The sequence below is a fragment of the Oncorhynchus gorbuscha genome, linkage group LG11 (assembly GCF_021184085.1).
Source record: "Oncorhynchus gorbuscha isolate QuinsamMale2020 ecotype Even-year linkage group LG11, OgorEven_v1.0, whole genome shotgun sequence".
Lineage (NCBI taxonomy): Eukaryota > Metazoa > Chordata > Actinopteri > Salmoniformes > Salmonidae > Oncorhynchus > Oncorhynchus gorbuscha.
In genome coordinates, this window is record NC_060183.1 from 45583787 (window position 1) to 45724152 (window position 140366).

The 140366-nt window shown below is 43.1% G+C and overlaps 4 protein-coding genes and 1 non-coding gene across 9 annotated transcripts; all 5 read right to left on the reverse strand.

The window, feature by feature from the left end:
• Positions 1–1875: 1875 nt before the first annotated feature.
• LOC124048749 (interleukin-7 receptor subunit alpha-like) lies at positions 1876–28384 on the reverse strand. Of its 3 annotated transcripts, none has more exons than XM_046369802.1 (8): positions 28275–28384; positions 14178–14295; positions 13836–13987; positions 10567–10718; positions 10220–10379; positions 9987–10080; positions 5902–5983; positions 1876–3213 (listed from the first exon to the last, which is right to left on the reverse strand). In XM_046369802.1, the coding sequence occupies exons 2-8, from the start codon at positions 14186–14188 to the stop codon at positions 2791–2793; spliced, it is 1074 nt and encodes a 357-aa protein (XP_046225758.1). In that variant the 5' UTR covers positions 14189–14295; positions 28275–28384; the 3' UTR covers positions 1876–2790. The 3 variants fall into 3 exon arrangements, with proteins under 3 accessions (XP_046225758.1, XP_046225757.1, XP_046225756.1); XM_046369801.1 differs by lacking the exon at positions 28275–28384 and adding an exon at positions 14500–14692 and having other exon boundaries at positions 1876–3210; XM_046369800.1 differs by lacking the exon at positions 28275–28384 and adding an exon at positions 14500–14692.
• Positions 28385–28902: 518 nt separating this feature from the next.
• On the reverse strand, positions 28903–110629 carry LOC124048750 (unconventional myosin-Vb-like). Of its 3 annotated transcripts, XM_046369805.1 has the most exons (40): positions 110485–110629; positions 75612–75722; positions 74896–75067; positions 73123–73267; positions 72278–72434; positions 69979–70122; positions 69605–69686; positions 69287–69394; positions 69006–69115; positions 68618–68883; positions 63016–63097; positions 62206–62346; positions 61539–61661; positions 58651–58734; positions 56407–56559; positions 56075–56172; positions 52992–53078; positions 52058–52169; positions 51141–51352; positions 50794–50950; positions 50138–50377; positions 49662–49898; positions 48896–48989; positions 45422–45555; positions 45209–45328; positions 44959–45093; positions 44748–44810; positions 39219–39464; positions 37316–37410; positions 36054–36131; positions 35593–35791; positions 35291–35384; positions 34999–35148; positions 34553–34704; positions 34299–34388; positions 33892–34042; positions 33255–33549; positions 32840–33014; positions 32606–32686; positions 28903–32495 (listed from the first exon to the last, which is right to left on the reverse strand). In XM_046369805.1, the coding sequence occupies exons 1-40, from the start codon at positions 110560–110562 to the stop codon at positions 32343–32345; spliced, it is 5604 nt and encodes a 1867-aa protein (XP_046225761.1). In that variant the 5' UTR covers positions 110563–110629; the 3' UTR covers positions 28903–32342. The 3 variants fall into 3 exon arrangements, with proteins under 3 accessions (XP_046225761.1, XP_046225759.1, XP_046225760.1); XM_046369803.1 differs by lacking the exon at positions 36054–36131 and having other exon boundaries at positions 110485–110627; XM_046369804.1 differs by lacking the exons at positions 36054–36131; positions 110485–110629 and adding an exon at positions 109442–109900.
• trnaa-ugc lies at positions 72843–72912 on the reverse strand. The gene has a single exon. It is a non-coding gene; the product is annotated as a tRNA-Ala (tRNA).
• A 2043-nt stretch (positions 110630–112672) lies between the features above and the next one.
• Positions 112673–116269, reverse strand: cfap53 (cilia and flagella associated protein 53). Its single transcript, XM_046368153.1, has 8 exons — positions 115784–116269; positions 115164–115393; positions 114887–115060; positions 114473–114776; positions 114152–114370; positions 113814–114030; positions 113542–113644; positions 112673–113178 (listed from the first exon to the last, which is right to left on the reverse strand). Exons 1-8 carry the CDS (start codon positions 115856–115858, stop codon positions 112935–112937), a joined length of 1566 nt encoding a protein of 521 aa, XP_046224109.1. The 5' UTR covers positions 115859–116269; the 3' UTR covers positions 112673–112934.
• Positions 116270–129257: 12988 nt separating this feature from the next.
• On the reverse strand, positions 129258–137040 carry LOC124048751 (leukemia inhibitory factor receptor-like). Its single transcript, XM_046369806.1, has 13 exons — positions 136902–137040; positions 136623–136748; positions 136286–136422; positions 136043–136179; positions 135797–135950; positions 135580–135641; positions 133379–133757; positions 132739–132840; positions 132468–132641; positions 132214–132339; positions 132039–132132; positions 129967–130033; positions 129258–129852 (listed from the first exon to the last, which is right to left on the reverse strand). Exons 2-13 carry the CDS (start codon positions 136646–136648, stop codon positions 129397–129399), a joined length of 1914 nt encoding a protein of 637 aa, XP_046225762.1. The 5' UTR covers positions 136649–136748; positions 136902–137040; the 3' UTR covers positions 129258–129396.
• Between the last annotated feature and the right edge of the window lie 3326 nt (positions 137041–140366).

Here is a 140366-nt window from a genome sequence, read left to right on the forward strand (position 1 = left end):
AAGCAGCTTGGTTTGAAGAAATCAACTGTGGGAGCAATTATTAGGAAATGGAAGACATACAAGACCACTGATAATCTCCCTCGATCTGCGGTTCCACACAAGATCTCACCCCGTGGGGTCAAAATAATCACAAGAACGGTGAGCAAAAATCACAGAATCACACAGGGGGACCCAGTGAATGACCTGCAGAGAGCTGGGACCAAAGTAACAAAGCCTTACCATCAGTAACACACTACGCCGCCAGGGACTCAAATCCTGCAGTGCCAGACGTGTCCCCTGCTTAAGCCAGTACATGTCCAGGCCCGTCTGAAGTTTGCTAGAGAGCATTTGGATGATCCAGAAGAAGATTTGGAGAATGCTATATGGTCAGATGAAACTCAACTCATTGTGTTTGGAGGACAAAGAATGCTGAGATGCATCCAAAGAACACCAAACCTACTGTGAAGCATGGGGGTGGAAACATCATGCTTTGGGGCTGTTTTTCTGCAAAGGGACCAGGACGACTAATCCGTGTAAAGGAAAGAATGAATGGGGCCATGTATCATGAGATTTTGAGTGAAAACCTCCCATCAGCAAGGGCATTGAAGATGAAACGTGGCTGGGTCTTTCAGCTTGACATTGATCCCAAACACGCCGCCCGGGCAACGGAGGAGTGGCTTCGTAAGAAGCAATTCAAGGTCCTGGAGTGGCCTAGCCAGTCTCCAGATCTCAACCCCATAGAAAATCTTTGGAGGGAGTTGAAAGTCCGTGTTGCCCAGCAACAGCCCCAAAACATCACTGCTCTAGAGGAGATCTGCATGGAGGAATGGGCCAAAATACCAGAAATAGTGTGTGAAAACCTTGTAAAGACTTACAGAAAACGTTTGACCTCTGTCATTGCTAACAAAGGGTATATAACAAAGTATTGAGAAACTTTTATTATTAACCAAATATTTATTTTCCACCATAATTTGCAAATAAATTCAAAAAATCCTACAATGTGATTTTCTGGATTTTTTCTCATTTTGTGTGTCATAGTTGAAGTGTACCTATGATGAAAATTACAGGCCTCATCTTTTTTTAGTGGGAGAACATGCACAATTGGTGGCTGACTAAATACTTTTTTGCCCCACTGTAGATAGACATGGAATCACTGGCCACTTTAATAATGGAACACCAGTCCCTTTAATGTTTTCATACTTCTTTACTCAACTCATATGTATATACTTTATTCTATACTACTGTATTTTAGTCAATGCCACTCCGACATTGCTCGTCCTAATGTCCTAATGTCCTAATATATTTCCTAATTCTATTATTTTACTTTTAGATTTGTGTGTATTGTTGTGAATTGTTAACTGGGGGGCAGGGTAGCCTAGTGGTTAGAGCGGTGGACTAGCAACTAGAAGGTTGCCATTTCAAACCCCCGAGCTGACAAGGTACAAATCTGTCGTTTGGCTGACTAAATACTTTTTTGCCCCACTGTATATGTATTGTAGAAAACTGTAGTCCACAGTCTGACGCCTCTATCAGACCGGCAGCGTCATTGCATACCGTTTTGCATCGCTACCCAACTAAACTGAACGCATGTATATACCATACCATGTTATGCATTACACAGAATGCACTGCAACTGCCTCTGCAACGCAATGCTGCAAAGCAAAAGCAGCATTCCTTTGTAAATGAATGTACTTCTGGTGTGCCAGATTTTGATTGAGGCGTCAATGTTGGAGTACAACTTTATAAAGACACAGGAAAACCATAGAGATCCCCTTACATTCAGATTGGTTGAGCAGATACAACATGAATGATACATTTTACATTTACATTTAAGTCATTTAGCAGACGCTCTTATCCAGAGCGACTTATACATCAAAGTACAGTCATTTCAGGGGATGAGAGCAGAAGAAATTATACTTTTTATTTATTTATTATGCATACACATTTGATCTGTTTTAATAAAATGTTTTAAACAAAATTCAACAACGGTGATTTTTATACAGGAAATGCTGTCACATTTGTCAGAGTAAAATATTCAAATTTAAAAAACTAATACGGTGAAGCTGAAGACTGTCTAATGCTATGTCTCCCATAACGTGTTCAACAAAATGATCAAGCATTCTGCATTGAAAACTAATGCATGATAGTGCATAGTAATAGTATAATACATTCAAAGTAAAATACTACGTACTGGTAACTGCAGGAAATACAATCATGTATGTGCAAAAAAGAAGGAAAACAACGTGACAAACATTAGACAGATAAATTAATCAAACCTTATTTCCATGTTTATGTATACAAATGTGTAGAAGGGTTGAAACCCTGAGGAATTGAATGATACATTCTAGGTTTACTTTGCAGCTGTTGTCATGGTAAAGTAAAGAGTATCTTTGTCAAGGCCATAAGAAGCAGCAGTGTGTATTATAATAATATTAGGCCAGGATATCACCGTGGCTCCTCACTATACTATCCTCCGTATAATATACAGAATGGGAAGAAGTGCAAATGCAAAAATAATGTATAAATGAGGGAAAGCTTTGTATTTCAAGTTAGTCAAGTCAAGTTTGCAACTTCCAACAGATTAATAACACAAGACCTAAGAAATGTAATGAGGATGTCTCCTATCATTTGTAAATAACATGTGCATTGAGTTCTGCTAGTCTCTTGTGATACTGGGAGTCAGTGGATAGTCAGTTTGAGTCACGGTGGATCAAATAGACTTCAAATGAAAGCAGCCGTTAACAAAGTCGCTCAGCGTAAGAATGTAATAAGAAGCTAGAACCTTGAATAAGCTCTTTCTCTCTACATCTCTCACTGGATCTGATAGAAACTAGACATGGTGACATACACCTCACCTTTGTCTCCTTGCTGGATAACGACTAGCCCCTCAGGACCAATGTTACCATCACTGTCGTCTGTCTCCACACTCTCCGTGTCACTCTTCAGGTCCAGGATACCCATGGTGGAGCCACTGTTCCCAGCCCCAAAGTTGGGGTGCTCTCCTGGGGACTCACACCTCAACAGTATGGCCTCCGAACCTCCACTACTGGTGCTATGGCAGGACTTTGTTTCCCCATCACACTCCTGAATGAGGTATTGATCTTTGACCTCAGTGAGGTGATGGGCGTTAGAGTCAGGGGTTTGGGCAGTAACGTGCTGCTCCTCGTCCAGCTCCACCAGCTGGATCTTGAGGTCACTGAACACCTCGGGGTTAAAGCTCAGAGGTTGGCCCTGCTGGGTCACAGGAAAGAGACAGGATAAACCAATATCATTCTAACTCATTATGGACATCATTGGTCCCAATCTAGTGCATATCAGAGGACTTACATGACATAACAAAAAGTATATGTGGACACCTGATTGTTGAACATCTTATTCCAAAATCATGGGCATTAGTATGGAGTTCGTCCCTCCTTTGCTGCTATAACAGCCTCCACTCTTCTGGGAAGGCTTCCCACTAGATGTTGGAACATTGCAGCGGGTACCTGCTTCCATTCAGCCACAAGAGTATTATTGAGGTTGGGCACTGATGTTTGGCGATTAGGCCTGGCTCGCAGTCGGCGTTCCAATTCATTCCAAAGGTGTTCGATAGGGTTGAGGTCAGGGCTCTGCAGGCCAGTCAAGGTCTTCCACACCAATCTCGACAAACCATTTATGAATGGAACTTACTTAATGCATGGGGGCATTGTCATGCTGCAATAGGAAAGGCCCTTCCTCAAACTGTTGCCACAAAGTTGGAAGCACAGAATAGTCTAGAATAGTATTGTATGCTGTAGCGTTAAGATTTCCCGTCATTGGAACTAAGGGGCCTACCCGGACCATTAAAAACCAGCCCCAGACCATTATTCTTCCTCCACCAAACTCTACAGTTGGCACTATGCATTCGGGAAGGTAGTGTTCTCCTGGCATCCGTCAAACCCAGATTTGTCCGTCGGGCTGCCAGATGGTGAAGCATGATTCATCACTCCAGAGAACGTTTCCACTGCTCCAGAGTCCAATGGCGGCAAGCTTTACATCACTCCAGTCGACGCTTGGCATTGCGAGTGGTAATCTTAGGTTTGTGTGCGGCTGATTGGCCATGGAAACCCATTTCATGAAGCTCCCGATGAATAGTTCTTGTGCTTTTGAGTTATTGTGCTTGTAAGTGCTCGCGATGCGGCTTAGCACTCGGCTATCCCATTCTATGAGTTTTTGTGGCCCACTTTGTGTTCATGAACTGACTTTTTGGAAAGGTGACATCCCATGACGATGCCACGTTGAAAGTCAGTCACTGAGCTCTTCAGTAAGGCCATTATACTGCCAATGTTTGTCTATGGATATTGCATGGCGGTGTGCTGGATTTTATACATGTGTCAGCAACGGGTGTGGCTGAAATAGCCGAATCCACTAATTTGAATAGGTGTCCACATACTTTTGTATGTAGAGTGCATTTGGAAAGTATTCAGACCCCTTTTTTTCACATTTTGTTACGTTAGAGCCTTATTCTAAAATAGATGTAATGTTTTTTCCCTCATCAATCTACACACAATACCCCATAATGAGAAACAGAAAACAGGTTTATAGAAAATGTTGCTAATTTATTTATATACATTATTAAGACAAGAATTCATTCCCTTTGATATAAGACTTGAAATTGAGCTCACGTGCATCCTGTTTCCATTGATCATCCTTGAGATGTTTCTATGATTTGATTGAATTTACCACAGGTGGACTCCAATCGATTGTGCATGATTTGGAAAGGTACACACCTGTCTATAAGGTCCCACAGTTGACAGTGCATGTCTGAGCAAAAACCAAGCCACGAGGTCGAAGGAATTGGCCCTCAAGCTCCAAGACAGGATTGTGTCAAGGCACAGATCCTGAGAAAGGTAGCAAAAACCTTCTGCAGCATTGAAGGTCCCCAAGAACACAATGGCCTCCATTCTTAAACGGAAGAAGTTTGGAACCACCAAGACTCTTCCTAGAGCTGGCCACCCGGCCAAACTGAGCAACGGAGGGAGAAGGACCTTGGTCAGTGAGGAGACCAAGAACCCGATGGTCACTCTGACAGAGCTCCATCTGTGACAGAGCTCCACCTTCCAGAAGGACAATCATCCCTGAGCACTCCACCAATAAGGCCTTTATGGTAGAGTGGCCAGACTTAAGCCACTCCTCAGTAAAAGGCACATGGCAGCCCTCTTAGAGTTTGCCAAAAGGCACCTAAAGGACTCTGACTATGAGAAGCAAGATTCTCTGGTCTGATGGAACCAAGATTGAACTCTTTGGCCTGAATGCCAAGCGTCACATCTGGAGGAAACCTGGCACCATCCCTACGGTGAAGCGTGGTGTTTGCAGCATCATGCTGTGTGAATGTTTTTCAGCTGCAGGGAAAGATGAAGGGAGCAAACTAAAGGGAGATCCTTGATGAAAACCTGCTCCAGAGCGCTCAGGACCTCAGACTGAGGGCGAAGGTTCACCTTCCAACAGGACAACGACCCAATGCACACAGTCAAGACAACGCAGGAATGGCTTCAGGACAACTCTCTGAATATCCTTGAGTGTCTCAGACAGAGCCCGGACGTGAACCCGATCGAACATCTCTGGAGACCTGAAAATAGCTTTGCAGCGATGCTCTCCGTCTAACCTGACAGAGCTTGAGAGGATCTGCAGAGAAGAATGGGAGTAACTCCCCAAATACAGGTGTGCCAAGCTTGTAGCATCACCACTTGGGGCTGTAATCGCTACCAGAGGTTCTTCAACAAAGTACTGAGTAAAGGGTCTGAATACTTATGTAAATGTAATATTTTAGTATGCTTTGTCATTATGGGGTATTGTGTGTAGATTGATGAGGAAACATATCTTTTTTTTATAAGGCTGTAACGTAACAAAATGTGGAAAAAGTCAATGGGTCAGAATACTTTTAGAATGCACTATATAGTGTACCTTCATTGGCTCGTACGTCTGGACGATCTGGAGAAGTGTGTGTTTGGGATGTGGAATGCTTGGCCATATGAAGGAATGTATTCTGTGAGGAAAGAGAGACATGAGAGTGGAGGACACACACACACACACACACACACACACACACACACACACACACACACACACACACACACACACACACACACACACACACACACACACACACACACACACACACACACACACACACACACACACACACACACACACACACACACACACACACACACGCCGGAGGGGATGGCTGCTGTCTTATCGGTTCTTAACCAACCATGCTTTGTTGTTTGTTTTTTCACATGTTCGTAACTTGTTTTGTACATAATGTTGCTGCTACCATCTCCTATGACCAAAAAAGGGCTTCAGGACATCAGAACAGCGATTACTCACCTCGAATTGGACAAAGAGTTTTTTTCTTTATTGAGCCGGACGGGAAGGATATACTACAAACACTCTAACGGACCCTCATCTCCGTCATTCGCTCGAGAAGGTAACAAAGATTTGCGTAAAGAGATCAGGGTGCCTTGTGAGGATCAGGCAACGATCTGCCTTTACCATCCGTCCTGCTAGCTAACGTTCAATCCCTGGAAAATAAATGGGACGAACTGAAAACACGTATTTCCTACCAACAGGACATCAAAAACTGTAATATCTTATGTTTCACCGAGTCGTGGCTGAACGACGACATTTAATAACATACAGCTGGCGGGTTATACACTATCGGCAGGATAGAACAGAAGCTACTAGTAAGACACGGGGCGGGGGCCTATGCATATATGTAAACAACAGCTGGTGCACGATATCTAAGGAAGTCTCAAGGTTTTGCTCACCTGAGGCAAAGTATATCATGATTAGCTGTAGACCACACTATCTACCTTTTCATCTGTAATTTTCGTAAATGACTACATACCACCACAGACCGATGCTGGCACTAAAACTGCACTCAATGAGCTGTATACCGACATAAACAAACAGGAAAGCGCTCATCAAGAGGCGGCACTCCTACTGGCTGGGGAGTTTAATGCAGGGAAACTTAAATCAGTTTTACCTAATTTTTTATCAGCATGTTAAATGTGCAACCAGAGGGGGAAGAAAACTATAGAAAAAAAACACCTTTACTCCACACACCGAGACGTGTAAAAAGCTCTCCCTCGCCCTCCATTTGGCAAATCTGACCATAATTCTATCCTCCTGATTCCTGCTTACAAGCTAAAATGAAAGCAGGAGGCACCAGTGACTCAGTCAATAAAAATGTGGTCAGATGAAGCAGATGCTAAACTACAGGACTGTTTTACTAGCACAGACTGGAATATGTTTTCCGGGATTCTTTCGATGGCATTGAGGAGTACACCACATCAGTCACAGGCTTTATCAATAAGTGCATCAATGACGTCGTCCCCACAGTGACTGTACGTACATACCCCAACCAGAAGCCATGGATTACAGGCAACATTTGCACTGAGCTAAAGGGTAGAGCTGCTGCTTTCAAGGCGCGGGACTCTAACCCGGAAGCTTATATGAAATCCCGCTATGCCCTCTGACGAACCATCAAACAGGCAAAGCGTCAGTATAGGACTAAGATCAAATTGTACTACACCGGCTCCGACGCTCGTCGGATGTGGCAGGGCTTGCAAACTATTACAGACTACAAAGGGAAGCACAGCCGCAAGCTGCCCAGTGACACAAGCCTACCAGATGAGCTAAATAACTTCAATGCACACTTCGAGGCAAGTAACACTGAAACATGCATGAGAGCATCAGCTGTTCCAGACGACTGTGTGATCACGCTCTCCACAGCCAATGTGAGTAAGACCTTTAAACAGGTCAACATTCACAAGGCCGCAGGGACAGACGGATTACCAGGACGTGTACTCCAAGCATGCGCTGACCAACTGGCAAGTGTCTTCATTGACATTTTCAACCTCTCCCTGTCTGAGTCTGTAATACCAACATGTTTCAAGCAGACCACCATAATAGGCCCTGTGCCCAAGAACACTAAGGTAACCTGCCTAAATGACTACCGACCCGTAGCACTCATGTCTGTAGCCATGAAATGCTTTGAAAGGCTGGTCATGGCTCACATCAACACCATTATCCTAGAAACCCTAGACCCACTCCAATTTGCATACTGCACCAACAGATCCACAGATGATGCAATCTCTATTGCACTTCACACTGCCCTTTCACACCCGGATAAAAGGAACACCTATGTGAGAATGCTATTCATTGACGACAGCCGATCCTCAACACCGAGGCCCCTCAGGGGTGCGTGCTCCCCTCCTGTACTTCCATTTCACTCATGACTGCACATCCTGGCACGACTCCAACACCATCATTAAGTTTGCCGATGACACAACAGTGGTAGGCCTGATCACCGACAACGATGAGACAGCCTATACGGAGAAGGTCAGAGATCTGACCTGACAGGAAAAGGAGGACTGAGCACGCCCCCATTGTCATCGACGGAGCGCTAGTGGAGCAGGTTGAGAGATTCAAGTTTCTTGGCGTCCACATCACCAACAAACTAACATTGTCCAAGCACACAAACACAGTCATGAAGAGGGCCCAACAAAACCTATTCCCCCTCAGGAGACTGAAAATATTTGGCATAGATCCTCAGATCCTCAAAAGGTTTTATTGCTGCACCATCGAGAGCATCCTGACTTGTTGCATCACTGCCTGGTATGGCAACTGCTCAGCCTCCAACTGCAAGGCACTACAGAGGGTAGTGCATACAGCCCAGTACATCACCGGGGCCAAGCTTCCTACCATCCAGGACCTCTATACCAGGCGGTGTCAGAGGAAGGCCCTAAAAATGGTCAAAGACTCCAGCCACCTTAGTCATAGACTGTTCTCTCTGCTACCGCACGACAAGTGGCTAATCAAATGGCTACCCAGACTATTTGCACCCCCCCCCCCCTTTCTGTGCTGCTGCTACTCCCTTTTATTATTTATGTATAGTCACTTGAATAACTCTACCTATATGTATATATTACCTCAATTACCTCGACACCGGTGCCCCCGCACATTGACTCTGTACCGATACCCCCTGTATATAGCCTCCACATTGACTCTGTACTCATACCCCCTGTATATAGCCTCCACATTGACTCTGTACCGATACCCCCTGTATATAGCCTCCACATTGACTCTGTACCAGTACCCCCTGTATATAGCCTCCACATTGACTCTGTACCGATACCCCCTGTATATAGCCTCCACATTGACTCTGTACCGGTACCCCCTGTATATAGCCTCCACATTGACTCTGTACCGATACCCCCTGTATATAGCCTCCACATTGACTCTGTACCGGTACCCCCTGTATATAGCCTCCACATTGACTCTGTACTGGTACCCCCTGTATATAGCCTCCACATTGACTCTGTACCGGTACCCCCTGTATATAGCCTCCACATAGACTCTGTACCGATACCCCCTGTATATAGCCTCCACATTGACTCTGTACCGGTACCCACTGTATATAGCCTCCACATTGACTCTGTACTGGTACCCCCTGTATATAGCCTCCACATTGACTCTGTACTGGTACCCCCTGTATATAGCCTCCACATTGACTCTTTACCGATACCCCCTGTATATAGCCTCCACATTGACTCTGTACCGGTACCCCCTGTATATAGCCTCCACATTGACTCTGTACCGATACCCCCTGTATATAGCCCCGCTATTGCTATTTACTGCTGCCCTTTAATGATTTGTTATTCTTATCTCTTACTTTTTTGTAGGTATTTTCTTAACTGCATTGTTGATTACGGGCTTGTAAGTATTTCACTCTGATGTTGTATTCGGCGCATGTGACATCACATTTGATTTGACACACACACACACACACACACACACACACACACACACACACACACACACACACACACACACACACACACACACACACACACACACACACACACACACACACACACACACACACACACACACACACACACACACACACACACACACACACACACACACACACACACACAAAGATGATTTGCAGAGGAAAAGGAGACCAATTTAATACTCACTGTATTCTCCAGAAAATACTAACTGCCAAGGTGACCAGAAGCAGAGCAAAAATGGCCATGATGAGTGAGTAGGACAGCATCTGGACATCCGTCTCTGTAGGGGAGAGGAGAGAGAACGAGAGCAGAGACGATGCATGTGACTCCCATTTCCTCTACCCTCTATCACTTCCAACTGCACAGTCTCGATATCATACTATACTTTTAAGACACGTAAGTCTTTAATTTTTTTTTACCTTCGTCTGTTCTGAAACTGAGAGGGACACTCCATTCACTCCAGCTCCCTTCAAAGTACCCCCCGTTTGGCTTGGCTCGAACCTTGACGTGATACTCTGTGTTCTTATGGAGGTACTCGTCCCCCTCGATGATCAGAGGCTGATAGGTTATGCTATGAAACTATGAACAGGGGACACCGTAAAAGAAGAACAAGACAGAAATTGTGTTCATAGAATATACTGTACTATACAGAGTAACTACAGTGTTGCGAAATAATTATTATGTCGGAAATAAAGTGACATATATATCATATAGTTAAGCGTTTGCATCCAAAAATCCAAGAAAAATAGGCGATTGGCTACTGTACCAGAGTATTTTTGACACTCCAGATGTGAAATTGGAACAGTTGATTGCGGGCTTTCAGGTAATCGTTTAGGTATGGATTCCCAATGTAAATAAGAGCCCGGTTGGAGCTCCCCAGAAATGTGACATTCACCACCCAAGGACTCATGGGTTTAACTAAATCATAAAGATGAACAAGAAACAGAGGATACGTGTTAAGGGCAATTGATGGAGACAACTAAGGACTATCAATTGATGGAAGATGTCATGTAAAAACTGTAATTCAAACCATAGTGTCTTCACTGATATTTTCAACCTCTCCCTGACCCACTCTGTAATACCTACAAGTTTCAAGCAGACCACTATAGTCCCTGTGCCCAAAACTATCAAGGTAAACTGCCTAAATGACTATTGCCCCATAGTGCTCACATCTGTAGCCTTGAAATGAGGGTAGGCAACAACACATCCGCCACGCTGGCCCTCAACACGGGGGCCCCCGTGTGTGCTTAGTCCCCTCCTGTACTCCCTGTTCACCCATGACTGCGGTGATAGGCCTGATAACCGATGACGAGGAGACTATAGGGAGGAGGTCATATACCTGGCAGTGTGGTGCCAGGACAACAACCTCTTCCTCAATGTCAAAGATGCTGATCTCGGATTACAGGAAACAGAGGGCCGAGCACGCCCCCATCCACAGGGCTGCAGTGGAGCAGGTCGAGAGCTTAAAGTTCCTCGGTGTCCACATCACTAAGAAATGATCATGGTCCACACACACCAACACAGTCATGAAGAGGGCACGACAACGCCTCTTCCCACTCAGGAAGCTGAAAAGATTTGACATGGGCCCTCGGATCCTCAAGAAGATATTATACAGCTGCACCATTGAGAGCATCTTGACTGGCTGCATCACAGCTTGGCATGGCAACTGCTTGGCATCTGACCGCAAGGCGCTACAGAGAGTAGTGCGTACGGCCCAGTACATCCCTGAGGCCGAGCTCTCTGCCATCCAAGACCTCTATAGCAGGTGGTGTCAGAGGTAGGCCTTAAAAATTGTCAGACTCCAGCCATCCAAGTCATAGACTGTTCTCTCTACTACCGCATGGCAAACAGTACCGATGCACCAAGTCTGGAACCAACAGGACCCTGAATAGCTTCTACCTCCAAGCCATAAGACTGCTAAGTAATTAGTTAAAAAGATAACCACTAGGCCTCCCGAGTGGCGCAGCGGTCTAAGGCACTGTATTGCAGTGCTTGAGGCGTCACTACAGACCGAGGGTTCGATCCCTGGCTGTGTCGCAGTCGGGCGCGATCGGTAGACCCATGAGGCGGCGCACAATTGGCGTCCGGGTTAGGGGAGGGTTTGGCCGCCCGGGATGTCCTTGTCCCATCGCTCTATAGCGGCCTGGGCGCATGCACGCTGATGCACGCTCTCGACCTTCATCTCTCCCGAGTCCATACGGGAGTTGCAGCTGTAGGACAAGACTAACTACCAATTGGATATCCCGATATTGGGGTAAAAGAATTCTAACTAAAGATGACCAATAGCTACCCGGACTATTTGCATTGACACTTTTTTCACTAACTCTTTTGACTCATCACATACGTTGCTGGTACTGTTTATTATCTATGGTGCCTAGTCACTTTATCCCTACCTACAATACCAGTCAAAAGTTTGGACACACCTACTCATTCAATTGTTTTTCTTTATGTATACCAATTTTCTATATTGTAGAATAATAGTGAACACATCAAAACTATGAAATAACAAATAAGAAATCATGTAGTAACCAAAAAAGTGTTAAACAAATCAAAATATATTTTATATTTCAGATTCTTCAATGTAGCCACCCTTTGCCTTGATGACAGCTTTGTACACTCTTGGCATTTTCTCAGCTTCATGAGGAATGCTTTTCCAACAGTCTTGAAGGAGTTACCACATATGCTGAGCACTTGTTGGCTGCTTTTCCTTCACTCTGCGGTCCAACTCATCCCAAACCATCTCAATTGGGTTGAGGTCGGGTGATTGTGGAGGCTAGGTCATCTGATACAGCACCATCACTCTCCTTCTTGGACAAAAAGCCCTCCCACAGCCTGGAGGTGTGTTTTGGGTCATTGTTTGAAAAACAAATGATAGCACAAAACCGATGGCATGGCGTATCGCTGCAGAATGCTGTGGTAACCTTTCTGTGTGCCTTGTGTGCCTTGAATTCTAAATATATCACTGACAGTGTCACCAGTAAAGCACCCCCACACCATCACACCTCCTCCTCCATGCTTCACGGTGGGAACCTGCAGAGATTATCCGTTCACCTTCTTTGCATCTCACAAGGACAAGGTGGTTGGAACCAAAAATCTAAAATTTGGACTCATCAGACCAAAGGACAGATTTCCACCGGTCTAATGTCCATTGGTCGTGTTTCCTGGCCCAAGCAAGTCTCTTCTTCTTATTGGTGTCCTTTAGTAGTGGTTTCTTTGCAGCAATTCGACCATGAAGGCTTGATTCACGCAGTCTCCTCTGAATAGTTGATGTTGAGATGTGTCTGTTACTTTGTAACTCTGTGAAGCATTTAATTGTGCTGCAATTTTTGAGGCTGGTAACTCTACTGAACTTATCCTCTGCAGCAGAGGTATCTCTGGGTCTTCCTTTTCTGTGGTGGTCCTCATGAGAGCCAGTTTCATCATAGAGCTTGATGGTTTTTGAGACTGCACTTGAAGAATCCTTCAAAGTTGTTGAAATTTTCCTGATTGACTGACCTTCATGTCTAAAAGTAATGATGGACTGTCGATTTCTCTTGGCTTATTTGAGATATTCTTGCCATAATATGGACTTGGTCTTTTAACAAATAGGGCTATCTTCTGTATTCCACCCCTACCTTGTCACAACACAACTGATTGGCTCAAAAGCATTTAGAAGGGAAGAAATTCCACAAATTAACTTTAAACAAGGTGCACCTGTTAATTTAAATGCATGCCAAGAATGATTTTGATGTCTTCACTATTATTCTACAATGTAGAAAATAGTAAAAAATAAAGAAAAACCCTTGATGAGTAGGTGTCCAATCTTTTGACTGGTACTGTGTTTGAACATACAGTATCTACCTCAATGACCTCATGCCACTGCACATTGACTCGGTACTAGTACCCGTGAGTATAGCCAAGTTACTGTTACTCATTGTGGATTTATCCCTCTTGTCATTATTTTTCTTTAAAATATATTTTTTTAACTCTGCATTTTTGGAAAACTCTCCATAAGTAAGTATTTCACTGTTGGTCTACACCTGTTGTTTAACTTACTTATTTTTGCCAAGAGGATTGTTTTCCAAAATGTGCTGCCTCCTTTCAATTGAATGGTGAGATTACACGGTGACAGTGTGTCCAGGTTCGTAAATGTGACATTATTCCCCTTCTCTGTTAGACAGCGTTGCTCACCAATGCGCTTGCTGTAGCTGTAAACATAATATTCATAAAATCAGATTCAGGGAATCATTTCCTAGTCCAGCTGAGGATTTTACACATTTGGATATCTGTATACGCAGTAAGGGTGGAGTTCTTCTACCCATGATTTATGTCCTATGTATTGTACAAGCTCCTAACTAACATAGCTGATGTTCAGTGGTCTTCTAGAAGGTTCATTACCAAAGAGTCATGGCTTTGACGTCCTCTATTTCATCATCCCCGTTGTCATCATCAAGGTAGCAGGTTAGGGTGTTTGGTGACGACAGACTTAGATGAGAAGTGCAGAGTATTCTGGGTTCTGGGAGGGAAAGGAAAGGAAAGGAAATAATTAAAGCAGTTTAGATGAGGTCAACAGCAGCGAATCCAGATACATTTTGGTACGGAGTGAGAAATAACCGTCAATGATGCACCAGCACTGTATTTTTGGACACAAACGTTGCAGTGAATGTAAATCATTCTTAAAGAGAATTCAAGTAACTCTTCAAGAGAAAAGGCAGCTCACCGTTGTCAGCCCATTCTCTTCCACTTTGAGAGTGCACCAGAACCGGGAGAAGGAGTAGGGCAATCCACAGGCTGTATGCCATTTTTTTTTTTAATTTTTTTTTTACAAAGGTGTCGCACTAACGTAAGATGTAGTGGCCCCACACACAGCGATGTTAGACTAGGGCACACACGCACAAGGAACTCAAAGTGATGTCTCAATGAAATGTCAGTATAAATATCACAGAGGAGAGCAGAAAAGAGCAAGAGAGAGAGAGAGAGAGAGAGAGTGGTAGGAAGAGGGAGTGGCAGTGAGAGGGAGAGAGGGTGGGGGCAGAGAAAGGTTTTTTGGGTCCATATGCCTTACTGGATACGTTTATGCAATTGTCGGGTTATATTCTTCTGCTATTAACGGGCAAGATTTGTATTACCATTGTTTATTCTAAGCACATCACTCTCAGTGATATCACGGGGTCAGTATTTCAAGGTTTATCTAGCCAGGTCACATTCCTGTATGTGAATTTCAGATAGAAAACGTTCTGACAGAAACAACTAAGGAAAGGGGAGGTGTTGGGTGCCTATTTGTTCAGTGCTCCAAGCATTACAATAGGTTTGCTGTTATGGAGACCTTGTATATTTACACAGACAGAAGAATATATAATTGTCTTACTTTCAAACACTTGTGTTTTCACATAGTGTAAGGACCTAGTCATTTGAATATTAGAATACTTTTCAGCTGTCTTTACTATTGTGCAACAACCTGTGCATTTACTATCGTGCAACAACCTGTGCATTTACTATCGTGCAACAACCTGTGCATTTACTATCGTGCAACAACCTGTGCATTTACTATTGTGCAACAACCTGTGCATTTACTATCATGCAACAACCTGTGCTGCGTGCATTTAACAAGAAGACAGTCTTCCTCTCCATGTACCAACAACCATGAAGAGAAAAACAAACCAGTAACCTACAAACCACTTCCTGTCAACTCAAATTAACTGGTTTGGTTTCAAATGAGGCCAGAACGTACTCAACTTACTTAACACTAACCTTATCACTGAACAAAAGTTTGAGTTTGAATAATTCTTCACAATCGATATATCCTTCATTGCTTGCCAAAATATAACAATATAAAATCAGAAAAAGGAGTTTACCATTACAGGATGTTGTGAGGATGAATTGACACACTTGTTTCAACAGTTTCTTGTATTACATTGATAAGATTCCATTGCATTTGTGGTATGTGTCCTGTAACTTGACAGTAAAGAAAATCCCCTTACTGATATCATTTCCCCACATTTTCCTGTTATGTCTAGAGACCAACCTAACTACCAAGGAAATATTTTAAAAAGTAAAAAATATAAATAGTAAAGTACAGACTCCAAAAAACTACTTAAGTAGCACTTCAAGGTATTTTTACTTAAGTACTTTATCCCACTGGACACACGCATACTCATACACACGCTAGCACACACATACACTACTGTTCAAAAGTTTGGGGTCACTTAGAAATGTCCTTGTTTTTGAAAGAAAAGCACATTTTTGGTCCATTAAAATAACATCAAATTGATCAGAAATACAGCATAGACATTGTCAATGTTGTAAATGACTATTTTAGCTGGAATCGGCAGATTTTTTAATGGAATATCTACGTAGGCGTACAGAGACCCATTATGAGCAACCATCACTCCTGTGTTCCAATGGCACGTTGTGTTAGCTAATCCAAGTTTAGCATTTTAAAAGTCTAATTGATCATTAGAAAACCCTTTTTGCAATTATGTTAGCACAGCTGAAAACTGTTGTTCTGATTTAAAGAAACAATAAAACTGGCCTACTTTAGACGAGTTGAGTATCTGGAGCAGCAGCATTTGTAGGTTCGATGAGACTCAAAATGGCCAGAAGAAAATTACCTTTCTTCTGAAACTCAGTCTATTCCATGCAAGAAATTGCCAAGAAACTGAAGATCTCGTACAACGCTGTGTACTAATCACTTCACAGAACAGCGCAAACTGGCTCTAACCAGAATAGAAATAGTTCTTTACACCACTGGACACACGCATAAACATGCACTCTACACACACGTACATTGTATTTGTAGAAAAGGCCCATGGAGTTGGTGGAATACTCCTTTAATTAATTGCCATTTACTCAGCTGGGCCAGGGGCGCTTTAATTAGGTCAGGTGGAAATGTCCTACAGATCTCAACTCCATAAAAGGAGGAAATTGCCATTGCCTGATCTCGCTGCTTTCTCTTCCCTAAATCCATCTGATCCAGAAGTTCTGTGCGTCCATGAATCCACGTAAGTCCACCGACTCTTACCTTTCATCTGAATGATCTGTGGTGATCGGGAGAGTGGGCCATTCAGTTATTGTTTATAGTTATCACCGCGGAGCGCGGCTTGGAGCGCACGCTTCAAACATATTGTGTAATGTGAATTGTTAATAATGACTGCTATGATTTGATCTTTGATTATGAATTTGATTGTATACATGTTATTTGTTTCCTTTGTGATGCAGCACAGACTACCAGTAAATATACCACTTTATGGTTAAAGGAATTCCTGCCTCAGTCTCATACATTCCTCTGTCACCTGACACGTGACCACCTGTTCACCTTCACTGTCAGTCATCCTACCTGTCCAGCAACCCACACAGATTCCACTAATCTTTCAATGGTCCTTTGAGCCGGATGATGACTGAACCAAAGACAGGTGAAAAGGAAATGGAGGCGGAGAGGGAAGAATTGTCTCCACTGGAAGGAAGAAGAGAGGAGGAGAGAGCAGCTGAGGGAAAGGTCTTGGAACAAAGGAAATATCCAGGAGCTAAGCCTAAAGCAACAAAGGCTTCATCCTCAACTACCAGGAGCACCAGAAGAACCAGGCAAGCACCTGGTTATCTTAAGGACTATGTGGTCGAGGTTCCGACATCAAAGGGCAAGCCCACCAGAGCTCAAAGAGTTGATGGATCAACTGTATGTTTCAGCCATCAACCATCCCCTCTGAGCCAAGGACCGGAAACTGCTTTGGAGCAGGAAAGTGGTCTACGTGAGGAACCTATGGAAGAGGTAACTCCCACTGCACAGGTCGACCAGCTTCCAGAGGCAGGCTCCGCTCACCCCTTAACTAATGGGAAATCGTTGAAGCACTCTAGACGGAGTGGGAGTTCGACCAGTGGATACCCCTTTGGAAGTGGCCATGGCAGCCGCCATTCACTAGCCCTCAGCAATTCACAGAACGCTGTCCTACAAGAGAGGATGAAACTATTAGCTTTGGAGGAAATTGAGCGTCAGATTGAGGAGGAACGACAGGCTGACGAACGATGTCACCAATTGGATGTGCAGGCCCGTAGAGCTCTACAGGAAAGGGAATTCATTGCCAAGGACCTGGCACAGCAGCGACGGCACCGTCAAGCCAGAAGGGAATTAGAGGAGGCACGGATGGTCTCATCCTTCCTGGAGAGGAACGAACAGGGAGTTGACCTGACCACCCCTCCACATGGACCTGAACTGTCTGCCTTTCTTTCCCAATCTGCCCCTCTGGTACAGCATGGCACACAGTCCTCGGAGGCTCCGGGGTCAACAGCCAACATGGAGCACGGGAGACGGGCCGCTCCGCCAACGCCCTCTATGCCAGTGACACAAGTTAGCATTCCTCCATCTGGACAAAGCATCACTCCTTCGCCTTTCCGCCAATTACCAACCAAGGCAAATCGTTCCTTTCATCCAGGGCCAGGCCAGTCCTCAAACAACAGGTCGGAGGGCTCTCGCCCAATTCCGGCTGCCACAAATGGTGGGTCTGGGACAGTAGGTGACCGGCCCAATGAGGCCACAGTGGGCTCATCAGAAGTCCCGGGTTTATCCTTCACGCAACCAGAAGAGGGAGCCAACATTATGAAACTTCTAGTAGCCTCAGCCTATGGAATTCCCAGACCCAAACTGCCTTACTTTGAAAACGGAAAGGAGAGTGAATTTGTCCTTTTGGAAATGGCATTGGAGAGTCTACTGGGTATTCACAGTCATCTGTCAGAACGCTACAAATACCAAGTACTAATGGATCATTTGCGGTTTCCAAGTGCATACAGGCTGGCCCAATCATTTATGCACTCCGCAACACCATACACTGCAGCTCTCCAGGCCCTGAAGGCGAGATATGGTGAGCCACGTCAGCTAGTACAGAATGAACTAAACAACATCCTGAACACGTCTCCAATTAAAATGGGAGACCATGCTGCCTTCCAAGAATTCTCCCTGGCTGTCCAATCCCTGACCTCGAAGCTCCAATCCGTTGAAGGAGAAGACGGGAACGAGCTAAAATGTGGCTCCCACGTGGACAGGCTTCTTGGCAAACTTCCAGTGTACCTCAGAGACAGTTTCATTGAACATTGTTTGAATAAGGGCATCCTGAAAGAGGGCTCGAGAAGCACCTATGCTCTCAGAGACCTGGCCACATGGTTGGAGGTGAAGGCAAAGGCGAAGAGCATCGCTCACCAGGCCACAATCTCCGCCATAGCCACAGGGGGAAGGAAGGAGTTTGAACACCAGCAGGGACAGAAAAGACTAAATCCCACTACCATGTACTTAAATAGTGAGGCCGGGGAGGAACCCGGGAAGAAGACCCCTCTCAAGAGCAAGAACATCAAATTCCAGCCTTACTGCCCATATTGCAATAGTAAGGGGCACTTCCTTGGCTCATGCCCCAGAGTAAAAAAGCTCACTCAAACTCAATTGAAGGCCTGGATCACTTCAGGCGAGCGATGCTACAAGTGTGCCCGTAGCCATAAGGTGGAGACCTGCACATTGAGGAAACCCTGCAACCGCTGTGAAGAAATCCATCTCACCGTGTTGCATGATCTATTTCCCCAAGCAAAGAAGGAGCAGAGTATGCTCATGGTAGGAGCTGCAAAGGAGCTGTATCTCGACCAGCAGAACCGGTCTCCAAGGGTCATGTTGAAGGTGGTCAAGGTCACTCTGCAAAGTGAAGGGAGAAGCATTGATACATTCGCCGTTCTAGATGATGGGTCAGAAAGAACAATCATTCTCACAGCGGCCACCCGTCAGCTTAACCTGGAAGGGACCCCGAGACCCTTAATCTCAGAACGGTGCGACATGATGTTATCCAAATGAAAGGCTCTGCTGTAACCTTTAGCATTTCACCTTCAGGAAACAGGGACGTGGCCTATAACATCACCAATGCCTTCACGGCAGATGGCTTGAATCTCGCAGAGCACTCCTGCCCGGTAAGTGTTCTACAGAAACAATATCCTCATCTACGAGGATTGCCTCTTCCTAACCTGGCCAGAGTAGCACCACTTATCCTGATTGGGTCAGACCACCCACATCTCGTCACCCCGACTGAGCCTATACGAGCTGGACCAGAAGGAGGACCCATTGCTGTCCATACATCCTTGGGTTGGGCTGTGCAAGGTCCATCCCATCTACTTCTCTCCACCCAAGCTGTACAGTCACAGCAAGTCCTCTTCACCAGAAGCAATCCAGATGCAGCCACTGACCTCCTTCGGAATGTTGAGATGCTATGGAAGATGGACACCTTCTCCAACCAGAAGCTACAGGAGGTCACTCGCTCGAAAAATGACTCCTATGCATTAGACCTCCTGGAGAAGAGCACCACCACCACTGAAATGGATGGCGTTCACAGGTATGCAACCCCACTGCTACGGGTGCCCAACCATCCTCCTCTGGCAACCACGACACGGGCTGTACTCCCACTACTGCGTGGAACAGAGCGACGCCTGGTGAAGAATCCTGAGCTTGCAGAAGTTCATAACCGAGAGATTCATAACCTTGTGAAGGCAGGCTACGTCACTGAAGTGACCGCTCATGAAGAGGGAAACGCACTCAGTGAATCCTGGTATCTCCCTCACCATGTTATCCAGCAACATGGTGGGAAGTATAGACTTGTCTTCAACTGTTCATTCCAAGCAGCTGGTCAAAGCCTGAATGACTGTCTACTCCCGGACCAACCTTAGGTCCTTCCTTGCTCGGTGTCCTTCTCCGGTTCCGGCAGCACTCTACAGCCATCAGTGGAGACATCAAAGCCATGTTTCATCAGATTCGTTTACTGCCTTCCGACACCACACTGCTCCGGTTCATATGGCGAAATATGGAACGAGATGCAGAGCCCACAATCTATGAATGGCAGGTACTCCCATTCGGCACCACCTGCAGTCCTTGCTGTGCCATATACGCTCTGCAGAGACACGCACGGGAGCATCCAGACAGTGACCCAGAAGTATTGGATTCAGTGGAAAATGCCTTCTATGTGGATAACTGCTTACAAAGCATCCCATCCACGGCTGAAGCGAAATCACTCCTTGATAAAGTGCGGAATCTCCTGTCCAAAGGGGGATTTGAGGTCCGACAGTGGGCTAGTAACAGAGCGGAGGTTATCCAGCACCTCCCGCCACAAGCTAGGTCCAGTAGCAGTGAACTATGGCTAACGCAGTCTGGTGCTAACCCAGAAGAGCCCACTCTAGGACTGAGGTGGAGCTGCCTACCGGATACCCTGGGGTATAAGCACCGCTCATCCCCGAGTACCGAAACCCCCACTCTGCGCACCATCTATCGGACCCTGGCCAGTCAATACGATCCCCTTGGGTATATCCTGCCATACACAACACGGGCCAAAGTCTTAGTCCAGGACCTGTGGCAGACCAAGAGGGACTGGGATGAACCAATCCACCCAGCTGACCTAGTGGAACGATGGATCTGTTGGGAAAATGAGTTAACGGAGCTCTCTGATGTCCAAATGCCAAGATGTTATGTACCATCCTGTGTTGACCAACTGGGATCATGCCTGGAACTGCATGTGTTCTGTGACGCTTCGGAGCGAGCTTATGGGGCGGTTTCCTATCTTAGAGTGGAGGATAAGGCAGGCCACACCCATGTCTCCTTTGTCATGGCCAGGTCCAGGGTCGCACCCAAGAAGCAGTTGTCAATGCCTAGGCTGGAACTCAGTGCTGCCCTTTCCGGAGCCCAGTTGGCCTCTACCTTGCGAGCCGAGCTCACCTTGCCAATCCAAAGGATCATCTACTGGAGTGATTCGACCACTGTATTGACATGGCTCAAGTCGGAGTCCTGCAGGTATAAGGTGTTTGTCGGGACTCGCATTGCGGAAATCCAAGACCTAACAGAAGTCCAGGACTGGAGGTATGTTGATAGTATAAACAATCCTGCTGATGACATTACTAGAGGTAAAACCCTTAAGGAATTGGCTAAACCCCATCGCTGGAGCTTGGGACCACCATTCTTGTCCCAACCAGAGAACGAGTGGCCGACAGCCCCCAGGCGTGCGGCCCCTCCGCGACCGACTGAAGCTCATGAGTTAAGGAAGTCTGCCCAATGCTACAGCATTTCTACGGAACCAACAACAGCTCTCCCTGACCTAACACAATCCCAAACACTGCCGGATCTGATCACAGCCACAAACCAGACCTCAGATGGGGTGGCTTCTATACCTACCTCCCTCGCGGCAGAGACACTACTCCTCCAGCAAGCACAAGCAGTTAGCTTCCCTGAGGAGTTAAAGCTCTGAAAGCCGGTAGGGAAGTGGCTAAGGGCAGCCGTCTTCTCTCTCTTGCCCCAGAATATGATCCAATCCTTGGAGTGATCAGAGTTGGAGGAGGCTGCGCCAAGCGGAGGTTTTGGACCCAGATGCTATCCACCCAATTATCCTCGACTCCAGACACCCTCTTACCAGGCTCCTCATCAAGAGTTATGATGAGCGGCTTCTCCACCCAGGGCCAGAGAGGGTCTATGGGGAGATGAGGCGGAAGTACTGGATAATTGGAGGACGAGGAGCCATTCGTAAGCACCAATACGCCTGCGTAGAATGTCAGAGATGGCGGGCCGGAGCTACGGTGCCCAAAATGGCAGATTTACCCCCTGCTCGCTTGCGCCTCCTTAAACCACCCTTCTGGTCAACAGGAGTAGATTGCTTCGGCCCCTTGATGATCAAGTTAGGTCGTCGTGTGGAAAAGCGCTGGGGCATTCTATTCAAGTGTATGACAACCAGATGTGTCCACCTGGACCTACTGGAGAGTTTGGATACGGAAGCCTTCCTCATGGCCCTACGGCGGTTTATCTCCCGACGGGGGAAAACCCTACGAGATCCTGGCTGACAGAGGTACGAACTTCAAGGCAGGAGAAGCCAGGTTGGAGGAAGCCTTCAAAGCCATGGAACCCAGCTTCCAGGATCAGCTGATGGACCAACAAATCTCATTCAAATTTAACCCTCCAGGCGCTCCTCATTTTGGAGGAACATGGGAGCGAGAGATCAAATCTGTAAAGACGGCCTTACGAGTCGTACTAGGGGACCAAACTGTCACTGAAACGGTCTTGAGGACTGTCCTGATAGAGGTGGAAGGGATTCTGAACTCCAAACCCTTGGGATATCTCTCTGCAGACATCGCTGACCCGATCCGGTTACACCGAATATGCTCTTGATGGGACGTCGAGATGCGTCACTTCCTCAAGCCATGTATGCTGATACCAACCTCGTCGGCAGACGCCGGTGGCGACACAGCCAAATCTTAGCTGACCATTTTTGGGCCCGATTCATTCGGGATTACCTACCAAGTCTACAGCACAGAGGGAAATGGCGGAGAGAAATGGCCAGCCTGGAAACTGGCCAAGTAGTAATGATGGTGGACCCTCAGCTGCCTCGAGCCTCCTGGCCGGTGGGCCGTATAACTAAGACCATGCCTGGGACCGATGGTCGTGTTAGATCAGTGGAAATCCAGGTGAAGAACCAGACATATATCCGGCCAGTTGCCCGACTGATTCCTCTCCCTGAGATGACAGAGGACGGGGAGCAATGAGCCTTTTGAGGAATGTGGAAATTAACAAATTTCCGGGGTGGCTGTAGAAAAGGCCCATGGAGTTGGTGGAATACTCCTTTAATTAATTGCCATTTACTCAGCTGGGCCAGGGGCGCTTTAATTAGGTCAGGTGGAAATGTCCTACAGATCTCAACTCCATAAAAGGAGGAAATTGCCATTGCCTGATCTCGCTGCTTTCTCTTCCCTAAATCCATCTGATCCAGAAGTTCTGTGCGTCCATGAATCCACGTAAGTCCACCGACTCTTACCTTTCATCTGAATGATCTGTGGTGATCGGGAGAGTGGGCCATTCAGTTATTGTTTATAGTTATCACCGCGGAGCGCGGCTTGGAGCGCACGCTTCAAACATATTGTGTAATGTGAATTGTTAATAATGACTGCTATGATTTGATCTTTGATTATGAATTTGATTGTATACATGTTATTTGTTTCCTTTGTGATGCAGCACAGACTACCAGTAAATATACCACTTTATGGTTAAAGGAATTCCTGCCTCAGTCTCATACATTCCTCTGTCACCTGACACGTGACCACCTGTTCACCTTCACTGTCAGTCATCCTACCTGTCCAGCAACCCACACAGATTCCACTAATCTTTCAGTATTATTGTTGTATGATGGTATTATACATGTTGTATTGTAGATATGTAGTGGTGTAATAATGTTATATGATGTGCTGTTATGTGTGCTTTAATGTGTTTGGAACCCTTAGCAGCAGCTAATGGGGATCCCTAATAAATAAATAAAATACCTAATGTGTTTATCAGGATTTAACCTTAGAGAGAATAACATAACCTAGATCTGGAGGATTGGAGGGAAGGTGATGGATCTGTGTGTGTTTTTGGTACCTGCGGGTGCCCGTGGGTGGAAGGTAGATGTTGGTGTGAGCGAATGAGTCTGTGGGTGGCAGCTGTGGTTCTGATGCTGAGTTTGATGTAGAAGAAAGATTTAAAAAATATGTAGGGGAAGGGGAAGAATCCTATTCCTCTCTACACTCTCTGGCTTCTGCACTGTTTACATTGAGGGGCCACATCTTACAAGAGATTACAAAGCAGGATCAAGGAGTTGGCCAGCTAACTTGCCTAAATATTCAGAAATAACTGTTTTTGAAAGATAAGATTGAAATAGGCATGGTCTAATTGACTCAACAACCACAAACACATACAGTGGGGAGAACAAGTATTTGATAACCTGCAAAATCGGCCGTGTTTCCTACTTACAAAGCATGTAGAGTTCTGTAATTTTTTATCATAGGTACACTTCAACTGTGAGAGACGGAATCTAAAACAAATCCAGAAAATCACATTGTATGATTTTTAAGTAATTAATTAGCATTTTATTGCATGACATAAGTATTTGATACATCAGAAGACCCAGCCACGACCCATCTTCAATGCTCTTACTGAGGGAAGGAGGTTGTTGGCCAAGATCTCACGATACATGGCCCCATCCATCCTCCCCTCAATATGGCGCAGTCGTCCTGTCCCCTTTGCAGAAAAGCATCCCCAAAGAATGATGTTTCCACCTCCATGCTTCACGGTTGGGCTGGTGTTCTTGGGGTTGTACTCATCCTTCTTCTTCCTCCAAACCCAGCGAGTGGAGTTTAGACCAAAAAGCTCTATTTTTGTCTCATCAGACCACATGACCTTCTCCCATTCCTCCTCTGGATCATCCAGATGGTCATTGGCAAACTTCAGACGGGCCTGGACATGCGCTGGCTTGAGCAGGGGGACCTTGCGTGCGCTGCAGGATTTTAATCCATGACGGCGTAGTGTGTTACTAATGGTTTTCTTTGAGACTGTGGTCCCAGCTCTCTTCAGGTCATTGACCAGGTCCTGCCGTGTAGTTCTGGGCTGATCCCTCACCTTCCTCATGATCATTGATGCCCCACGAGGTGAGATCTTGCATGGAGCCCCAGACCGAGGCTGATTGACCGTCATCTTGAACTTCTTCCATTTTCTAATAATTGCGCCAACAGTTGTTGCCTTCTCACCAAGCTGCTTGCCTATTGACCTGTAGCCCATACCAAGCCTTGCACAGGTCTACAATTTTAACCCTGATGTCCTTACACAGCTCTCTGGTCTTGGCCATTGTGGAGAGGTTGGAGTCTGTCTGATTGAGTGTGTGGACAGGTGTCTTTTATACAGGTAACGAGTTCAAACAGGTGCAGTTAATACAGGTAATGAGTGGAGAACAGGAAGGCTTCTTAAGGAAAAACTAACAGGTCTGTGAGAGCTGGAATTCTTACTGGTTGGTAGGTGATCAAATACTTATGTCATGCATATGAATTACTTAAAAATCATACAATGTGATTTTCTGGATTTTTGTTTTAGATTCCGTCTCTCACGGTTGAAGTGTACCTATGATAAAAATTACAGACCTCTAAATGCTTTGTAAGTAGGAAAACCTGCAAAATCGGCAGTGTATCAAATACTTGTTCTCCCCACTGTAGCTGTTTATCAAAGCCTGTGATTGCCTGTGTTACACTGATACCTGCATTAGGGAAGGAGAGATGGTTATGAGAAGGGTCAAAGGTTAGTTAACACTTGCCCAGCAGCACAACATCCTCTACAATGCGTCGTAAAGCCTGGTTGGTACACATCTGATTCTACGGAGTTCTGAGGAACCAATCAGCCTGCCCCGCCTCGCCTGAAACCACAAGCTGGCGGCATTATCTCTACACTCATCTCACAAACATCATCAGCTGTGGTTTTATACCACATGGTTTTATAGAGCTCCACAAGGAGCTCTCGGGGGTGTCTAAATCCTCATCCTTTGACTGAGTGTAGAGACTACTTAGTGCTTGTGGGTAAAGTGCTTGTGGGTAAAGGATGATGCATGGTCCCTGTGTGCTGGTGAAAAGAATTAAAGAGCAACTGTCCCTAAAAAGCTACTTTTCATTTTGAAAATGGCCTATGTGGCATCAATATGAAACATTTATTCGTGTGTAAAAATTGACTTACAATGTGTAAATAGGATCATTTTTGTCAAAGTTAACCTCGTCCAAAACTGAGATTTGAGAGATGATATGATAAAATGGTATGTTACTGAATGAAGGGTACCGTAACAGTTTTCCTTGGGTTGGGTTTATTTGAATCCTGCTCAATGCCCACAGCTGGCAGCACCCAAGTAATCATACATTTGAAGCGCCGCAGCATTGGACTCGATTGTAATGCCCATGGTCAATTTGGTTGTACATTCAACATCCCTATGGGGCAAGTTAGGCCCCATCAGTAAAAGATGTACAAGGAACAATATATTCAAAAGGTCAATATCTCCAAAATTCAATGACTTAACCTCAAACCAACTAATGTGTAGAAATTCATTTTAAAATATTTAAAGCATTTATTGAGACAACTAATAGATGTGCAACATTAAAATGTTGTCTCATTTACATTGTGTAATTTTATTGACGGTCCCAAACTAGCCTCATATGGTATATCCAAAGTCAAACCAATTTTGCCAGTGCACACCAGCCGGCTGAAGCTAATTGGTTAAATGATTTGGCTAAGTTTTCCCACCTGCAAACACACACAGGATACACCCACATCAAACCACACACTGAAACCGACTCACTTTGAATTCATACTGAATTCAGCATTTCTTAATTAAATAAATCTAAAACAAGGTCAAATCAGGAAGTGCAGTCAACCTTTAAAGATGCACTCCAGGATCTTAAGCACAACAAATTTGTAACATATGTATATAAATATATACAGTATATATTTTTTAGCCCAACGTAACATATCATACGAAATGGGTGACATGGTACACAAAAAACGGGGACCACTATTGACTCATGAGCAGCACTTTCAAAATTACTGGCTGAAATTATACAAAAGTTTGAGAGTGCATCTTTAACCAAACACAATTAAAACATCCCCATCAAGCATGTAAACAGATTCGGTAAAGTGCTGCTTTAAGCCACCTCTGACCTCAACCTTCAGATATATCCTCCACCTCCACTATGAAGGCACTCTGAGCTCATACTACTATTGTTTGGCTCATTTCCAGTGAAGCCACACCAAAATAAGCAACTCTTTGAACCTGTCTGTGGCAGCCACATGAATCTCCGCTGCACAGCAACTCAGAGCTTCCTGCTTCCTTTTGCTTGTTTCTCTAACCAAGGTTGCACTCAACATCAACAAACTGTTTTGCAATATTCTGAAACAAAGGTAGACCTGGTTGCAGAGGTAACTTAGTGTTTTTGCCTATAAAACTCAACTGAATGACTTTTTCACCTGCATATCTTTTGACTAATTGGTCAAGAAATCCACCTCCTTATGTCACTCTGTAATTGTGTTCAACATTCACAAATGTAGAGTGGATGTTGTCATCTCACAATGTCTCAAGTCTGTTCTAATCATACAGCTTAGTGTTTTTGGTGCAGGCGGAGGCAGAGAGAGACGGAGTCATCCTCGAAGTCAAAGATGAACCATAGAGGCCCATTTGACAACACGTTTGTGTGAGACACTTTCATTGATGTAAACCTACCAAAACTTGCTTTAACCCAGAAAGCTGTAATTTGTAATAAAACTGGCAGACAATAGATGTTTTTGGTGGTTATGTCAATGGAGGTCAACCTGTCTACGTCAGCCTTACTGTCAAACTGAACATAACGTGGCCTGGTGTGTTCTGGAGCACATGTACGATGTACAGCTGCCAGCATGGGTTTGAATCAGACCCACTGCTCTGTCAGCATTCCTTCTCCTGCCTTTAATTAAACAGACAGATTTTGATGGGGATTTTTGTGTTATGTTAACTACTTTCCACAGGGCCGCGGAAATTGTAGAAGGGTTAACCTCTATCGTTCTCGATCCAATAAACATACCAAAAACGTACAAATACGTTTAAAAACAAAACATACCAAACAGCCATGCAACACTACCTATCATTTCCTCGCTGATTAGCCTGTTCTGAGAGCAGAGTTACTACCCACCTGAGAGACTGAAGGTAACCACGAACACGGAGCTAGACAGCCATTCAGTGACAGCTGCTTAGCTATAGACAACCGGTCTGCTACCACGTGAGACACTTTCACACATCGGCTCTGTCCGTGTATTGGTGTTTGTGTGAAATGAAGGTGTCTGTGTGAGAGGAAGAAGGGGAGACTGCCATTCCACCAATAACCACAGACACCAAGTGGTTGCAGGGCTGTAGTTGTGTTATTACAAAAGAGTAACGCAAGTTACTCTTAACTAATAGCCTTGAGTAGTTTAAAACATTCCCCAGGGCAATCCCACACAGCAGATAAACATCTCCTTTGTCTGATTTTGTTTTGCTCCACTTTTTTGGTTTACGTCCCTGATGGGGGTTTTAATTTTGTTTTCCTGTTCATGGGCAAATTTAGTGGGTTCTCATGGTGGGTGTCTTTTTGGTTCCAGTTGTTGTTGCTAGTTAACTTTCCGTGGACACCCCCACAAGTTTCGTTCAGAACACCTAAAACCCCACGTTTCCTTTTGGCTGTTGTCAGTGACTTTGTTCGATCCTCCTTCTGTTTGAGCAACATTATTTGGTTTTCTTGCTGGGCAATGTAACAGTAGTAAACCACAATTCACAACACAAAATATAAATTGAACATTTTATTTCATTTTTACAACATTTTTTTCAAAGAAAGATTGTGAGGTTACATTTTGTTCAAACTGAGTCAATACACTATTTTAATTCCTCCCCAATGACTAAATACATTTCCTAATTGTACAGATATAAGATGGAAAACCGTACATCACCCTGACCATACAAAACATTGTCATATGCATTTGCGTATCATTTACTCATCCACAAAACCAGATCATTGTGGGCTTTCAATGCTTCATCTAAAATAATTCACAATCCTTGATCATTCAATGAGATGTTGGCAGAATAAATGTGTCCATGTCACCAAATTCATACTGTGCAACATGTACTAATCTGCATACAAACAAACACACTTCTATAAAGTCCACATCAAGATTCAACTTTAGGACAAGACCACTGCTTTAGAAAGAGCTTCAATTAAGGACAACACATCAATCAATGTATGAACGCTGGCATCCATACTCTAATCACACACCAGGGCCTCGACTCCAATTCAATTTCATCAATGATTTTACCCAATAAATTACTGGGAGTTTATATATAGAGTGTGCGACTCTATTTTTATATCGATGAACATTACGACATTGTTAAATGTATGCATTGTTTGTGTTTTCTAACTGTTATTTTGGCACACAGGGCCCATAGACTGAAGGCCTCTCTGGGGATGTGGCCCCTGTGAAATATGTTATTCTGTGTATAGCCTCATGATATAATCGTAAGTTATGACATAAAGAGGAATGCAGTGAAAAATACTGAACTTCCAGTCTTAACATAAGCAATATCAAGTTCTTTACAAGTGAGAGTAGCAGAAAGGATGTTATAGGAACCTGCATCTGAAACTCTGCTATAATGGCACAAAAATCGACAGAAGACCAAGTTATATAACCACACTACAAAACATACAACGGAAATAGGAATGACACTCAAAATGAGCGAGTAGTAGTGTTAGAAAAAGCCTGCTCCCTTTACCATTAACTCTCAACAGTAATAAAAAAGAACTAAAAATAAACACATGAACATATTCCAAACAAAATACAAGCACAAGGTGAATTAAAGATGGTCCTGTACATGTTAGTGGCATCATTAGTAGCTAGAGACCTTTCCCCACACAGGCTTTGTTCTAGTAAAAGCTGCTCTGATATCTCTGAACGTGATTTGAAGACGAGCTTAAAACTTCAGAGGCCCAACAACAGTATGTGTTTTCTATCCAATAGGAATAGCCGGTGCGGAAACAGTGGAGTTGCAGACACGATCTGTTATTTATTACTTCAGTTTCATGGAGCTGATACGCTCGCAGTCTTAACTTTGAGATACAGTGCTCTCCATGTATCGTCATGAAGTTACGTTGACCTTCCACGTGCTCTTTGCTTCACAACTGTGGCAGGAGTCCAAGGAAACGACAACAAATCAGACAAATGCCGCTTTCGATTACTTGGGCTCAAAATGTAGTCATCATTGGAAGTCAGGATTCATTCTTCCTCTCTCATCAGTAGTCTTTGATAGCTGTGTGGCTCTTCTCGTTCCCATCCAATGTCACTTCTGATTTCCTCCCGTTTCACTTACTAATGAACAATCTCTCACTTCCACTTAACCTTTAACCCTTTACACTCGTACCAGTATGCGGAGCTGTATAAATGGCAGATTTGGGCACTGATAAGCGCCTAAATTGGAATGCAGTGGATGTACAGTAGCATGCTATACATTACATCAGAGCTCTGGCTCTGCGCTTCACAGCTCTGTAGGATTTTGACTGACAGCAGTTCTGAACTTGACCACCGCATGCAACAAGAAGTCAACCCCATCCCTCCTGCTAATTGGGAAACTTTAGCAAAACGTTTCGTTGTCCGAGTGAGGGAAACCAGTTAGTCCTCTCACTCGGTTTGAGTGTCGTTGTTTTGGTATTATGTTGCACCTACCCCACATTTTCCAGGGAATATTCTCATGTTACTGAATGTATCCTGAGTATTTTCAGGATTTCATTATCAACAAATGCGGCAAAATGTACAGTAAATGTAAAATGCACATCCAATCAACAGTGTAATGTTTGGATTCAGTCTGAGTGTGTCAGGTTGTGTCTTCAATTTTGGTCTAATAATTTCCCCACAATATCCAAACGGTTCCCTTTCAATTGTTACCATGCTTATGCATATGCTTTCCTTATGTATTCTGTGAGAAACATTTCAATTTAGCCCTATCCATATGCCAATTCCCACAAGTGTAAAGGGTTAATCCCTCTGTCCTGCAGCAGAACTAGCATGGCCCCAGATCTGTTTGTGCAGTCTTGCCAACTCCTGCCAGTCATTGTCATGCCATGCAGGAGTTGGCAAGACCGCACAAACAGATTTGAAACCAGGCTAAGTCTGTCCTGCAGGAATGGCTATTTCCTTACTCTGCACAGGAGACTCTCCAGTCTCATTTTCAAGTGCTCCCTCGCCCATCTCTACTCAACCCTAGTCTTCACAAACACATGGATCTACCCCACTTACCAACTCCTCACTTACATAAAGCTTGCCTTCACTTCTCCTGATTCGGAAATGATACGGGTTCAATTCATTTGAATTGAATTCAGCGTAAAAACAACAACTAATCTCTCAGAGATTTGTTGAGCGCTTCAGACTTCCTGGACCATAGCGTGTAGTAGGAGATAGTGTGACGGTGTGCTCTGATCTGAACACCAAAGAGATATGGCTCTTATATAAGATCAAAACTCGAGCCTCAGTGAGAGAAGGGCTCTGAAGACTGAGGATTCCTCAAGGCAGAGGAAGGATCGAGAGCAGCAGAGCCACAGTGCTGCGTGTAGACTGAGTCACAAACAGAGCCACTGCAATGCAGGGCTGCTCCCAAGTCTGATCTGCTGTCCATTGACAGGGTGTAGAGACGAGTGAGGCTACAATTAACTCATCATGAGGAAGCCAGACTGACACGGTAGACCACTGCCCACTGTACAATAAATAAAACAGGACACTGAATGCTTGGCGGAGTGGCTAACTGGGAATCAATACCGTGTCAATGGAAGTGAGAGCACACATTTACACAGATTCAATTCATCTTTAAGAGGAATGTATTTACAGTCGGCTTACCATAGAGAGACGACTTACAGCGAATGAAAATAAATTTGACTGTATGGGACAGAACTGACGAAGCACAGCATCTCAATAGCCCAACTGTAGAAGACGCCAAATAGAGGAAGCAGTTGTGGACACCTATAAAGAATGACTTGACACATTCTGCTGGATTTACACAGGCAGAATCTTGACAGCATCCATTGTTGGTCAGCTGGAAGGTTCTTTTGCCTTCCATTGAGTGCTGTAGACTTGGCGCCCTCTGCTGTTTAGCAGAGCAACTGAAAGCTGCCCAGGTTAGAGGGAGCTCCGTGGGGCTCTGCTTCTCCTTGCTAAGAACCAGGCCTGTGGTAGGCCTCGCTGAAGCCTCAGACTCGAGTGAGGAAGTGTAGGCTGAGGTTGGCAGGGATGTGAAGGGTCTCCAGGCTAAGGGCTGAGGGGGTATAGGGGAACAGGACAGGGAAGGTGTGCTTGGTGTCCACCAGGAGCATTGGGACATCGTTCCTCCCCTGCAGACGATTCTGAGGACAAGATAATAAATAAAAAAACATGAATAAATGGCATGGAAAATAGATTACATTAGACTGGAAGTGGTTTCAATCACTCATTATAACGAACGGAGAGTTGTCACCTGGATGTTTCTGATGAAGGACACAGTGACTCTTTCCTCAAACTCGTTGAGCGGGGTGTAGAGGTTGAGGATTTTCACAATCTGTATGACCAATAGGACACTGGTTAGTATATGAAGACACGTCACTCTTCCTGTGAACTTTGAGACGGAGTTGTGAGGGGCGTTCCGGTGCTCAAGGATTGGTGATGTGCAACAGGCGTGTAACAGGTTTCTGTAACAGGTGTATGAGTGTACCTGTTGCATGGTGAGAGCGGTACACAGTGAGCAGATGGCCTCGGCGTCCTGGGACGTCTTCTTCTTGACCTGAAGCAGCTGGGCGGCCTGGATGACGGGCTCCATGTTAATCACGGCCCCGCTCTGGTGGAGGTTCTTCCCCCGAAGCCACTCCTCCATCTGACTGATGTTGTACCTAACCAATCCCAGTGAGAGACACTTAGTAGTACAGACCCACCTCTTCAGTGACGGGTCATAAATCAAACCTGTATGCTACTTTCTCTCTCTAACAGTAGTGAGTGCTCCTCTTAGCTATACTGTATGTAGCATTAAGGGCCTTTTCCTGGTCAGTCCCTAGTAACATATAATATCCCCAAGCATGGTTCTGTATGTTTGTAATATATATACACACACACACATAAATAAACAAACATACCGGAGCTGCATGCCAGTGCTCCAGGAGCAGACGTCTTTCCTGAGCAGCAGGTTGTTGAGGGTGACAGCGTTGATGCTGTAGAACAGCTGCCGGATCACCTGGCCTGCTATCTCTGGGTCGAGGCCGTGCTCGCCCATCACCCCGTGGAACTGGCCCAGCTGTCTGATCAGGGCCTCCAGGGTGTAGCTCCCTGGGCCCTCCTCGTCCTTATCCATGCTGGAGGAGCGGTTCCTGTAACCCATGGGCTTCACTCCCGCAAGGCTGGGGATAGACTCACTCTCCAACATGGCCGATACTGCCCAGTTGAAGGGAGGAGATAGTTAACGCAATGTTCATATCTATAGGTTTAATTGGTTCACTTTTCTTCTTTTAGGAAACCTAAGTACTGAACTAAACATTCAGCTGTGGGAAATATAGATCAGTATAATAAGAGATTTAAAACACATACATACATATATACACACACACACACACACACACACACACACACACACACACACACACACACACACACACCAAAACAAAACAGCGGTACAATCAACCCAGAATGAAGAAACAGTTGGTCAATTTCCAAGTCCATTGTCTCCAACTTCTGGACCACACAGTTCTTGCCCACCGAGCTGCCCCAGCGCCTCACCGATCATGGGCTGCATCACATGCTCTGCCACCTTGACGAGCTGCTGGTAGATCTGGATGGAGAGGTCACTCAGCACCTGGCGGTACTCTGCCAGGTCAAAGTTCTTCAGACAGTGCTCATTCTGCTTGGCCGTGTTCTGAGTCATAAACGCCTGGGAAAACAGCAAGAAAGGAATGAGAGTCGTAGAGAGCTACGATTTGTAGAGTAGGTTAAAGCAAGTGTATGTCAGTCTGCACATCTGTCAAATGCATCGTGCATGGAGAGAAATCAAGGAGTCGTCAGACTGTATAAATGTCAGACAATCTACCCCTTATTTCAACCAGCTAAAGTACTGAGCATCCTTTCTAGCATCTCGTCACAGTTCATAATAAGCAGAATGATCTCTGATCGTTCAAAGTAAGGCTCACCTCATCTCCACTGTACTGCTTGAGACAGTGCAGCAGACGGCTCGTGTTGGCCAGCCAGAAGGAGGTCATCTCAAAGTCATCGTTGTTTTTCTGCAGAGGCATTGCAAAATGAAAAGAATGTTCAAATACCAGAGTCGCTGTACTCTATTCTGACCGAGCGTTCCTCGCAACTTACTTCCAAAGACTGTGAACCGCGTTAAAGTATGTGAGTGAAGTCTCCATCTGTATGCGGGAATACAACTCTGTATCTATACCTTGAGGACCTTCTTAATGGCGTTGATGGTGGAGGTGAGCAGAGAGTGGACCTTCTGGTCATCGTTGATGTAGTCCGCATGGCGGATGCACATGAAGAGGATGTAGGCAGGTAGGCAGGGCACTGTTGCTGATACAGCGTGGGGCTTCATGTCTGGAACACCAAACAGCACATCTTAGTTATTACAATAACATTGTTATCACAATAACATTACACTAACACTGCATTACGATAAGTTATTCCAATGACATTACATTACAGTGACATTCCATTTCTATAACAGAGAGTGATGTGTCCATGGAACAGGTTCCTCCACTAATTTCAGTAATCATTGTAGTCATCGTGTGCATTTGAGAATATAGTGATACGCTCTGGACTTGACAGGTGTTTGTACTTGGGATGCTGTCATATTGTGTGATGAGCCCACTTTCTGCCGCCACGTCGTACCGGTGATGAGCGTTTTGACCAGCAGGGCCTCGTCCTCTTTGTAGTACTCCAGCATGCCCTCAAAGTCCTTCTCTCTGCGCTGGACAGTCACCTGACGGGTCATCTCTGGTTTGGCCGTGGTGGACTGGGATGCTGCTGCAGTCACGGACACTGGACAGAGCAGAGGACAAAGTGGTCACTGATAACGCAACATCCATCATACAGTATGTCCCTTTTTTGCCCTTCACTACAGCTTAGTGAGACCAATAAATGAATTGGCTACAGAATTCATTAGGAGCTCCAGGTCTCTCACCTTCCAGCTCCTGTACTTTCTTCATGTAGATCCTCAGCTGCTTCTTCAGCTTCCTCTCGTTCTTCTCCAATTTCTCCACAAGCTCTTTTAAGTCCTATAGTAACAAACACATTCAAGATGGTCAACTCTACACTAACTAACTTTCAGAGCTCTGGGCTGTTCCAGTCCAATAGGTGCCCCTGGGCCTGTATTCACAAAGAGTCTCAGAGTAAGACTGCTGATTACAGGATCAGTTTTGCCTTTTGGATCATAATAGTATGGTTGAGAGTCCTAGAGCAGCACCCTGGTTGCAGTGTTCTCACCAGGTTGTCGTTGGTGAGGCGGGTGATCTCCTGCTGGACGCTGTACTCCACCTGGGCCTCAGGGGACAGAGACATGGTGTGGTTTAGCATCTCCTGCTTCTTCTCTATGTCGTCCCTTAGCAGCTCAATCTGGGTGCGGAACGCCTCCAGCTCATCCTCGTGCTTCCTGGCCTGAGACTGGAGCTGGGCCTCCAACAGCCTGGGGGAAAGGAGGAGAGGGGGAGACAGGAAGGAGGAGAGAGGGGATGGTTACAATAAGCCTAAAGCTGACTGAACCTTCCCAAACGTCTAACTTGTAGCATTGCGGTACCATAGTGTGGAGACTTACTGTATTACGTATGGTTTCATAGCTCATTAACTCGCATCTTAACCCCCACAGTTTGTGCCTCTTTTAGGCATAGGAACGGGGGGAGAGGATAAAACAGGAAGGCAGTAAGTAGAGAAGGAAAGCAGAAGATAACCTGGCCACTTGCTTTAGACCCTGGTATGCCAGGCCCAGCTCGCCATCTTCATTCAAATAACCCCAGTCAGAAGCTTTGCTGCCGGCGGCAAGCCAGGAGAGATAGAGATAGCGAGACGGAGAGATAGAGATAGCGAGACGGAGAGATAGAGGAAAAGAGAGAGATGGCAAGAAGAAAGGAGTGACAGGAGGAAGTGAAACAAAAGTGGACAGGGGAAAACAGAACAGAGCAATAGGAGTTAGCACCACAGAGAGGTAGAGCAGAACCAGAGATTCTCCAGTTAAAATCCTATAGCTGACATAGGAACAAAGTCTCACACAACAGACAGACAGACAGACACTAACATCACCCTTTTAAAACCCGGTCACGGCGAGAGAGTGTCGTTATATCAGCATCTGCCTCTCATTACTGCCATCTATCTGCATCTATCTGCATTCTGCCATAATGAGGACGTCTAACAAATACCTCCGGGTTCAAAGGTTCTGCTCTGCAGACACAACAGAGGTGTTCAAATCAACCTGGCATTTTGGCTGGGTCTCTCAAACCGGGCCGGGACACAGAATGGAAGATATATAAAAAAACAAAAACAGGAATAGATCGTGGGTCAAAGGAAGATGGCTTTGGATCGAAATGAATCGGTGTGCTTCGAGTGGCTCATTACGAGCAGCACAAATGGCTTTCCTCCCTGGCAATCTGAGTGCCATCTAAGTCCCCTCACTCACTTACTGTCTGAGGGTTCTGTTATTGATGATGACAGAGGGCCATGAAGGTAGATGGCTCAGGAAGGATATTACTGTGTCAATTTCAATAGGGTGGAATCAAATGCAGGGCAGTTTCCCATGAATTGGTCATTATACCGTCAAAGTGATTGGGACAGCTTAGATGAGAAAGGTGATCTGATGTTACCCTGAGAGTAATCTCCTGCGGTCTGTCACCTTGAGCTTAGCTACACTGTGTATGTTGGACTAAGCGCCGGACATAGAAGTACAGTAGTCAAGGTCTCTAGGCAATTTCTAGTTGGACAAAAACAATAGTAGAACTGGCAACAGTTTAATGTAGTCACATGGAATGATAACCACCAGACACTTTCCTCATTTCACCCTGTCAATCCAGAAGTAGAAATGTGATATTTACATTGAAAAACATTCTGTGCGCCAGTGGGTATGACAAAAAAAAAGAGGGAAAAAAAGAGGCCATATTCATCACAGGCCAGTGTGTATTCCATTACTGTACTTCCAATATAAAAAGGTCAAGACACTTACTTCTTAGACTCACAGAGTCCATGATAGGACCTCAGAGCCTCCTCCTTGTCTATGGGCTTCTTGCTGTTGGTCCATTCAGGCAAGTTATTGGTTTCCTATGGAGAGAGGGGGACATGAAGGTCAATTCATGATGCCATTGAAGAGGTAGTAAAACCCGTGGGACTGCTTTATAAGGCAATGACATTCATCCGACTTGTCTCTTTCCCTCTTTAGGTCAAAACTAGTCCGTGTTTAACACACACTCATAAACCCGAGTCATAGGCCATATTATAGTAGAGCTGCCCTCAACATACTCACATATTACAGGCCAGCGCCTCTCTAATATCTGCATCTGAACTAATCAGCTTCAACAGTTGGGAAAGGAAGAATCAGAGCGACAGGCCATCATCTGAGTGGAGTCATAACCACCACCCTTCTAAGGAGTATGACACGCAAGGCATATCCTCCACTAGCCTAGCAGGTGGGACTGGGAGAGTGCAGCTCAGGAGTGTCTGAAATATTACCTAGATGTGGGGGGGGGTGAGGGGGTAGAAGTGGAAACGCCTGAGTGAATGAGAGCTGTCTGTTCTGCTGCCTCCCGCACACCATGCTCTCTCTCTCTCTCTGCTCTCCTGTCCTGATGCACTCCCTTCTCGAACCAAACGCCTGGCTACCCACGGTGTTTAACAGCAAATTCGGAACTCTCTTCAGGAGGACATAACTACAGGTGAATGCCGCGCTGGATTATTGCAGTGTAAGGACTGATCTGTCAGACTCTGTCATTCTCAGTTCCAGTTGGAGGTCAGGCACAGAGGTCAGTCTCTCTCATATGTCTCATAATGAGACCTCTCCAGTTACATGCTTGTCTGCCTGTACCTCTGTCTAAATCCAACTGGAAACATTTTATTAAATATTCCAGTGTTTTGTTTGGGTAAGATACAGGTCACTGGAATCCATAACATACAGTGCAAGACGATCACGTGCTTTTCCATCACTGGCTGACTTCACTCAATTGCGCTGCATAATGATAATAATTCGGTTGACTTTCAACCCACGAGTCACAAACAAGAAAAGTATATCAGCGATCCTTAAACAAACGTTCAGGTTTTTATTTATTTTTTACCTACATTTTTTTGTCACGTTACAGGAAAACAGCTTCCAAATGAGTTCTGTAGATCAAAAAGCTAGGTATTGTTATTTTCCAGATTTGACCAGATTTTTAGCTCTTTGGTCTTTAGTGGAGTTTGGAGTGTGACTGAGGTTGTGGACAGATGTCTTTTATACTGATAACAAGTTCAAACAGGTGCCATTAATACAGGTAACGAGTGGAGGACAGAGGAGCCTCTTAAAGAAGAAGTTACAGGTCTGTGAGAGCCAGACATCTTGCTTGTTTGTAGGTGACCAAATATTTATTTTCCACCATAATTTGCTAATTAATTAATTTAAAAAATCCTACAATGTGATTTTCTAGATTTTTTTTCTAATTTTGTCTGTCATAGTTGAAGTGTATCTATGATGAAAATTACAGGCCTCTCTCATCTTTTTTTAAGTGGGAGAACTTGCAATTTGGATAACTAGGGCCACTAACAACTTGCAGTGAAGTCGTGGAGACAAGCTGTGGAACATTCTTTCAACCCTTGGCCTATAGCCCCAGTGGAAATCTAATTAACATAAAAACATCCCCATCAAAATCCATCTGCTTAAACTATAGATATGCGTGACATGCTGAGACTCATGAACATGGTGTTCTCTGTTTTGCCCTAGAACGCAAGCCTCACAAGACTAATTTGAAGGTCCTTGGTACCAGTTTAATGTGTAGATAACCTTTTGATTAACCAATAGGGCCATATAAACTGGACAATAAACACTTCCCATTGGACAAATGAAGCCATGTCAACTTTCAGCTCCCAGTTTGGTGACTTACAATGTGATTGGTTGTGTCCTTCTCTTTCTGCTGGGCTGCGGTGACAATCTGACTCCTGAGGATAAGGACCTCCTCCTTGCGCACATCCAGCTCCTCATTGGCTGCCTTGAGCTGACCCAGCAACAGGTTGTAGCCATCCTGAAGCTCATTGGAGGAGCTGTTCTTGGAGGCGCGGTCAGCGATGGCCTTCCTCAGCTCGTTCAGGTCATTCTTCAGCTTCTTGTTCTCAGATTCCAGCTCCTGTCTCTGTGGAAAAACAAGGCCAAAGTTCAAAGAGATTTATCGGCAATCTAAAATGTAATTTTGGTAATCGTTGGTAATAAAAGTAATGAAATGCCAAGGCTCAATGTAAGGAAGAACCCAAATAGTTTAATTAGCTGGCCAATGTGATAGCACCACTAAATGTGAAGAATATGTCATACATTGTAAGTGATTATAATCCATCCGCTGTCTCATGTTGCACAGACAATGAGCATTAAGGAGCCATAAGTATTCCTGAAGCCTCTAACCGTTTCCCCAGGACAGGCATGCAAAAGGTGGGGAGGTGTAGGATATGGGATCAGACTTTATAACAGTATTGCTTCCGTCCCTCTCCTCATCCCAACCTGGGCTTGAACCAGGGACCCTCTGGACACATTGACAACAGTAACCCTCGAAGCACCGTTACACATCACTCCGCAAAAGCCGCGGCCCTTGCAGGGCAAGGGAACCAACTACTTCAAAGTGTCAGAGCGAGTGACGTCACAGAATGAAATGCTAAAAGCCCACACCGCTAACTAGCTAGCCATTTCACACCGGTTACACTCACCCCCTTTGACCTAGTCTTTTTCTGCAGCAACCAGTGATCCGGGTCAACAGCATCAATGCGATAAACTTTTTTTCTACGACTACAAATAGTTTTCTATGCGTGATAAACACAAAATGTTATGGCAGTTATTTTACTTATGGCCCTTGGAAAAGACCTGCACATCTGCAGTTATAACTCAAAACGTGTTTGTAGATGGTGATTTACATTTGTGAATATATTTGGCATGATATTGATTCCATACTATTACCCAAGGTGCAAGAAGCAAGCTCACAGAGATCGGCAAATTGAGCAGAAATCTCTTTTTAGGGGTTCACAGCAAATCTGTGAATACCTATTGTTATCGTCTTAATTCTTATTTTTAAATGTTCTACATGGTCAAATAACTCAAGCATAGATTGGTAACTTCTTAAAAAATTTGGCGCACAGAGCCAATGAGTAACTTGGTAAAAAATAATGCCATCCACAAATTGGCCTATCGCTGTTATTAGCAGTCTCACCTTTGACCTCTTTCCACAGCTCCGTTTGACCTAGTGACTTAACTTCTTCTGTATGAGGGAAAACCCATACATACAAAGTTTTCTTCAAGGACCCATAAGGTCCGTCAGAATAGATTTTCCTCCATCTTGGACATTTTGGAAAATTATTCTCATGAACCATAAGTCCAAATAACACCAAGTGCGGTATGTAGGCCCATGGTATTAACTTAGCTTGGGAAAAGGGATTGGTTAAGAGAAGACTGAGGTAATGACAAATCAGGAAATCTGATTTCGCATGTCCATTGAAATCCGTTGTAAATCCACCCCACAATGGCATATCAACTAGAAACTTGTTAGGGTCAAGGACATTATCATGATGAAGCATGTTACATTTGGCATTGATATCTTAAAGAATAAGGAAACTATTAACAATTCACTTTGACTATGTAACGCTGCTTAAAATAATAAAACAAATCTTCATGAAATACAAGTCAGATTTACTCCAAATTTTACGAGTGACCTCTTCATAAAATTGGAAACTCCTTAGACCCAAATTACTAGACTCATTGGACAGTTTATTAGGTACACCATTCCGTCCACAAAAATGGATCGCTCCTACAGACAGGAGTCACATGGCCGTGGCTTGCTATATAAAAGCAAGCAGAGAGGCATTGAGGCATTCAGTTACTGTTCAATTGAACTAAGCGACTTTTAGCGTGGTATGATCATCAGTGTCAGGCGCGCTGGTTCCACTATCCACTAAAATGTATTCAATTGTTTCCCCCCCTAATCTACACACAATACCCCACAATGACAAAGCAAAAACAGATCTGATAAAATAACATTTAAAAAATGGATATATCACATTTACATTTACAACCTCTTGGGTTGTGCCGTGGCGGAGATCTTTGTGGGCTATACTCGGCCTTGTCTCAGGATGGTAAGTTGGTGGTTGAAGATATCCCTCTAGTGGTGTGGGGGCTGTGCTTTGGCAAAGTGGGTGGGGTTATACCCTGCCTGTTTGGCCCTGTTCGGGGGTATCATCGGATGGGGCCACAATGTCTCCTGACCCCTCCTGTCTCAGCCTCCAGTATTAATGCCGCAGTAGTTTATGTGTCGGGGGGCTTAGGGTCAGTCTGTTATATCTGGAGTATTTCTCCTGTCTTATTCGGTGTCCTATGTGAATTTAAGTATGCTCGCTCTAATTCTCTCTCTCGGAGGACCTGAGCCCTAGGACCATGTCCCAGGACTACCTGGCATGATGACTCCTTGCTGTCCCCAGTCCACCTGGCCGTGCTGCTGCTCCAGTTTCAACTGTTCTGCCTGCGGCTATGGAACCCTGACCTGTTCACCAGACGTGCTACATGTCCCAGAGCGATAGAGACTCTTAATGATCGGCTATGAAAAGCCAATCGACATTTTCTCCTGAGGTGCTGACTTGTTGCAACCTCGACAACTACTGTGATTATTATTATTTGACCATGCTGGTCATTTATGAACATTTGAACATCTTGGCCATGTTCTGTTATAATCTCCACCCGGGCACAGCCAGAAGAGGACTGGCCACCCCTCATAGCCTGGTTCCTCTCTAGGTTTCTTCCTAGGTTTTGGCCTTTCTAGGGAGTTTTTCCTAGCCACCGTGCTTCTACACCTGCATTGCTTGCCATTTGGGGTTTTAGGCTGGGTTTCTGTACAACACTTTGAGATATCAGCTGATGTAAGAAGGGCTATATAAATAAATTTGACTTGATTTGACATAAGTATTCAGACCCTTTACTCAGTACTTTGTTGAAGCACATTTGGCAATGATTACAGCCTCGGGTCTTGGGTATGACGCTACAAGCTTGGCACACCTATATTTGAGGAGTTTCTCCCATTCTTCTCTGCAGATCCTCTCAAGCTTGATCAGGTTGAGTGGAGAGCGTTGCTGCACAGCTATTTTCACGTCTCTTCAGAGATGTTAGATCAGGTTCAAGTCCGGGCTCTGGCTGGACCACTCAAGGACATTGAGAGACTTGTCCTGAAGCAACTCCTGCGTTGTCTTGACTGTGTGCTTAGAGTTGTCTTGTTGGAAGGTTAACCTTTTTCATCAAGGCTCTCTCTGTACTCCGTTCATCTTTCCCTCGATCCTGACTAGTCTCAAAGTCCCTGCCGCTGAAAAACATCCCCTCAGCATGATGCTACCACCACCATGTTTCACCGTATGAATGGTGCCAGGTTTCCTCCAAACGTGACGCTTTGCATTCAGGAAAAATAGTTCAATCTTGGTTCCATCAGACCAAAGAAGTTTCTCATGGTCTGAGAGTCCTTTAGGTGCCTTTTGACAAACTCCAAGCTGGCTGCCATGTGCCTTTTACTGAGGAGTGGCTTCCTCCTGGCCACTCTACCATAAAGGCCTGATTGGTGCTGCAGAAATGGTTGTCCTTCATGGAAGGTTCTCCCTTCTCCACAGAGGAACTCTAGGAGCTCTGTCAGAGTGACCATTGGGTTCTTGGTCACCTCTCTGACCAAGGCCCTTATCCCCCGATTGCTCAGTTTGGCCGGGCGGACAGCTCTAGGAAGAGTCTTGGTGGTTCCAAATTTCTTCCATTTAAGAATGATAGAGTCCACTGTGTTCTTGGGGACCTTCAATGCTGCAGAAATGTTTTGGCTCTGACATACACTGTCAACTGTGGGACCCTATATAGACAGGTGTGTGCCTTTCTAAATCATGTACAATAAATTGAATTTACCACAGGCTGACTCCAATCAAGTCATAGAAACATTAAGGATGATCAATGGAAACAGGATGCACCTGAGCAAAATTTCGAGTCTCATAGCAAAGGGTCTGAATATTTATGCAAACAAGGTATCTTTTAAAAATCTGTAATACATTTGCAAACAGTTCTAAAAAAAATGTTTTCGCTTTGTCATTTTGGGGTATTGTGTGTTGATTGATGAGAAAACATTTAGAATAAGGCTGTAACATAAAATGTGGAAAAAGTCAAGGGGTCTGAATAGTTTCAAAATGCACTGTATATATTATAGGTACTTCGTTTTATTAGTTGTAGTTGGAAGTCATTTTTATTAGTTGTAGATCTATTAGTAGTTGTACAACAACTGTTTTATTTTGTTTGTACATTTTATTATTAAGACAGTAGTTGCCATATTCTTGTTACTTTGTTCATTTTCTTTCATTTGAACACTTGAAAATTGAATGGTGCATCTCAAGAGATTTCATCCTGCAAAATTTAAAATCAATAAATTAAGTTGGTTTTTGGACTCATCACAATAGTCCCTAAAGAGAGTTTGAGAAAATAACGCTAATGCATTCAAAGATGGCCACACTATACCAGTAGAAGCATATTAGCACATAGGTTAATAGGCTAATATGCAAAAAATACTTCTCATGAACCATAGGATCAAGTGACAACACATTTGGAAAGTATACCCATGGTACGCATCTTAACTTAGTTTGAGAAAAGCTGGTCAAAAGATGGTGGAGTTCAGATTTTACATATCCATTTAAAACACTATAAATCCACTTCACAGTTGCCTATTAACTTGAAACTTGTCATCGCTATCATGGACGTCCCTAAGGAAAACCACATTGAATTCGGTATTGATATCTCAAAAAACAAGGAAACTTTTAACATCTAATTATCTGCATATGTAACGGTAATGCTCAAAAACATATGCAATCATCTTCTCCTCATGAACCATATACCAGATTCATTCCTGATTTTGTATTTAGACTCAGTCTTTAATGGTTTTGAGATTTTTTTTTGCAGCATTCAAATATGGCCGCACTGTACCTATAGATCTACATTAGCAGATATGCAAAAAAAAATACTTTAAAACATATTCCTCTTATGAACCTTTGCTTTGTCATCCAACTGCCCGTGCATCCTTTCTCTCATCCTGTGAACCCCATTCATTGCTGCTTGCAGCTATATTTGAGTTTTTTTGTTTTCATCTGTGGATATTGAAATTATTATTCCAGTGAAAAGGTGTTGCTACAACAAAATTAACATGAATCAGATCCTCTACCTTTCTGTGGCAACATGTAAACATACAATTTCATTCTTTGAATATGCTTGAGACGCTGAGGGCAGGAAGACCAAAGACACCAGAACATCCAGAGTGAAGAAGAAATGAAACACAACAAATAGAGACATCCCACTGCTGAATAGTACTGTACACTGTGGTTGTCTGTGTGTATGCATGTTAATTGGTGTATCTGTGTGGGGGTGGATGGATCTGTACCTTGAGACTGTTGTAGGCCAGATCCGCATTCTCTTGCTCTGATGTCGTCTTTGGCTCAATGCCCTAAGAGAGATGGCTAATAGTAAATATTGAGGATCTTAAACTTAAAGGTATTCAAGACAAAGAGTAACGGGAGAAAATTCTGTGTAAGTATTTTAGAAGTATAGAAAAACAAGCAAGAGCATAACACTAGACTGAGACATGGGCCCACCTTGCGCTTAGAGTGGTCCTCCATCTTTTCCAGGTTGACTTGCAGTCTCTTCCTCTCCTGTTCCAGCTCCCTAACACGCTTCTGCAGCTTCATGAACACACCGATGTCCATTGCTGCCTTCTCCACTCCCATCTCCTACAGGGGAACAATGTCAGGTGAAAACCTAGCCCAAGCAACTATGTACAGTAAGCCTGTGTTAGAATGTATAAGACTGTATAAAATGGGTTAATCCTGGTTAAGGAGGTCTTACCTCTACGAGTTGGATGGCATCGTCAGTGTCTCCCACCTCGGAGGTAGAAATGGAGGGATAATTGGAGTCAGACTCCAGGCTGCTCTGGTTAGAATTGTTCCTCCTGTGGCCAGGCTGAAACTGAAGGGTAAGAGGAGACAGGGAACCATTGGTCATCTGGCTTGGCATAGGAAACCTACATGCAAATGTGCACACACAAATACACACACGCACCTTGGCCTCCTGTAGGTTGTCATATCTCTGCTCCAGTCGTGAGAATTCCCTGAGCAGGTTCTGATAGCGCTGCCTCTCCTCATCCAGCTCTGCCTGGACCCGACCCACACTCTGGGATGCACTGCTCTCCTGGTCTGAAACACACACACACGACCAGTCCACATCAAATCACTTTCACGAGTCTCCACATTCACTATTACTCAATTACTGTCCTATAGATGAGCCTTCATTTGAGTGACTAGAAAACAAGCCATCATGAAGTTACATACAGTATTCTCCATTACAGGTACTGAATATCTATTGCTAGTCTTTGATGTCATGTTGATTTTATCAAGTTACTTGGAATAGCACATTGGTGTCAGCACCATTTCATACGTTCATTTGAGGGATAGGTTATTGTATTGTCATGATTCCAAATAACTTTTCCATCTTGGACCGTTTTCACATTGCCGATAGCATAGGGACATTCTTGAGAGGTTTTCGAGAGGCATAGATTTTTTGAGAGACAATACGGTCACGTAAACTCGCGAAATGATCACGCCTGGAGCATTACATCTGGTTTTACACTAGAAAAGAGATGACAGTTTTCACGCACTACACTCGCCCCCCTCCGAGCAGGGCAGTTGACCTTGTTGAGCTTAACACTCCTACAGAGCAATGTTTTCGAAACAGCTGAAACGTATAGACTTATATTTGAGACGTGTTTTATTGAGTTTTTACCTGTGATGGGTTTAGATTTCTAAACTTCAAATATTGAGACATGAGGGGTGCTATAGTCTGGTTTCTACACCAGAAGTTAATGGTTATCTGTAGGAGGAATGTATATGGTGGAGACAACGAACCTTGGAATGTACTGAGTAAAGGAAAAGCAATCACATCTTGGCAGGCACTGATAAGGGTGGAGAGATGTGGATTAGTGAGAAAGGCGACAGAGGTCAGGTCACGTTAAGGGAGAAGGAACAGTTTATTGCACGCGTCACTTAATCTCCTGCCTAGCGACAGATGTAACGTTTAAAGAGAAGGAGGAGATTCCAACCCAAACTGGGGTACATATACCACCACTGGTGGAACCATGTTCAGCTGTTCGATGCTTTGGGGTGAATAAACTTGGTTTAAGCTTTCATAGTGTACATTGAGTTCTTACTCTGATATTTAGAACCTAGCAACTGAAATTGCAGTTAACACCCTGTTACGCTCTGAAATTGTCACAGTAGCCGCTGCCTGCCGGCTGCACTGAGCCAAGAAAAACAATGGAAGCCCATTAGCGCAGTACACACACACACACACACACACACACACACACACACACACACACACACACACACACACACACACACACACACACACACACACACACACACACACACACACACACACACACACACACACACACACACACACACACACACACACACACACACACACTTTGGAAAGTATTCAGACCCCTTGACTTTATCCACATTTTGTTAGGTTACAGTCTTCTTCTAAAATTGATTAAAAGCGTTTTTTTCCCCTTGCTAAAATGGAAATAACACATTTACATAAGTATTCACACCCTTTACTCAGTACTTTGTTGAAGTACATTTGGCAGTGATTACAGCCTCGAGTCTTCTTGGGTATGATGCTACAAGTTTGGCACATCTGTATTTTGGGAGTTTCTCCCATTCTTCTCTGCAGATCCTCTCAAGCTCTGTCAGGTTGGATGGGGTGAGTTGCTGCACACCTATTTTCAGGTCTCAGAGAATTGTCCCGAAGTCACTTCTGCGTTGTCTTGGCTGTGTGCTCAAGGTCGTTGTCCTGCTGGAAGGTTGAACCTTACACCCAGTCTGAAGTCCTGAGCAGGTTTTCATCACTGACCTCGCTGTACTTTGCGGGGGGATGGGGGGGATAGTTTTTCATGATCTGGTAGGCTAACCACACCAGGTAAAACTCTGGTTATGACATAATAATAAATCCATTTTATTTAGGCTATGATGGGACCAGATTTTTACTTTTTTATTTATTACAATTTTACCCCTTTTTTTCTCCCCAATTTTGTGGTATCCAATTGGTAGTTAGTCTTGTCCCAAAGCTGCAACTCCAGTACGGACTCTGGAGAGGCGAAGGTCGAGAGAAGTGCGTCCTCCGAAACACAACCCAACCAAACCGCACTGCTTCTCGACACAATGCCCGCTTAACCCGGAAGCCAGCCGCACCAATGTGTAGGAAGAAACATTTGCGCCCGCCACAGGAGTCGCTAGCGCACGATGGGACAAGAGCATCCCTGCCCAGCAAAAACCCTCCCCTACCCCGGACGACGCTGGGCCAATTGTGCGCCGCCCCATGGGTCTCCTGGTCACGGCCGGCTGTGACAGAGCCTGGACTCGAACCAGGATCTCTAGTGGCACAGCTAGCACTGCGATGCAGTGCCTTAGACCACCGCGCCACTCAGGAGTCCCCCAGATTTGTAATGGTTTAAACAGAAACCGTTGGAAAAACTCCTGGTCCTAGGGAGGATGAAAACATGAAAGTTGCTTGATAACTTGTTTATTGTCTCTTCTCATGCCCACGGATCCTAGGAGGACCATGTCTCTGTTATTACAAGGGAATGAATATGAAGGCAGCATCACTGGGATCATAGTATGTTGCTACTGTAATAATGTAATAGATAAATAACAGGGGCTCTCTGGTCTGTAATATCCCTAGCTCCATAAACATGGGTTATTACCTCAGCCTGGACAACATGCTGCTCTAACCGGCAGTAGAAAAGAAAAACACAGCAATGTTATAGTACATTGTGATATCGCTCATCCCAAGGGGCCCCCAGAGAACCCTACAGTAACACTGCAGATAAAGAGAGCAGATTTGGCCAATACAACTCTTCAATAACTACTGACATTTTCACCAGAAAAGAGTGGATACGGTATTCAGTAAGTCAGATGTGGGTCATGGCTGGTGTCATATTATGTCAAATGATTTCCTTTTAACTGCTCAGTGATGAAGCATCCTGTTTGAAGTACTGCACATGGTATTCAGATATAGGCAGTGGTCATGTTCAGAGATTATGATGTAAACTAGAAGTGACTTCTTATTGACAAAGAGAAGTCCATTGACGAATGGATTTAACAAATTGATTGATTTATGTTGTTTCGCACACATCAAAGGTACATATTCCAAAACTAATACTTTTCCACGTGAACCCAGTGCTAAACAAGGGCTGATTTAAGTCTCCGGTTTATATATTTTTAAAAAGTCTCACATTACTGCTGCCGTGTAACTTGATGCGGTTTCTGCCTTCTGTCCTACTTCCACAGAAACCCCTTTTGTGTGGGGAAACAAGCCGTCCCTCCCCTCAGGTCAGGCAGAATGCAGGGCTCACTGTGACTACAGTTTCACCTTCAACCACTCATATATATATATATATATATATATATATCACTGTAATAGTGCTATCGTTTGCATCTTAGTGGTGTATGAGATCTAAAAAGCATTTACCTTCTGTGCTCTTGGAGTGGTGCAGAATCCTTTGGTTCATCTTCTCCTTTTCACTCTTCAGCAGGGAATTCTCCCTCTCCAACTCCTCCACTCTCTAAGGAAAACGAACAAGAGCATTAATGAAAGCAATAGAGACGTCAGAAAGAGCATGGTGGCCGTTCAAGAGCAATGCATTTTCTTTCATCGATTTCAATTTTCTACTTCAGACGATAGATGCTACTTACTCTCTTACAAGTGAGCAAAATGTCTATTTAGTTGTTTTGTTTCCCGGCTTCTCTTTAAGTGACTATAAATCTGTCGATCCTGCGTGTGAGGCTCTCATAGTGATGTCAAACGGAGCTAGAGAGCCAGGGACAATTCTTGCATTGTTACAAACTGAATCAAAAGGGCCAAAGAGGGGTGTCTATTACCACTGAGAAAGCCTGAAGCCAATCTACTTAACAATGAGCTTCTTAAGTCAGGTGGTCAAAACAATACAAAAATGTATGCATGATATCACTTCCAGGTCAGTAGAAGACCACTGACACATACAGTTAAATCCACATTGAGATTGTTGGAGAATCAGATTTTCAGTAAGTTGACTCTAAAGAGCAAGAATTCAGTAAAACCGCTGCTACCAGCATCTTCTCTAGTTACTCGGGCAACTGATGACTGTTTTCACCCTTCTGTTTCAAACAAAAGGTTTTATTCTGTCAACATTAGGGCTTTGGAGAACATACAAGGTAAAGGAAAATTACCTTCTCCTCTTCAGTGATTGACAGCTCACCTGTTCAAATCTCATCTTCTCGTTGCTGTGCTCCTCCTCCAGCTTCTTCCTGTGGGCATGTGCTTCCTGGAGCTCCGCCCTCAGCTTCTCCAGCTCATCCTTCATAGAGGTCAGCTGACTACCGTCTCCCTGGCGACTGCGCATGGTCTCCAGCTCCTTCTGCAGCTTGTTCACCTCTGAGCCCAGGGAGGTTTTGGCCACCACCAGTTGCTCATTCTGAGTCTTCAGATCTTTGGTCTAAACAGTGGGACAGGAGAGAGAGCTCTGTTACTACTATGGGACGTCACATCACTTTCAAATCAATCCCTTTTTAACATAACTTGCAGTCTAGACTAGCCAAATAAACCTTCGGTGCCAAAATGATTGCAAAGGGAAATATTGACCTTTCATTGACCCGTCTTTGTTTTATGGCACTCGTTGTAGGCTGCTAGCGTTAAAAAGTCGCCTGGGTCAGAACCATGCGTCTTTGACTGTACCTGGTCATCCATCTTCCTCTGCAGTTGGACGATCTTGTTCTCCATGCCCGTGTTGAGCTTCTTCAGATGTTGAGCGGACCTCGCCTCAATCTTCAGCTGTTTCAGCTCCCGCTTGGCTCGCATGCGGCGGTAGGCACACTGGATGGTGATGGCGGCGTTCCGTGCCAACTTGAACTTCCTCCTGGTGAGCCAGCCTCGGACATGCTTCTGGATGATCATGGCTTTGTGATGCAGAAGGAACTGGGGTGGGGGGAGGTAGAGATCAGGGACAAGGAACCATTTATTACACTGTACAATGTGATGAGAAATATGCAGTTAACTAGATTTCCCAGTAGGGGGGTATTCTAGAGCACTAAATCCAAAGGGAATCTAGAGTATCCGAGAAGGCGCAATGGCAGGCAGCATTTATGCGAGGCCCGCCTGATCACATTCCATTTCGCCTCCAATTTTCCAGTCACACAAACTGGACAACAAGTCCAAGACTGAGGCATCTTCCCAGGGTACTCTTTACTCCTGATAGAGATCTAACCACGGATAGCTTCAACATGAATACAGTGCGGGATTGGGAACAAATGAGAGTGTATACAAAATCCAGGATGAAAAAAGGTCAAAGGTAAACCAGTGACATAACAGGTAGAGTGTTGTGGTTGTAGTACCTCCTGGAAGATCCTGCGGGTGAACATGCCCCTGGTAAAGGCCTGGATGGTGACAACAGCCTGTCTCACCCTCAGATAGGCCGTCCGCTCTCGGACCATACGATACTGCTTCTGACAGATAACAGCAGCGCGGGTTAGACGCAGCCGCTCTGCATACCTAAGAAAGACAGCAAAAGGAGGACACGGAAATTAGTTACAATACTAGCACCGATATTGATTTTAAAAAAAATGTAAAACTTGTTCACGACCCTTGTAGTGTGATTTATCAAGAAGTTCCCTCGTGGGAAGAATTCTGAATTGACCGGCTACTTTGTTATTCTAACAGAACGTTGTGCTTCTCCTCTCACCTGCGGGCCATGTAACCGCGGCCAAATCTCTGCAAGGTGATGGCAGACTTGCGTATCTTCTTGTAGCGGACCATCTGTAGCCAGCGTCGCACTGTCTTCTGGATCTTGATGCAGGCGGAGCGGAACTTGTCTGCCCTCAGCTTCTCCAGGTAGGCCACTTGGCCCGCCCGAAAGAAGATCTTGGTCTTACCAAACTGGAACTTGTCTGGGTCCTGGTGAGGGACCAGTCATTCATTCATTCAGTTAAATGGAACTTCAGCTCGATCAACTGAGCATCAAGGCAGCTAGTTAAGTGGATGTTATCAAATACAAGGTTAAATAGTCCCCCCCACCTCCCCTAAGGAATCCATGACATACTGTCCAAGACGCATTCAAATGATATTCCTGTAATAATGTATTAATAACATGATTCATCTCAGACTGTGTATGATGAATTCTCCACTGAGAACACAACAGGGTTTGTCCATTAGGACTGAAACTCATGACCTGCCTTTTTACATCCCCATTCGCACAGGTTCATATATTCAAAACCTGTTGTCTCTCAATACTGGAAAAGTTAACATGTACTGTATCAGAGCAGACATGCAGTAGGTTCAATAATGCAAAGATGGACTGGCCCTGAAGGAGTTAGGGAGCTCCGTTGAAGAGAACAACATCCTTTAACCATGGGAGGTTCACCATGGGAGGTTCACCATGGGAGGTTCACCATGGGAGGTTCACCATGGGAGGAACACCATGGGAGGAACACCATGGGAGGAACACCATGGGAGGAACACCATGGGAGGAACACCATGGGAGGAACACCATGGGAGGAACACCATGGGAGGAACACCATGGGTGAACAAAATGTCATCCTTTCTATTCATTCATTTCCTTTCCTATCCTGCTTGGGGCTTTAGGGTGGAAATATTTCTTACCTTGACCAGGGTCTCTAGTAGGTTCCTACACACCAGTTTCTTGTCTCCTACGGTCATATCTGACTTCTTCATGAGGACTCTGTATCTGTTGAAGAAGTCTGGGTACGTCCACCTGGAATCACATAGGACTGGCTGAGATGCAATTCAAACACACACAGCCCAAATCTGAAACAGGCATATTTTAATCCATGAAAAAGGAAACCATTTGTATTATTTTGAACAAGACAAAAGTGTAAAAAAATGTCCTCACCACTTCCACGCAACATAAAGGCATGATTATTGATAATCTCTAGTTTCTTTTTGGTTTGCAACCATGAGCAGGTCAGGACTACTGTCAGTCCTCTAGACTGGAAACAGTAAGACTGCATAAGACAAAGTACTGCGTGAGAAAGTGCAATCTGTTTTATGCTGTGTAACGGAATCAAATTGTTATTAAGAGGGTTTTCGTGCTCTGTGGTGAATTGCTCTCCTGCTGTTCTCCCTCAGGGAAGCACGTACCTCAGGGGAGACGGAATTCAATTTCCTCCCTGCTTAGGACGACCGAGAAAGTTCAATGATGGCGCAATAAAAACAGACAGAGGAAGAGCCTCCGTCCAGGCAGCACAAATTACGGAAGTGACTTGCCCATTACATCACCAGGAGTCGCATAACAATCCCATTGTATTACAATATATATAATAATAATAATAATAATAAGCCATTTAGCAGACATTTTTATCCAAAGTGACAGACAGCCGCGCGCATATTTTTTTTTTTATATGGATGGCCCCAGCGGGAATCAAACCCTCGCCCCTTGGCGTTGCAAAGGGCAATGCTCTACCAACTGACCCACACAGGACCAATCAATTTCTGTGCTTCCACTATCTATTGCACACAGCAGATAACTTGGCCACCCGTGTAACGGTAGTGCACTGTGTGTGAGAAGCAATCTTACCTTGATGGGTACCCAGCAGCACTGATGCGGATGGTCTCCAGGACTCCACATGCCCTCAGTTGCTGCACAGCTCTCCTGGAGTCAAACCTGCAACAGAGAGAGGGACAAAAGAACAGAAGTTTTTTTTTTAAACACAATGGAAACACAGCATTCTGGGAGTAGGGTTAATTACCATACATATACACAGGTAAAGGCTATTTCCCTCTCCCTACTGTACCTGAGCTTAAGCTTCCCCTTCATTATTGTACACATCTCCACTAGGTAGAAGACAGAAGCATTGAGAGGTGGTTAATGCTAGTCAGCTAGGTGCTGCCTGGGTAGACTGACTGTGTCCCTACATACAGCCGTCGGTATGTTTGCTAAAGTCCAGCCACAGCATGTGACCAAGGCACATCATTCGATTTAGAGATCTTGAAGAGGCATTTGTGCGAAAGAATGCATCAAGAAGATTGCAACATAACCCGACCTCTCCTTCTGTCCTGTCGACAATGTGTGCTGTCGTAGAAAAGCATTAGAACACAAGACAATTCCTTAAATCGACCTCGAAAAACAACAACCTAGGTTATCTAGTGTGCTGGCTTAAATGCCACCATTCAACACTGCTTATCAAGACAACATTGTTTATTGAAAAGCAGTCTTTATTTTGGACGGGAGTTTCTGGTAACAGTCAACATGGCTGTGCCACTGTGAGCAAGATAATCTGTTATTGAGTCAGAGGACTTGAGAGAGTTATTCAGCAAGAGACAGAATCAGCACCTCGGGCTACACTCGGGTCTAGGCAACCAAAGAACAAACAGCACACGCAGGTTATGTCTCGCTCTCTGTCTGTCACACACAGTACTCTCTCCTGTTTGTCTTTTCCCACGACTCCATGCATGTTTATTAGTGTTCTGTATACATAAGAAAAATTACCTCACAATGACCGTACCACGTTTAAATAAGAATGGCAGACCACATATTAGGCTCCAAGATCTGAATAGTGAAGCCAGTCACGGTAAGAAGTTGGCTTCTGATTCTTAAACACACTGTACACAGACATTCACACAGAACAGAGCCCTCTTTGTTTACAGTAATACTGTAGTAATACTGTAGTAATACTGTACCGGTGGGTGCAGAAGTCCCAAAAGCACCTCTTCCACTAAAAATGAGCAAGGTTTTTCAGTCAACATGAAAAAAAGTTTGCTAATCCAAACAACTTGGCTATTTGAGCAGAGAAGTTACATGAGACAGACAAGACACACACACACTCTTCCGTATTCTGTTGCCTACATACAGTTGAAGTCGGAAGTTTACATACACTTAGGTTGGAGTCATTAAAACTTGTTTTTCAACCACTCCACAAACTTCTTGTTAACAAACTATAGTTTTAGCAAGTCATTTAGGACATCAACTTTGTGCGTGACAAGTAATTTTTCCAACAATTGTTTACAAACAGATTATTTCACTTATAATTCACTGTATCACAATTCCAGTGGGTCAGAAGTTTACATACACTAAGTTGACTGTGCCTTTGAACAGCTTGGAAAATTCCATAAAATGATGCCATGGCTTTAGAAGCTTCTGATGGGCTTCCAAAGGCTTCTGATAGGCTAATTGAAATAATTTGAGTCAATTGCAGTAACCTCTTTGCTTGACATCATGGGAAAATCAAAAGAAATCAGCCAAGAACTCAGATTCTCAGATTTTTTTTAGACCTCCACAAGTCTGGTTTATCCTTGGGAGCAATTTCCAAATGCCTGAAGATACCATGTTCATCTGTACAAACAATAGTCCGCAAGTATAAACACCATGGGACCACGCAGCCATCATACTGCTCAGGAAGGAGACGCGTTCTGTCTCCTAAAGATGAACGTACGTTGGTGCGAAAAGTGCAAATCAATCCCAGAACAACAGCAAAGGACCTTGTGAAGATGCTGGAGGAAACAGGTACAAAAGTATCAATATCCACAGTAATACGAGTCCAATATCGACATAAACTGAAAGGCCGCTCACCGAGGAAGAAGCTACTGCTCCAAAACCGGCATAAAAAAAGCCAGATTACGTTTTGCAACTGCACATGGGGACAAAGATCGTACTTTTTGGAGGAATGTCCTCTGGTCTGATGAAGCAAAAATAGAACTGTTTGGTCATAATGACCATCGTTATGTTTGGAGGAAAAAGGGGGAGATAAGGGGGAAGAACATCATCCCAACCGTGAAGCACAGGGGAGGCAGCATCATGTTGTGGGGATGCTTTGCTGCAGGAGGGACTGGTGCACCTCACAAAATAGATGGCAGCATGATAAGGAAAATGAAATGATAATTTGAAGCAATATCTCAAGACATCAGTCAAGAAGTTAAAGCTTGGTTGCAAATGGGTCTTCCAAATGGACAATGACCCCAAGCATGGAAGTATGCTTGGGGTCAAGTTGTGGCAAAATGGCTTAAGGACAAAGTCAAGGTATTGGAATGGCCATCACAAAGCCCTGACCTCAATCCTATGGAAAATTTGTGGGCAGAACTGAAAAAGCATGTGCGAGCAAGGAGGCCTACAAACCTGACTCAGTTACACCAGCTCTGTCAGGAGGAATGGGCCAAAATTTGCCCAATTATTATTATGGGAAGCTTGTGGAAGGCTACCCAAAACATTTGACCAAAGTTAAACAATTTAAAAAGGCAAAACTATCAAATACTAATTGAGTGTATGCAAACTTCTGACCCACTGGGAATGTGATGAAAGAAATTAAAGCTGAAATAAATCATTCTCTCTGCTATTATTCAGACATTTCACATTCCTAAAATAAAGTGGTTATCCTAATTGACCAACGACAGGGAATTTTTACTACGATTAAATGTCAGGAATGTCAGAATAACTGAGTTTAAATTTAAATATATGCGTGTCCTTTCTAGGGAGTTTTTCCTAGCCACCGTGCTTCTACACCTGCATCGCTTGCTGTTTGGGGTTTAAGGCTGGGTTTCTGTACAGCACTTTGTGACATCATCTGATGTAAGAAGGGCTTTATAAATACATTTGATTTGGCTAAGGTGTATGTAAACTTCTGACTTCAACTGTACACCGTCACTGAGAAACAAATATTTACTCACGAGAATGCCTCCTTCTCATCATTAGGCTTGATGCAACGCACATAGTGGGGGGTGGTGGCATTCAGGGTCTCCATGAGAAGCTGCAGGGAGCTGCGGAACTACAGTGCACAGAGGAACGGAGGATGAGAAGTACTGCAAATGCTAAGTTTGACAAAAAAACTGTTTAATCCCACCAATCATTGTAAAAATACAGACTTGTTACGTCATTGCTTCCTAATGAAAGGTTAAAGACATTGTTAAGAAAATGACTATGACACTAACACAGACACAGACAGGCTCCTGTCCATAGGCACACTGATTGAACTCATGATGGTGTCACAGAGGATGCTAACCTGGTGGCCCACGGTTTTCCTGTGTTCCTTGTTGGGGACTTTAGGTGTCGGTTTGGCTGAGCGCACGTTGATCCTGGAGGACTTGCTGGAAGAAGACGTGGAGCTGCTTCCGTCTTTATTAGTGTCCTGGAACAGATCCGCCACGAGCTGAAACTGGGAGAGGGGGAACATCATTAATATGTTTATCAGATTGTTTCATCAAAAACAAATTAGCATAAAACAGATTATATAAGCCATTTTACAGCCGGATAACAACATAAATTCACCAAATCGCACAAAAAAGTGGCGTTGAATTCCCACAAAAAATTTTTTTCACAAGATATATTTTTTTTGCAGTACTGTAGGATCCAGTGTAATGGCAGGGCGGGTGTGTTGAAGAACACTGATGAGACTACAGTAATGAAAAGCATGGCTGAACAGGACGTCAATAAACCAGCATTAAGGAGTCTGTCAGGATGGTCCTGTAGTCATATCTCCACAGCAGAACCAGTGAAGGTGAACAATTTGAGTGTCAAGCAGCAGCATCCACGTATTTGCGGTGGATGCAGAGGGAACATTGATAATAGCATAATAATATCTCAGTCACAGATAAGGCTGGTGCGGTAAAACAGTACTAATAGACTGCAGTGCAGTCCCACCATCCATACTGACAACTATTCTCTCATGCCAAACTTGCAACAACAACAAAAAATTTGAAATGAACACGAAATTCCTTTCGGAAAATGTTTCCTTTATCACTTTGCAAACAATATGCTCTGTAAGCAGGATTGGACTTTATGAAGATTCATGGAGGTTCCTTGATCCCTCCACCTCCTCTGGCTTGGGGTACAGCTCAGGTACCTCAGAGTTAGCAGGGCTTTCAGGTTGTGCGAGATGATAGTAATGGTCCATTGAGGAAATACTTATCGGCTGGAGGAAGTTTCATGACCCTCACATGACCTCCAAGGCGCTACAATGTTGATCGGTTTCTGCATCACTGTCAGCTAGATATGGGGGGGGTTTAAACAAGCTATGGGCTCTTGCCAAGTTCTCAACTACTGAGCAAAATTGACATTAGAAAATCAATTGAGATGATAGAGACAAAAAAATGCAGTACAGCATATTGTACAATATTGAGACGTGCTATGTCTTTATCACTGATTTTGTTTAGGAAACGTTATTGCAGCATTTCCCAAACTCTGTCCTAACCATGCTGTTCAATGGAGCTTGGTGCCTTTCTGATACTAAATAGATTTGGCACAGACAAGATGCTTTTAGACAGAACATAAAATATGAAATCTCTCCTTGTCTCTCAATATTCCTTCTCATTTGCACACTCTTAATGGCTGTTGCATTAGTAATGCTGAGGAGAGGATTTTGGCGAGAGGGAGACGAGATGGATGAAAGAGAAAGGGCCGAATATGAGATGCCTAATACGAGATGAAGTGAACTAAAGTTGGTATTTGTCCCAAAGAGAGTGGCAGAGAGGTGGAACTGAACAGAAATGACTGAGAAAGCTAATGCACTTTTGGCTCTCACCACTTAATCAGTTAAAAGGTTCATGCAGAGAACATGAGCTGAAATTAGGTTCCAATCAAGCAGTTTGAGTTTGGCTGGGAGAGGCAGGAGTCAGCAGATCTCTAGAAAGTGTGTGTGTGTGTGTGTGTGTGTGTGTGTGTGTGTGTGTGTGTGTGTGTGTGTGTGTGTGTGTGTGTGTGTGTGTGTGTGTGTGTGTGTGTGTGTGTGTGTGTGTGTGTGTTTGTGGGAGACAATTCATCTGCAATATATTAGAATTTTGATCTGACATCTTAATTTACGTTTCATGTTTTTCAAATGAGAATGTAAAGCAGGATTTAAACTTCAGGGTTCATGTGAAGCGTTGCCAAGTTGTCAGTCTGGCTTTAAACAACAACTATATCTGATAGGAACTATACTTCCCATCATATGAACCTGTGAAATGCTTCCAACTCGCCACTTTCTAAATCGTGTTACTTTCTTTTGCGTCGTTGCACTCCATCCCAAAACTGAAGCCTCTTTCGGCAGTAATCTAATTTGGTAAAAAACTTTTACGGTGCTGCTTTTCCAAGAAAGAAGAGTCCACACACGGTTAAATGAGTTCGAGCTTAAAGACATAATTCTTTGCGACATGGTTTCTGCATTAAAGTGGTCAGAGTGGGCTGTTCAGTGTGAGTTGAAGTGTCCACTAGAAGCATTTTGATGATTGTGTCATTGGGGTAGCGATCTAATGACATTGTTTTATCTCACCTTGCTGGCCTTCAGAATGTTGATGTGTTCCTCGTAGACGGTGTCTCTGTTCTTCTCCAGGAAGCCCTCACACTGGTACTCAACCTGCCAAGGGCGGGAGGGGAACAGAGATATACATACATATACGTATAAAACAGACTACACTTCAGTCAAATACACTGACAACTCAATTAGCAAACATTTAATCAACTATGGTAATTATGTACAATAGGGACTGAGGGTTGTTTGTTCAAATCCCAGGTGGCCCATACAGTCCTGCTGTTGTGTCCCACAGCGGTGCACTTACAGGAACCGGTCGACAAACATCCAGCGGTCCATTGAATAATTTAAAGCATGTGGCAGTTTAAACAGAAGCATTTACTGAACATGGGAAAAAAAAGATGAACCAGATTAGCAAACAATGTTTATTTATAAAAAAGTCCTATGTAAAATAACCCGAGTGCAGGTATTGTTTGGAAGGAAATCCCTCCGTCAGTCAGTCTATCGTCCTTCCCTTTTGTCTGTCCATTAGCAGCCCCAGCCTCCAGGCAGTCTGGTGTCACACACACCCCTGCTCTGTCCTCTTTCTCACAGATGGGGTTGCAGGCTGTTTGAAATTGTACAGCCGTGGCCAAAAGTTTTGAGAAGGACACAAATATTAATTTCCACAAAGTTTGCTGCTTCAGTGTATTTAGAATTTTTTGTCGGATGTTACTATGGGAAACGGAAGTATAATTACAAGCATTTCATAAGTGTCAAATGCTTTTATTGACAATTACATGAAGTTGATGCAAAGAGTTCATATTTGCAGTGTTGACCCTTCTTTTTCAAGACCTCTGCAATCCGCCCTGGCATGTTGTCAATTAACTTCTGGGCCACATCCTGACTGATGGCAGCCCATTCTTGCATAATCAATGCTTGAAGTTTGTCAGAATTTGTGGGGTTTTGTTTGTCCACCCACCTCTTGAGGATTGACCACAAGTTCTCAATGGGATTAAGATCTGGGGAGTTTCCTTGCCATGGACCCAAAATATCGATGTTTTGTTCCCAGAGCCACTTAATTATCACTTTTGCCTTATGGCACGGTGCTCCATCATGCTGGAAAAGTCATTGTTCGTCACCAAACTGTTCCTGGATGGTTGGGAGAAGTTGCTCTCAAAGAATGTGTTGGTACCATTCTTTATTCATGGCTGTGTTCTTAGGCAAAATTGTGAGTGAGCCCAGTCCCTTGGCTGAGAAGCAATCCCTCACATGAATGGTCTCAGGATGCTTTACTGTTGGCATGACACAGGACTGATGGTAGCACTCACGTTGTCTTCTCCGGACAAGCTTTTTTCCGGATGCCCCAAACAATCGGAAAGGGGATTTATCAGAGAAAATTACTTTATCCCAGTCCTCGGCAGTTCAATCCCTGTACCCTTTGCAGAATATCAGTCTGTCCCTGATGTTTTCCCTGGAGAGAAGTGGCTTCTTTGCTACCCTTCTTGACACCAGGCTATCCTCCAAAAGTCTTCGCCTCACAGTGCATGCAGATGCACTCACACCTGCCTGCTGCCATTCCTGAGCAAGCTCTGTACTGATGGTGCCCCGATCCCGCAGCTGAATCAACTTTAGGAGACAGTCCTGGTGCTTGCTGGACTTTCTTGTGCACCCTGAAGCCTTCTTCAAAACAATTGAACCGCTCTCCTTGAAGTTCTTGATGATCTGATAAATGGTTGATTTAGGTGCAATCTTACTGGCAGCAATATCCTTGCCTGTGAAGCCCTTTTGTGCAAAGTAAGATGATGGCACGTGTTTCCTTGCAGGTAACATGGTTGACAGAGGAAGAACAATGATTCCAAGCACCACCCTCCTTTTGAAGCTTCCAGTCTGTTATTCAAGCTCAATCAGCATGACAGAGTGATCTCCAGCCTTGTCCTCGTCAACACTCACACCTGTGTTAACGAGAGAGTCACTGACATGATGTCAGCTGGTCCTATTGTGGCAGGGCTGAAATGCAGTGGAAATGTTTTTGGGGGATTCAGTTCATTTGCATGGCAAAGAGGGACTTTGCAATTAATTGCAATTCATCTGATCACTCTTCATAACATTCTGGAGTATATGCCATCATACAAACTGAGGCAGCAGACTTTGTGAAAATTAATATTTGTGTCATTCTCAAAACTTCCGGCCACGACTGTACAACTAGCGAGAGAGAGGAAGAACAGTAATTGAATGCAGATCCTACTCCTTTTCACTTGAAGAGTTAGACGAAGAGAAACACCCCAAGGGAATCGGTTTAATACCATCTTAACAGAGGAGAGCTGGGGAAATCCTATCTACATTAACAGGACTCTCTCGCCCCACTCTAGCCACTCACATCCCTAGCTTTTCACGGAAATTACCACGGTAAATAAAAGGACATTGCTACAGCTGCCTGCCTTTCATCTGTTTACATGACCCACTTTAGGCAGACACACAGGCCGTCCTTTCTAAGTAGTGCCAGCTCCTCTGCGTAGGAGCACTGCTCTGAGTTAATTAGAGCTTGTGTATGTGTCATAAGGAGGAGGGGTGACATTGCAGGGCCAATGAGATCACTCACAATAATACTAACACACAAAGCCTCTCTGATGAGTCATCATGGGATAATCATATTAGCTCTTTTCAGGCAAAGCCCCTGCAATGAGAGTGATTCATGTCAGGTCCTTTGAATAGCACAATTTGTAGATGTTCCCAATTATTCAGCCAGGTATACTGAAGCAGTTTGGTTTAAACACACAACCTTGCTTACGGACAGAAACAATAGGATTTCCCGGCCAAAATGACATTTGAACCAACAGCCTAGCATCAGGTCAATTTTCACCTAACTGAAGAGCCATACGTACAGGTGCTTTTCATGTGAAACATGTCTCTAGGCTGGGTCTACCCACCTTATCAGCAAAGTGAATGATAATGAAAGATATGTTGGACATCCGTGGTTTCTGGAAATGGACACTGCTTGAAAGGCGATCGTACAGCTTCTGGCACCAGTTCTGATCTGTCCCTTTGGGTACCTGTAGCAGCAGCAGGTGAGGGGGATATAAATGAGAAATATTATATAAAACCATGAAGGAAACCAAAACTTTCTATCCAGGTTAGCTGTGCTCAGAATAACAATTCTTTTGAGGTTGTTCCAAATGATCGTCAATAACTTCAAAAGGGCTGTGGGATGAGGATGAGTGAAATAAATAAGTCATCAGTTTTGTTGCAAAGTCCTCAACTCCGATAACAATCTGGATGCAGGCAGGGGAAAACAGACGCAGGCCACGCTGTGCACCTATGAATGCAGGATGAATCCCATTAACTGAGACCAGAGGTTTAAAACGCAGGGATCCGCAGTGTGTTCCGCTCTGCTCCCTCCAGACCAAAACACAGGAGATTGTTCAACACCTGTGACTGCTCAAGTGCATTCAGCGTTAAAACTCCTCCAGTAGCCAATTGTTCATATACACTTCCCCGCTAATGCATCCCAAAAAGAGAAGTTAAGAACTACTGGAGCAAGGACAGAATTCAGGACTAAAGACGAATACACCATGTATGTAAGACCGGGTACTCCACCTTGCACTCCTCATCCAGCAGGTCCAGAATGCCCAGCTTGGCCTCGATGAGGTCGATACACGGCTGGTTGTCATAGAAGTCGATGAGCGTCCAGGGGATCTGCTCCTTCATGTACTCCTCCTGCTCCAGCTTGAACACATGCTGAGGACACAGAGAGACAGTCCCGCAGTGAGCTACAGCACAGTAGGTTATCAGTTCGACGAAGTCCTGAATTATTTCACTTGAAAACAAACATGTCGGTTCATGAGGTTAACCGCTAGAAGTTCTCAGGTCTCCTCTACTGAACATTGGAATATAAGGTAGAAAGCTACACTGAGTGTGCAAAACATTAGGAACACCATCCTAATATTGAGTTGCAACCCCTTTCGCTCTAAGAGCTACCTCAATTCGTCAGGGGCATGTATACTCCAGTTGTGTGAAGTCGGCAGGATGTCCTTTGGGTGGTGGACCATTTTTGATACATACTGGAAGCTGTTGAGCGTGAAAAGAATTGCAACACTGTTGAGTTTAACACACTCAAACCGGTGCGCCAGGCACCTACTACCATACCCCATTCAAAAGGCACTTAACTATTTTGTCTTGCCCATTCACCCTCTGAATGGCACACATACACAATCCATGTCTCAAGGCTTAAAAATCCTTCTTTAACCGGTCTCCTCCCTTTCATCGACACCGATTGAAGTGCATTTAACAGGTAACATCAATAAGGGATCATATCTTTCACCTGGTCAGTCTATGTCATGGAAAGAGCAGGTGTTCTTAATGTTTTGTACCCTCAGTGTATATTATAAATATAAGACTTAAACTCACTTGGTTGAACTGCTGCTGCAGTTTCTCATTGGCGTAGTTGATGCAGAACTGCTCGAAGCTGTTTATCTCAAAGGTCTCAAATCTGTTCAGATGAAGAGAAAACAGTCACATATTTGGTGAGTCGGAAGTCTACGGTCTATTTTCATCCTCTGTTTGAGACAGTGATTTTAGGCCTAGAGGAAAACTAAATAGTAAATAATGTAGTGTGTAATTTTGGAGTCACTTTTATTCTAAATGAGAAGATAATGTTTCTAAACACGTCTACAGTCATGTGGATGCTACCATGAATACTGATAATCTGGAATGAATTGTGAATAATGATGAGTGAGAAAGTTACAGATGCACAAATATATCCCCCCAAAAATGTTAACCTCCCCTGTTATTGTAATAATCTGAAACGCAACCAACTCAAAACAGAAAATGCATCCAGCAAATTTGTAGAGTCACAAGCTTGATGTAGTCATAGTGTGCTATGAATATGGGACCAAATACTTAACTTTTTACTACTTTAATACACATAAGTGAATTTGTCCCAATATATTTGGTCCCCTAAAATTGGGGGACTATGTACAAAAAGTGCTGTAATTTCTAAACGGTTCACCCGATTTGGATGAAAATACCCTCAAATTAAAGTGGACAGTCTGAACTTTAACCTCATAGTCATTGTACAATTTCAAATCCAAAGTGCTGGAGTCCAGAGACAAACAACGACAAAAATGTCCCTTATATTTTGAGCTCTCTGTTGATCACGTGTCAAACTCATTCCACAGAGGGCCGAGTGTCTGCGTGGTCGATTAATAAATTAATGTCACTAATTAGTAAAGCACTCCCCTCACCTGGTTGTCTAGGTCTATAAAAGAAACTGCAGAAACTAGGCCCTCTATGGAATGATTTTGACACACCTGCTGCATAGCCACGGGAAGTAGGGGTTCTGCAGCACCCCCTGAAAAATCTGAATTAAAAATATATTTATACTAAAATAAAAATGGAAGTACTGCAGTATGCCTTTACCAGTATTGGCAGACAGATAGCATGGGCAAAACTGTTTTTGGCCAGCATCTCTGCTTTGGCAAATAAGGTAGTTGTATAATTAAGAACTGCATCTAGCAGGATTCAATAGTAAGAGTTGTTGCCTTGTCCCTTTCTTTGCAATTGTCATTCTAATGGAATCCAGAAAGAACAAAACCATGTTCTCAAACACTTACATTAAAAAGGTGCAAAGTTATGGGCAAAGACACAAAACATCCACATCAAATTAAATATTTTTCTTAATCAAATAACATGGAAAACAACCACTTTTTGTGAGGTATTAATGTACCATCCTTACAAACCACTTAAATGTAAATGACCGTATTGTACATAGGCTGGTCATCAAGGTTTGTACCTGTACACTTTCCATCACAATACAGTAATTGAGTACATTGATGATGATGTGGCTCAGTTGGTAGAGCATGGCGCTTAAAATGCTACGGTTGTGGGTTCGATTCCCACATGGGACCAGTACGAAAAAGTATGAAAATGTATCCACTCACTACTTTAAGTTGCTCTGGATAAGACTGTCTACTAAAATGGAAAAGGAATGAATAGACCATTTCACTTTTCACATAGAAATCAGTTGCATTTGCAAAGTACTTCAAAAAACTGGGAAACATGACAGTGAATCAAGCAAGTATTTTATATTCCACAAGTACTTTCAGATGAACTGTTTTGTACAGATAATTAAATACCCCACCGCTATATGTCTTATTATTTGGGCTGTAGAAAGCCCAAATAGATAGCATCTTTCTCAGCATCTTTCCCCTCCCAGCGCCAGGCCAGGTTGCCAGTTTTTATCAATAATCTAACCCACAGCAGAGAACTAATTAAGCCCTCAGTCAAACAGGGTCATGAATAAGAAAAGCACAGCTACCCCAATTCAATATGGTTCCATCCTCTATCTACTGTAATGAAAAGAGGCACTTAAACACAGGGGATGGAGGTATTTGAGTGCTCATACACACAGATGCGTATGTGGCAGTGTCTACAGACAATCACGGATTACAATGGGAAAACCAGGCACGTCACGGACACCGACGTCTTGCTCCCAGTCAAGCTAAACACCTTTCTTCACCCGCTTTGACACAGTGCTGTCGACGTGGCCCGCTACCAAGGACTGTGGGCTCTCGTTCTCCGTGTCCGACTTGAGTAAGGCGTGCTCACCCTCGCAAGGATGCCGGCCCAGGCGGGGTACCTAGCCGCGTCCTCAGAGCATGCGCAGACCAGCTGACTGGAGTGTTTACGGACATATTAAATCTCTCCCTATCCGATGTCAGCTGTCCCCACTTGCTTCAATATGTCCACCATTGTTCCTGTACCAAAGATAACAGTAACTGAACTAAATGACTTTCTCTCCGTGGCACTCACTTCTGTCATCATGAAGTGCTTTAAGAGTCTAGTTAAGGATCATATCACCTCTACCTTACATAACACCCGAGACCAAGAGTGTACAGCCCACATCTGGCCAGCCGGGCACTTCAATCCGGCCCGTGAGACATAAATATATATTTTTGCCCTATTTTCTCCCCAATTTTGTGGTATCCAATTGGTAGTTACAGTCTTGTCCCATCGCTGCAACTCCAGTACAGACTCAGAAGAGGCGAAGGTCGAGAGCTGTGCATCCTCCGATCCAGCCAAGCCGCACTGCTTCTTGACATAATGCCCGCTTAACCTGGAAGCCAGCCGCACCAATGTGTCGGAGGAAACACTGTGCACCTGGCGACCGTGTCAGTGTGCATGCACCTGGCCCGCCACAGCGCGATGGGACAAGGAAATCTCGGCCTGCCAAACCCGGACGACGCTGGGCCAATTGTGCGCCGCCTCATGGGTCTCCCAGTCACGGCCAGCTGTGACACAGCCTGGGATTGAACCCGGGTCTCTAGTGACGCCTCAAGCACTGCCATGCAGTGCCTTAGACCACTGTGACACCCGGGAGGCAAATTCATTTTAACAAACAATTGGTCCTCCAAAAAATGTGGCCTTCCATTGAATTTCAAAATCCCGATGTAGCCCTTGGGCCAAAAACTTTGCCCACCCCTGCCCTAGGGCCCCCCTTTGGCTTAGCCCCTAAGACCCTCCGAAATCTTTACAGATGCACAATTGAGAGCATCCAAGTGCATCCAAGAGCCTGCAAGTGCAGGGCTCGCCAGAGGGTGGTGCGGTCTGCCCAACCCATCACCGGGTCACACTGCCTGCCCTTCAAGACACCTACAGGACCTGATGTCACAAGAAGGCCAAAAAGATCATCAAGGACAAAAACCACCTGAGCCACGGCCTGTTCACCCCGCTACCATCCAGAAGGAGAGGTCAGTACAGGTGCATCAAAGCTGTGATAGAAGCTGTTTTTCAGTCTCAAGGTAGACTGTTAAATAGACATCACTCGCCGGCTACCACCTGGTTACTCAACCCTGCACCGCCGAGGCTGCTGCCCTATACAGTGGGGCAAAAAAGTATTTAGTCAGCCACCAATTGTGCAAGTTCTCCCACTTAAAAAGATGAGGCCTGTAATTTGCAAATTATTGGGAGAAAATAAGTATTTGGTCACCTACAAACAAGCAAAATTTCTGGCTCTCACAGACCTGTAACTTCTTCTTTAAGAGGCTCCTCTGTCCTCCACTCGTTACCTGTATTAATGGCACCTATTTGAACTTGTTATCAGTATAAAAGACACCTGTCCACAACCTCAAACAGTCACACTCCAAACTCCACTATGGCCAAGACCAAAGAGCTGTCAAAGGACACCAGAAACAAAATTGTAGACCTGCACCAGGCTGGGAAGACTGAATCTGCAATAGGTAAGCAGCTTGGTTTGAAGAAATCAACTGTGGGAGCAATTTTTAGGAAATGGAAGACATACAAGACCACTGATAATCTCCCTCGATCTGGGGCTCCACGCAAGATCTCACCCCGTGGGGTCAAAATGATCACAAGAACGGTGAGCAAAAATCCCAGAACCACACGGGGGGACCTAGTGAATTACCTGCAGAGAGCTGGGACCAAAGTAACAAAGCCTACCATCAGTAACACACTACGTCGCCAGAGACTCAAATCCTGCAGTGCTAGACGTGTCCCCCTGCTTAAGCCAGTACATGTCCAGGCCCGTCTGAAGTTTGCTAAAGAGCATTTGGATGATCCAGAAGAAGATTGGGATAATGTCATATGGTCAGATGAAACCAAAATATAACTTTTTGGTAAAAACTCAACTCGTCGTGTTTGGAGGACAAAGAATGCTGAGTTGCATCCAAAGAACACCATACCTACTGTGAAGCATGGGGGTGGAAACATCATGCTTTGGGGCTGTTTTTCTGCAAAGGGACCAGGACGACTGATCCGTGTAAAGGAAAGAATGAATGGGGCCATGTATCGTGAGATTTTGAGTGAAAACCTCCTTCCATCAGCAAGGGCATTGAAGATGAAACGTGGCTGGGTCTTTTAGCATGACAATGATCCCAAACACACCGCCCGGGCAACAAAGGAGTGGCTTCGTAAGAAGCATTTCAAGGTCCTGGAGTGGCCTAGCCAGTCTCCAGATCTCAACCCCATAGAAAATCTTTGGAGGGAGTTGAAAGTCCGTGTTGCCCAGCAACAGCTCCAAAACATCACTGCTCTAGAGGAGATCTGCATGGAGGAATGGGCCAAAATACCAGAAACAGTGTGTGAAAACCTTGTGAAGACTTACAGAAAATGTTTGACCTCTGTCATTGCCAACAAAGGGTGTATAACAAAGTATTGAGATAAACTTTTGTTATTGACCAAATACTTATTTTCCACCATAATTTGCAAAAAATTCATTAAAAATCCTACAATGTGATTTTCTGGATTTTTTTGTCTCATTTTGTTTGTCATAGTTGAAGTGTACCTATGATGAACATTATAGGCCTCTCTCATATTTTTACGTGGGAGAACTTGCACAATTGGTGGCTGACTAAATACTTTTTTTGCCCCACTGTATACAGAGACATAGAATCACTGGTCACTTTAATAATGGAACACTAGTCACTTTAATAAAGTTTACATACTGCTTTACTCATCTCTTATGTATATACTGTATTCTATGCAATGCCACTCAGACATTGCTCGTCCTAATATTTATATATTTCTTAATTCCATTATTTAACTTTTAGATTTGTGTGTATTGTTAGATGTTACTACACTGTTGGAGCTAGGAACACACGCATTTTGCTACAGCAGCAATAACATCTGCTAAATATGTGTATGTGACTGATAACATTTGATTTGATTTACACAGATAAAGAGTAGATTTGAAATCTACTCATCAAATATCTTGCTTCTCCGTGCCTTTAGTACAGAAAACATTGTGTGACAGAACTGCGAGGGAAAATTATGTTCTTCTGTTTGTCTGCTGTCACAGTGTGTTAACTTACTGCCCGCCTGGGATGCTTTTACCATTCACCATGGCTGAGATTACACTCCTGAAATAAGACTTCTATTGCTGGCATGAAAATCGGGTCTCACCACACAGTCCAATTTCTCTCACAATCCCAAACCAACCCACTGTTGAGGTTTGTTTTCAGAGGTTCTGGGGAGCACAGGCGGACAGTCTTACCCGTAGATGTCCAGAACACCGATGAAGGAGTGTTGTTTGGAGGAGGTGTGCAGGGACCTGTTGACGTGCTCCACGATCCAGTCAAACATGTGGGCGTAGATGTGTTTGGCGAGCGCGTCGCGGGCATTAGCCGCCTGTTTGCGGGACATGTTCTTGACGTAGGTCTCTGACGTGGTGACCAGCTTCCTGTGACAAAGCCAGTGTTCCATCTGCTCCAGCTCCACCCCCAGCAACCGGCAAAAGTGCGTCAAGTGAGGGTCGTTCCTCTACAAACACACACAGATTTAATCAATACATTATGTATAGAGAAGATATACGGTTTGAGGCTGTGATGTGGAACTATAAACTCAAACAGAATTAAGCTGGATAAGGCTGTATAGTGACATACTGATATGTGGCAGGAGTCTCCGTCTCTCTCCGAGCAGATCTCCACGTTCCCCAGATGCAGAATGGAAGCTATGATTCTGAAGATGCTGCTTTGATTGCTCTCCTTAACACCTGCAAAAACAAACCACAGTAAGGTAAATATTGTTCCACAGGGAGATTGAAAAAAAAAAAAAAAACCCAGTCAGTATTTATGTCCAAATGACATAAACCCCTTTGTTCTGAGCCTGCTCTAATGTAGCGCTGTTACCATCTTAGAATGTACCCATGCAGTCAGACCGTTACCCAGTAGTGTAAAGGCTTCTTTCGTCTTCTTGAAGTCCTCGGCATCATTCACCCCCTCAATGAAGATGTTCTCTCCTTGCGATGTGAAGATGAAGTCTTCCGCACTGGCTTTAAGATGAAAGCAGAGACAGGAATAAACGTATTAGAAAAGTGATCCTATTTGAACATCCTCACAGACGACACGTACTATTCTCTGAATGTAGTTCGAGGGACTATGCTCCAGTAAACTTGACATAAAAAAATAACGATTGCAGTTATTGTGCAGTTGCTTCCTTAACAGAAACGTAGTTGAATATTGGCTCGGTCTGTGACACTTACTCAAGGCTAGGTCTTTGAACTCCGGGAAGCTAGCAGAGGCACACAACTGGTAGAAGATGTGGTAATTCCTCTCATCCTCAGCCTAAAAAGCAGAAATATACTTACACTTAACTCTTTATCAATAATATATTCTGATGAATGAAAGACTTTTGTTCGATCATGAGTTCCCACAGGCTGCAATTTAATATTGTATTCATTTCTGTAAAGTACTTAGATCCGTTTATTTTGATATTTGATTGGCTGGGGAAAAAACACGTCAAGCTAGGACCTAATCAAATGTTTAAATGAAGGAGAGTAAATGTGAAGGGAAGCACAGACTTAGTAAGCAGTAACACAGAGTTTCATCCCAGACTGCGCAGCGTGGTTACACGTACCTGGAACACCACCCTAGACTTCTCCAGCAGATACGTGCGCATGTTGGCACCTATTATGTGATAACGCCTGTCAAAACCAATCTGGATGTACTTCCCAAAACGACTGCTGTTGTCATTGCGCGTGGTTTTCGCATTTCCAATAGCCTGAAAAGAGAAGCAGAGGGGTGGAGAAAAAAAAAAAGTGGGAGCGTTTCAGAGATCAAAAGAAAATCATAACCACTGTAAAAATAGATTTAAACTCAGCAAAAAAAGAAAGGTCCTCTCACCGTCAACTGAGTTTACTTTCAGCAAACTTAACGTGTAAATATTTGTATGAACATAACAAGATTCAACAACTGAGACAAACTGAACAAGACATGTGACTAACAGAAATAGAATAATGTGTCCCTGAACAAAGGGGGGAACAAAATCAAAAAGTAACAGTCAGTATCTGGTGTGGCCACCAGCTGCATTAAGTTCTGCAGTGCATCTCCTCCTCATGGACTGCACCAGATTTGCCAGGTCTTGTTGTGAGATGTTACCCCACTCTTCCACCAAGGCACCTGCAAGTTCCCGGACATTTCTGGGGGGAATGGCCCTAGCCCTCACCCTCCAATCCAACCGGTCCCAGACGTGCTCAATGGGATTGAGATCCATGCTCTTCGCTGGCCATGGCAGAACACTGACAATCCTCTCTTGCAGAACGAGCAGTATGGCTGGTGGCATTGACATGTTGGAGGCTCATGTCAGGATGAGCCTGCAGGAAGGGTACCACATGAGGGTGGAGGATGTTCCCTGTAACACACAGCGTTGAGATTGCCTGCGATGACAACAAGCTCAGTCCCGTCGATGCTGTGACACACCGCCCCAGACCATGACGGATCCTCCACCTCCAAATCGATCCTGCTCCAGAGTACAGTCCTCTGTGTAACGCTCATTCCTTTGACGATAAACGTGAATCTGACCATCACCCCTGGTGAGACAAAACCCTGACTCAGTGAAGAGCACTTTTTGCCAGTCCTGTCTGGTCCAGCAACAGTGGGTTTGTGCCTATAGGCAACGTTGTTGCCGGTGATGTCTGGTGAGAACAGGCCTACAAGCACTCAGACCAGCCTCTCTCAGCCTATTGCGGACAGTCTGAGCTCTAATGGAGGGATTGTGCATTCCTGGTGTAACTCAGGCAGTTGTTGCCATCCTGTACCTGTCCTGCAGGTCTGATGTTTGCATGTTCCGATCCTGTTGTTTCATGTCCCGTGTCTCCCTGTAGCGTTGTCTTAGGCGTCTCACAGTACGGACATTGCAATGTATTGCCCTGGACACATCTGTAGTCCTCATGCCTCCTTGCAGCATGCCTAAGGCACGATCACGCAGATGAGCAGGGACCCTGGGCATCTATCTTTTGGTGTATTTCAGAGCCAGTAGAAAGGCCTTTTTAGTGTCCTAAGTTTTCATAACTGTGACAATTGCCCACCATCTGTAAGCGGTTAGTGTCTTAACGGCCGTTCCACAGGCGCATGTTCATAAATTGTTTATGGTTCATTGAACAAGCATGGGAAACAGTGTTCAAACCCTTTACAATGAAGATCTGTGAAGTTATTTGGATTTTTACTAATTATCTTTGAAAGACAGGGTCCTGAAAAAAGAAAGATTATGTTTTTGCTGAGTTTATATCTTCTGAAATTGTGATTCATGCCACACAAAAACCTTTAGCTTCTCCTTGCTACTCGTAATGTGCCTTGACAGTTGTAAAGCTAATTTTGAGTTGTCTCCATCTGCCAAGATGACACAACTGGCCTTGCATACAGATCTGTCCCGTTTCTTCACTCTGACTGATCTAGCTGAGGTGAGGCTGGTAATGGACTCAGAGATGTCGGACTCTCCTCAGCTATAATTTCCTGAAGGACAGAGAGTCATGAGAACTTTCTAGCTAGCAGCTTCTCCTAGCCGTATCTTCCCAGACAGGCTGTGGAACTTTGCTGTTAATGGACTCCTGGTGTGTTTAGCTTCTCCACCTACAGTTTACAAAATGATTCCCCATAAGAATACTGTGCTGTAATCGCTGCAAAGTTACAGCTGAGTTCATAAAACTTTCAGGGCATAGAAAAAGTATAACACGATGACGTTTTCACGAGAACCCATCGAAGCAGGTAAATAAAATATTACCTGGTTGTCCAGACGATACATGTGTCATCTCCAAAAAGACACAAATCATATTATGTAACCCATATATTCCCGGATCGACCTCCTTTACTAGGATGCCATTCTGCTGGGCTGGCCTACAGTATGGGACCAGCAGCCCATCCCCAGTTCCCCTCCTCACCTCCATGATGGGGCTGGAGGCCAGCACCTTCTCCTCAACGTTGGTGTCGTTGGCCGACCCTCCCACAGTGGCGAAGAACCGCATGGCATACTTAGCAGAGACGGTCTTCCCTGCCCCAGACTCCCCACTTACTATGATGGATTGGTTCCTCTCATCTCTACGGGAAAAGAAAACGAGAGAGAAAGACATTTGGAACAGTTAATAAAAAGAGGTAACTGACCAGAGCTGCATTAAAAATGGGCCACGTCTAGAGTTACACAACGCTCATTTTCTCTACATGATTGGAGTTGTCAGGACTACCCAGCAGTGGGCATGCACAGTACGTAGGCAGTGGCCATGGTATTTATTGTCTTTTGCTCTACGGAGAAGAGCAGCATTGATGAGGTTGACAGTTAATGTGGACGGGAGCACTGTTATTATCCACCCACATCTTCCATTGAAGACACAGTTTATCTCTGTGGCGACTCATTATTCAGTCCCACACCAACACGATTTACATTTTAGCAGATGCTCTTATCGAGAGTACATACATTTACATTTCACACTTTTTTTCCCCCCCTCATACTGGTCCCCCGTGGGAATTGAACCCACAACCCTGGCGTTGCAAGCGCCACGCTCTACCAACTGAGCCACACACTATCAAAATGACATATCAAACCGAATGAGGAGTCAAGTGCTTGCTACGCAGCTCCACGTGCCACACAGTAACAACTCAATTGCTTCCCAAAACAGACTAATATATAGAATGTGGTTATTAATTGGCAACTCTTCCAGGTCTAACACATTAACAGTATCCTGATCCTGTGTTATACCCATTTAGCTGTACCCTGAGGCTCATCCAGTACCTGGCCATCTGCTTGTATGCCTCCTCAGCAACAGCAAAGATGTGTGGGTCCATGTCTCCCATGTTCTGCCCACTGTAGGCATTGATGACCTCCTCTCCATAGATCTGAAGCTGGTCGTAGGGGTTGATGGCCACCAGTACGATACCTATAGAGGAAGGAGGGAAGGGAGGACAGAGAAAATAGTATGGCCAGTCAGTGAGACTAACTTCTAGTTACTTAATCCTATATTTAGTAATACATCCCATATATTCTTGTGGGTGTGTATTTGTGTGTCTCTGGGGTTTGCAACCCAGCTGAGGATCTCAGCCATCTATTTCCTGTGTTTGAGGAGTGAAAAATCCACTTGGTCACTGAAATCTTGCTGGATTGATTGCTTTCATTTCACTGGTGACTCTTTCCCACTATTGCTTGTGCCATTCGTCCCCCCCCGTTAATGTAATGACCGCGGAAACGTTTGCATATATACAGTATGCTGGATGTATTGGTAATGGCTGAAATGGGCTCAATAAAATACATTGGCTTTCCGTTGCATAACGCTTCGTACGGGATTTAACGTAACTGTCGAAGACGTGCCATCACAAGAAAGAGAACAAAGATGAAAAAAAAGGTATTTTGATGAGTGTTAGGTTTTAAAATCCAATTTGAAAAAAAAGTAATGATTTAATACAGTTGAAATATTTACAGAATTAAATGCGCTGAAATGAAAGCAACTTCTGCTGAAAACTTGGATTAGTGACATTATGTCTGATCTCACAAACATGGTCAAATATGTTTGGATGGGTGTAATCTAGAGCCAAGCCTGTAGAGTTCTATTAGCATTGGTTATCCTTCTCTTGACACACTTGTCAAATTATGCACGAGAAGGTGACAACAACAGGAAGGAGTAACCTAGAGAGAGCAAGTTTTGGGTGGCTCCACCCCTGTATATGCATTTATTCATGAAGGCAAATACACCCAGCATACTGTATATATGCAAATGAGGCAACATACTTTCACAAAGTATTTAAGAAATACCTGATATACTAAGAAAATATGAGAAAGTAAAAACCTGAATTCCCACCAGAATACCTTAAGTCCATTAATTGTATGTGCATCTACATTTTAGTAATTTAGCAGACGCTCTTATCCAGAGTGACTTACAGTTAGTGTGTTCACATTAAGATAGCTAGGTGGGACAACAACATATCACAGATAATAATAATAATTAGATAATCCTATCATACAGTACAATATGCTACTGTGGGTAAAAACACATTGTTAACAGCCCTTCGTATTTTTCCTGCTACCTTTGATAAGCAAATACTATCAAAACACATGACAACATCCATATTACCAGAGGAATGGAGTAGGCTCACCCAAGTTTGCAATGGCAGGGTTACTATGGGGACAGATCTCCCTAATTAAAACATGATGGTGATATCTATGACCAGTGTAGGATCAACAGACAAATATTGTCTTTGCTCATTCCCCATTGTCTGCTTTGTTAAGGGCGCATACCACACATGGCAACAGCTCACTCATTGGCTGTTTACGTCAATGGAACCCTAGTTGATTGGGGAATTGGGAGGACAGGTTTGTAAAAATTGGGACAAGACAACCATTAAAAAGGTAAATGAAAGCCTCGACCCTACACATGGTGTAAAATAAGCCAGCTACCATAATAAACGTAGGAGGAATTTGCAGCACAAGGTCAGACCAGACATACAGACCAGACATTCTGGTTACTATAAGTAGCGCTGTCAGAGCAGGTGGTGGTACAGTATAGAGACTTACCACAGTATGTGTAGATGTGGTTGGGCTCGAGAAAGCGCACTTTGAGGTTGTGCAGGACAGCAGGCTCGTGAAGGTAGCTGAGCGCTGTGAGGTCATTCTCCCCCACCAGGATATCAGGGTTCCGCAGGAAGGGAAGAGGGTTGTCTTTGGGTCCGATGCGGTATTCCAACGGCTGGGACAGGAGGGGTTCAAGCCAAAAATGTCAATACTAAAAAAAGCATTAAAAGCAAAGTATGTGCACCTAGTTTGAGGGTATGATGACTCCCTTTATCAGTTGAAATCACATTGCAGCACTGTCCATAACTACACATGTTAAAGGATATGGATTTGGTGGCTTCTAGGTGTTTATGAATCATACCTGTATCAACTAGAGATTGTGATCGTGAGTAGGGAAACATACTGCTGCTGCACACAGCGATAATATCATCATCTGCTGATTCATTCAAACTACTCTTGGCACAGTGCATTCTTATTTAATAACTGTATCTTGTACTCTCAGGGCTTGCATCTCTCACTTCAAAAAATATGATTAATGATTCATGGTACCAAAGTTTCTGAATGTGCGTGGGCACGCACACACATTAACTGCTTTAATGAGGACATGTACAAATGTACATGAGCACGACAAAATAGACCAAAGCATATTGAGTCCTTAGGCAAGGGCTAGATAATAAATAAAAAATTGTGGCCTGATCCCGGGGGGGGGGGGGGATTACCGATTCATCTTCAAGTTTGAGGTGCAGGATTGGCTCTCCTTCCTTGTAGTCCTTGATGATCTCTGCAGCTCTCCATACATCCTCTGGGTCTGGGATCCACACCCGAGTGTACTGCAACACAAAAACACATACAAATAGATTTAATTCAACTCATCAATTACTTTGGATATTGTTTGCACATTTAGAGAGCATTCCTCCCCCACTTGCCCATGTTCATTGACCGTGTGTAATTTAGTCAATGCAAACATACTGCCAAGCCATAAAAAGCGACAGAACTGCTGAATGCTCTAGAGATGTCCAATTGATATGACAGCTCAAAGATGTTGCAATGCGTTATTGTTTCAAACTAAAGCTGAAAATAAGTGTCAACAGGTTGACGATGTGGCAGTGTTGAGGCAATGTTGTTAATGACACATCCCGCCTTGAGATACCCTCGATAGGCCCATAGTGAGGTGAAAACGCCGACTGATAATCTCCCAAGGGCACACTTCTTTGCTAATCTTACTTCTTATATAAACCTGGGTCCTACCTTTTTGATCGACTCACTTAGAATCACATGAAAATGTACTTCAAGCCGGGATGCCATTAACGCCAAAACTAAGTCGTGCCCTAAAGAGACCGTCAACAACTTATTCCATCTTCCAAAAATGATTCATTGCACCTTTCTAACAGTTCCTTTGACGGTAAATTGGTAACTTTACGGGATGAATGGAACAAATTATTATGGGAGAAGTTTGGCCTGATGTTGAAGAGAAAGGTTTTATTTTGAACCTACTAGTGCTGCTGAGGCATCACCCACACATTGTGAAGGAAAAGGGCTTGACCCTCGACAAAATCACCATCAGATTCCATCAACCAACTCCCTCTACCTTCATCTGATCAAGCCAAAAACTGACCATCTCCATCTTTGGAGGAAACCTTCACTCAAAGACTTGGCCTCCATTGGTTGACCTAGCGAACTATAGCTAGGCTACTCACGACATAGCCTATTGCTTGATCGTTCTTTTGTTTGTTTGTTGTTGCTTCTGAAGCACTTTGAGGTTTCTTTCTGTTATGAAAATGTATTAAACTTTTTATAGCACTTGGGAGTGATAACTCACTGATTAATCATACAAACGATTAGCTGGTCCTCCGCTGCTAATTGCATTTTGAAATTAGAACTATTAGAAGAAAAAAAAAAGAAAAAAAAATATGGGGGGGGAAATAAATCAATTTAAAAAACACATGAAATGAGGTATTGTCAATTTCATTCAGGATCAGAACAATCATTTTTGTTTACAAAAAAATCCCTGCTGAACAAACATTGAGCATATCATTTTATGGCGTTAATTAATCATTAATTGACTAGTCCATTTCTCAGCACATCGGCCTAGGTTTCACTTCGCTGACAGTTAGGCCTTTAACGACCGTACCAGATGCAAACTACGGCCCCACAGAGAACAAAAGGACAAGCAGTTTATTTTTTGTGTTCTTGAGGGCAAAACGAAAAGCCAGACAAATGATCCTAAACACGGTCCTCCTGACCTCCCATTCCTTCACAGGCACAAAACAGCCTAACAATGCACTGCGACGAGGTAATAGGGAGTAAGTGGGGGAAACAGCAGACAAAGGAGAAGGCGAAACAAAACTACTGTACGCAGTACAATCAATGTTGAGATGTTTCAGCTCTTTAAAAACCACAACCATATTTTATCTGACAGAGATAAGCCGGCCTAAGCTGCAGACCTTAGAAACACAGTACAGTAGAGTAGCAGCATAACCTCAGACAGCTAAACTATATAGGGTTCACTGTGGGTGATCAAGCACAAGTCATTTTCTATTAAAAAGGTATCTTTACCTTGACTCAAGTATGATAATTGGGTACCTTTTCCACCATGGCACAGGGATGAAAGTAAGGCGGACCTGTACGGCATACCAGGAAAAATAAATAGGGGGTGGTACGCCGTACCGGTAAAACCTGGGCCGATCACAATAACTAACGCATCAAGAAAACTGTAGGTTGTACCACCATTATTTATCATTACCATACGTCAGAGGCATGAAAAAGCGAATGGACTTGAAAGTGGGTGATACCACATTGCATTTCGGCTTCGACAAGAACACAGAAATGTGCCAAGGCAGAGATGGGTGGCCACACCAAGAAGCACGCAGACAGCAGGAGGCATTAATTCTGGCCTAATGACAATCACCAAATGTCATGACACTTTTTGGTTTTTTGTGTAAAAGAAGTCTCTTTCCATTCACAACTGTTTGGAGGATGGAAATATGGTTGTGAGTGGATGAACGTGCGTGAGTAGCCTCGTGAAGGAGCCCTTTGAAGTGATTGTTTGACAAGCAGAGGAAAACATCATGACTGGTTGTGTTTATGCCACTATAAAGCTCAATAACACATCTTTATGACTAGGCCCATGCTCTGGTTTGACATTGGAGAAATATGCCTATTCCTCTGTCCATTCTTCCCTGAAAGCTCTATTTTTCATTATCCATCTTTCTTTTCAGACTTTTTCAGAGCGACATTCTCTTGATTGCAAGAAGTTTTTCCCCAATCAACAGACAAAGATATATAAAAAACTAATTTAATAGAGACGTTGGTGATTTTATCAGTGTAATCACATTGAAAATATGAGGATATGTTATTGACATTGACCTGATTATATAGCCAACTCACCAGATGCGTTAAACATTGTGTTTAATGTGTAACATAGGCCTATGAATTGGGCTGCTATTATGTTCTGTTCTGCTGACTATTAGCTGAGAAAATTTGCCCTAGGCCAAACCTATTGCCAACCCCTGCTGTACACTATTCTTGTTTAGCGAGGATGGGAGAGGGGGAGATTGTTTGTGTCTCACCTAGGATTGCAGAACGTCCAGGGCCAGGCCTGTTACGCTCACACATTTTCTGGGTGCAACAGGCATGCACACATAGGGATTTCCCATACCAGGAAGAAATTAATTCTACTTTCACCCCAATATATACACAGTTTATGTACATAAAACCAGCAGATAGCAGATAGCAGCTAGATGCATGTCAATTTGAGCCAGCAGAGGAAGAAAGCCCAAACAAAAAGGGGTGCTGAAAGAAGGGGGGGGGGGGGGGAGTCATAAAGCAGCAACATCCCTCCAGTGCAGAACTGTTTCTCCTTTCTAAAAGGAAACTTTTAGAAAAATAACTACATCTGCAAAGGTTAATGAATGTTCCAACTCATTTCCTCCATTCGGCCACATTGGCATTATATTCATTAGAAAAGGTAAGTGGACGGATTCATTTGTAGACTATGGTTCCCATTTCAGCAGCAGACTGAATTAAGGCAGTTTGTCAGGGGTAATAGAGGTTATGCAGTGCTCAGCCCTACGGAGCGGTGTACTCTGTGTGTAAGTCAAGTGGATTTTCCACAGCTGAGCTCTGCGTGTCTCAAATGGAGAACAAACTCTCTGTACGACCTTCTCAACTTCATCGGAAACTTACTTCTCAACACGTTGTCAGTGTTTACGGTTACCAGAGTGCCCAGCTATCTCAGATCAATACATCATGATATCTCTCAGCCTGATATCAGAACAGTGAGAGGAGTCAGAAGACACTCTACCCTATGAGGTTTAACCTAACATTTACCTCGGTCACAGAGGGCCCATTCATATTTCAACAAGAACACCTCCCAACCAAGTCGCAGGACACTCCCCTGTAGAAATACATTATAGAGAAGACACCTACTGACGCCAAGTCCTCGTTACTCATGCTCTGACAGAGGCAAAAAGACTGAACTTTGAGCGCTGTCTTCTCCCCCCGGGCAACTGAGAGGCACAGCGTATTACGACAGGCGAGATGACAGCAGCGCTTTTTAATCCTCTTTAATAAGGAGGCAGCAGGCGGGCTGGCAGATAACTGGGGGGGGGGGAGATGTAGCGATACATAATAACCTTGCGTAGCGTTTGCAACCGACCGTGCTATCACTAATATTACCCACGTGTCATCCAGGGTCACATGGGCTTGGACTCTGGGAACACTTGAAGACCGTTTGTCACCTAGTCTGAAACTTTCTCACACAACCCGAGGGAAAATCTTATTGTACTGTGGGTGACTTTCATTCTGTTTTGCAGCTTACAGTTGTAGGAAATAGTATGGCTTATTTGACCTGATCAGTACTTTATTTGACTAACCTATTAGGTTACATAGGGCCTTGTTCAAAATAATTGCACAACAGAGCCAGCAACTCACTCACCACCAGTCCATTTAGACGTGGGACATAAAAACCCATTCACTCGCTGACTTTTAAGGAGATCGACGACGGGTCACAAAGGTGCTTTCACTTCGCTCTCGATTGCAAGCTTACGCTCATGGGGTTACAAGTTCTTCTTCACACGGCACTTATCAAGTATCCAGCAGAGCTAGACAATTTGTGACCATTCTTTTAGCACGGAAATAAAAGAACAATGAGTGAGTCCCCCCTCCCTCCAAATCACAGACTATCACAGCAGCCAGGTCAGGTGTGACTCTACATTACTGTAGATCGTCATCATCATCCCAGGGCGACACATCAGAGAAGGAAATAAACAAAGCCTTTTCTCTGGATCCCACTGAGCAACTACAGTAACTCCCCATGCCGCTGATACCACATGCTCGGACACATTTTCAAATTGTTAGCTACATGTAAATCAGTTACTTAACATCACCAGGGAAGAAATCAATAGGGGAAACATGGGAGAATGAGAGGGAGCGAGGGATGGATCTAAGGAAGGAGAAATGTTTAAATCAATACAAGATGTTTGTAAGCATGGCTGAGATCCTGACACTTCTCCAATGAATCCTTATTGACAAAACGATTGAGGACATTTTTGGCACAACCGTAGGCATATAATGCAAGAGGAATCCTCACTACTCTTTTCACAGACTGTTGTTTCTTCATATTTGAGAGGCTGATTGAATGTCAAGATCAAGAAAAGATCAAGGATTTGGAACGGAAATGGCAACTGGGCTGTGCCATTTCCAAAGGTTGCGTTTGAAATGGCAGTATTCATTATTAGCCTAATTTAATTACTATGCATGTCCATGGGGTAGTAGCCACAAAGCGTCTCAGAAAAGGTCTAAGGAATCTTGTTAAAACCGGTTTTAAGACTAAAAAGAACTCCCAGCTCAGAGTGGGTTTTAGGATGATGTTCAACTCAACCTCAGCCAGTAATCGCGACAGTTTGAGGTACCCCAAAGGAAAGATGGCAATGACGCTTATTGACATTGTTGCAAATTATGGGGAATAACCAATGGCGACGAGGCTCGCCAGCTGTGAACTCCATAGCCTCAGACAATCACAGTGAATGTGACTACATCAAATGTTGCAAAGATTTTAAAAAGCTTGATATTTTTGCCTGACACGATCACTTTGTCTACTCTTAAATCTTTTTATCAATTCTGATATGTTGAATAATGTGATAGGCATATTGCACTGAATCATACAGTATGATGGTTGTTAAAAGCCAACATTCTATAATATTAGGCTACTGTTATGTCAACACACTCGTCACTCCCACTCGTCACTCCCGTTCCAACAACTAAATCGCTTTGGCACAGTAGGCATCAAGTCCGTTGCTGATAATGTTGCATAAAATGTTTGGAAGGTCTATCATTTTCACCAAACACAAGTTCACATAGGCCTTGGATGCATTCAATAGCCCAACTTGAAATAACATGTAGGTTAATGGAATAATCAAAAGGAAAAAATGTGATTCCTTGCTGTCCCCAGTCCACCTGACTGCTGCTGCTCCAGTTTCAACTGTTCTGCCTTATTATTATTATTCAACCATGCTGGTCATTTATGAACATTTGAACATCTTGGCCATGTTCTGTTATAATCTCCACCCGGCACAGCCAGAAGAGGACTGGCCACCCCACATAGCCTGGTTCCTCTCTAGGTTTCATCCTAGGTTTTGGCCTTTCTAGGGAGTTTTTCCTAGCCACCGTGCTTCTACACCTGCATTGCTTGCTGTTTGGGGTTTTAGGCTGGGTTTCTGTACAGCACTTTGAGATATCAGCTGATGTACGAAGGGCTATATAAATACATTTGATTTAATTTTATTAGCCTAGGAGGTTATAAGTATTTAGGCATATCATGTGAAATAGGCATCATGGTGAAATCCTTGTCAAAAGCGCAGGAGAAACTGCTGCATGAAGGCCTAGGTTATTTATGGATTGATCATACAGGAATATATACACTGAACAAAAATATGAATACAACATGTAAAGTGTTGATCCCATGTTTCATGAGCTGAAATAAAAAAAGATCCCAGAAATGTTATATACACACTAAAAGCTTATTTCTCTCAAATGTTGTGCCCAAATTTGTTTACATCCCTGTTCGTGAGCATTTCTCCTTTGTCAAGATAATCCGTCAACCTGATTACACAGCATGATCATTACACAGGTGCACCTTGTGCTGGGGGCAATAAAAAAGCCACTCTAAAATGTGCAGTTGTGTCACACAACATAATTCCACAGATGTCTCAAGTTGAGGGAGCGTGCAATTGGCATGCTGACTGCAGGAACGTCCACCAGAGCCATTGCCAGAGAATTGAATGTTAATTGGTGTACCATAAACCACATTAAACATTGTTTTTTAAATTTGGCAGTACCTCCAACCGGCCTCAAACAAACAGAAGACCATGTGTAACCACGCCAGCCCAGGACCTCCACATCCAGCTTCTTCAGCTGCGGGATCGTCTGAGACCAGCCACCCGGATAGCTAATTAAACTGTGGATTTGCACAACCGAAGACTTTCTGCATAAACTGTCAGATACTGTCTCAGCGAAGCTCATCTGTGTGCTCATCGTCCTCACCAGGGTCTTGACCTGACTGCAGTTTGGCATCGCAACCGACTTATGTGGAAAATGCTCACCGGCACGGCGGAGAAGTGTGCTCGTTCACGGATTAATCCCGGTCTCCCCTAATCCCGGTCTCCCCAAACCCAGAGTCTCTGGTGGCACAGCTAGCACTGCGATGCAGTGCCCTAGACCACTGCGCCACCCAGGAGGCCCTGGGCGAGCGATTTTCTGATGGCAACATTGAGAACATAGTGCCCCATGGTGGCGGTGGGGTTACGGTATGTGCAGTCACAAGCTACGGACAATGAACACGACTGCATTGTATCAATGGCAATTTGAATGCCGAGAAACCGTGACGAGATCCTGAGGTTCATTGTCGTGCCATTCATCCGCCACCATCACCTCATGTTTCAGCATGATGATGCAGAGTCCCATGTTGCAAGGATCTGTACAAAATTCCTGGAAGTTGAAAACATACGTTCCAGTTCTTCCACGGCCTGCGTACTCACCAGACCAATCACCCATTGAGCTCTCGGTTGACATGTACGACAGCATGTTGTGCACAGATCCTTACCACCAATATCCAGCTATTTCGTACAGCCATTGAAGAGCGGGACAACATTCCACAGGCCACAATCAACAGCCTGATCAACTTTATGGGAAGGAGATGTGTCGCGCTGCATGAGGCAAATGGTGGGCACACCAGATACTGACTGGTTTTCTGATCCATACCCCTACCTTTTTTAAAAGTTATCTGTGACCAACACATACATATCTGTATTCCCAGTCAATTTTAAAACATTTATTTTACCTATATTTAACTAGGCAAGTCAGTTAAGAACAAATTATTATTTTCAATGACGGCCTAAGAACAGTGGGTTAACTGCCTTGTTCAGGGGCAGAACGACAGATTACTAGTTACTAGTCCAATGCTCTTACCACTAAGCTACCTGCCAGCTACCGGCCAAATTAATTTATTTCAATTGACTGATTTCCTTACATGAACTGTAACTCAGTAAAATCATATATATATATATATATATATACACACACACACAGTGGGGCAAAAAAGTATTTAGTCAGCCACCAATTGTGCAAGTTCTCACACTTAAAAATATGAGAGGCCTGTAATATTCATCATAGGTATGAGCACATCATAGGTACAATTCAATACTTATTTTCCACCATAATTTGCAAATAAATTCATTTAAAAAATCTTACAATGTGATTTTTCTGGATTTTTTTCCTCATTTTGTCTGTCATAGTTGAAGTGTACCTATGATAAATTACAGGCCTCTCATCTTTTTAAGTGGGAGAACTAAAAATACTTTTTCTGCCCCACTGTATGTATGTATGTATGTATGTATGTATGTATGTATGTATGTATGTATGTATGTATGTATGTATGTATGTATGTATGTATGTATGTATGTATGTATGTATGTATGTATGTATGTATGTATGTATGTATGTATAAATATATAAATACATTTTTAAAACTCCAAAGCAATTGCCTGTATATGGCGCGGGAACCACTAACTCGCTGCCTTTTAGGACATCTCATGAGGTCTCCTAAATAATCTGTCGACTAGGTAGGACTTGACTAAAAGAGGCTTCATGCATAGCTTTTATTTTTTACCCATAAGAGTAGGCGTAAAGTGTCTATTGTCAGGACCAATTTTCTAGTCTGAGACACATTATAGATACGGCCCCTGCTCCGATACTGTTTGAATGAAAAGCTTAGTCGCCATGACGTTATTTCTTAAACATGACAAAGTGGCTGGGATATAGCCCATATTTTGTATCCCATGGCTAAAAAGAGAGGAATTCAGCATCATACGTTTCTTTACTGAGTCTTTGATGTCTGAAATCCTTTTGCCAAAACCCCATGCAGTGGAAGTAAGACAATTTTCCATGAAATTGGATAAACAATATCTAAGTGGATAAATAATCACAAAGAAGTGCTGAAGCATCCCATCTCAATGTCACTCATTGATGCATTTGACTTACTTCAGCATTACTGTGCATATGAATCTCCTAATTAAAATCACACTTGTCTCTGTTTCATTGAATTGCAATAATCCACCACTACACGGTTTTGAGTGACTACAGTGTCCCTACACAGTAGACTATCTACACACACATTTAGAAAAGAGAATAATTCATTTATAAATAGCAAGGATTTTGGCAAAGTGCCACTGAACTGGCCATTTGATTATCCTAAAGATTGGCTGATGAGACCAAGACGGAACTTTTGGACCATGTGATTGTAAACAGAGCATAAACATACAGTAAACAATTTGCTGCCTTTTTTCCTGGCTCCTGCGGGTTTGGGTCGAGCCAGCCCAGTGCTCTACTCAGCCCATCACCTGGAGCGTGTGAGAGATCCAGACTGACACAATGGGGACATGATTCAGAGTTCAGGGACTCTCTCAGCCCACTATAGGATGGGACGTAGGATGGATCTGCCCAGAGGAGATTACCAATCAGGCCCAGAGCTCCAGGTTACAGACCCTTTCAAAGGACAACTGGTATTTCAGTGGAACACCAGAGTAATTTCCCTTTGATTCTGACAAGATGCTTTTAACGCTCTGCTTCATTGGCTTCCACTACGGGCAGCACTGATGTCTTCAAAACACAATCTAACCTACTCACTGCACCACTTGTTCAATGGTTTGGCCATTTTTTTCAAAATTGTGGGGGACACCAAAGTGTCACGGGACCTTCCTTGATATGAGTGGTAATTTTAAACATCTATTTTTTACAAATTCGGGATTGTATGAGCCGATCTATAACAACGCATAACTCTGTGAAACAAGCTGTAAAATGCCAGAGATAGACGAGACTGATGCACATGGGAATATCTTTGGTTTGTCTCTATGACATTCAGAAATTGAGCTAAGACCTAAAGTCGATGAGTCAGAAAATGGAGACTTTGCTTGGGAAGTTAACGTGTGACTGTCACTATGCATAGACCTTTTGACTTTCTGTAAAAGAGAATAGGCTTGTGTATAATTCAATTGAGGGTTCATATAGTATAACATAGTAATAAAACATTTGTTAACAGAATATTTGGGGAAATCTGGTCTAGACTTAATTTTCCTTATGGGCATTTTCATGTAAAAGGACTGATGAAAGACTGTTGTCCTTCTGGAAGTTTCTCCCATTTCCACAGAGGAACTCTGGAGCTCTCTGAGTGACCATCAGGTTCTTGGTCACCTCCCTGACAGAGCTCCAGAGTTCCTCTGTGGAGATGGGAGAAACTTCCAGAAGGACAAGCATCTCTGTAGCACTCCACCAATCAGGCAGAAGCCACTACTCAGTAAAAGGGTACATGACAGCCCACTTGGAGTTTGCCAAAAGGCACCTAAAGGACTTTCAGACCATGAGAACAAGATTCTCTGATGAAACCAAGATTGAACTCTTTGGCCTGAATGCCAAGCATCACGCATGGAGGAAACCGGGCACCGCTTATCACCTGGCCAATACCATCCCTAGGGTGAAACATGGTGGTGGCAGAATCATGCTGTGGGGATGTTTTTCAGCGGCACGGACTGGGAGACTAAGTTAGGATCGAGGGAAAGATGAATGGAGCAAAGTACAGAGAGATCTCTGATGAAAACCTGCTCCAGAGCACTCAAGACCTCAGACTGGGGCAAAGGTTCACCTTCCAACAGGACAACGACACTAAGCACACAGCCAAGACAATGCAGGAGCGGCTTCGGGACAAGTCTCTGAATGTCCTTGAGTGGCCCAGCCAGAGCCCGGACTTGAATCCAATCGAACTTCTCTGGAGAGACCTGAAAATAGCTGTGCAGTGATGCTCCCCATCCAACCTGACAGAACTTGAGAGGATCTGCAGAGAAGAATGGGAGAAACTACCCAAATACAGGTGTGCCAAGCTTGTAGCGTCATACCCAAGAAGACTCGAGGCTGTAATTGTTGCCAAAGGTACTTCAACAAAGTACTTAGTAAAAGGTCTGAATACTTAAATTTGATCTTTTTTTAGAACTTTGCAAAAAGTTATAAAAAAATGTTTTTGCTTTGTAATATAGTGTGTAGATTGATGAGGCTGTAATGTAAAACAAAATAGGTAAAAAAGTCAAGGGGTTTGAATACTTTCCGAATGCACTCGCTCTAGCTTAAACTGACTTTTTAAAACGCTAATTAGATTACCAGAGAGGCGTGGACATCGAGGGGGTTAACAAGTAATCTTAAAAAGATTTGGGTCAAAATTACTGGTACACTGTTTTCAATACCTCACCCTGCGAAGGTAGCGGCGCAGAGCCTTTTAAATATTTTACGAGACCAATAACTTTAGATTTGATCCACCACCATATTTTGGGGTTCTTTTCCGCTTACATATCCTTATTTCGAAGCCAAACACACCACTGGTGTGCGTGGCCAAAGAGCTCCATTTTCAATTCATCGGACCATAGCACTGGTTCCAATCCAGGTAACAATGCCATGTAGCAAACTGCAGGCATTTACATTTGCTAGGCAGGGAAAGGCGCCTTGTCGAAGGCTTGTAGCAGTCCTCTGACTGGGGGCTACCCACCAGAGATGTAAATAACATAAGGGGCTTGTCGAAGGCTTGTAGCAGTCCTCTAACTGGGGGCTACCCACCAGAGATGTAAATCATGTCTTAAGTGGCACTCTGCTCACCTGCTGGTGGTAGAACTTTAAACATAGCGAGCGTCAAGCTTTTTTTTGCATGCTGGGTGGCTGCTATGGCCATTCACACGGCAGCCGTGTCAGACCATTGTAATATAATCTGGTTTGATGGCAAACAGTTCTAACGCTGTAGCAGCCCAGTCAGTTTCTCTCTGCAGTGTAAACATGACAGTCACATATGGTTGCCTTCACACAGACACGGCAACGTTCTAGGGCACCTGAACAAGAGCAGATGGACTATCTGCTGGCAGTAGTGCATGGTTGTAGTAGTCACTTGGGCATCATGTAAGTTAGAGTGGACATAGAATTCTCTACCCATGTTTGACCATAGACAAAGTTCAAAGGCTTCATGAATCAACACAAATAAGGAACTACGGTACAGGTACTACCTCTGACGTGGTACTTGCCTAATAATGAAAGAAAGTCAACAGAAAAGGGAAATAAAGTGTGGTGGGATGGAAACTGTCAAAAGAGGAAGAACAGGAAAAACATGAGAGATTGAAAGGCGATTGCCATTACATTGTAAATGGCTTCAGTCAGTCAGTATTCCGTCATAAAGACATTTTGAAAGAAATAGGCTAATTCAATTGTCTTGGACTGCCCCATGGGTCAGGTGATTGTGTTGGTGCAGCACTCTGAAGTGAACTGGAAGCAAGAGGGAAAACTGGCAGAGAACGCTGTTCCTTCGTGCGGTAGTAGCAGAAATGCAAATCTTGCTCAGTGATGGCAGGAACTCATTTGATTTGTAAAACAGTGTCATCTCCTAGAGCTCCGCCTCACTCCTCCTCAAACCAGCATACTGTACACTTAAAATAAAACAGCAATGGCTGACAGAGCCAGGGCTAAATATGACCTCACTATTACATTAGAAAAAAATGAATGGAGAGACTTGACAGAGGACTTCTGACTGCAGTTGGCTTTGTAGAGATCAGGAAGGTGCGCTAATGACTTTACAATATGCGTTCTAGCCACTATTCCAACAGTAGCCCCTGCTGTAGCAAGCTAAGCTACAGTAATGCCTAGGAATAGCAGCAGCTATCTGTGAGTCAAGCTGCAGTGGTGCTGAAGTAAATCAGCTCCATTGAATGAGATGGACTTGATCAGTACTGTAAAACTCCCTCGACTCCTCATCTTTCTCTCACTCGTTACATTCTATTGCTGGGACTGGCATTCTGGCATTTTCCCGTCCTTTGCTCCACTCTTTGCTTTGTGATTTTCTACAGGTCGAAAGCATTTCGAGACTAACAACAAACAAGATGAAATCCCTGTTATATGGCATAAATAATCTTCTACAGAAGCAACAGTATGCATGCAGCTTTTGCATCAAAACTGGACCATTAGTCCACCTTTCAAAACAATCCATCACAACACTTCGCTATTTCCAAAGGTTTGTTGTAAATTTGGACTCGGGCAAGACAAACATTATTAAATCAAGTAGCCAAAATCATACCCTGGTTCGATGGAACGTGGAATTGTTGTTTCTCTTCTTAATTGTGACAGTATTCACGATATCCTCTAAAATGTCATAGATGCTGCATCGGACTGAGAGAGAAAGTTAAAAGGGGGCAATGAGGTCATCCTTAGTAAACTCCTCCCCGCACCCATATGAGCACATGCCGTAGCAGACATTTCTGCTTCTTGCAGGCCTGGGCATTTTAATAAGTCGGCCTAAGCTATTCTGTTAAAATTTAAATGCATCAGCTGCAAAGCGAATCCTCCCATCCCCGTTTTCTGTGTTTATCTGGGTCAGTGAAGTTCTCCAATATGTACAGCGTACAGAATAGAGTGCTGCCCATCCCCTGAATGCAGAACAGCTCAGCGTGGGCCCTATCAAACTGTAATTAGGACACCAAGAATATACTGAAAACTCCCACTATAACACATACAAAAGAACAAATTCCTTTGAAGAGTTATTCGACTAAATTTGGGATGATTCCACGTCAGCGTAGACTAAAATATTTTGGGTGTCTCAAATTGTTCTGGCAACTCTTTCAAGACCCTTTCTTCTTTCAGGTTGCTGCCCCAATCATCACAAAGCCTATCTCCAACCTTTTTAACCAGTCTCTCCTTTCTGGGGACGTTCCCATTGCTTGGAAGGCAATGGTTCGTCCTTTATTTAAAGGGGGGCGATCAAGCTGATCCTAACTGTTAAAGGCCTATTTCTATTTTGCCCGGTTTATCAAAAGTGTTGGAAAAACTTGTCAATAGTCAACTGACTGGCTTTCTAGATGTATATAGTATTCTCTCTGGTATGCAATCTGGTTTCCGCTCAGGTTATGGATGTGCCACCGCAACCTTAAAAGGTCCTCAATGATGTCACCATTGCCCTATATTCTAAGCAATTCTGTGCTATTTATATTGACTTGGCCAAAGCTTTCGATACGGTAGACCATTCCATTCTCGTGGGCCGGCTAAGGAGTATTGGTGTCTCTGACAGGTCTTTGGCCTGGTTTGCTAACTATCTCAAAGAGTGCAGTGTATAAAGTCAGAAAATCTGCTGTCTCAGCCACTGCCTGTTACCAAGGGAGTACCCCAAGGCTCGATCATAGGCCTCACGCTCTTCTCAATTTACATCAACAACATAGCTCAGGCAGTAGGAAGCGCTCTCATCCATTTATATGCAGATGATACAGCCTTATACTCAGCTGGCCCCTCCCCAGATTTTGTGTTAACTTCTTGTTGACAAGGGGGGGCAGTATTGAGTAGCTTGGATGAATAAGGTGCCTTGAGTAAACTGCCTGCTACTCTGTCCCAGATGCTAATATATGCATATTATTAGTCGTATTGGATAGAAAACACTCTGAAGTTTCTAAAACTGTTTGAATGATATCTGTGAGTATAACAGAACTCATATGGCAGGTGGAAACCTGAGAAATATCCAACCAGGAAGTGGGAAATGTGAGGCTTGTAGTTTAACTCAGCCCCTATTGTAGATACAGTGGGATATTGGTTATGTTGCACTTCCTAAGGCTTCCACTAGATGTCAACAGTCTTTAGAACGTTCTGAGGCTTCTACTGTGAAGTGGGGTGGGACCGAATGAGAGAGGAATGAGTCAGGTGTCTGGCAGAGTGCCACAGGCTCTGAGGCGAGGTCACGAGAGAGTTAGCTCTCGTTCCATTGCTTTTCTACAGACATAGGAATTCTCCGGTTTGAACATTATTGAAGATTTGTGATAAAAACATCCTAAAGATTGATTCTATACTTAGTTTGACAAGTTTCTACGGGCTGTAACAGAACTTTTTAAACTTTTCGTCCGACGTTCGGCTGGACCTGAACGCGCTTTTGGATTTGTTTACCAAACGCCCTAACAAAAGAAGCTATTTGGACATAAATGATGGACATTATCGAACAAAACAAACAATTATTGTGGAACTGCGATTCCTGGGAGTGCATTCTGATGAAGATCAAAATCAAAGGTAAGTGAATATTTATAATGCTATTTATAACTAATGTTGACTACCCAATATGGCGGATATCTTTTTGGCTGCTTTGTTTGTTGTTTGAACACTGTACTCAGACTATTGCATGGTTTGGTTTTTCCGTAAATATTGTTTGAAAATCTGACACAGCGTTTGCATTAAGGAGAAGTATATCTCTAACTCCATGTATAACACTTGTATTTTCATCAACATTTATAATGAGTATTTATGTAAATAGATGAGGCTCTCTGCACAATCACCGCATGTTTTAGAACTCATGAACGTAACGCGCCAATGTAAAATTAGATTTTTTAAAATATAAATATGCACTTTATCGAACAAAACATACATGTATTGTGTAACATGAAGTCCTATGAGTGTCATCGGATGAAGATCAAAGGTTAGTGATTCATTTTATCTCTATTTGTGCTTTCTGTGACTCCTCTCTTTGGCTGGAAAAATGGCTGTGTTTTTCTTTGAGTTGGTGGTGAACTAACATAATCGTTTGTGGTGCTTTCGCTGTAAAGCATTTTTAAAATCAGACACGGTGGCAAGATTAACAAGAATTTATCTTTTAAAATGGTGTAAAATACTTGTATGCTTGAGGAATTTTAATTATGAGATTTTTGTTGTTTTGAATTTGGCGCCCTGAACTTTCACTGGCTGTTGGCGAGGTGGGACGCTACTGTCCCACATTTCCCAGAGAGGTTAAATGCTCTACAACAAAGCTTTCTTAGTGTCCAAAAAGCTTTCTCTACCATTAACCTTGTTCTGAACACCTCCAAAACAAAGTGTGGTTTGGTAAGAAGAATACCACTGAGAGGTTTAGAGTACTTGGGAGCATGGTTAACCGGTACACTATCCTTCTCTCAGCACATATCAAAGCTGCAGGCTAAAGTTCAATCTAGACTTGGTTTCCTCTATCGTAATCGCTCCTCTTTCACCCCAGCTGCCAAACTAACCCTGATTCAGATGACCATCCTACCCATGCTAGATTACGGAGACGTCATTTATAGATCGGCAGGTAAGGGTGCTCTCGAGTGGCTAGATGTTCTTTACCATTCGGCCATCAGATTTGCCACCAATGCCCCTTATAGGACACATCACTGCACTCTATACTCCTCTGTAAATCGGTCATCTGGGTAAACCTGTCACAAGACCCACTGGTTGATGCTAATAAAACACTCTTAGGCCTCACTCCCCACTATCTGAAATATCTACTGCAGCCCTCATTCTCCACATACAACACCCGTTCTGCCAGTCACATTCTGGTTAAGGTCCCCAAAGCACACACATCCCTGGGTCGCTCGTCTTTTCAGTTTGCTGCAGCTAGCGACTGGAACGAGCTGCAACAAACACTCAAACTGGACAGTTTTATCTCGATCTCTTCAAAAGACTCAATCATGGACACTGACAGCTGTGGCTGCTTTGCGTGATGTATTGTTTTCTCTACCTTCTTGCCCTTTGTGCTGTTGTCTGTGCCCAATAATGTTTGTACCATGTTTTGTGCTGATACCATGTTGTTGTCACGTTGTGTTGCTACCGTGCTGTATTGTCATGTGTTGCTGCCTTGTTTTGGTGTCGTCTTAGGTCGCTCTGTTGTCTCTCTTGTCGTGATGTGTGTTTTGTCCTGTTTATATTTGATACATTTTTACTCCCAGCCCCCATCCCCGCAGGAGGCCTTTTGCCTTTTGGTAGTCCGTCATTGTAAATAAGAATTTGTTCTTAACAGACTTCCCTAGTTAAATGAAGGTTAATTTAAAAAATTCTCACATAGAAACTTAATTGGGAGGAAGGATAATCATAATGAAAGTGGCCATTTAGGACCCTTTTAGACCTAAACATGCCTCCTATATCATCTGTGAACCATACATGATACAGACAACATCTTGGTGTCATTATACTTCTTATAGTATAAAGACATAATATATAACAGTATAATATTAAAATTGTTCTAATAGTTTAACGTTATTCTTATAGTATAATAACTTGACATACGGAGTATGTCTAGATTCTGAAATACAAATGTACACCTATATTAATATTTGTAGTGTTGAATAAATGTGAACGTCTCAAAAGTACCCCTTTAGATTTTGTTCATTTAGAAGTGAATTGACAGTGTAAAATCTCTTCATATACACCCACAGGAAGTTTGACTCCTTTATTATTCTTATTATTATTATTATTTTTTACATTTGATAGTAAAAGTTAGGACAATTAATAAACACTAGTAAAACATGATAAAAACATCTGTCTTGTCCAGGACCACTGGTGTGCCATAGCCAAGCAGACCTACAGTAGGCCTTTATGCAAATAAGCCATGCGCCACATGTGCCTGCCATCATTCACTTTGAACTGGACTCTTGTGTTTACAGGCAGGAGCAACAGCGTGACTTTAGATCATTAGAACACATTCACCAAAAGTCACCTGAATGGATTTCTGCAAATATGTAAATACCATCAGAGTCCTCTTACATTTGGGACCTTATAGTCCTATTGATCAAACACCCATGAAAAAAGTACGCTCACTCCCTCAGCTGTGCACATCAATAACATGATCAACAACTAATTCTAGCCAGAGCGAGATGAGCTAAAATCTAACAATGGATCATTAGATAAACACACTCAAACCTTTTCAGCTAGTTGGCTGCATAGCAGCCTGCTCGTCCTTCTGCAGCTTGCCTGCTTGTCCCAACCCACATTTTGACAAATGATTGGGATCTGCCCGCCCATTTGATCGATGCCAAATACATTTGATTGACAACTAAGGGTGCGCTCGTAAATTGCCTCCAGTTTGTCAGAGTGCGCTCTGGGTAATTTGTATATTCATAGAGTTGTCAGTTTGTTTGTAAATTCCGAGCGTTCAGAGCGCACACTGCACTATTGACACTTCACGCTCTGGCCGAGGAGTAGGGTTGATCCGAGTGTTCCTCACAGTGGCTAGCTTGCTAGCTACTTCCAGACACAAAATGAGAGAATGAGAGCTAGGCGGTTTACATGTTATCTAGAACGTTAGTGACTAACTCTGCTGCTGGCAACAATTGAATTACTTTTTTTGCAGACATTTACTGATACTGGTCATATTCAGCGGGTGTTGCTCTTTCATCAATTCACCAGTTACTGTTACACTCTGGCACACTCAGATTCTGCTTTGAAATCAGAGTAACTAGCCAGAGTTAATTTACGAACGCAAGAGATATGCTAACTGAATAACAGTCGTTCAAATTCAGCATACCTAGCAAAGCGATTCACATTTCTTGCTAGCTAACCAAATGACACCTGCATTTCTAGCTGAGGCCACTGAAAAACGAAAACGATGAGGGGAAAAAGGTCGGTCACTCACCCACTCCTCCAATGACATGACATCCTCCCAGCAGCTAGCTAGCTATGTATTAATTATATAAATGATGCATTGAACTGCATCCATCTATTCGGTCAAAAATTATTTACTGTACGTTATGGAATTTTGAGTAAAAACATCAAACTTATTTGAAAACCCTCTTATTAAAGTTGGTTTTAAGCATAAACTGGGAATTTGATATTTGACTTATATTATGATTGTCTGTTTCATATCTGTGAAGTAGTTAAAACGTTTGGAACAATCTCACACTCTAAGTACATTACATTTCCAGAGTGGGCTCTCTCGTAATTCTGAAGTTATGAATTCAGGGGCTGATTCTCCTCCTTATAAATCCATTTAGAGATTTTGAGGGGGGGGGGGGGGGGGGGACTGGCCCTCTGACTGCGCCTGTCTCATTCAATGACCGTCACAAAGGACCTCTACATGTCCCACGGCCCATGGATTGACCCAGAAAAAACTATATAAACAAAGCAGGCCAAACATACGGACTTATGGTATGTAGGCTATGCCTAACATACAGTAGGCCGGAGGAGGAGTAGGAGTAGTGTACGTCTATTAAGAAACCTGGTGCTTAGACTGGATGTGAGACATTTTGTTGACACTCAAATGTAAAATTATGAGTTTGTTTCATAAACCAAGGAATTCAGAAGATCATGAACATTAAGGATTATTTTCCAACATATTTATACAAGTAATCAATTATTGCCAGACTTACATAAAAGCCTAAGGGTAAATCACTTGGCGAAAAATCTATTTTCATGCCACAGAAGTGAGGGCAGGTGTTCTCTCTGCAGTTGATTTTTCTCTCCTAATCTTTCATGTCTCTCTACCATGGTGTGCTAAGGCGTTTGAGGGCAGTGTTCTTGCTAGGTCCTGATCAAACCATCTTTAATTATGTACCATCATAGACTAAACACAGTAGGGGGAAAGCCAAGCTCCTCTGCCAATGTGAGTAAAAGACAGCTAGATCCTTCTCCACATTGATTCAACTGGGATTATTTAGTAGCCTATCTGTGCCTCTGGTTAAACATAGAGGTGACTAAACATTCTCCATATTTCAAACTCTTGAACAACTGAGTTGAAATCCAAAATAAAGAACTTTACACACACACACACTTTTCCAACCCATTCTTCACTTCGGAAACAAACATCAATCCTGAACGCATATGAAGCAGCCTCATTTATCCTGAAGTGTCCTCCCCTAGATCCATGACACCACTCCTTTCTGCCGTCAAAACATATACATCTATCCTGTCCTTAGACGTGGTTCACACAGAAGTCATCAGAATCACAATACTTGATGACCAACTAACCTTGATTCCTGCTTACAAGCAAAAACTCAAAACAGGAAGTAGCAGTGACCTGCTCAATACAGAAGTGGTCCGATTAAGCAGATGCTAAGCTTCAGGACGGTTTTGCTAGCACAGAAATTTGTTCCTGGGTTCTTCCGATAACATTGAGGAGTTTACCACGTCAGTCACCAGCTTCATTCATAAGTGCATCGACAACATTGTCCCCACAGTGACCGTACGTACATTTCCCAACTAGAAGCCATGGATTACAGGCAACATACGAACTGAGCTAAAGGCTAAAGCTGCCACTTTCAAAGAACGTGACACTAATAAGTTAATGAAAGCACCAGCTGTTCCGGATGTGAGTAAGACCTTTAAAACAGTTAACATTCAGAAGGCTGCGGGGCCAGATGGATTACCAGGACGCCGAGTCCTCCGAGCATGCCAGCGAAAATGGAAATGGCCTTCTCTGACATTTTCAACCTCTCGCTGACCCGGTCTGTAATACCTACGTGTTTCAAGCAGACCACCATTGTTCCTCTGCCCAAGAACGCCAAGGTAACCAGTCTAAATTACTTTTGCCCTGTAGCACTCACATATGTAGCGATTAAATACTTTGAAAGGCTGGTCATTGCTCACATCAACACCATCATCCCAGACACCCTGGACCAACTACAATTCACATACCGACCCAACAGATCCACAGATTAAAATCATTTGCATGGGCCCTCAGATCCTCAAAAGGTTCTACAGCGGCACCATTGAGAGCATCTTGACTGGCTGCATAACTGCTTTGTATGGCAACTGCTTGGCATCCGACCGCAAGGCGCTACTGAGGGTAGTGCGTACGCCCCAGTACATCACTTGAGCTGAGCCCCACTGCCATCTAGAACCTCTATACAAGGCGGTGTCAGAGGGAGGCCCTAAATATGGTCAAAGACTCCAGCCACCATTGACTGTTCTCTCTGCTACCGAACGGCAACTGGCACCGATGCACCAAGTCTGGAACCAACAGGACTCTGAACAGCTTCTACCCCCAAGCCATACGACTGCTAAATAGTTAACCAAATTGCAACTATTTGCATTGACCCGCCTTTGAACCAACTCTTTGACTCATCACACACTGCTGCTACAGCGTATTATCAATCATGTTTCCTACTCATTGTGTATTTATTCCTTGTGTTATCTTTATTATTTTTCTCTCTGTGTTGTTGGGAAGGGCCAGTAAGTAAGCATTTTACTGTTAGTCTACACCTGTTGTTTACAAAAAGCATGTGATAAATTGTGACTTGATAGGATAGATAGTGTTCAGATAGAGTAGACTACATTACAGATGTCTGCAATTATATACTGTTGATGAATGTGACCTTATTTAAAAATATATATTTTTGAGGCAGCCATTTGAATTTAGTCTGTTCTGCTATGTCAAACGCTGCGTGGGTGAAACTTTAGTGAAGACTCTGATCGTAATGAAATGAGCCCCTAGCATGTTTCTAAAGCCAAGTTCAATGACACTCAGCTGAGTGTTCACCTCTACACTCCTCTCATCCAATCCTAACCATCCCACTGTGAAAAGAAAGTAAACTTCAAAAAATGCTTCATTATCCAAGAAATATGGTTGCCGATTTTTATCAAATAGGACCTTGTGTCTTTGATAATGGAACTGACATGATTTGTAGTTTGTGCTGCATCATAGGCCACAGTTCTATGATGACAGGTACAGTTCATCAGAATTCAATCACAAAGAAGCAGTTTGCGCAGCAAAAAAGTTGGGAATGTACAGTCAGACATCAGCCAAAATAATAGGAGACATTAACATTACATGGCCAAAGTGCCACTATAATTTATACTGGGAAAGATCCATAGTCCCTTCTGATGGACAATAGTCACAGACAGGTAATGCTTTGACTACCCTACAGGTATTGGATATAAGCACATTAAGAGACAATGGGTGACATTTGCTGTACACCGACAGCTGTTGTTGTGAGTAATATTGTCATTTTTGTTCAATCAGTGCTATTTGGAAGACTAACCATGTCACCCATGGTCATCAAAAAAAGTGATGCCATTCCTCATTGTTGAGTACAAAAGACAGGATCAGTAATGACAGGGTATAATAAGCCTAAATTCACTTAGTACTGGCTTTGACTACTAACTAACTGAGCCCTACTCTCGCTCACTCCCTGCCTCTTTCTCCCCCTCTGATCACACCATCACACTTTCCAACAGACCTAATGAAATTGCTTTATTTATTTTTTATTACCATTGGCCACTGCACTGGGTCAATTCAATCAGGCTTAGTGTTGGTCCTGCTTGCTTTGCAGATGGGCTGGCAAGACACAAAGGAGTTACACAGGGATGTTTATGATCTTGACAAGGAAACATTGAGAATCAGCCTTGTGTGTGTGTGTGTGTGTGTGTGTGTGTGTGTGTATTTGTTCTCTCTCTTATGGCCATGGACTGACAATTGTCATAGGGGTAGTACCCTATGCTCTGTGTCAAATATGTAGAACATAAGAGAAGGAAATCTAATAGATAGATGCCTGAACTCTGATCTGATTTATAACAGTGAGAAGAGGCAACAATACATTAGAGAGACAGTAGTAGTCCAACCAAATACTACTAGTGTAAAGAAAGGAGACATAAAAACAAGCATCCAGACAGGTCTGGTGGAGTTAGTGGAAGTACACCTGCAAGGGTGGCAGGAGGGACGAGTAGGGAAATAAGGGAGAGGAGAAGAAAATAACGTCAGAGGAAAAAGTTACATTACCGGTTTCCCCTATGACCCTGATGAAGTCATGCTGTTGCGTAATGTCTTAAAATCCCCTTGCCTTTCTGATACTACCCGTATCCACGTCAGTCAACCAACCTACAACAAGACTGATTAAACTCATGAGGTTATAACACTAGCATAACCAGTGATGTAGTGGTAAAAAATGTAGTAGATAAACTGGCACATGACATCGGTGCACAAAACGATGCCAGATTTAAAACTTCACATTTTTTATTTGAATTATTATACAAAATTCTTGCAACCAATATAATGTTATATACAGTGCATTCAGAAAGTATTCAGACCCAGACAGTTTGTTATGTTACAGCTTTATTATAACATTGATAATAATAGTTTTTTTCCCCCATAAACTACACACAAATACCCCATAATGACAATTCAAAAATAGGTTTAGAAATTTTATTCAACATAAACTGAAACATAACATTTACATAAGTATTCAGACCCTTTATTTAGTACTTTGTTGAAGCACCTTGGCAGCAATTACAGCCTTATTCAGTATGACACCACAAGCTTGGCACACCTGTATTTGGAGAGTTCCTCCAATTATTTTCTGCAGATCCTCTCAAGCTCTGTCAGGTTGGATGGGGAGCATCGCTGCACAACTATTTTCAGGTCTCTTCAGAGATTTTTGATCGGGTTCAAGTCCAGGCTCTGGCTGGGCCACTCAAGGATATTCAAAGACTTGTTCCGAAGTCCCCCTGCATTGTCTTGGCTGTATGCTTAGGGGGGTTGTCCTGTTGGAAGGTGAACCTTTGCCCCAGTCTGAGGTCCGGAGCGCTCTGAAGCAGGTTTTCAATGATCTCTGTACTTTCCTTCATTAATCTTTCCCTCGATCCTTACTAGTCTCCCAGTCACAGCCGCTGAAAGACATCCCCACAGCATGATGCTGCCACCACCATGTTTCACCGTAGGGACGGAGCCAGGTTTCCTCCAGACGTGACAATTGGTTCAGGCTAGAGTTCAATCTTGGTTTCATCAGACCAGAGAATCTTGTTTCTCATGGTCTGACTCTCATGGTGCATTTTTGGGAAACTCCAAGCGGGCTATGATGTGCTTTTTACTAAAGGAGTGGCTTCCGTCTGGCCACTCCACCATAAAGGCCTGATTGGTGGAGAACTGCAGAGATGGTTGTCTTAAGGGAAGGTTCTCCCATCTCCATAGACAAACTCTGTCATAGTGACCATCGGGTTCTTGGTCACATCACTGACCAAGGCCCTTCTCCCGACATTGCTCAGTTTGACCGGGCGGCCAGCCCTAGGAAGTGTCTTGGTGGTTCCAAACTTCTTCCATTTATGTATAATGGGTGCCAGTGTTCTGGGGAAGGGTACCAAATCATTTCTGCAGCATTGAAGGTCCCCAAGATCTGTGCCTCGACACATTCCTGTCTCTGAGCTCTACGGACAATTATTTTGCCCTCATGGCTTGCTTTTTTGCTCTGACATGCACTGTCAACTGTGGGACCTGATATAGAGAGGTGTGTGCCATTCCAAATCATGTCCAATCAATTCATTTTACCCCAGGTGGACTCCAATCAAGTTGTAGGAAAAAAAATTGTCAAAAAAAAAAAAAGTTTTTGCTTTGTCATTGTGGGGCGTTTACATCCACTAATCCACTGACTAGAACATTGAAAAGTTGTGGGCCATATTATTACAAACAATCGCAATGATTTAAAAAATGAAATCAAATTACAGCTAGGCTAACCTTTGGTCTATCGGCTCAAATTTTTAGGCAAAGAATATTTTTTCTTCAATCTCCATTGTCATTTTTGTGAACTATTAATGGGTTTTATAACAGTTGGTGAAAAGTTATCATCTTCTTGTCGATAAGATAAATTGGTGAAGGGTCGTGAGGAGAGAAAACGAGGTCAACCTGAAGAGGCTACTCTCGGGTTTCAGTAAAAGTCCCTTCATAAACTGCTGAAGTAAATATACACAGGTCAAATGCAAACCCTGAGAATGGAGCTAGCTACTGTACAGGTGTTCTATCCTTCCTCTCCAGTGCTACCATTGCCCCGCCCTGCTAGGATGTGCGTGTCAGTCAGCACAAGGACTATTATTACTGCGTCAGGTGAAAACCTGCTGCCAATAGGAAGTCACGTCCATAATCCCTTCCTCCAGGAACTTTGACCTGTCTGTTTATCGGAAAAAAGAGAGCGCTAATTACACCTGCTCTAAAGACAGAAGCAAGGAGAAACGTTTAGGTGTTAGGGGGAAAATGCTGAGAATGTCAGCTAGCATGATCATGAGGCAGGCAGGTGGAATAAAGGTTTTCCTGGAGTGCTTTGTTGTACAAAGGACATGACACATTTTCCTAAGCAACAGACTAGCTGCAGATAATTATCAAGAGATATGCTTGATGATGCAAAATATGTGGTGTGAAAAACCTGTCACCCTTTTCAGTAGCATTTGACCACAAAACGAAATGCTAATCACTTTTGGCCCTATTCAGACTTCAGTTGACTTAACATGGACTTATGTCAAACACTGTTAAGTTAAGTCTACTTACAGTATCTCAAGTCAGAATCGAGTCCTTTTAGAATAGCCTACATAGCAGATTGAGGCTATATGCAACTAGTATCTCCCTGACAGACATTTGTGGGCTGGCGACTCTACTGTGAAGCTTCTGGGTAATGTTACAGTTACAAGCCCTATGAGGGACAATACATCCCCAGGGAGAGGAACACACATACCAAACACACAGACACACACCTGGCTTTAAGCTCAATTCCCTGAAGAACCAAGGTTGTTGTTTACCAGCTTCTCTATGTGCTGTACTCCTGAGAATCACAGCAACTTCCTGCTTCATGGTACAATTTTCTTCCTGTTTTTGTGCCTTACATTTTTACAGTTAACTTCCCTTCAGCTACGATACATGGGTCCGTGTTTCAGTCCTACTCTTACATACAGTAGCCAAGCGTATACTTTAGGAGTTTAGGACACTGGGGTCTGGAGTAAAGAAATGTCTGTTTGGGCATGTATGGAAAAAACTTTTAGAATAGCCTGCAAGATAACGTATATGTTGTCGCTGAAAGTGGCTCACTGACAGCACCCTATTACCTGTTTATGAAAGGAAAGTACTGCACTGGCATGTCTAATAAACAATGTATGGAGTAGAATTACAGCATCACCTGACATCTTGCAATGGAGATGTTTAACATTAGCTGACTCCTTCCATTTAACAACAAGCACTTGTCAATACTGCTACATTAAGTGAGGAGGTGAGAGTTCAAACAATTCAAATATTGCAATGATAAATGGGAAAAACATAGGCCTACCATTAGGCTGGGATACAAGCAATTGAGAAATAACATTCCCGAGGCCCACATTAACACATACAGTTGAAGTCGGAAGTTTACATACATTTAGGTTGGAGTCATTAAAACCAGTTTTTTCAACCACTCCACAAATTTCTTGTTAACAAACTAAAGTTCTGGCAAGTCGGTTAGGACATCTACTTTGTGCATGACAAGTAATTTTTCCAACAATTGTTTACAAATTATTTGATTATTTCACTGTATCACAATTCCAGTGGGACAGAAGTTTACATACACTAAGTTGACTGTGCCTTTGAATAGCTTGGAAATTCCAGAAAATGATGTCATGGCTTTAGAAGCTTCTGATTGACTCAAATGATATCAATTAGTCTATTGGAGGTGTACCTGTGGATGCATTTCAAGGCCTACCTTCAACCTCAGTGCCTCTTTGCTTGACATCATGGGAAAATCAAAAGAAATCAGCCAAGACCTCAGAAAAATAATTGCAGACCTCCACAAGTAAACACCATGGACCCACGCAGCCGTCATACCGCTCAGGAAGGAAACGCGTTCGGTCTCCTAGAGATGAACGTACTTTGGTGCAAAAAGTGCAAATCAATCCCAGAACAGCAGCAAAGGACCTTGTGAAACGCTGGAGGAAACAGGTACAAAAGTATCTATATCCACAGTAAAAAAAGTCCTATATCGACATAACCTGAAAGGCCGCTCAGCAAGTAAGAAGCCACGGCTACGGTTTGTAACTGCACATGGGGACAAAGATCGTACTTTTGGAGAAATGTCCTCTGGTCTGATGAAACAAAAATATAACTGTTTGGCCATTATGACCATCGCTATGTTTGGAGGAAAATGGGGGAGGCTTGCGAGCCGAAGAATACCATCCCAACCGTGAAGCATGGGGGTGGCAGCATCATGTTGTGGGGGTGCTTTGCTGTAGGAGGGACTGGTGCACTTCACAAAATAGATGGCATCAGGAGGATGGAAAATTAGGTGGATATATTGAAGCAATATTTCAAAACCCTTTCAGGAAGTTAAAGCTTCGTCGCAAATGGGTCTTCCAAATGGACATTGACCCCAAGCATACTTCCAAAGTTGTGGCAAAATGGCTTAAGGACAACAAAGTCAGGGTATTGGAATGGCAATCACAAAGCCCTGACCTCAATCCTATGGAAAATTTGTGGGCAGAACTGAAAAAGTGTGTGCGAGCAAGGAGGCCTACAAACCTGACTCAGTTACATCAGCTCTGTCAGGAGGAATGGGCCAAAATTCACACAACTTATTTTGGGAAGCTTGTGGAAGGCTACCCGAAACGTTTGACCCAAGTTAAACAATTTAAAAGGCAATGCTACCAAATACTAATTGAGTGCATGTAAACTTATGACCCACTGGGAATATGAAATAAATAAAAGCTGAAATAAATCATTCTCTACTATTATTCTGACATTACACATTCTTAAAATAAAAAGTGGTGATCCTAACTGACCTAATACAGGGAATCGTTACAAGGATTAAATGTCAGGAATTGTGAAAAACTGAGTTCAAATGTATTTGGTGTATGTAGAACTTCCGACTTCAACTGTAGATATTTGTCATGATTTGGGAATCGACTAAAAATTCTGAACAGAGGGCAGGTTTAGGCTAAATTCACTCCAAGGCCCAAACTGGAAGGGGTTAGTGGCGACTCCAAGAAGGCCCACAGCCTGACTAAACACAAAGAAACAACATTCCACCAGCAGACCAAACACACAGTCAGAGGGAAGGCCTAATTACTACAGGTCTGCAATGACATCACAACATCTACAGGTTATGTACATAATGCAAGGTAGATAGTAGATCGAGTCAGCATGTGTCGTCTGTGTTTTGACCACAACATAGTAAGCTAAAAAAGAATGTGTGCCAGCTGGTACAGCCGTTGATCACAAAACAGATGGAATCGTAGGATTTGTCTTTATTCTGGATTACTGGGCTTCATGTTGGGGGGCTGCAGAGAGTGTGAGTAGGATGGACCAGGAGGATAATAGCTTATTAACTGAGGAGTGCAATTTGAGGACTGTTACTGTACTGCAATCCAGTATCAAAACTAAATCTAAAAGCTAAATGGATTCCTAATCAGAAGACTTTGAACTGGCCCAGCGAGACAGAATTATGACATGAAGAATCTTCTTATACAATATAATTCACAGACAGGGTAGAATATTTCATAGAGATGTCACACAATGCAAGGTAAAAGGTCACGGATGAAAGCACCGAGCAGGAATGACTAGAGAGGAGAAATACTCAGATGACAATGCCTACAGGTGTGTCTTTAGTGTTTTACAATGATGTCACAAGTCCCATTTGTACTAACGATACACAAAGGAAAACATGAAGAAAAAGGTTTGACATCTGTCAGACTAAGTTAATTATTCACGGGACAAAGTTTGACTGGTCTGTCCCTGAGTAAACAAATGAGAGACAGAGGGAAGTCACTAGTAAATAAATAGAACAATATGTTTGGACAGAGAACTGTAACAGCCATTCACTCAACAAGTCAAAAGTTGAGTAAAGGGACCACCTAAACTAAATGCAAAAGTTCTAAAATAAACAACAATGCAGCTTTGTTTTTTTGTCATTTCTGCAGAGGAATGTGAAACTAGATTTTGAGTCATGAAGGATTAGTGATAAATAATGTGTGTAACCTGATGCTGTTCTCTAGCCAATAACACCTGCAATGTATAACTCCACATTTCAAAAGACATCTCTTTCTCAATAGTTTGGCTAGGTTTCTTCTAGACTAAAGGAGCCTAATGTTACTCCTTATAGTCCAAGGACCTTACATGTTCTGTTTGAAAGGTGAATTGGCTCTGGCAGCCAAAACAGCCAAATACTCCATTTAAAAGTGAATCGATATCGGTACGGTTCTAAAAAAATAAATCCCTTTACTTTCATATCACATCAAAATAATTTCACAAATGCAAAACACACTACTAACTGTACACTGTTTTAACACAGTTGCAGCCGACAGTATTTATCAGTGACAACACGTTTGTGGCGTCTGTCTTCCATTTGCACACAGGTGTTCAGAGACGCAGATAGCTAATTAGCACAGGTAGTCTTATGTCTGTTTTCCCGTAAACAAGCACTGTAACATGGAAATATGGCCATGTGGGAACCCTAACCCTTTTTAATTATATCTCGCTGATATGAAAGACACGTTCCTTATGTTTCCAAAACTGTGCCGCAAGCGATGAGTGTTAATGTCTAGAGCAAGCATCAGGGCTTTTAAAAAACTCCCCCGGCCAGAAGACACTATCGTCACGAGGCGCTGAAGGCAGTTAGTGTCTTTCATTGGGCTAGGTTTCTTCCTGAAATGAGTCATTCCAGTGGTGTACACAAATCTTCTAGGTGAATCAACACATAGGCCTACACCACAAAAAAAAACTATAATATTTCATAACAATTGGAACAAAATACAAAGTATAAATTCAAAAGTACTAATTTTACACAACAATCTATGTCAGAGTAGGCCAGTAACCCATCAATTGTCTGTAATGTGTGTAATGGTGTCCGTTCAAGTTATTGTTGCATGTTCATTCAACTGTGGGCCCCCAGTATTAGAAAATAGGCTAGTGACAAGGCCCCCAAAATGTTATACATAACCCTACCCAAGGTATAACAAAACAACCACATTTTTCCATATCTCTAAAGGTCTCCTATAAATATATGAAATGGATGGCTGTATACAAATATTTTATAGCAAAAGTGGTTCAATTGATAGATGTTGTGACATCACCTTAACTCAAACAGTAAAGAATAATGCCTGCCTGGCTGAGGGGGGGGGGGGGTGACTCATGTAACCCAGTACTGCAAACTCTGATATTGCTAGAATTTGGAATAGAAGGAGACAATTATCTGCCCTACATACCGAAACAAACATTAGCATATGTTAAAGCATCTTGTAAAATGTAGACCTGTAAACACACAGAGATACAATAGACAGCAATATCAGATATACAAATATTTATGATTTATGAAACTTCACGTTTTGGTAGCTGTTCAATGGAACATTTTCCAAGTCAAATTTGCTCTCATTCATTGCTGTATGGTCCTGCCTGAAAAAGAAAAACAGTTACACATTCTTTGATGTTGTGGCTATTGTAATTGGCTCTAAGGAAAACAACAAACATCAATATACAAACTTTTGGGGTCCAAGGTTCCTTAAAGGATTGCAATTAGGTCAAAGGGGCAATCACAGATTATATTTTGCCTCAAATCCAAAAATATAATTATGGCTGCCATAATAACATTTGATCAAGGTTAAGTCACCTGCAAATATGAATTTTGTAAATGGGAGGCATTTATTCACAATTGTTTACAACCCTCATTCCTAATTTTGAATCAATTGTATTCTGAATTCAACATGGCCAACATGTTAATTACACTCAAACACCTTAGCCTCCATATAAATAGCCCTTATTCATTTTGATTGTGTTATTCTGTCTTTGAAATGGTTTCATAAGGCTCTCGGTATATCAAGGACAATGAGTGGCACTGTCATGCCTCTGTTGTGTTTGAATAGCCACAATGTGTGTTCATGTTTTCATCTCATTCATTTCAACAAGGGGCAAAACCTTAAAATATAATAACAAGCTTTCACAACACACACACACTATTGTAACCAAGTAACAGGAAAGCAACCGTAATAAAACAGCTACTCTAGTAGTGTATACACTACAGTTCAAAAGTTTGGGGTCACTTCAAATCAAAATGTATTTGTCACATACACATAGTTAGCAGATGTTAATGCGAGTGTAGCGAAATACTTGTGCTTCTAGTTCCGACAATGCAGTGATAACCTACAAGTAATCTAGCTAACAATTCCAAAACTACTACCTTATAGACACAAGTGTAAGGGGATAAAGTGTAAGGGGGATATGTACATAAAGATATATGAATGAGTGATGGTACAGAGCGGCATAGGCAAGATACAGTAGAAATGTCCTTGTTTTTGAAAGAAAAGCACATTTTCTTGTCCATTAAAATAACATGGAATTGATCAGAAATACAGTGTAGACATTGTTAATGTTGTAAATGACTATTGTAATTGGAAACGGCTGCTTTAAAAATATATATATCTACATAGGCCCATTATCAGCAACCATCACTCCAGTGTTGCAATGGCACGTTGTGTTAGCTAATCAAAGTTTATAATTTTGAAAAAGGCTAATTGATCATTAGAAAACCCTTTTGCAAATATGTTAGCACAGCTGAAAACCATTGTCTGATTAAAGAAGCAATAAAACTGGCCTTCTTTAGACAAGTTGAGTATCTACAGTATCAGCATTTGTTGGTTCGATTACAGGCTCAAAATGTCCAGAAACAAACGACTTTCTTCTGAAACGTGTCAGGCTATTCTTGTTCTGAGAAATGAAGGCTATTCCATGCAAGAAATGACCAAGAAACTGAAAACAATGACTTGTACTACTCCCTTCACAAAACAGAGCAAACTGTCTCTAACCAGAATAGAAAGAGGAGTGGGAGGTCCCGATGCACAACTGAGCAAGAGGACAAGTACATTAGAGTGTCTACTTTGAGAAACAGACGCCTCACAAGTCCTCAACTGGCAGCTTCATTAAATAGTACCCGCAAAACACCAGTCTCAACGTCAACAGTATGGGATACTGGCCTTCTAGGCAGAGTTCCTCTGTCCAGTGTCTGTTCTTTTGCCCATCGTAATCTTTTTCTTGGCCAGTCTGGGATATGGCTTTTTCTTTGCAACTCTGCCTAGGCCAACATCCCAGAGTTGCATTGACTAACTGGAATTTTATCCCAGCCTGAATGTTGATGGAGATACACCAGTAGTGGAATTGTTGGTTGTCTGGTTGTGACGGAAAGTCTGTGAAAGGGCTGTCAAAAACAGACTTGCCTTTAGATCTTTCCAATGCCTAATTGGCCTGTGGGTGTGGTTTTTTATATGTAGAATGTGGCAAAATGTCTTGCAGGTCAAGTCCTACATATTTCTTTAAATTCCTTTGGAAGTCAGGTAGGATGATAATTTCGCCGATATTATCGGTGGGTGGTTGGCATTGATTAGCGACTGGGGCTCAACAAGCAGGAAATGTAGAATGACAGAACCTCTGAGGGTGACTTATATTTAGAGGTCAGTTAGAGTGTAGCTATTTTTTTTTAACTTATTTAACCTTTAACTAGGCAAGTCAGTTAAGAACACATTGTTATTTACAATGACAGCCTACCCCAGCCAAACCCTAACCTGGACAACGCTGGGCCAATTGTTCGCCGCCCTATGGAACTCCCAATCAAGGCCAGATGTGATACAGCATGGATTCGAACCAGGTACTGCAGTGACGCCTCTTGCACTGAGATGCCGTGTCTTAGACCGCTGTGCCACATAGATTGTGACTATGAAGCATTGGTTGTGAGGGACATAGCACAGCTCCACACACATATACATTTGAAGACAATCCCTGGGATTTGATGGACAGTATAAGGGTTGCAGAGGAGGTGGAGCAGACTAAGCATTACCCACAAAGACCACTCTCATAGTCAATCCCCAGCCACCATAAATGATCACATACAGCAAGTTTTACCATCCTAAGGTTCCTCATTTGCCATAAATGACATATGTCCTTATAGGGATGTTGGGATTTCCCAGACCAAAACATGATTCACCTCAGCATAAAAGGCCATTCTTCACAAGTGAGTACAGTTCAGGGATCACATGGCTTGGCCAGCCATGGATGGTAGCCAAATATGGTAGGTACATATGAGGACAATGAACGCCAGCAATGTCCAGATGGCATTTTTGCTGTTGAATGGCCTCCTGACATGTGGCAGTCCAGTTCCATGGTGTGTCTGTCTCTAGGAACTACATGAGGGAAGGACTGATAGTGGATTGGGCCTATCATGGACAGTTCTGGGAGATCCAGGATGGCATGTGAAGGCCTAATAGGTTTATGGCATTTCTTGTCAATGAGTGTCAGGTTGTGTCGGTTCATTGTAGTGAACACCTGCCTGTCACCAAGTCGAGATATACAGCAACTCCAAGGCAGATGGCCAGGATGGTGGACATGAAAGTCTGGAAGAAGCAATGTGCCAGCTCAAACCAAACAGGATAAGAGTGCACCAGAACATCCCAATAAACATCAGAAATGCAGTGAGCCAGCAAAAGGTCATGTTAGATTCAGGCAGACATATTAGACTAGCAATGAATCAAAGCTCACTTCTAAATGATAAGGAGGTGATTTAAGAGCCCAATCCTGGAGGTGCAAGTTATACCACAGTGGGGGCAAGTTGTAGAGCAAGGAAGACGTGTCAGAGTCCAGGGTTAGATTATCTTTCCTGTTGTTGGAGCCTCCCAGTTGCCTCATTGATCCTCAGAGGCTTGTGACTTGGAATAAATACTTGGTGTTGCCATGCCAAGCAGTCTGCTGTTTTTTATATATTTTTGTACAACCATCCATTTCATACATGAGAGACCTTCGAGATATGGGGGGGGGGGGGTTGTGCTTTGTTATACCTCGGGTAGGGGTATATCAAAAACTAAAGCCCTTTTTTGAGGATTGGGCACAAGCCTGTGTTAAAACATGCATAAAGCATGTTCCCACCAGAAATAGAATATTCAATCAATCCATGATTAAAACGCCTCTTTTGTCCCTCTTCACAAAGCAGCTTCAGTATAATTTGTTTGCAATTATTTATCCCATGTTCAAAACTCACTGTCGGCCTGGGAGATACTGTACAATCAGATTATGAATGCTTTGACTCACTATCCTTTAATAAAAGATAACATAAAATAACTTATCTTAAGACTAGTCAGTATTGAAAATGTATGATTTTACTATTATGGCCACAACCTAGGTCCAGCAGTAGCTCACAAGGCTAGAAAACAACAGTAAACTACAACCGAACACCGATACCAGACCGAAACTAAACTTGCTCGTGCACCTGTCAGACAAGCTGCAATGACATCCGAGCCAGCAGAACTGGGATGGCTGGCGCTCGATTTCTTCCTGAACACTTGTCATTACGCCTGCATTAAAATACATGCCATCCAAGCAGGAAACTGGCTACAATGGCGAATTCTACAATTACACCCTCTTTAGATGTGGTGGCCCAAGAGGTTGGTTCAATAATTATGCAATAACAAAAGGACCTGGACTGGAGAAAGAAGTGTATATAAAGAATCAATTACTGTACAAATCACTCACCTTTGAATATAACTCGTTTACGGACATGGTCCAACACTATCAACGAAAACTGAAAAGTAACTGCAGCGTTTTATAAATGACAATATCTCATGATTGTTGATAATCCCGTAAAGTTTTTTCATCTAATTAGAAGTTTAATTCGTCGTCATATTCCCGAGTGTCGTCGTCCAGGGTTGAGTTAAATATGTTAGCCACTTCCGACCCCTTTCCTGGTCACGAACGGCAGGTGTCTTCACGTGGATGAGTTGCGTAACAACTCAGTGTTGCTTGATCCCCCTTATATTACTCTAATGAAAAACGCCAACGAATGACGACTGGATATGGATAGCAAGCCCCAGTAGGTTATAAGTGCAAATACATAAACTATAAATAGTTTATCAATAGCTTCCCTTTAGATCCTCTCCGTCGTATCCATGGACTCAAGTCATGTTGACTGGCAATAGCTCAGGCTGTACCGAAGTACCGCACGAGACCCCAACTGGCTCATCAGCGCACTACAATTGTATTCCAGCTCTAAATGAGAACGAACATTACAGTGGGGATACCATGGTGTTCTGTGGAGGGGTAGGTCCAATTATGGGTTTAGGTCATAATGTTAAATTGAAAACTTCTAATATACGCCTATATGTATGGCTATTATATGATTTATCTTGGCACATTTTGGGAATCTTAATGAAATTAACGCAACTTTTTGCTCCACCCCACAAAATCATTCTGAAAAGCAAAGGTATGAATAATCAATTACTATGATTTCTTGAACTCGGTGGACCTAGTATCTTAGTTCAAGGCAAGCATTAACACGTCAGAGTGTTATCTTTGATTGTAGTAGTACAATCTGTGACAGGAACTAGGCTGTTACCTGAAGCCTATAAAAATGTCATGCTTAAGTTTTATGTCCATGACAGCTGCAAGGTTACAATATTTTGGGAAATTAGACTTTAGAAAACTCAGCATCATTTATACATCCTGTTCCGCATTTAGTCCCACTATGATCAACAATATCACAAAATACAACATGTAGGTCTACAGCAGTAGTATGTTACCTTGCAGTAAAGTTCATGGTCAATCTTCCCCTCTTGTCTCTTCATTATGTTGCTATGTTCCTTCACTTGCCTTTTCATTATGGCGTTATAGTCCTTAGATACTGTATGTAGTCAAAGATTCTGCTACTCTATTCAGAGGTAGCTGTGATTATTCCATGTTCCAGATCATACTGTTCTCAAGACATTATTATCAGTAGGCTATTTAAGCCTTAGCAGAAGGCAGGCTTGAAAGAAGAAAAAAATCCATTCCAATATCATGCCATGACTACACTCCCAAACCACTCCTTCTGCAGGTATGGGGTGTTGATTGACTTCACCTACCAGGCTGTTATATGGAATCTGAAAAGTATGCAGGAACAGTCAAAATAGAGTCCACCCATTAATTTTTTATATTTTTAATTAAAGCCCCACCTTATCTGCGGCTCACTGGTCACCATAGCAGCACCCACTCGTAGCACAAACTACAGCAGGTATATCTCACTGGCCACCCCCAAAGCCAATTCCTACTTTGGTCGCCTTTCCTTCCAGTTCTCTGCTGCCAATGACTGGAATGAGCTGCAAAAATCACTGAAGCTGGAGACTCATATCTCCCTCACTAGCTTTAAGCACCATCTGTCAGAGCAGCTCACAGATCACTGCACCTGTACATAGCCCATATGTAATAAGCCCATCAATCTACCTCATCCCCATAGAGTATTTATCTTCCTTTGCACCCCAGTATCTCTACTTGCACATTCATCTTCTGCACATCTACCATTCCAGTGTTTAATTGCTATATTGTAATTACTTCGCCACCATGGCCTATTTATTGCCTTTAACTCCCTTATCTTATCTCATTTGCACTCACTGAACATGGACTTTTTCTTTTCTTTTTTTCTACTGTATCATTGACTGTACGTTTTGTTTATTCCATGTGTAACTCTGTGTTGTTATATGTGTCGAATTGCTATGCTTTATTTTGGCCAGGTCGCAATTGCAAATGAGAACTTGTTCTCAACTAGCCTACCTGGTTAAATAAAGGTGAAATATATATATATATTTTTTAAATAAAGAGAACAGAGATCACAGATGGAACAGGTCACAAGGAAAATGACTAGTAATGTGCTATTTGCTCATTTGGTTTCCAAATGTCAATCCATGCCTATTTTTCAACATTCTACAATTTGTACTGTATGCATTCCACTGAAGGTCACATTGAACTACAGTAGTATTGATAACTAGCACAGATAAGTAAAAGGGTTTGTAAGGAAAAGGGTTTGTGTTATTATGAAATGGGCCTAAAACAGTCGGTTACAAAGAGGATAGAGATTACTCAGTTAGTGTTTGTGAAATATTTTCCACAGCAATCCGTTTGGAGAGTTGCGTATGCCTCATTCCACAGCAGTTGGTCCTAACGTTGGGGCTAACACCATGGGTTGCTTTGGGAAATGACACTGAGATAATAGGACTCAATGCTTTGACATGCCACTAACAACCTGTTCTGGTAACTCAGCCAGACTAACCACTGAATTCCTACCACCTGCTCAACTACCTACAGGTATGTGCCATGCGATGAGTCTAAGCATAATAGACTTAATGGCAGTATGACACTAAAATCCAGTTAGTCGAGTTGGGTGATACAATAAGCTTTTAGCCCAATTCTTATTTTTGGCACCACTAAATCATGCCTTATTTAAACATGCTAAATACAGGCACATCTCATTTTCGCTTGGTAGATTTATATAGCACATGATGCATTATCTTAAATGTCACACACACACACACACACTTTCACACTCAACAAGATCGTTTTTCTTGTATCTTTCTCTGCCTTCACTTGCTGTAACTATATCCAGAGAAAGCAACTTATGCTCATGACATAATGTATTTCAGACTTTATCCCTGTATTATCCAACAACGTTATGTTTGCCATCACGTGATATTACATTACATTGCAATGAAATCCAGAAAGACACTGCTTTCTTGAAGTGTATGCAGGCAGGCCTCCACCTCCACAGTAATATTATTCAATTGAAAATCGAACTTATCCTTAAATTAGATACATTTAATATACCAACAACGTGCTCATAAAGCGTTCCTGAAATTGAACTGAAAAAAATACATTTTCAGCGCTACCTACTGAACAAAATATGAACAGCTTTGTTCCTGGAAATCCTCCATCAATGTTTGAAATATAGCAAATCAAAAATATGATTCAACTTATTTTATTTGCATTTAATATCCATTAGCCATTTTCTGAAAAACTTGGGACAGCTAATTTCGGATTTGTCTTAAGATGATTACACATAAAGCACTTGCCGGAGATGTATGTTTGTGAGGTAAGACAGGATCAGGCGTGTGGGTGTATGGTTTTTAGAGATTCGTTTTTGTGTATGTTGTCTGAATTACGAAAGTATGTGTTCCCTGTCGAGCCAGGCCATAAATGCATTTGCTTTACTTCACATGCTAGGTTACTCTAAGCTAAACTGTCCCTGTGGGTTAGTGGAAGAGGTTCTCCTGAAGGGGTGGACAGCCCTGGTGTGTGAGGTAGACCTGGAGAGGATCTCCTGCATCTTCCTGTTGTACTGCTCCTGGTAGACCAGGCCTTGCTGGTGCTCCTGCTCTGTCTGAGATCTCCCCTCATCACGCAACTGCTGCTGGTACATCATCTGGGCCAGCAGGTCTGTCTGGAACTCCTGACAGCCCTGTCTCAGACTAGGAGAGGAAAGCAGAGTATTATTGTGAAGACTACTGCTGTGTGTGAAAAAGGGTCAAATGATTGTGTATTTCTGTGAGAGGACGCATGTCAGAATCTTTGATCACACTATGCATATGTAACAGTATAACTTTATACCGTCCCCTCGCCCATACCCGGGCGCGAACCAGGGACCCTCTGCACACATCAACAACAGTCACCCACGAAGCATCGTTACCCATCGCTCCACAAAAGCCGCGGCCCTTGCAGAGCAAGGGGAACCACTACTTCAAGGTCTCAGAGCAAGTGACGTCACCGATTGAAACGCTATTTAGCGCACAGCACCGCTAACTAGCTAGCCGTTTCACATCCGTTACACATACCGAGTTTTCTCTCTCTCATCCAGCAGTTTGTTCTCCTGTATGGTTTTGTTTAGCTCGTCTCTCTCCTCGGCCAGCTGAGCCTGTTTCTGCTTGTTCAAATCCACTAAAGAAGAAGCACAAATACACAAGCACACACACACACCATGAGACCACATCCCATTTAAAATATGACTTGTGATATAAACGATTCATTGTAAACTGTAAATCAACTTCACTGTCACAGAGGACCTGCCCAAGTGACAGATCTGCTTCCCTCTCTTCCGCTTTCTTACATTTCTCCTGGATCTGCAGGCGGCGTGTGTCCATCACATCCTTCATCAGCCTATCCCTGGCTTGTTTCTCTTTGTGACACTGCTCTGCCCTCCGGGCCCAGGTCTGCTTTAGCTCTGCCTCGATCAGCTTCTCTGTCTCCACCTCCTGTCTCTTCTGCTCCTCAAGCTGATCGGCCAGGTACTGCTGGTACCTACTCTGCTCCTCTCGCAGTTCAAGCTGTGGTACACACACGCTCAGTCAGTTATCATCTGCCTCTTGTAGTTTCATAAGATTTCTTTGTGTGCCAAATAGTGACAATGTGGTAATTTAACATGCTAATACGACTCCACTTTCCCACCTTCCTCGTGACCTTGCCCTGTTTCTCATCTCTCTCCTCCGTCAGCAGCTGCTCGAGCATGCTCATGTCCAAGGCCAGCTCGTCCTGCTGCTCCCTGGCCTGGCGCTTCATCTTCAGCCTCAGAGAGTGGTCGAGCAGCCTGCGCCGGCTCTCCTGACCCTGGAGCTTATGACGGTGCTCTCTCTGCTCCTCCAGATGCAGCATCTCTCTCTGCTCCCTCTGGGACACACACAGAGAAAAACAGAGAGGGCTCAATTAGTGATCACAAAGCAGAAACCCACACAGAGAGAAGCATCTCAGTTACAGGCTGAATTCGCCTACCAGTAGCAGGGCCTCTTCCTCTTTGAGCTGCTTGGCCTGTTCTCTCTGCTGCTCGGCAGCCTCCATCTGGACGCGCAGGTAGACCAGCTGCTGCAAGTTACTCTGGCGTTGCCTCTGCGCATCCTGGACCTCCCGCTCCTCCTTGGCTCGCCGGTCGCTCTCCCACAGCTGAGCAAAGAGCTGCTCCTCCTCCTCTTTCTGCCGCTGCGTCACCTGCCGTGTACATAGCTGCGCAGCCCGCTCTGTGCAAATTTCGTCCTGCCTGCGCCGAGTCTGTTCAGTCCGGAGCTCCTCACTCTGCTCTCTGAAATTGGTCCATTTAAAAAATCTATTTGTATAGAGGTTTGAACACACACATAGAAAAGAAAGCTGCAACATTGTCTTGTAGAACCTCCCTTTAGGTGTTATCTCTACCTGAATAGCTGTTCAAGCTTGTCTTCAACCACACTTAGTCTTTCACTCTCCCTCCTCTCTCGCAGTAACTTGGCTCTCTCTCGCATCTTGGCTTGTCTCTCCAGTACTGTCTCCTTCTTGGTCTCCATTTCTCTCAGCAGTTCCTTCTCCTCTGCCTCCAACATATCATGCAGTCTAAGGGAGACAGGGGTGATAGACAGACATGGAGCAATTGAAATACCTCTATTAAAATATGATCAGCAGTTATAGGAACTCAACCGAAAGATTTGTCACAGACCTATCCCTCCTCTCATTGATGGTCATCTGATACTGCCCAATGGCATCTTTGACCCGTCTCTCAATGGTTCCCAACACAATGCGCCGGTCAGAGTTCTTCTCCCAGCGCGTCTTAAGGTCACAGGTGTTCTGGTACTTGGTGAACTCCAACACCTTGTCCCGGGCCTCCTCCTGTTTCCTTCTCTCCAGGATGAGGTAGTCTGGAGGCCTGGATGATGGGAACCTTGCCCTCTGGAAAAGGTTGGTGAGGGTTTAGTACTTATGTTTATGGGAGGCAGCAGATTCTCCTGACCAAGTGACCTGGCCAGGGAAAACTCCAGGCCCTACTGTAGTTATTTGCTTTAAGTAAAACATTGTACAGAACTGTCACACGGGAATCTATCTGGCTACAGTACAACTAGGGGCCAGTTTTCCTACAACTCGGGTCAGGAAAAGAAAACATTTAAAAAATAATTGCTAGATATGCTTACTCTCTAATTTTACAAAACAATATGTTTGTTTAGCAATGTACAACATGTAGTGACGCGTATTAACGTTAGCTAGCTAACGTTAGCTTGCGGTAGGTTTCTTACTAGCTAGGATACTAACGTTAACTAGCCACAGAGTTTGTGCTGAACTTACCACAGCCACTGAATGAGGTGTTGGTCCCGTAAACTCGCGACATTGTGGTTTATTTCTAGTCTGACTGGCCAACATACTTGGATACAAAACAAGCTTCTTCCCAGCCAGATACTTCTATTTGTCCTGCATCCCATCAAGTTTCCCAACTGTTTCATGGACCTTGATGAGGAGTCTCTCCAGCGATTTTGTTGACGGAACTAGTAAATTGTTACCATGACAACTACAAAACATGCTGCAGGAGTTGATCACTGGCGCCGTGTTCGAATACCCATACTAACATACTGTATTCTACATATTTAATGAGTATATACTACATACTATAAGTTAATTTTAGTATACTGTAAACGGAACAGTATCCTTTCAGTTGAGCGTACTAGCTCTTCGCCAGTCTACCGGAAGTTGATGCTGTTGCTATGCAACCTCTTGCTAGCTAGTTAGCGTAACAAATGACTAGTTAGACATTTTACGACTTGACTTCGGGTGTGTTCTTAAATCCAACCTTGAGTGCCAGAGTCCGCTCGTAAATTCAGAGCGTTGTCATTGTCCGTTTGTAAAGTCAGAGCGTTTCGCTCTCGGAGCGCACACTGGACGCTAGGCGTAGGAGGAGTAGGGTTTGAGCGTTCTGACCTTACAACGGCAGTCGAGCACCATTTTTTTTTTACTTGATAGGCGAGTTGAGAACAAGTTCTCATTTACAATTGCGACCTGGCCAAGATAAAGCAAAGCAGTTCGACACATACAACAACACAGAGTTACACATGGAGTAAAACAAACATACAGTCAATAATACAATAGAAAAATAAGTCTATATACAATGTGAGCAAATGAGGTGAGATAAGGGAGGTAAAGGCAAAAAAAGGCCATGGTGGTGAAGTAAATACAATATAGCAAGTAAAACACTGGAATGGTAGATTTGCAGTGAAAGAATGTGCAAAGTAGAAATAGAAATAATGGGGTGCAAAGGAGCAAAATAAATACAGTAGGGGAAGAGGTAGTTGTTTGGGCTAAATTATAAATGGGCTATGTACAGGTGTAGTAATCTGTGAGCTGCTCTGACAGCTGGTGCTTAAAGCTAGTGAGGGAGATAAGTGTTTCCAGTTTCAGAGATTTTTGTAGTTTGTTCCAGTCATTGGCAGCAGAGAACTGGAAGGAGAGGCGGCCAAAGAAATCATTGGTTTTGGGGGTGACCAGAGAGATATACCTGCTGGAGCGTGTGCTACAGGTGGGAGATGCTATGGTGACCAGCGAGCTGAGATAAGGGGGGACTTTACCGAGCAGGGTCTTGTAGATGACATGGAGCCAGTGGATTTGGCTGCGAGTATGAAGCGAGGGCCAGCCAACGAGAGCGTACAGGTCGCAATGGTGGGTAGTATATGGGGCTTTGGTGACAAAACGGATGGCACTGTGATAGACTGCATCCAATTTATTGAGTAGGTTATTGGAGACTATTTTGTAAATGACGTCGCCAAAGTCGAGGATCGGTAGGATGGTCAGTTTTACGAGAGTTTGTTTGGCAGCATGAGTGAAGGAGGCTTTGTTGAGAAACAGGAAGCCAATTCTAGATTTAACTTTGGATTGGAGATGTTTGATGTGAGTCTGGAAGGAGAGTTTACAGTCTAACCAGACACCTAGGTATTTGTAGTTGTCCACATATTCTAAGTCAGAACCGTCCAGAGTAGTGATGCTGGACGGGCGAGCAGGTGCAGGCAGTGATCGGTTGAAAAGCATGCATTTAGTTTTACTTGTATTTAAGAGCAGTTGGAGGCCACGGAAGGAGAGTTGTATTGAATTGAAGCTCGTCTGGAGGGTTGTTAATACAGTGTTCAAAGAAAAGCCAGAAATATACAGAATGGTGTGGTCTGCATAGAATTGGATCAGAGACTCACCAACAGCAAGAGCGACATCATTGATGTATACAGAGAAGAGAGTCTGCCCAAGAATTGAACCCTGTGGCACCCCCATAGAGACTGCCAGAGGCCCGGACAACAGGCCCTCCGATTTGACACTGGACTCTATCAGAGAAGTAGTTGGTGAACCAGGCGAGGCAATCATTTGAGAAACCAAGGCTATCGAGTCTGCCGATGAGGATGTGGTGATTGACAGAGTCGAAAGCCTTGGCCAGGTCGATGAATACGGCTGCACAGTAATGTCTCTTATCGATGGCAGTTATAATGTCGTTTAGGACATTGAGCGTGGCTGAGGTGCACCCATGACTAGGTCTGAAACCAGATTGCATAGCGGAGAAGGTACGGTGGGATTCAAAATGGTCGGTAATCTGTTTGTTAACTTGGCTTTCGAAAGACATGGTAGAACAGATATAGGTCTGTAGCAGTTTGGGTGTAGAGTGTTACCCCCTTTGACGAGGGGGATGACCGCGGCAGCTTTCCAATCTTTCGGAATCTCAGACGACACGAAAGAGAGGTTGAACAGGCTAGTAATAGGGGTTGCAACAATTTCGGCAGATAGCTTTAGAAAGAAAGGGTCCAGATTTGCAGATTTTTCAGAACATCAGCTGACTGGATTTGGGAGAAGGAGAAATGGGGAAGGCTTGGGCGAGTTGCTGTGGGGGGTGGAGTGCTGTTGACCGGGGTAGGGGTAGCCAGTTGGAAATCATCGCCAGCTGTAGTGGATTATAGTGGATTTATCAGTGGTGACAGAGTTTCCTCTCCTCAGTGCAGTGGGCAGCTGGGAGGAGGTGTTCTTATTCTCCATGGACTTTACAGTGTCCCAGAACTTTTTTGAGTTTGTGTTGCAGGAAGCAAATTTCTGCTTGAAAAAGCTAGCCTTGGCTTTTCTAACTGCCTGTGTATATTGGTTTCTATCTTCCCTGAAAAGTTGCATATCACGGGGGCTGTTCGATGCTAATGCAGAACGCCATAAGATGTTTTTGTGTTGGTTAAGGGCAGTCATGTCTGGAGAGAACCAAGGGCTATGTCTGTTCCTGGTTCTAAATGTCTTGAATGGGGTATGCTTATTTAAGATGGTGAGGAAGGCATTTAAAAAAAAACAAGCATCCTCTACTGACGGGATGAGGTCAATATCCTTCCAGGATACCCGGGCTAGGTCGATTAGAACGGCCTGCTCGCTGAAATGTTTCAGGGAGCATTTGACAGTGATGAGTGGAGGTCGTTTGACCGCTGACCCATTACGGATGCAGGCAATGAGGCAGTGATCGCTGAAATCTTGGTCGAAAACAGCAGAGGTGTATTTAGAGGGCAAGTTGGTTAGGATGATATCTATGAGGGTGCCCGTGTTTACGGCTTTGGGGTACTACCTGGTAGGTTCATTGATCATTTTTGTGAGATTGAGGGCATCAAGCTTAGATTGTAGGATGGCTGGGGTGTTAAGCATGTCTCAGTTTAGGTCACCTAGCAGCACAAGCTCTGAAGATAGATGGGGGGCAATCCGTTCACATATGGTGTCCAGAGCACAGCTGGGGGCAGAGTGTGGTCTATAGCAGGCGGCAACTGTGAGATACATGTTTTTAGAGAGGTGGATTTTTAAAAGTGGAAGTTCAAATTGTTTGGGTACAGACCTGGATAGGACAGAACTCTTCAGGCTATCTCTGCAGTAGATTGCAACACCGCCCCCTTTGGTCGTTCTATCTTGTCTGAAGATGTTGTAGTTAGGGATGGAGATTTCAGAGTTTTTGGTGGTCTTCCTAAGCCAGGATTCCGATACGGCTAGGACATCCGGGTTGGCAGAGTGTGCTAAAGCAGTGAATAAAACAAATTTAGGTAGTAGGCTTCTAATGTTAACATGCATGAAACCAAGGCTATTACGGTTACAGAAGTCATCAAAAGAGAGTGCCCGGGGAATAGGAGTGGAGCTAGGCACTGCAGGGCCTGGATTCACCTCTACATCACCAGAGGAACAGAGGAGTAGGATAAGGGTACAGCTAAAAGCTATGAGAATTGGTTGTCTATGATGTCTGGAACAGAGAGTAAAAGGAGCAGGTTTCTGGGGGCGATAAAATAGCTTCAAGGTATAATGTACAGCCAAAGGTATGGTAGGATGTGAATACAGTGGAGGTAAACCTAGGCATTGAGTGATGATGAGAGAGATATTGTCTCTAGAAACATCATTGAAACCAGGTGATGTCATCGCATGTGTGGGTGGTGGAACTGAAAGGTTTGATAAGATCTAATGAGCAGGGCTCGAGGCTCTACAGTGAAATAAGCCAATAAACACTAACCAGAACAACAATGGACAAGGCATATTGACACCATGCTAATGTTGGCTAGCTACTTCCAGACACAAATGAGAGTGACCACTCTGACCATTTTACTCGCCATAGCAGAGCTGGTTAGGCAGTTTTTATGTTGTCCAAAGCGTTGGTGGCAACAATTTAATGACGCTTTTTTTGTCTGCCATATTCAACCGCTGCTGAGCACTCGTACATGCATTATTCTGTGCTCTGGACTGGTACACAATCGGAGTAGATAGCCAGAGCGAATTTACGAAAGCACCCAAAGTTCATTGAGAACGCACAACGATAATACAATTTAGCTAAGAATGGAATAATTCATTTCCTTAATTTTGTGGCTGGAGTCAAATACTTTCTTTGGCACACATCAGAATCAAATACCTTCTATAGAACAAACTTCATGTCAGGATAGGCATCCGAAAGTAATAATGAATGTATGTGTGTTATATTAAACATAGTGGACGGAGTAACATGTTAGCAAGCAATAAACATTTTATTACTATGGCTGAATTATTATCCTTACACTTTCAAAAATACTAGTCGAATGAGACATATGACGAATTTTGGCTAAGATATGTATTTATAGACTACAACATCAGTTGCGGATTTAGGTATGGACGACAATGGCAGCCGCCCACCGCCACATACACTAGAAACAAATAGCCAAACCGAAAACTGCAGACAAAAATGATTTCTGCTATTAAGATCAATGAAATGTAGGCTAAACTGACAACGAAGTGAAGAGCAGAAATCTCAAGTTCTAGCAAGCAAGTCGCAGCAATGAACGATTTTCGGCACAACGCCTGTTCATACTACTGTAATGATATGCTACGTGGTTCATAAGGACAGCGTAGCTAACAGATTGTCAGCGTGTAAGGTAACGTATTGGAAAAGTCATTACTTTATTACATTTCTCAACATTTTGTTGTCATAATTAGTTAAAGCAATGAATTTGTATCCGCTGTTGGACTTTGGCTGCATATTTTCCGCCATTTTCTTGAAATCTGAAAAAGATGTGGATCCACGCCCATTTCTTGAAGAATTGCATTATGGGCCCTAAAGTACGGAAATAGTGTCTTTAAAAAATATATTTTATTAACAACAAATCAATACAGAAATTCAATTACCCAAATTATTTTTGTAGGGTAAGAAATTGTTTTTTTGTTTGTAAATTTACATTTGTGTATATGAAATCTGGCCAAAAGAATAATGAAATGAATTACATAAAAATGTTCATCTTATTTCTATCTTATGTAAAGAATCCAAGAGTACATCTCTCCACAATAGTGTAAAATCTTCATAAATGTGTTCAATTATAAATCTACTGATGTCTTGCCACAGTTTTCTTACATGAATACCAAAAAAGATCCAACACTGTTTCTGGGCTGTCATTACAAAAGGAGCAATTTGAGTTGATGTTTTCCTTAAACTTCTTCATATAGTGGTTGGCAGGATAATATTTATGAATATTTTTAAAGGAAACTTCCTTAATTTGGTTAACAAGTAGGTATGTGTGTGGCAATAAATCCAATCCAATAAGGCATGACATAAGGTATAGATACAATATCCTGCTGAAACAAGGTTTGTATCGCTCTGTTGTTGAATGGACCAAAAGATAAACAAATCTTTCCTACTGATGAGTCAACAGGGTCAATAGAAGGTAAGCTCTGGGGGTCAGGTCTTGACAAGTTCCTGAATAACAGAGCAACACCTGAGGGAATGGCATCTAAAACAATTGCAAAATCGTTAGGTGTTACAGGGACTGTTGTGTATTGATATTCTAGCTTTGTCCCTTTAGGGCACCTGTAACCACCATTGCTTACCTACGTTGCAATGCTTGGAATGTTCTTCCTGTGAAACCCATTAAACAATGCCCACGTTAATTGCTACTCCCGTCACATGTCCTGTCCTTATATTAGTTGTCTAAGTAATATAGTGTGCTATACAACAGGGACCTTGTAAAGTGAAAAAATCCTTATAACTGAGTAAAAGACCCTCTGCATTTACCAGTTGGCTCACCAATAGGATATTATTTCGGAACCAGTATTTTTGTACAATATATACCGATTATTCCATATATAATATCTGTGTGGAGAAAATTTGTGTTTATAAATTAAGGACCATGAGAAGAAAACCTGCTGATGAAAAGCAGAAAGTTTCACTGGAACTTTGTCAATATTATAATTGCAAAACAACATGAAGTTAAGGCCACCAAAAGTAGAGAAGACATGAGGAATACAATTCCAGATAGAAGTGGGTCTTCTTAGGAATTGTTTTATCCAATTGATCTTAAAAGTATTGTTTAAAGGAGTGAAGTCCAGAAAATTCAGCCCACCATTCTCATAAGTGTTCATTACAACAGTGTTCCTAATGTTATGGGTACAGTTTCTCAAAAGAAAGTTGAAAAGCATCTGTCTGGTCTATCTCTAAATATCTCTCTCTAAATGTATACTTCATATTTTGGCGAATTTAGTTGGACATCCGGGGAACTTGTAAATTGTTAGGTAGTTAGCTAACTAGTATGGATATACTAAATATATCCATACTATGACCAATAAGAATACTATATACTCAATTCACGTCACAAATAGTAGGATTAGTGTGGGTAGTATGAGTATTCGAACACAGCTTGGGAGTGGGCAGGAGAACGTTCCCTGATCTCGAGATACCCCTACTAGATGCTCCGCGTTCACTAGCACGCGGTGCCGCGCGGTGAAACACCGCTTCCCATTAATTTAAATGGAAGGAATGCAGAGAGAGCGGGGGCCTTTGGGTGGTGCGAATGTGGCCTGGGAGGCGGTAAAAAAGATACGTTTTTTTTTTTACGACAATCGTATCGGGTGATTTAGCTTTATGGTTGTTGTGACATGAGTATGAAAATGTAATTTAATGTTTTAGGGACTCCTGAAACAAACAGCAAACCAGGCTGTCGTCTTGTGAAACAGTGAATGTACAGAATCTATATAGCTAAAACATTCACTGCAAATTGAATGTACAATTTTGTGAGCTTGCCTTGCTGATATTTGCCGTACAATGCAGATAGATTAAATAATGTAGCTAGCTAACTATTTTCTTGCTTATTGTGCAGTGGAGGATAAAAATACCTGTATGTCTATGGATGTGTAGATAGCTTTGTCGCCGATCTGTGAATAGACCCTAAAACATTTGGTATACAAATTAGTTCAGAACCTAGCTTTGAACCTCAGCTATCATAGCCAACTTCAAAACTGTCTGAATGACATTAATGAAGCCTATGGATTGAGTAGAATAATATAACTTTGTTCCAAAGAGGTCATATATACATGTAGTTATTCCCATGCATGAGATCCCCACATTGTAGCCTGTACATTTAATATATTCACTGATCATGTACTCTACTGTGGCAAATAAAGGTACAGTTCAGGTATGAATGTCAGATTATTTTTCAGTCATATCCAATACCAGGTGCATAAAATTCCAGTCTTTGAATGATGCTGTGTCTGCATGATAGAGGAATTCTAAATTCCTTTATGTTTTAATTGCCAAAACCAATTTCGCACTCGTTTCTAATTCATTAATGATGTGTAAGTTCATTAATTATGCATGAAGTAGATCGAGACCAGTCTTAAAAGCCAGGTAAGAGCGTTTAATTCCAGAGAGTACTGACCCAAAATACAAAGAACATTACATTTTAAAGAAAGGGAACATAAAATGACGTCATCAGTTTCACACCCTCTCCCATCCTTACAATAGCGTAGTATTCAGTCCTAGAGATAATTTTACTCCCCTCATAAAACTACATTCCAACCTGTCTAAAAGATATACTTCTCTCCACTAATGGAATCCAACCAAAACATTGTTATCTGTATGAAAAGCCATAGCATCGCGCCCCTTTAACCACCCAAGAGACACAGACAATTAATTCGTTCTGCTTATATTTTCAGTAACAGCTTAACCAATAACTTTTACTTTTCATAAATGGTTCTAATCAATAATGTATACATAATTAATCATCTCAACTATAATTTCCTCTAACACTGCATGTATGTATTACAATGATACACTTCAACAGTGTTTACCAGTCTTGGTCCTGGGACATCAATGGTTACACATTGTAACTATGAAATAGACTAGAAACATGATTTAACTAGTTAAAGGTTGATTTGTAATTCATATACACGGAAAAATATATATATATATTTATAAATGTACACCACTTCCTATGCATCATGTACATTCTCAAACCGGTTCATCTCAATATCTAATTTCCATCATCTGCATTTACTTGCTATATTGTATTGTATTTACTTTGCCACCATGGCCTTTTTTGCCTTTACCTCCCTTCTCACCTCATTTGCTCACATTGTATATATACTTGTTTCTACTGTATTATTGACTGTATGATTGTTTTACTCCATGTGTAACTCTGTGTCGTTGTATCTGTCGAACTGCTTTGCTTTATCTTGGCCAGGTCGTAATTGTAAATGAGAACTTGTTCTCAACTTGCCTACCTGGTTAAATAAAGGTGAAAATAATAATAATAATAAAACGATCTGATAAACACAGGATAGGTGTAGTATTTCATCAAATGAAAGACTTCATTATAACCAGTAGATAATGTGAAACCCTTTATTGAAAGAAGTTAATTGTCCAAGTGTTATAAACATTATAATTGTAATAGTATAAATACATGTTCAATCTGTAGTTCAATGCACATCTGTTGTGCATTATAAAAACAGGAAGAAATAGGCGGTGAGAGAGGTGTAAAAGGGAAAGAGGTAAGAACATAGGAGCTGGGAAGGCAGCATATGATTAATGAATCACAGTGCTACCATAATTTTCTCTCAGTTAATCATAATTACACAATAGTGTCTCCTAACCAGCCTTGGGCTCCCAGTCGGCCCAAAGTTTATCTTTAGAGAGGGTGAGGTGGCGATGACGGGACTGGGGGTTGGCATCCTCTCTCACATCAAAACATATCTGCACACGAGAGACAGATGGGGAGATAGAATAAACATTTTAAAAACCCAAGGCTTAAACCTGCTAACACTGTCAGTCATCATAATCATCAGGTGGAAATGCAAAACTGACCTTGGATCATCAACTCTGGTACAACTGAATCTCTATTTCAGTGTAAAGAATCTCTTCAATAATAATTCCTGTTGACCTGACAAAGTGAGCTCTCACCTCTGATCATGCTGCGCCCTCTATGTAGCCAGTTCAGATGTGGGAGGGGTTCGCTGACACAGCTGATATAACCTAGAGGATATAGGGAGAAGGGAGAGAGGGATGAAGTGAAGGAGAGAGACTGTTGAGAAAATAAGGTAGTTAAAGAGAGTATTCAACAGGAATCTGTGTGTGGCCTTACCTGGTGCCCACACTAAGTGGCTGCAGAGTACTTTATGCTGAAAAACATGGACGGACACACGAGGACGAACAATATACCGTATTTCTAGAAATAATGAATTGTCTTACTATTCTCCATGGTTGGCCCTCTTGCCTATACTTTGAAGGTGGACACCTGAGCCTGCTTACTGCACAACGCAATCCATCAATCATACTGATACATGTGTGGGTTATAGGGTGTCTAATTGTTTAAACTTTTTTCAATATGGATGACTTAAAATAGCCTGTTTTTGTTTTTGTACAGACATCACACCCTTACCATCACCTGAGAAGTAGAAATCAAAGAGAGAAACTGGGAATTGAATAACTGCAGTTGACATAGCTAAGTAAATGGAAGAATACTCTTATTGCAATGTGGATGGCTCTTAAAAGAGCCTTTGGTTGTGCAGTGTAGTCTATGATGTTGCCAGGGAACAGAACCCTCTTCAAAGAAGTAGGAGGTGAAGATCTCCCGCACACTGAATGCCTCTCTTGCTGCATTGTTGGACCCCATCCTTGAAACATCCTGCAGAGCAGCAGACTTGTCCTCTGGCACACGGTGGCGAGCTGCAGATTCCCTCCTGGTCCTCGTGTCCATCCTCATGAAGTTACGCAGGACACAGGTAGCCTTGACACACCTGAATTCCTCCAGGAGGCAGGCCCAGATGGCCCTGGTCACCCAACCTTGCAGTGCCCTACACGGTAACTGTAGGCAATCGTTTTGAAGGAATCTCCATTTACAAGATATCTGTAGGAATATGGAAGATAATGTCATTATTAGACTTTTACATCAACAGATCATTGTGGATTACTAAAGTATAATATCCCTTACAACAAAGCATGAGAACAAAGCATGAGAACATTGAAGTGATAGATGCATGGGCACACACATGTGCATGTGTAGCATGTGACAATAACAGGATCATAACAAGGATAGCATCACAAATGAATACCACTCGAAGCTTAATTGATCATTTGAAGGCAAAAACAGAAATGTGCACCCCTTTGAGTCCCCAGGACCAGGACTGAGAACCACTGCTCTTCATTGGGACCTCTACATCCGTAGACAGGCTTTCAGAGCTCTCTTCATCTGAGGACAGAAAAACGCACAAGAAACAGACTTCATTATACTGAAATTACATTGCACTGAATATTATGTTTCTTTTACCTCCGTCCTCACTTCTAGGGACTGGAACTACACAAAATAACCTGCCCTATCCAGAATAACCTACTCTCTCACTTTGAAAGTTGGGGCTGCTAAAAATGATCCTTTCACCCTCCTCCATGGCATTTGGAGTTTGTTTTTTACAGTGATAAATACATCAAGATAGCTAGCTAATATGAAGTTGGGTAACATTAACTGGTGACATTTAATTCGCTTAACAGTATGTCTAGCTAGCCAACTAGCTAGCTCATTTGCGTTAGCCTGCACTGTAACATTTTTTTTTTTACATTTTCGAAATGTATTTACCTTACTTACTTGAATAACTTTCTACCACTCTAAATTCCAATCATCTGCCTCTAACCCTAGGAAGCTCTTTGCCACCTTCTCCTCCCTCCTGAATCCCCCCCCCCCCCCTCCCGCTCTGCAGATGACTTCGTCAACCATTTTGAAAAGAAGGTCGACGACATCCGATCCTCGTTTGCTAAGTCAAACGACACCGCTGGTTCTGCTCACACTGCCCTACCCTGTGCTCTGACCTCTTTCTCCCCTCTCTCTCCAGATGAAATCTCGCGTCTTGTGACGGCCGGCCGCCCAACAACATGCCCGCTCGACCCTATCCCCTCCTCTCTTCTCCAGACCATTTCCGGAGACCTTCTCCCTTACCTCACCTCGCTCATCAACTCATCCCTGACCGCTGGCTACGTCCCTTCCGTCTTCAAGAGAGCGAGAGTTGCACCCCTTCTGAAAAAACCTACACTCGATCCCTCCGATGTTAACAACTACAGACCAGTATCCCTTCTTTCTTTTCTCTCCAAAACTCTTGAACGTGCCGTCCTTGGTCAGCTCTCCTGCTATCTCTCTCAGAATGACCTTCTTGATCCAAATCAGTCAGGTTTCAAGACTAGTCATTCAACTGAGACTGCTCTTCTCTGTATCACGGAGGCGCTCCGCACCGCTAAAGCTAACTCTCTCTCCTCTGCTCTCATCCTTCTAGACCTATCGGCAGCCTTCGATACTGTGAACCATCAGATCCTCCTCTCCACCCTCTCCGAGTTGGGCATCTCCGGCGCGGCCCACGCTTGGATTGCGTCCTACCTGACAGGTCGCTCCTACCAGGTGGCGTGGCGAGAATCTGTCTCCTCACCACGCGCTCTCACCACTGGTGTCCCCCAGGGCTCTGTTCTAGGCCCTCTCCTATTCTCGCTATACACCAAGTCACTTGGCTCTGTCATAACCTCACATGGTCTCTCCTATCATTGCTATGCAGACGACACACAATTAATCTTCTCCTTTCTCCCTTCTGATGACCAGGTGGCGAATCGCATCTCTGCATGTCTGGCAGAAATATCAGTGTGGATGACGGATCACCACCTCAAGCTGAACTTCGGCAAGACGGAGCTGCTCTTCCTCCCGGGGAAGGACTGCCCGTTCCATGATCTCGCCATCACGGTTGACAACTCCATTGTGTCCTCCTCCCAGAGCGCTAAGAACCTTGGCGTGATCCTGGACAACACCCTGTCGTTCTCAACTAACATCAAGGCGGTGGCCCGTTCCTGTAGGTTCATGCTCTACAACATCCGCAGAGTACGACCCTGCCTCACACAGGAAGCGGCGCAGGTCCTAATCCAGGCACTTGTCATCTCCCGTCTGGATTACTGCAACTCGCTGTTGGCTGGGCTCCCTGCCTGTGCCATTAAACCCCTACAACTCATCCAGAACGCCGCAGCCCGTCTAGTGTTCAACCTTCCCAAGTTCTCTCACGTCACCCCGCTCCTCCGCTCTCTCCACTGGCTTCCAGTTGAAGCTCGCATCCGCTACAAGACCATGGTGCTTGCCTACGGAGCTGTGAGGGGAACGGCACCTCAGTACCTCCAGGCTCTGATCAGGCCCTACACCCAAATAAGGGCACTGCGTTCATCCACCTCTGGCCTGCTCGCCTCCCTACCACTGAGGAAGTACAGTTCCCGCTCAGCCCAGTCAAAACTGTTCGCTGCTCTGGCTCCCCAATGGTGGAACAAACTCCCTCACGACGCCAGGACAGCGGAGTCAATCACCACCTTCCGGAGACACCTGAAACCCCACCTCTTTAAGGAATACTTAGGATAGGATAAAGTAATCCTTCTCACCCCCCCTCCCCCCCTTAAAATATTTAGATGCACTATTGTAAAGTGGCTGTTCCACTGGATGTCATAAGGTGAATGCACCAATTTGTAAGTCGCTCTGGATAAGAGCGTCTGCTAAATGACTTAAATGTAATGTAAATGTAAATGAATAGGTTCTCCCAGCCATGTCGATAATTGTAAACGTTTGTCACCAGAGCGTTTTAGACCATATTACCATTGAACTATTTACCCATTTAATAACCAGACCTTCATACAAATTTGCTATGCTGAATTCTTGACGCACAATCGAACGTGCTTCTATATGCTGCCAGAAAAAAAGCCGGTGTGAAATAGCTAGTTAAAATTAGTTTGGGTGAGCGCTAGCGTTTCAATCGGTGACGTCACTCGTTCTGAGACTCGAAGCACCGTAGTAACGGAGACTGTTGTTGATGTGTGCAGAAGGTCCCTGGTTTTGGCGAAGAGAAGGACAGAAGCAACACTTACTGTTACATAATTACTCATCCTGTATCTATCAAAACATTTCCGCTGTCATATAAATATTTCACATAAAGCAACATATCAAGTCATCAGAGAGAAGTGCACTTAAATAAATACAGGTACAGCAGTTCATTATTTCTGTTTGATACGCCACTTTTATTTCCAGCAGTGCAATCATGGCCCAATCAAAATCTTAATTGGTGGTCTTAGCTGTGTTAGTGCTGGAACAAAAATATGAATTGAGTGGAGCTGAAGGAAATAGGGCTGCCCAGAAGTTCTACTCCTGGAGAGGAGAGCTGTCTTCTATGTGACACTGGAACTTGTAACCCCGGGAATCAGTCTCAAAGGGCACATAAGACATGGTGTTGTGTAGTTCAGGGTCAGGACAGGAGAAAGAGTTCATATCCGGCTCATATCCCACAGACTGTCCCATATCTAAACTAGCCTGTACTTCTAGGTTGTATGAGGGGTTCTGAATTATTGTGCCTGAGAGTTGAGAGAATGGGGTCGCCATCGTGTGAGGAGAGAAGGTGAAGTGTCCTGAAGTGGTCTTGGTGAGGAGCTGGTTGTAGTATCCATGCAGAGCTGGGACATCAGAGTTTGTGTTGGTTAAGGCACCCTTTCCAGCATTGTTATCTAGTACAGCTTCTCCAGACTGCTCTCGGTTACACACTATATCAATCTCACTGGGTTGACATGGATCCACATAGAGGATTTGGCGGCCATTGCTCTCCTGGAGAACAAGAAAAACGTTTATATCAGGATATACTCTACCTGCAGCAAGTACTGCTTTCTAGTCTAGAGTGCTTATATGCAAAAACAAGATGGAGTAGGACCGAGGACCTACCAGTGGTGCCAACCATTCCTCCTTCCATACTGGCTGTGGAATTTTAGGATACAGGTTCTCTTTCACACTGTTGACATGAAGAAAATAAATGGTTGATAAAATAGTAATATGGACAGGTCCTGGAAAAAATAACAGCCAGTGGGATGGGGCACTGTCTTTGTAACAGCATTTTATGACAAACATATCATAAATATTTTCAAGAACAGTTTGTAACATTGCAAAAATCTGAAACTGTTTGTCCAAAAATTATGCAGAAAAGCTAATCCATGCTTTCGTCACTTCAAGATTAAACTGCTGTGAGACCAGGTTGTACTGAAATGCTCTACTCTCCGGCTACACTTCTGGTCATCTATGAACATTTGAACATCTTGAAGAACAATCTTGCCTAAATGGCCATGTACTCTTACAATCTCCACCCAGCACAGCCAGAAGAGGACTTGGCCACCCCTCTGAGCCTGGTTCCTCTCTAGGTTTCTTTCTAGGGTCCTTCCTTTCTAGGGAGTTTTTCCTAGCCACCGTGCTTCAATATCTGCATTGCTTCCTCTTTGGGGTTTTAGTCTGAGTATTTGTATACTAACGTTGTGACAACTGCTGATGTAAAAAGGGCTTTGGGTCGTTCCACCTTAAAAAGCACATCTCAGATTGTTCTGAAATCGTTTCTGTTGTTAGAGACAGACAAGATTAGTATTCCTGCAACATTGTTTTGTAAAAATATAATTTGATCTCTGAAAAATTGAGCTAATTGATTGCATACAAATTGCCCATTTTAATTGATAGGATTCAAATATTATTTAATATAGTACCTAACAACATATTTAGACCAAACGTCTTTCTAACAATGAGACCGACATGAGGAATCCAAAGGAACGGTCAAAAGTCACCTACAGACACCCCACACCAATCCCAAACCAAAAGTTATATATCATCAGTTCTCTGTGTCTGACTAGTTGTATGGAGCTGCAGCTCTGAGTGTTGTTTCTTCATCCTATGTAATATATTCTCAGTGAATTTTGTAATGTTTTTTTCCCCCTGTTCAGAGAAATTAGTCATTGAAGTTGTTAGGTTTCTGTCCCATCCTATATTCTCATATTACTGGTTTCTGACCACTAGATGCTGCTGTTCCTATCATTAGGTGAAACAGTTAGAAGATCCCCCCCTGAATGTTAAAGGGAGTTCACCCAAATTACAAAATGATATTGGTTTCCTTACCCTGTAAGCAGTCTATTGGCAAACGTTGACAGCAACCCATGCTTTGTTTTTTTTGGCCAATGTTTCATATGTTAACTTTTGGCATTTGTGACACAAATCCAATGCAAGTAAATGGTACCTATATTAGCATTTTCACACTTCAAATCATCCTAAAGTATCTAAAAATGTATTGTGTAACTCAATGATGTTACTTATAGATGGGGGGGGGGGGTTGGTTGGTTGGTTCTTTAAAAAAAAAATATAATAATAAAAATCCACCTAATAGCAGGAATAGCACCCTCTACTAGTCAGAACCCGGTAATATCAGAATACATGATGGGACAGAAACCTAACAACTTCCATGACTAAATTCTCTGGAAAGAGGGAAAAAAAAACATTACCAAATTTACTGAGAATATATTACATAGGATGAAGAAACAACACTCAGAGCTGCAACTCCATACAACTAGTCAGACATCGTGAACTGATACTGTATACTCGTTGTTGGGTTGGGATGGGCTGGTGTGGATTGGTGTGGGATGTGCAGCGTCCATAGGTGGCGTTTGACCATTCATTGTTAGAAAAAAAAGTTTGGTCCAAATCAGATGTTAGGTTCTATATTTATTAAATATTTTTTGAATCCTATAAATTAAAATGTACGTGCAGTGCAATCAGTTAAGCTTTATTTCTCAGATATGTAATTATATTTGAACAAAATAATGTTGCACAAATGCAAATCTTATCTGTTTCTAACTACAGAAACAATTACCGAACAATCTGAAATAGTGGATGTCTTGGCTTTCTGAAATGACATGGAACAACCCACTTTATAAAATTACATTTGATTGATTGATTGGTTGACATGACAGTAAACATGTTCCTACCATTTCCAGTTTCTGTAGCATAAGATGGTGACCAGAGCGAGGAGACAGGCAGCTGAACCCAGGGAAATGATCATCACTGTGATCAACTGATCAGCTGTGGAATGAAGTCAGAAAGTTACAGCTTTTTACAAAGCAGCAGCAATAAAAATACACAACTGAATAGGTCAGGACATACTCTGGGGGTTCATCTGGAGGAAGACTGGTGAAGAGTCTCCGCCCTCCCCTACTGATGTGAGGGCCTTCACTGTGAATCTGTAGGAGCTGACGGGTATGCCTGTCAGATTCTTGGCCCCAGGCTCATCTGGCCATCATAGCAGGCAATGATCCAAAAAGAAGAAAGGGGGAAAAAAAGAAATCAGCAAGATATGATTACATTTAATCAATTTGTCTCCGAATACTGTAAATCTTCTCTGGGCATGTGTTCCATACCTGTAGTGACATTGCAAATTCTCATGCTGGAAGTATGGGAAGTATCAAAGTAGTATATGATGTAACCATGAATGAACGCCGTCTGATTCTCCGGGGGAATACCAGTCCAGGAGATCAGAACCGTGTCCGAACCATGCTGTTCTGCAGCCAACCTCTGAATCGGTCCTTTTGGAACTATGTAGCAAAGATAGAGGTGGATGGTCAAATACTATAGCAAGAGGAAAGAGAATTAAGAATTCTGGATTTATAAGTCAGAAGAGTGGATACTTACGGCACTCTTTTACATAGCCCTCCCTTCTCTCCCATAGCTCTGGAGCCCCTGGAGTACAGGCAAAGATGGAGAGTGTGTACCTCACCCCCTCTTCAAAGCTAGCTGGGTGTGAGAAACCGCAACAAGGGCATGAAGGTATACATATTCTTCACGAACCAAACTCCAAAGGTATTACAATAACTATTAAAAAGCATTTACCTTGTGACATGGAGTTTGAGCAATTTCAGCCTGACCTGGTTTCAAATACTATTTCAAATATCTCAATTACTTTCACATACATTTTGAAGTAAGTATTGAGATATTTTTTTATTATAAAAGACAAGTAGTTGAATATTGGAAGGTATCTGGAAATACACAAATATACTGACGAAAAAAAACAACACTCCCATGCATTTAACCCAGGTATTAGAAAATAGTATTTAAAATAATTACTTAAACACTTTCAAATAGTATGCTATTTAATGGACATAATTTCGAAATACTTTCAAATACTGCCAATAGTAGTAGCGGATTCGGGAGACATTATTTAAAAATACTCAACTACACAGGAAATAAGTATTTAAATAACAAACAAAAATCTAATACATGTGTTTGAACCTAGATCTAATTTCAACATCCCCTTACTGAGATGGCATCTTACCTGATTGGATTCTGGCCCTGGTTATACCAGCTGGTACCTTCACCCACTCCACTCTGCATTTTTTATGTGTGGGACACCAGTCCACCACGTAGCCACAGCTAGAATTGGGGCTAGCGGACCAGGAAAGGTTAAACCCACCATCACTGCCAACAATTTTCATGGAGATTTTACTTCTGTGAGGAAGTCTAGGAATAATGATTATTGAGGGAAGGGAGCTGCCAGCAGAGTTTTTGGCTGTAACTGTGACCCTATGCCCCTCATCAGTGGATCGATCACTGATGAGAAAGTCATTCTGAGGTGGATGGAGAATTGTTTCCTGCCTTCCCCAGGTCACCTCATAGTCCTTGATCTGCCCATGACTCTGATTAACTGTAAGGGGCTAAAGAGAAAGGGATGAATATCATAATCTATTTGATATAATTCATAGTGGGCTCCAAAATTCCTGGCACCCCTGACTAGCAATGCACAAACAATACTTAGTACTTAGTGCAACCACCTCTGGCAAGGATAACAGCATGGAGTCTTTCCTTTAATGTTTGACAAGGTTAAGGAACACATTTGGAGGGATTTTGGACCATTCTTCTATGCAGATCCTTTCAAAATCCTTCACATTCTTGGGTTTGCGCTTATCAACTGCCCTCTTCCACTCAGCCCTCAGGTTTTCGATTGGATTGAGGTCCGGCGACTGATTTTGTTGTCACAGAAACATTTCTGTGTGGATCTTGAGGTATGTTTCGGGTCATTGTCTTGTTGGAAAATCCACTTACGGCCAAGTCCCAGCCTTCTGGCAGAGGCAACCAGATTGTCAGCCAAAATTGCCTGATACTTAGTAGAATTCATTATGCCATCAGTCTTAGCCAGTGCCCCTGGACCTCTGGAATTAAAACAGCCCCAAAACATCACTGACCCCCCTCCACATTTCACCGTGGGTATGAGGTGCCTCTCCTTGTATGCATCTCTGTTTTGACGCCAAACATGCCGATGCTGTATATGACCAAAACGTTCAAGTTTGGTCTCATCTGACCAGAGCACCTTCTTCCAGTCATAATTTAAATGATGTTTGGCAAACTCCAAGCGGTTGCGTCTGTGTCTTGAGGTCAGAAAGGGCTTTCTTCTGGCAACCCTTCCAAAGAGCCTGAGGTGGCGTCTGATGGTGCTTTTTGAAACCTGGTGACCTCAAGACGCCACCAAGGCCTGCAATTCTTTCACAGTGATTCTTGGGGATTTTGTTGTTTCTCTCACTATCCTCCTCCCTATCCTGGGGGGCAAAATGTATTTGCGTCCTCTACCCGTGAGGTTTTCAACTGTTCCATATCTCTGAGTTTTCTAATAATTGCCCTGACAGTGCTCAGTGGTATATTCAATCGTTTGTGGATCTTCTTGTAGCCATTACCAGATTTATGAAGGTCTATGACCATAGGTCTCTTTTGAACTGCCAGTTCTTTTGTTTTCTTCATGTTGTTGGATGACAGCGTTATATTGCATGTGTGTTACCTCTTTTTTTTATACCCTAGTGAAACAGGAAGTGATGTAATGGCTCAATATAGTTCCTTAAAACTTAGATAAACTTAAATAAGTGGAATTTAATTAGTGGTTTAATTTTGGTAGATGTTATTTACAATTATCTTTAAGGGTGCCATTAATTGTGAAACCTTGATTTGGAGGACATAGATTTTTAACTAAATTAATAAATTATTTTGGTTGGTTCCATTGAAACATTAATAAAGTACAGTATTTCTCACATGTTGGTATTTTGAGTTTCTCTATAATTATATTATTTATATTTGTTTAAGCATTGTTTGTGCATTGCCAGTCAAGGGTGCCAGTAATTTTGGAGCCCACTGTATCTATTAAAGTCTTGATTATCAGCCCAGTCCCCTAATGTGCTATACTTAAGCAATAAGGCCCGAGGGGGTGTGGTATATGGCCAATATACCACGACTAAGGGCTGTTCTTAGGCACAATGCAAAGCGGAATGTCTGGATACAGCCTTTAGCCGTGGTATATTGGCCATATACCACAAACCCCAAGGTGCCTTATTGCTATTATAAACTGATAACCAATGTAAAAAATAAATGTTTTGTTATACCCGTGGCTGTCAGCCAGTCAGCATTCAGGCCATAAACCACCCAGTTTATAATGTAGTATGACCAATAGCACATAATGTATAATATATAGTGTACACAATCTTCAAAACTTACTTTCCATAGTATCATGGTTTGGTTCCCTTCAATCTGCATCCATACATCTAACATTTCAGGAACTGGGGACAAAAAGAAGACACATGATGACATAACAATTGTGAACTTTATGTAATCAAATACAATCCACACATACGGTGTGTGTTTGAACGGTCTTCCTTTTTACCCGTATTTAAAAACGTGTGTCCATGTAGCTGCATATGGATTGGATACTCACTGTCCTCCTCGGTTTTGAAGGTGCTACCTTCGCTCCAGTCGCCCCATTTCCAGAAGTGCTGTTTCAATCCACAACACACCTGCACTGTGTATGTCTGGGCAGGTGCTAGGCCATGTAAAACTACTGACCTAAGACCTATGCCAGAAAAGTTCCTCTGTGAATAGAGTGTAAATGGGCATAGCATTAGTATTACCTAGTTAATAACTCTATTGTCCATTGTATTGTAGGTGTCCTACTGTAACTTACCACGTCTATGTGCCCACTATGGTTCAGCTGTACTTGGCAAACCATTAATAGTATATGGTACTGCGGTCTTTCCCACTGCCACTGAACACTGGCATTCACACCTGAAGCCACCACTTCCATGGGAGCTGGTAAACGCACTGGAAGGTAGAACCTCAACATTCAATGGCCTTGTAAATCAATATACTAAGAGTAAGGAATAGATTCATATGCAGTGTGTGAGGAGCTGCAATCACACTAATATACCTCTTTTCTTCAGGTCTGCTGTGTCTCTGAGCTCCAGTGTGCCGAGCGGGTTTCTGGCAGTCAATGTCCAATTCCTCTCCCCCTGATCCACTCGTACTGTTTGGTAGCATTTTGAAACTGTTCTGTTTGGACAAGCTCTGAAGAATACATGGACAGAGAATGTCACCTCCAGTGATTATTACTCAATACTAACAATATCATGGCCTGGGTAGTACTACCCATGGCCTGGGTAGTAGTAGCCTGATAAAGACAGCTTGCTGTTGAACTGTTGGTGAATAAATTATTGCATTGGAGCTACTAGAGTGTGTGGCTTTTCCTTTTTGTTATAGTACTGTACCTTCCATTCAGGTCATAACGAGTCATCCTCTGTTTAGTCAGGTTGGTGGCCCTCCCTGTGTCCCAGTGACACTCCACTGACTCCAGGTCCCGGGTCTCACACACAAGGTTCCGGTCCCCAGGGGGTCTGGGGGGGGGGGGGATTATAGGATCTATATGTTTGAACACATCCCATATCCATTATGATTACATTCAAATGATGCTGTAAACTGTACAGTATGGCAAGGAACTACAGAGCTGTTTAGCTGCTTAGATTGGCTTACAAGAAGTTTATACTTACATCCCACGTAAACACAGGTGCCATACAGAGGTGAATTACAATAGACATTGATGCAACTGGGCGGAGAGGGAGACTGCATATGCACCACCATGGCATAAGTCTGGTCAATGATGTGGGTTGTGTTCATTAGAATGTTGTTGTATTTCATGTATTCAAGTCTCTGCCCTGGCCCAAGAATACAGCAGAAAGTAAAGTTGCTATCGACTTGAACCACGCTGCTTTTTGGGAAAACCTGTGGATGTGATGAGGCCCTCCCTGCAGAAAAAAAACAAGGTTACGGATGTGAAGGAACAACATTGTGTGTGTGTGTGTGTGTGTGTGTGTGTGTGTGTGTGTGTGTGTGTGTGTGTGTGTGTGTGTGTGTGTGTGTGTGTGTGTGTGTGTGTGTGTGTGTGTGTGTGTGTGTGTGTGTGTGTGTGTGTGTGTGTGTGTGTGTGTGTGTGTGTGTGTGTGTATACATGCCTGAGTGTGATTATGCTTTAATTGAAATAAAAACACCAACCAGTGATGGTCAGTAGGGGGCTCCATTGACTGGTGTAGTTCTGGTATCGGGAGCGGAGCCTCACTGAGTGGGAGGTGCACTCTAGGGGTAAAGCCGAGGTCCAACTCCAGTGGTATTTCCTGCTGGCGAGGGCTTGTCTCACATCCACAGCTTCCTGAGGACATCAACACCCACAACCAGCCACTCATACCTCTATATAGTAACCTTGGAATTGTGTCCGGTGGTAATAAGGTCCATAGTAGTAATGTGCGTAATTGATTTGGCAAACACTCACACTGTGTACTTCAGTCATATTGACTGTTAAGAGAACCTCCACATCATAAATCAGTTTGTCCGGTACTCTGGAGGAAGATGGGTCATCTTCCCATGTTACAGATATCCTCTGGTCTTTTAGGTCATAATTCACACTCACATTCTGAGGTCCAGAAAGCAGGACACCTGGAGCTACATAGGTATAGCCTGTTACAGTATGCATGACAATGCAATTCAACATCACATACTGTACAGTTCTGTATCAGTCAAAAAATATTGATAAAATAACGTTTTGGACTTACCATCTTGACCATTTTGTTCTTGGAGGCTTGAGAGGAACAGTGAAGCCCATAGCAGGAAAACCAACATGATGTTACTCCCATAAAATATGCTGTGGTGAGGTGTTGGTCTATAGTCAGCCTCAGTAGTTTCTGGTCGGGATAGTTGTTGGGTTTGCCCATAGACTGGTTGGTTGTTTAGCAACAAAACCAAAGCGTGTGCAACTGTGGGGCAAAACAGACGGGGTTGGCTTAGATTCTTGACAACAAGTAAACTTTTCGTCTCCAATGTTTATTGAAAACATAATTACAATTTCACAATGAGCACTTATTTGTTAATTATTTATGTATTATTTATTTTTTTACACTGAACACTTGTCTCAAATACATCCTTGGTTGTTGGTTAGCTAGCTAGGAATAATGGAATTGACATTCAATCAGTCAAAACACTTCAAAACAAGACATGGTATCAAGAACAAGCTGAAACTAGCTAAAAAGAGTCACTTACAATTCCCCACATGGTTGTTGGTAGCTATCTGGCCACCCAGAATCACAACTCACAGACTGTCCTGCCCCACTGAAGAGTGCGCTTCGTTTTCGTAACGTTGTCAGCTAACCCACTATACCATGAGTTTGTATCCTCAGAAAATAAATATTAAAGTGTGGTTCATTTAGGCTGGCCAACGTGCTGTACTACAAAGATACATCTTGGCAACGCGTTGGGAACTGGAGGAGTTGTTAGGGGGAGGTCTTTCTTGTAAAAGCAATGTTGAAAAAAATATAAGTTTGGCACATTGACATTTTTCTCCAGGCTGACGTTTTTCTTGCTAAATCGTTTAGTGAAAACATGATACACTACAGGAAATCCTATCTATCATGAAAGTCATAGGATCAGACTGCTTTTTAGACATAAAGAAAAGGTTGAGAAAGCGAAACCACTTTCTCATCGGCTGACAGATTGGTATAACACATTGTGATTAGTCGATACGTAAATTACTTAACCGAGGTAAAAACAGTTTCAAGTTGGATATTCGCGCTTTCAAACCACTTGAGCCACGGACTCCAAATAAGTGTCATGATGTTGGAAAAATTGCGCTCAACATTGCACAGGTCTTATATTCCCGATTTGGACATTAATTCGCTTTCCAAAGCTAATAAAAATATGGAAATGTGAGCAGCATTTTGTATTCCTAGTTTAATTCGGTAGGGAGCGTAAACAAAGAACAACGTTCTTTTACATTCGAATTTCAATAGCTCCTTGGTCATGTGACCTACTGACTTCAAACAAAGCGTAACACGTTATAAATAATATCAAATATCAATGCAATATGACAAATTAGCCATCCATTGTGTTATATCATAAATTGTCTTACATGTTACTAACCAAGTCAGTCTATGGGCCACATCCAGGTTCTTTATCAGTGGCACACATGAAGCAGTTGTTGGCTTTGTTGAACTCTGAAATCATAGGCGTGAACTGAACATATGGTTGTCCCACACAACTACATAAAAATAAAGAATTTACATTTACTTTGAATTAAATGTCATTACATACCAGACATTTTTAGTATATCCTCAGCCATTTCTTTTTGCAGTTGCTCCATGTGTTTTTGTGAATGTTCTATGTCAATTTGGGAGGGGATGTTGGGGAAATTCTGTGCAACTTCCTTGGCCAACTACACTAAAAAATAAGATTGAGTTTTTGACCTAATTGTCACATAACAGCTAACCCTTCATTATTGAAAATATAACTGTCAAACCTGCATTACAAAGACCCCACAGCTGAAGGTGTCCTGCTGCATGGTGTGAGTTATTTCCCCTACTTTCCACTTTCCACCCAGTCGTCTTTCCATGGCAGGATCTTATCATTTTGAAGTATTCTGTTTTTTATGGAAACATAATGGAATTCTGATTAGTTATAGGCAAATTAATACACAGGACAAAATTGTATGCTGTTTTCTTTCTCACTATAATCTAGTAGAGGTAATTTCCTTTATGCCCCATTCTACACACAACCTAAATTATAGGCACTGAACCATTTACAGGACAATAATAAAAGTAGCATATAAGATCCAACCCTATCACAGAGTGAATACATGTAGAGCGTTTGTAGACTTTAAGAAAAAAATATGAAGTGACAGTTTCATCAGTTTCATCAGCAGGAACGGAACGATAGAGAGAGAGAGCGAGAGAGGGAGAGAGGGAGGGGGAGAGAGGGATAGAAAGAGGGAAAGAACCTAATAAGACCAGCAGAGGGAAACGAATAGAAGGGAAGCACAGAGACAAGACATGATAACCAATGACAAAACATGACAGTACCCCCCCCACTCACCGAGCGCCTCCTGGCGCACTCGAGGAGGAACCCTGGCGGCAACGGAGGAAATCATCAATCAACGAACGGTCCAGCACGTCCCGAGATGGAACCCAACTCCT

Bases quoted from the DNA above. Each gene is read 5' to 3' on its own strand.
- LOC124048750 (XM_046369805.1), bottom strand. From the start codon at position 110,562: ATGAAAAGGCAAGTGAAGGAACATAGCAACATAATGAAGAGACAAGAG. The intron at 52,170-52,991 runs GTAAGATTGCTT...ATGTGATTCCAG, and splicing joins GCTGCTGGGTACCCATCAAG to GTGGACGTACCCAGACTTCT. The intron at 33,550-33,891 runs GTGAGGCGCTGG...TCAACTGGGCAG, and splicing joins TGTGATGCAGCCCATGATCG to TATCGGCCATGTTGGAGAGT.
- cfap53 (XM_046368153.1), bottom strand. From the start codon at position 115,858: ATGTTGGCCAGTCAGACTAGAAATAAACCACAATGTCGCGAGTTTACG. The intron at 114,371-114,472 runs GTAGGCGAATTC...TGTGTGTCCCAG, and splicing joins AGGAAGAGGCCCTGCTACTG to AGGGAGCAGAGAGAGATGCT. The intron at 113,179-113,541 runs GTATGTGTAACG...TTCCTCTCCTAG, and splicing joins GATGAGAGAGAGAAAACTCG to TCTGAGACAGGGCTGTCAGG.
- LOC124048751 (XM_046369806.1), bottom strand. From the start codon at position 136,648: ATGACTCGTTATGACCTGAATGGAAG. The intron at 133,758-135,579 runs GTAAGTTTTGAA...CTTTCTCTTTAG, and splicing joins AAACCATGATACTATGGAAA to CCCCTTACAGTTAATCAGAG. The intron at 130,034-132,038 runs GTAGGAACATGT...TCATGTCAACAG, and splicing joins TGCTACAGAAACTGGAAATG to TGTGAAAGAGAACCTGTATC.
- LOC124048749 (XM_046369800.1), bottom strand. From the start codon at position 14,581: ATGGCATACAGCCTGTGGATTGCCCTACTCCTTCTCCCGGTTCTGGTG. The intron at 10,719-13,835 runs GTAAGTTAAACA...TTTATGATTTAG, and splicing joins AATCCTCTTGGCAAAAATAA to TTAAACCCATGAGTCCTTGG. The intron at 10,380-10,566 runs GTACAGTAGCCA...CCCTGTTCATAG, and splicing joins GGAGTGTCAAAAATACTCTG to TTTCATAGCATAACCTATCA.